Raw genomic sequence first — 144,179 nt, forward strand, 5'->3', positions numbered from 1 at the left:
TATTTATAAATATCCTTATCTATGAAATTTTTCTTAATAAAATATAACCCTTTTCTATTCAATCTATAAGTAACCCCTTTATATGGGACCCTTTTATAATTAAAAAATGTGTTAAAATGGTATTTTAAAAATCCCTTGCGTTGAATCCACGTGATACATACATATATTTATGATTGACCTCCCCAAGTACAGAAGAAGGAGGCTCCTTCTGAAATATCACCCTATGTACCTCAACGATATTATGCTCATGCTGCTTATGTATTTTGTCCTCATGGGAAACAACATCATGGCTGTGAATAATCTTCTAAGCTTGCATATCCCATAGGTGATAGTCCATCTCCACCTGCATCCCCATAACAAAAAAAGATGCATTTCCTAGACTTAGGATCCATCTTATTGCACTTGTCCTTGGATACATGTCAGCAAGCCTCACAACCAAAGATATGAAAATGAGTATATGAGGAAGATTTGCCAGATGATACCTCCTCTGCAATGTGATAGTCAAGAGTAGTACATGGGAACCAATTTATCAAGTATATGGCAATAGTAATTGCCTCAGCATAAAAATGTTGTGGTAAGCCTGCTTGACTAAACGTACTGTAAACTCACCCTTGAATTGTTCTATTCATGTGATCACCTACACCATTCTGCGATGGGGCATCTAGGGTGATTGATGCTTAATATCCCTCTAATCACATAATTTCTCAAGGCTTTAGAGACATACTCAATCCCATTATCTGACCACCTCAGACATTTTAGCCTATACCTAGACTGGTTCTCAATCAAAACAAGCCAACCCTAAAATGTAGCCAAGACTTCCAATTTTTGCTTAATAGGATATGCCCAGATCTTATGCGTATAGTCATCAATGAAAGTAATGAAATACTTTGCGCCACCTAATGGCTTATAGGGCATGGGACCACATACATCCGAATGACCAAGAGCCAAAGATTCACCCATGCATGTCATACCAGACTTTTTATGCATAATATATACTGCCTACCATATAAAAAATGATCACAAGTCTCAAAGCACTTGTAGTTAAGGGATGGACGATATTGCAAAAAAGTAAGCATTTTCATTCCTTTTAAGGACATATACCCAACGTGATGATGCCAAAGAGATACATGTGGAACTATATCCACTACCAAAATATGGTCAACTAACCTAGATACAAGTAAGGGATAGAGAGTGTTGGGCTTAGCACCACGTGCAATGATAAGATTCCCATGAGGAATCTTCCATATGAGAATAACCAAAAGAAACCACATAACCTACATCATCCAATGTGCCAATAAAGATAAGGCTCTTTGTGAGAGCCATTACATGATGTGCATCATGAAGAGTAAATATGTAACCTAAACCAAACTACATGACATCACCACCAATACCAACTATCTCGAGTGCCAGGTCATAATCCAAATGGATGGACTAGTTAAATTGCGATAAAAGTGAAACCATTCTCTATGAGAAGTCACACGAAAAGAAGCCCCTAAATCTATTAGGAAACTTTGAGTATACCTTGACAAAGCAAGTATCAAGAGAAGAAGCTGAAATGATGAAATCATCATCAAAATTAGACACAACATTAATCTCTTCAATCTTAACAATGGACTTGCTAGGGACAATGCTGTGATCATCATTTTTGTCCTAGGCTTAGGGAGGGATTATAGAACACTTGCTTAGAGAGGGATAATATGATGCTAGACTTACATAGCTAATCTAATTCAGCCCAATCCTTTATATCAATAAGTTTAGGCTTGCCCAATCCTTTGTATCAATAAGTTTAGGACTTGCATTTTTTGCACTAAAACTTGCCAGATTTGGGCCTTCCAATAGCTGTGGTTGGTACCATCCAACTTTTCAATACTAAAGATATTACTATCAATCGAGCCACCAATTAGAATGAAGGCAAACAGGTGTATGAACTATCAATGTAGGCTACTGTAATGATTGTAAATAGCACTAAATCACCTACCAAATCAAGCTAAAAATAAAAGGGTATTGACCAAGTAATGAACTATCCACAAAGTCAATGCAAAGAACTGTCAAATGAAGGTGACTTCTTGCATAAATAGTGTAGTAAGATACAATTATAGCATGGTAAAGATAAAGTACATCAATAAGAAATGAATGTAAAAGAGGGGAAATCACTGATATAAGACAAATTGCAATTTCCAGGGAATAAATCCAACTAGTAGTGAGTGAATATGCAACTAGCATTGAGAATTGTTAAAGAATCAATGTGTTAGAAGAGATACACCCCATAGGCATAACCATTATGCATAGAGTGGGTCTCACATGTAACATAAGAGACTAACTAAAGGAACAATGCAATGAGCAATGTAACATAAGCTTAATACATAATCAACCAAGATGCATATATCAGTGTATCATGACAGAGATAGGTGCCTGCCCAAAAGTAATGTCAGGTCAACCCACTAGGCATCAATTGTGTACATAAAGCATGACAAGAGCATGCACATGTCACCAAATCCCACAGTCTCACTATAAGACCCTCAAGCTCAACTACGTGACCAAATGCTCAATGTAACACCCAAGTATTAACTAGCAAGCTCCCAATAGAGCAAAAGTTGAATGCCAGATGAGAAAACAAAGCTAAAAAAATAATGTGGAAGGCATCCATTAATCAAAGATCCAAGTAGCATATATCCAAAAGCATCCAACCCAAGTAACTTGCAAAGCTCTGATTGGAGCATCAAATAACCATATATAATAATGAATGACAATCAACATCGAGATTCAAAGCTCCAATCTCATCTCAAAGGCAATTTGAAAGCATAACCAAGCATGTAACATGAATCATAAGCATTAGTATGTCAATCTAAATAGTTGCTATAAGCACTTAGAGCAATAGGCATATGCTTTCACTAATACAATAGCATTCAGCCCTACTTATTATAGTAGTAGACAAACCTCTATAAAATTGAGAAAAAGAGTGCTCAAATCAGCCCATAGAATTCTAATACATTGGCATAACATCTCTAGAAGATATTGCATCGAATAGACATCTCGAGAAGCATGAGTGACCTCCAAAAAATGAATGAACTATTATCTTGAACTATATGATAGTAAACTGTTACAAATTGTGAATGAATGGCTGATCCCAAGAGCTCCAACTAATATCAAATGCTAAATAAAAGTATCGAGAGATGTTTCCATAGGGATCCTAAGAGTGCCAAGAGCTTGGGGGATGGGGCAGACTGATCAGGGAGTGGACATTAACAAACATGCACAAATCACATTGATGTTGCTACTATTTCTTCTGCCTTTGTTGTCCACCTTGGGACTCAAAACAATGATGACTAGGGTGAGCAAAAGGTTGGAAGAAAGCCTCAATAAGTTTGCTATCACTAGAAAGAAGATGGGGCTCAATGCATACCTCGTGGGGAAGAATCCATGGCTTCCATTGAAACTATGAGTTAAAGCTTTTCTCCACAAGTTGAAGCAATGCTTGGTCAGGGACTCAAGCTCTCAAAGAAGATGGCTCTAATACTAGTTGAAGGGAGGTGAGCCCTTAAGTAGAAGCATAGAGCAGAAGCAAGAGCCATGGTTGAAGGAGAAAGAGCAAGAGAGAGAGACACACGAAGTGGGATCTTCAATAGTCACAATGTGTGACTGCCTGCTTTTTCTTTATTCAAATATCATTGAAAGAATAAAGAATAAAGTGATAGTGATGGGAATCTACTGTAACGTGCCCACCTATTGGCTGTCCAAGCACGTTTTAGTGGTCCATCGAGAAATGAATCTAAGCGTCGCCGCCGGGCACTACCATGGAATGTTTCGGGGTTTGTCGGCTAGGGTTTCCTAAGTCCGCCTCACAACAAAATGTTCGTGGCCGAACCCACTAAGATCGATCTGAAACTTGAGTCCCTAGGGGTCAAGGTCTCCTAACAATATTCTATTGTCGGATTCTGGACATCCTACTTTACATAGAGATACCCAATTCGAAGCAGACCCATGCCGGACTTGGTTCAAGGAGAATGGGAAATGAGAGGGATGCGCCGCTCAACCTCTCTGCCCATAGGACATAGTCCCATTCCCGTCCCCTAAAACAACATGAATTGGGTTCTAATTTAACCTTACTTGAAGGTAAAACCTTGTGAGAAGCCTCCCAGTTCTCTAGGACCACCCTGTCCTAGGACAGACCCGCTGGGGATTCCGCTCACCTGCTTCCCTTGATAGCTTTAGTTTTCTAATTAGGTCCTATCACATTTATGTGCGCCATTTAAAACCAACTTCCTTAATTAAGCCTTTTGGGAATAGGGTTCATTCACGTAATTTACTGCACAGACACAAATACAGAGTAAGCAATCATCTTACAAACAAGTTCAACCAGGTTCCTTAACTTATCTTCAAGTTAATCTTTGTCTCCTGTCCATACATTAGAATTATATATCCCTTCTATCCGATAGAATAGTACCCGGTCCAAATCACATGGCACCATGATTTCCATCCAATATCTAGAATAGGATCTTCCAACGCCCTAGACCTTGGGCTCACTATCCAATACAAACTTGAACGAGCTATGATAGATATTACCAACGAGAATGGAAGCCTACTTACCTGAGCACTATCGAATCCCGAAAAGTCACGCATGGCCCACATGAGAATGGCTCAAATATTGGCGGACCGTCGACCATCGCGCTTGCTCATATCTTGCACGGTGACCCCCTCCTCCCACAAAATCTTAAGCTCATCGACTAATGGACAAAGATACATTTCCATATTTTTGACTTTGTAGTGACCGGAAATGAGTAAGCTAAGGATGAGATGTCATTGAGGGATATTGTAGTTGACAAGGACTACAGGCCACACACTGTAAGAAGTTGAGCACAGACTGAATGGGTTCATGCCATCCATAGCAAGACCGAGCCAAAGATCCAATGGCTCTCGGGCAAAGCCTGGGAAGGTAGAGTCAATGTGGCTCCATGCGCGTGAATCCGCTAATATTCGTTGAACTCCATCTGTGGATCTATTATGTGTATGCCACGTTTTCAAGCTCGCCATGCCCCGGACGTACGAAACATGTGGTTTATGTGGGGGATAAGCGAAAACTGTCTAAGAACTTTTTGAGGGATGGTTTGCCCTTGCAAGTCCTCTCAATACCTGTGAGCACCACACCTTGGACATGTCTCCATAGTCTCGTATTCTCCTCGAAATAGTATGCACTCGTTGATACATGCATGGATGCTGTTGTAGTCTATACCAAGCTTTCGTAAAATATGTCGTGCATCATCACAAGACTCAGGCATGGTATTTGCAAGTGGTAATATATGATACTTCAATAACTTGAAAAAAATCATAAAACACCTTGAAAAGGTACAAATGTTTTTAATGATAGTGCCGAAAAGAAATCAATGACATGTACATATAAGGTACCTGAACAACTCAGTCACACTCACATCGCTCCACCTGTATTTTGCTTGCACACTTAGGAGTGCAAGCATTGTCTTCAGGAGAGATGCTTAGCACCCATCATATAATGGTATGGATGCTTCCTCTCTAAGCGGATCAGAAGTCTCGACATCCATGGGCATCAATGCAACCATCATTGCCTCCATCTCACGCTCCAAGATTGTAGGTATGTCTGGAAGGCTACATGTCTCCTCTGGTATTGACGATATAGATTGGGTAGTACCTTCCAAGTGGTGGATTGGCTCAAGCACCCCATCCATTGCATGCCCATGAACTCTTCTAATTGGCCGCAAAGGGTGCACTCCTCCTTGGGACAAGACTTCACCTCCCTGGATAGAAAATCTGCCAACCACACCCAATGTTTTTATATATGGTATTCAATTAGCTTGTGAATACAATGCATGATTGATATACACTTTTCTTACCCTTTGTTCAAAATCTGAGATTGTTTGATCAATGATATCAGATTGAAACTCGCCTAAGCGTCGTACTTGTTCTATAGACAATCGACGTTTTCATCTAATTGCCAGCTCACATTAAGAGCAAGGACATGGGACATGCTGATTAAGTGTAATATTCCTGCTTGTATATATTGACTCCTCGCATGCCGCATAAACCCTATGCAAGGTTATCTTCCGCATTGTAATTGTCGACAGTCTAATCCGTAACCCGCACGCATAAAAATGGGACCTCTGCATTGGCAATTCAAGTCGGGGGTCCAAATCCACATAACCGCGGGGAAACGCCCTCTTGGGAGGTGCGAAAAGGATAATATTAATGCAAAAAAAAATTATGTTTATCCCTTTCCCCTAGCCTATGTATGGCTGGAGGTGAGGGAGTCTGGGGAGGGATGGGTTTTGTGGAGTTGTGGGCTGCATTGGGGGGGGGGGGGGGGGGGGGGGGGGGGGGGGCGACCATGCAGGGGCCACATGGGGAGCTTCTCTTCCCACCCCCTTAAGGCCTATATAAACCCCCCCTTAGTGGGGAGGAGAAAAGGACTGAGAAGGACGATGCCATGCTGCAGTTCGAGGGGAGAGAAATCGCCACTGCCGCCTGCTAGAGTTGCTGCCGTGTCATGGAAGGCTGCCGCCTGTCGTGGAGGGCGCCAAGATCGCCGTTGCTGCCGTGGCCTATTGAATTTGCCGCCACCTCACGGGATGAAGCCGCCATCGCCTATCGTCATATTCTCCCCCCCTCTATCATTTTGACCCACGTGCTTCCTGGGGAAGCAGAAGCTTCCTAGAGCTTTGGAAGCTTCTAAAAAAAACAAGGCTTAAGGCCTTGTGCACACGGGTTCCATCCCGGGTGTTAAAAGCCTTCCCTTAAAGCCCATTTCCCATAATCTTATTTCCCGCAGCTCCATTCATAAGAGCCCCTTTCCGCAAACAAGCTTCAAATCCCACAAGTCTGCTCATGAAAACCCCAATTCGCGCAAGCCCTCGTAAAGCTCCATTCCCGCAAGTTCTCATCCGAAGTTCAGTGAGGGTATCTCCTGCATACAAGGGAGAAGGGTAAGATCTTGAGGCTGCTTATGTAGGCTGAGGAGTTTCACCAATCGTGTAAGGGTAACCGTAATTACGGCCACGATGGCCCCCAAGAAGTCGCAAGTTGCGCCTGTGGGTGGATCTTCTCCTAACCCTATTATCAAAGATTATGCTTTGATTGTAGCACCACTGGCTGATCTACTAAAGAAGCAAACATCCATTACATGGTCAATTGCCGAACAATCTAGCTTTGATAGATTAAAGCAAAGTTTGGTATCAGCACCTATCTTGGAACTTTCGGACCTCAGTATGGAGTTCAAAGTAGTAACTTATGCTAGCACGCTTGCCTTAGGATGTGTGCTTATACAAGAAGGTCATCCTGTAGCATACTCTTCAAGAAAACTGAGGAGCCATGAGAAGAATTATGCTACCCATAATCTAGAATTGTTAGCTGTCATCCATGCTCTAAAGCTTTGGAGACACTACCTATTGGGTAACAAGTTTACTCTAGTGACGAATCATAAAAGTCTCAAGTGGATCTTTACCCAGAATGAGCTCAACATGAGGCAACGTCAGTGGATTGAAGTGTTGGAGGAGTATGATTTTGAAATCAAATACCGACCTGGAAAGGAGAATGTAGTTGCTGATGCACTCGATCACAAGGCATTCCTTAATTCTCTAATCTTGCAAAATCCATCAACATCTAGATCTCTAGCCACAAAGGTATCCATGCCAAAAAACCCAATACTTGAGCTAGCTAGAGAAGAAGCATGCCATGATCCAACCTATCAAAAGATGCTAAGGGAGATCCCTATCAAGGATCAGGACCAAAAGCTACAGGCTAAGTATCATGAATTCTCTATCAGTAGTGGACTTGTCTACTATAGAACGAGATTATGTATACCGGCAAGCCAGTTGCTCAAGCAGAAGATACTTTGGGAAGCTCATGATTCCCCTTTCTCAGGACATCCTGGCTATGCCAAGTCCCTCAATGCAGTCAGGAAGAGCTACTATTGGGAGAGGCTTAAAGGTGACGTTTTCAAATATGTCAATGAGTGTTTATCTTATCAACATATTAAGGCCAAACATGTCAACGTATTAAGGCTGAACATGTCAAAATGCCAAGAAAGTTGCAACCACTTGACATTCCCCGAATGAAATGGGAATTCACTAGTATGGACTTTGTTGTTGGCCGAGGTGTCCAATTGCGCAAACCTCCCCCCCAAACATACATAGCTAAACCTTGGACTTCATGCCATGACTTGTCGGCCCCCAATAAAATAAAATGAAACCCCCGCAAATACATATATAAAAGAAACTTAAGGGGAAAAGCTCAGAAAGATGACGACACCACCTGGATTAGCCAACAGAAGCTCGCATGCAACAAAGGCTCCCTCCAAGAACTCCGTCGAACTTGTTTGGTACAATGCTAAAATAGAAACCGATTAAAAGCACCCACACCAAACAATCACAGGGACCTCTTGGCCTAACAAGATATAACATTTCACAATTGATAAACAATGAGGCGCTCCATCCCAATGAGAAATTTGGGCTCCAAGCCCTAAACTAAATGCATTAAATTGTGACCCATACCTCCTGCATACATAGCAAGAGGTGTACGCATAAAGTGTCATCTAATCAACCTATGGGTCCAAGATAATAACAACAAATGGGTCTCCGCTACTCTTTGTATCACCCATACTGACCGTAGCCAACTATATAGAGCATGTTCTAATAAAAGTCCCCATAATCGACCGAGTCCTATCTCGTCATTAATAAACCTATCCAAACTAGGACCACAATTGAAAAGAGGTATTCTTCATATGCATAGTTGGCTAATGAATTAGCAAATTGATTCCAATGTTGTGGAACCAGCTGAAGAGACACTCTCTCAAAGTCATCGATCAGGTTCATGGCAGCATGATAGTACATACGAAGAATAGGGTTCTGTAGTATGTACATTCCATTCAGTTGGTTCAAAACCAACCACGATTCCCCTTTTACTAACAACTGGCCAATACTGCTCTTCTTCGCAATGTTCAATCCCATAATCAAAGCTTTGTACTCCACCATATTATTGATAAAGCCTACCCCAAGGTAGACAACTAATTTCATCATGATTCTATGTCAGGGATCCCTAATAATCACGCCTATACTCCCTTTCTTGTTGGGACCCTTGGACACTCCATCAAAGTATAATGTTTACATCCACGATGGGTTCACACAGTCAGCCAGTGTCACCTCTACTTGTAATTATGATAATCAAAATTTAGCATGTTCAGAGGATGTACCAAAGGCTCCATCCCACCTTCTTCATTGAATATACCAAGGATACTCGTCAAAATTCGTAAGCAGTGATGATAGAGGACTTTAATTTTCCAAAAAAATGATCTATCATAATCTTTTTAATGTGCAGAATCAATGTCTTTGAGATGCATATAGATATCCAATGCAAGACCTTCATGTTTTGACATGTCTAATCCTTATATGCCTTCATCTATTCTTGTATGGGCTCATTAGGAAGCTTTGGGCATGCATCTTCACAAAAATTGAGGTTCCATAGACCTCTTCCCACAGAAAAGTTCTCCATACGATAGGACCATACATTATAGTTATCCTTAATAAATTTATCATGCACAATTGGTGTAATTTGTGCAATTTCCAATAAAATCACTTAAAATTGAGACAAAAAAGCATTCAAAAAACCTAAGAAAATGTATATAAATTGAGTCTCACTACTATGGTTATCATACACGTGTCCAATTGCTATGACATACACCATACATCATGTCCATATGTCAAACATCAGCTATCCAACAAGAACCAGTGAAAACGGGACTCAAATAGTACATGTACGATCTAAAAGCATCAAAATATGAGTCTAAAAGTGATCAAATTTCCTATTATTTTTCTATTACTTTTCATGCCAAGAATGAAGTCTCAAACAAGCTCAATCCATAATAATTTTCCTAGAAATTTTCTAGCACTTTTTTCCCTTCAAATTGGCAACTTAAAAAAAGGCATAAAGGCATGCCTTTAAACCACAAAACAACCAATTCCAATATCTACAATGTGAGTAGACAATTTGTGAATGAGATCAAAGACCTAGACACCTTTAAACCAAACCTAACATTCCAACAATTGCTAATGCTATCTCCCAGCTGCCGAAAGAAATTCAAAAGCATCTTGACAAGAAGACGTGGACTAAGGATTGCTCCTTCAACAGCGACAAACACCAATAAGGCCCCGGAGCTTGTAAAGGAAGTAGATGTGGCTAACGCCTTCCTAGATCTTGGAACCCCAGAGATTAGTGTATGGATAGAAGGATGCTTTATTTCAGATGCATTGATTGATGGAGGCTCATCAGTAAATATAATGACGGATGTGACAATGAAGGACTTAGGGTTGCAAGGAATTCAACCTACACAGTGGCTTATCAGATTGGCAGACCAAAGCAAAATAAAACCATTAGGCATTCTCCTGTACGTAAAAACAACCCTTGCAGAAAGAGACTATTGACTGACATATTTGGTGGTCAAACCAAATTCTTATGGGACCTCATACTCTACTGCTGGAAAAACCTTGGCTTTTTGAAGTGAGAGCCAAGACGGACTGGTTCAAAGGAACCCTAACCCTAGGCAGAGGACCCAACAAAGTGGTGTTGAAATTGTATGGATCGCAAAAAGATAATGGATCTACATCCATCGAAGTCCTAACTGACTCCTCCAACGAAGTAACAGATGGTACATCAGGAGATGAAGAGGCTGTTAAATAGATCTTTTCCAAGAAAACAGAGGCACAGTCCTTAACAGTGGACATTGTAAGCCAACTACCAAAGGAAGTAAAGTCTTTGCCCATGGGAGAATACCTCCTACCTCAACTAGAATTGACTTTTGAAATCACCTCTGATAGTGAAATAGAAGCATGGATGTATTGTTCTCCGTGTTACATGGCAGTCGTAGAGACAGTAATAGAGACAGAGCTAGAGACAGAGGCAGAAGCTGAAGCTGACACAAAGGCAGAAGATCTGTTCTTCTCCTACTGTAGAGCCTCTACAAAAGCAGAGACAGAGCCTCCAGAGGAAGAGGATGAAAATGATGAGGAAAAAAATGAAGCAAGATATAAAAGTGCAGATGAAGAATTTTCTCTGATAGCGGACGATCTTGTTGATGTGCCTACAGAGACCTCAAAGGCCGAAGATATCAGGGTGTTGGATGGAATGACCATGGTTTCATTTGGGTTGACCAATGGACCACAAAGTATGCAGAATTTGCATAAGAAATGGATCAAGGGCATAAAAATTTTAAGTTCACCAGTGGCTCATGTCGCCCTGACCGGTCAGTCCAAAGAAAAGATGATGATGATGCCCCCTGCCAACAGAAGCCAAAGCCCTCAAAGCCATGGCGTCTAAAAGGTCCATGCTATGTGACATTCCTGGACGCATCCTCTGAAGATGAATCCCAAAGTCTATAAGAAATCACCACTCACACAGAACCAAACAAAGCTCCGATACCCTTCTAGTAATCTCAACAGACAAATGAGTCATCTGTTCAGAAGGAGGACACTGGTTCTAGTGGAACATCAAACAATGACACTACTCCCTTGAAAGAGTCATACCTCTATCCAGAAGCAATCCATGGGACATTTATCCGCGAAGTGGAAGGTGAAAGACAAGTAACATTCTTGGATGACGGTACTGAACGTCACCTGAAAGTGGGTCTTAATCTTCCAGAAGAAGAACTAGTTGTCCTGCGAGATCTACTAAAGGAGAACTTAGACGTGTTTGCTTGGTTGTACAAAGACCTAAAGGGGATTGATCCCACAGTATGCTAATATCCTAATTATTATGCTTTGGTGAAGGTTGAACTATTGAAACTTCTTGAAGCCGATTTCATTTATCCAATGGCTAACAATGAATGGGTTTTGCCCATTGTGGTAGTACCCAAGAAGAATGGAAAACTTTGAATATGTGTGGACTTTCAAAAGCTCAATTCGAAGACGAAGAATGATCATTTCCCTATCCCTTTTACAGAACAACTGTTGGATACAATGGCAGGCCATGAGCTCTATTCCCTCTTGAATGGATTCAATGAATATAACCAAGTCCAAATTGCAGAAGAGGACCAATCCAAAATAACCTTCACCACGGAATGGGGGATCTATGCCTACAGAGTGATGCCATTTGGGCTCTATAATGCTCCTGCCACCTTCCAATGAGTAATGATGGTTGCCTTCCAGAATCATTTGCATGATTTCATTGAGGTCTATCTTGATGACTTTTGTGTCTATAGTTTGATCCGTGAGCACTGGGGACACCTAGAGCAATGTTTTGACAGATACCGAGAGTATGGAATTTCTCTCAACCCCAACAAATGTGTCTTTGGCGTCTCATCAGGAGTTCTTTTGGGCCATATTGTTTCTGCACAAGGGATTGCAACAGACCCGACGAAGATTGAGAAGATTGTTGCCTTGATAGCACCAACAAACCTCAAGCAATTGAGAGGATTTCCTAGCCATGTGGGCTACTACATAAGATTTATTGCACATTTTGCAACCAAGGCAACCCCTCTACACAAGCTCCTAAGGGAAGATGTGGATTTCCTTTAGACTGACTGTGAAGAAGCCTTTAATACCCTAAAACAATGCATTATCCAAGCACCTATCTTACAGCCTCCTGATTGGACGAAGGAGTTTCATGTGCACATAGATGCATCAATTGAAGGGCTAGGTGATGTCCTATGTCAAAAGGGCCCCTCTAAATTAGATCAACCGATATATTATGCAAGCCAGAAGGTCACTGATAGGGAAAGGAACTACACAGTGATAGAGCTTGAGTACTTGGCAATGGTGTTTGCACTAGAGAAGTTTAGACACTATCTATTGTCAACACATTTCAAGTTCTACGTGGATCGTGAAGCCCTGTCCTTCCTGATGAACAAAGCAGATGTTAAAGGGTGACTGATGAGATGGTTTCTCCTATTCTAGGAGTTCGATTTTGAAGTGGTCACTAAGCCTGGCCATTAGCTGATCATCTATCACGAATCCCTCAAACTGCAAAAGAGGAACAGGATGATCGAGACCTTCCTGATGCTTCCTTGTTTCTAGTTGAAACAGTTACTCCTTGGTATGCAGACATAGCCAACCTCTTGGCAACTCAATAATATCCTCCTGGCATCACAAGCCGTGAGAAGAAGAAGCTTCTGTTAGAATTAGCCCCCTACACCTTGCTAGGCAGTGTATTGTACAAGAGAGGCAAAGATGAAGTGCTGCAAAGATGTGTTGCAGGGGATGAAATCGGCATAGTATTGAAAGCATGCCATAACGAACCATGTGGTGGACACTTCGCAGGAGAAGCGATAGTTAGGAAGGCTCTATTAGCACGATATTGGTGACCGACTCTCCACAAGGATGCACGTGACTATTGTAAGAGATGTGATGCTTGTCAACGAATGGGGAAACCCACCAAAACAAGTGCCATGCCACTGCAACCTATTCTTTCCCTAAGGCCGTTCGAGAAGTGGGGGATTGATTTTGTGGGTCCCATTGATCCGCCCACTAGACAGAAGCAAAACAGATACATCTTAGTATGTACGGATTATGTCACAAAGTGGTGTGAAGCTAAAGCTCTGAAGTGGGACGATGGTAATAGCGTAGCCCTGTTCATGTACGAGAATATTATCACCCGTTTTGGTAGTCTCCTCGAGCTGGTAAGTGACAAAGGTACTCATTTCCTTAACAAAATCATGGAGGAGCTGACGGAGTTGTATAAAATCCGCAATCGCAAGTCCACTCCTTACTACCCGAGAGCCAATGGCCAAGTTGAAGTCACCAATCGCATCCTTTGCTCGATTCTAACAAGAACGATTGCCGCACATCGTCGCGACCAAGATGATCGACTTACAGAGGCCCTCTGGGCATACAAAACCTCCCATAAGGAAGCTACAGGGTAGACCCCTTTCCAGCTAGTGTATGGTACAGAAGCCGTCTTCCCTATTGAACTGGAATTGCCCTCTTTGCAAGTGGCAGTTAAAGAACGCTTGGGAGATGATGAGTCACTACAACGCTACCACCTACACTTGGAATGCTTGGATGAGATATGTTGGATGACCCTACAGTGTATGGAAACCACTCAAGCACGAGGCAAGGCCTATCATGACAGTTTCATCAAGCACAAGGAGTTCAAAGAAGGTGATCTTGTCCTAGCCTATGATTCGAGATTTGGCGAGTTTCCTGGCAAGCTTCAACAACGATGAATGGGCCCGTACAAGGTACTTGCTATCAATCCTAATGGCTCTGTTCAGGTGTAGACCGTTGATGCCTTTGATGATCCTTTTCTGATCAATGGCTATCGTCTGAAGAAGTACTTCCCCCCTTGGGGATCTTGACAACAGTCGACCTACCCTCTCCCTTTTGGGCGTTGCACTATCATTCTCTTCATGTTTCTGATAGCCCTTATGATCTTCCTCATGCGGCGGTCTCATTTTGCTAGCCCCTCACAGATACCTCTCAACCCGACCTTATTCTCTTCACGTTTGATCCAACAACGGTGGCGAGGTTGGTCTTGGTACATGGTATTTCTATCATTCTCTTTATTTTTTAAAAAAATAGAAAAAAATTAAAAAAAAAACAAAAAAACAAAACCAAACCAAATGAACAAAAGTGTTATGGAAAAAAGGAAGAAATTCCCTGTCATAATAGGCCTTGTTCTAAGAAAAGGTGGAAACACCATTGGACGCGGGAAGTTGACTGTGGAAAAGATGGTAACGCCCCGCAGTTCAGGATAGCTGACTCACCAGCAGCACCTTTTCAGTACGTAATTTGCAGCCACCTCCCTTGGTGCACTGTCTCTGCAATATCAATCCATCTACCCTTCTTAACAAATGACCTTTCTTACAAATCATTGAAGTACAAGACTTGTTGGCTGCCTCCCTGGGTACGCCTCGTCTTCAATATCCTGATGACAACAACAGCCGACACGATCTTCATCATCAAGCCCCTGAGTGATGCAAGCTTTCATTCTAACAGGATGGGGACATGAGTATGGGCTGCCCTCTATATCTATCAGTGAGAGTGAGACAGAAGGTGAGCTGAGTGCCCAGTCTTTCCCTTCAAATCAAATGAGAGGCGAGATATGTGAACGGAGTGTTGTACGCACAGGTTGGGCCTCTCAATGCACAACGCACGATCTATTCCTGTGCACTGCATCATAAGGCTCCCTGGCCTTCCTTATTGCACTATATGCCGGCACAAGGCGGGATGCACAGTTGCACCATCAAATGCACATAAGGCATACAACCTCTGCACAAGTGACAGCAAGGATTGCATCAACGGGTTTGAGGAATGGGTTGCCCTCTGTATCTTTCAACAGAGCGTGAGACAAAGGGTGGATTGAGTGTGACGGATGTTTCTTCAATCAAGTATTGAGAGGTGAGGATTGAGGGATGTTACGACAATTGGAGTCCGGTATGTTCCCATTTCCCTATATGCACACACGGGATGGGTCTCTGCCATTAGCACAGGATACGTCACTCTGTTCTATACACCTATGCCAGATGGGTTAGACGCACTAATGCACCATCAATTGTGCACCTGGCATACTCCCTTTGCACCACCCCCTTGTCGATTCCTAAATCGGGTGTGAGATCTGGGCTTCATCATTATTAACTCAACTGATATAAGTTATGGGGCGAGTGATTGTTCTCTCATTCCATCTAAGTGCCAATGAGCTGAGTAACTATCCTTCGTCAATGACACCTACCCTGACGGGCTTCATCAACCAACTACCTCCTTGGATATTGTTGCATGGTCCCTGCCATGCTGGTCGAACGCTGGAGCGAGCCATGGTACCTCCTACAACCAACTCCAACCCTTCTGTAGGCAGTGATGGTTCCTTCGACCATACGCAAAACGGGCCAAGTCTTTCTAACCTTATCCTTATGATTGCAAGTGTACATTATGTTTTAAGTGTGGGGATGCCAGAGTTCAGTCGCGGTTGATGAGTCCTAGATTATGTTGCTGTATCTAATCCTGCCCAGTAAGGTCTTAAGTGTGGGGACGCGTCCCTGCACATCTGTTCTGCATATCATCATGGAAATACATCTACCCTCCTCCAAATGCGGAAATTCATTTTTTATGCTCTGATGGGGTCCCTTCCCCACTCATCCATTCTATTTCACCCTATCCCCGAGGCTGTTCCTTGTCCGTTTGCCTTTATCCTTTGTTTTGTCATTTTTCCAGGTGAACGCACCCTACGTTCACCGGAACTCACATCCAACCTTATAGCCTTGTTCTTCCCTTCGAATTAGCCATTTTTCCTTTCTATACACCCTTGTTCCGACTTACGGTTCATCCGCTATCCTATTTTGAATCGTTTTATGTTTTTCATATGAACGCATCCTACGTTTGCTGGACCTGATATCTGAAGTCATAATCCAGTTTGTCCCTTTGACTGCCACACTTTTCCTTTTTACATCCCCATGTTTCGGCTTACTATTTTTGAGTTATTAATTTTTTAAAGCAATTTGTGCTAATTGGATATATTTCCATGTGAACGCATCCTTCTCGCTTCAAAATAGTAATCTAACGTACCAGCCCTATCCTATGCCTTTCCTTGGACACATTTCCTTTTTGCACCCTATCCTTTTGCTGTACGGGTTGTCCATTATTAATTTTTGCGAGTTTTCGTGTCTTTTTCGTGTGTTGTTTTGCCCTTTTTCCATGTGAACCTGCCCTATTCTCTTCAGAATTCCATTCTAACTAGATAGCCTTGTCCGGCCATCCTTCTTGCACAATTTTCCTTTTTTCTCTGCCATGTTTTGTCCTCTGGATTTTTTGTTATTAATTTTCATTGGTATTTTTTGGCATCATTTTCTTATTTTTTCCATGCGAACGCCTTCTAATCCCATCCGAACTACAATTTGATGTGGGAGCCTTGAAGATTATATGTGTTTGGACATTTTTCCTTTTTACTATCCTTCATTCCGATGCACGGATCATTCCATATTAATTTCCGAATCCCTTTTCGAGTTTGATTTTTGGGTTTTTTCCATGTGAATGGATCTTATCTTCGTCGGAACTGTGTTCTAACATGATAGGTCTGTCCGACATGCCTTTTTGCACATTTTTCCTTTTTCTCGCCTTTCGTTCTAGTGCACAGTTTGGGTTTTATAAATTTTCCGGCTCATTTGCGACTGACGTGCCTCTCGAGTCGTGCGTGTCCACCCGTTTTTTTTTTCGCTTTTTAATCCTGATGACGCGTCCATCGCGTCCTCCCGCCCCCGTGATGCCATCCCAGCCCCTACCGCTTCCCGCTACTGCAAATTTTTTATTTTTTCTCTTTATTTTTTTTTTCATTTTTTATTTTTTTCTTCAAAACAAATATTCATTTTCGAAAAAAAAGACCCACCCCCCCTCCCCCCACGGTTTACTTCCTCCTTTCTTCCCTCTCTTCTTCCTTCTCTCTCCTCCTCTTTCTCTCTCCCTGTCTTCTTCTCCCTCTTCCTGCTCTCCTGCTCTTCTCCCTCCTTTCCTCTTCCCCTCCTCCCTTCTTCCTTTCTTCCTTCTCCCCTCCTCCCTTCTTCCTTTCTTCCTTCTCGCCTCCTCCTTCTCCTCCCCTTCTCCTTCTTCTCTTCCTCTCCTCCCCTCCTCCTTCTCTTTTCTTCCTCCGCATTCTCTTCCCTTCCTCCTCTCCTTCCGCCCGCCGCCTGCCATTGCTGCCTCTGAGCCGCCGTAGCCACCCGTAGCCGCTGCCCCTGCCACCGCTCGTCGTCGCCGCTACGCCTGCAACCGCCGCCCGTGCGCCAGCCGCCTCCTCCTCCTCTCGCCGCCAACTGCCTCCTTCTTCCTTCTCCCACACTTCCTAACCCACTAACTAACCTAGTTCACTAATCTAACCTAGTTAACTAATCTAACCTAGTTAACTAACCTTACTTAGTTACCTAACCTAACCTAGTTAACTAATCTAACCTAGTTCACTAACCTAACCTAGTTCACTAACCTAACTTAGTTCATTCACCTCCCTTAGTGACCTAACCTAACCCTAGTTCATCTAACCTACCCTGGTTACACTAACCTAACCCCAATTTCCCCCCTTCTAGCCCCCTTTCCTACCCCTCTCCACTACCCCCCTTCTAGCCCCCTTTCCCATCACCCCCACCCACCGTCACCCCTGGTTCTTATGGGTCCCTACACCACTCTACCCCCACCCTCCACACGCTGGCCCCTTGCTGCCCGGTGGTTCCGTGTGTGCTTGTGTTCCCGCGGATGCCGCAGCTTATTCGCATGATCGGGAGCTGCCAGTGGGTGTTCACGCGCGAGGACACACGCTTGGTCTTATTCGTGCGATGGTGGGTGCCGTCCCCGAGCACACAGCTGTTCACACGCAGCCCAAGTATCTCCTTTGATTTTCCACAAACCCGCGAAAAATACTTATAGAATACCTAAAAACACTTAAAAACATTAAAAAATCATTAAAATTAATTTAAAAACAAAAAATTACTAAAAAATTCATTACTAAATTGGGTAATTTTTTGGTTGATCTTGTTGATTATAATACATAGAATTAATTGCAAAAAAATTAGCAATATTTAAAATCCTTTTTAAAATTCACTAAAAATTGAGAAATTTTCATTTAAAATCCCTAAAAAATCAGAATTAAATTCAAAAAAATCACAAAAAACTCCATCAATGCATTTGACTACTTTTGGAATATTTTATAAGCTAAAAAAGCCTTGGCACATGATCACCTTATTATTTTTGGACCCAAATGATAAACTTTTAACCTAAAGTCATAAAAGTTCATTTTAAGTTCCAAAAATAAGATAGCAAATTACAAATTAATTAAAAAACTTACAAATCCATTGTTGAAGCCTGATGGTTTTATTTTCAATTAGGTTTGATTAATACCCTAATAAATCAAATATTTTAAAAATAAAAAATATACCCAAAAAAACACACACACCTAAATTACAATTAATAATAATAATAATAACAATCTCACCCAAACACTAATCAACATTAACTAAATCAAATGTGATCTCACTAACATTGCCTTGATATTTGTTTTATTTTTTTAATAATAATGTGTTGTATTTTTTCGAGTCAGTGGTTTTTGCTTTTTTGATTGGATTCCTTGCATTTGGGACTACTCAGTGCGCCCTCAGTATCTTGCATACACACCCCTATCAGGTATCTATTTTTCGTGCTTTATTTATTTTGGTCATCCCTTAACCATAGTTAATTGTTAAAATGAACTTTATTCACCCACTTTTTCACGCACGCTCGCGCCAAACACATATTTTTTTAATAAATTAAACTCAACACGCCGTTCACTTTACATGCGCTATGTCCGCTTCAGAGGCACTTCAATTTTAAATAAAAATGAACCAGTCGTCACAAAAATGCACGCACTGAAAAAGAAGAGCACTTCAGACACATTAAATTTTTAATCAATGAATATGCATTTAGAGACCTGAGTTTGGGTATCGCAGTCTGGGTTTCGTTAAAAGCATCGTTTCACATTAATAAATTGTAACTAACAATTTAACAATGAACTGTCGTTTTCTTATTAAGGTTTACAACCTAATAAAATTTCAACCATTATTAATACTTTATTAAAATGAACCCTTCACTAAAATCATTCCCCTCACTGCATTTTTTTTCCCTTTTCAATAAATACGCTTCGTGGGATGGGTACGTATAGTCCTTTAAGCTGACATTGTTTATCAAAGTTCTGGTTATGTCCTGATTAGGTTTTTGAGGTATTATGGTTTGATTGTGTGATATGATTACATGTGCGGTTTGTAGTTTTCTTTTTTTACCTGATACGGGGTCTTAGGTGCCTGCTTGTTGCATAGCATGAAGCTTTCAATCGCATATGTGTAGGGATCGTGCCGAATTTTTTCTAAAATGTGGGTTGCTTGGGGTGGTCAATTGGTTAGTTACGTCTATGTGTGCTTATTTTGATCGATTTCTTTTTTATAGCTATTTTGTTGTTTTACAAGCATTCTCTGTGATTGTCTGTGTTTGTGGTGTGTGTATATTCTATCTGAATGGTGCCTCACGCTCTTCCTCCTGTTCAGTATGTCCCATTGATCAGTAAGGATTATTCTTCCCTACTGACTTTTGAGCCTATCGCGAAAGCTGGTCTTGCATCTTTTGTGGCTGCTTCACTCCCTTTGATTCCAGATGATCCAGCCCTATGTGATGAGTTTCTTGCGTCATACAGTAAGAAATCGAGCTTGGTTCGTGGTACTTCCATGGTTTTGACACCTAGAGGGTTAGGGAAGGCTTTGTCTCTTCCCTACAAAGGAGAACCCTTTGTTACAGCCAGACAGTTATTCTCAAATGATGAGATTCTCAAGCTGTTACAGAAGCAGAATAAAAAGGTCCTTAATGTCAAGAAGGTGATTAACACTTCAGGAGTGTTTTTCTCAATGATCACTGATCCTCTCTGGAAGCTAGTCTGCCAATTTCTCCAAGACAGGTTCATGCCTGTCAGGACACCATCTCACTATTTATCCAAGGAGCTCTTCATAGCTTCCAGGATGGTGTTAAAAGGGGTTGCCATTGACCGGAGTACTTACCTTTTTACGAAGATGGACCAATATTTTGTCAAAGTGACTAGAGGGAATGTTACCAACGTAACCTATGGTTCATATTTATATACTTTCTTGACATATTCAAGCCTGAAGAAGGGTGTGCTAACCCCCTCCTCCATCTAATCCAGTTCCTCCCCCTCCACCTTTAGAAGATTCAGAACCCATTGACATAGAGGATCTTGATTCCCCTCCTCCATTGGTCATTCAGCGGAAGCACTTGAAGTGTGTAGCAAAGAAAATTCCACGAGTCATTCCTTCAGTAACAATTCCTACTACCCCTGGAAGTGACCTCCCTGCCTACCTCATATGCAACAACTTATTCAGGGCACATCGAGAGGGCTCTTTGGAAATATCAGTTCCTTCACTGAACAGTTTAGTGTCGGGGGATGGCATTCCTTTCCTTTGTAATGACATCCAGAGTTCTATTGAACTCTCAGTGATAGCTTGTGTTTAACAGTTATATGCTTCTTTCTATGAAGAATTGATGCAATCCAAAGACTAGATGCATAAGGCAACCACAGAGTTAGCCTTTGCTAAAGACACTCTTGCTGATCTATTTAAGCAGATGGAGCAACAAACACAAATGATTGAGACCCAGATATTAAAAATGTATTCTTTGAAAATTCAGTTATCAGAGGCTCAGTTCAGAGGCCATTAGAGTTTCGAAAGAGAAAGAGAAAATGTTTAAAGAAGCTCAAGAGTTTAAGACGCTTTTAGATACGAAACTATCAACTTTGCAGACTGCTCACAATAATTGGAATCCCAAGCTTCCCAGATTAAGCAATTGAAGGACCAACTGGCGCAATCACGGTCCATTCCTCCAAGCCCCAATGTTCCTATGATTCCTTTTATATCTCAACAGACTTGGCAGTTCTCCAAAGACAGGCCACATTATGTCCGTTGTTTCAAGATAAAGTGGAAAGATTGCAGTCCAAGATGGATTTATTATGGTCTACATTTGAGCACTTTCAGGAGTATGTTCCTCCCGACCATCCCTTTTTTGTTCACAAGTTGGCCTTCTATATTAAGCTCTCAAGGATGGATATCCCTCTTCCCGAGGATGGTTGAAGTGGAGTCTGGTCTTTTGATTTGCTGATAGAAGTTGTCCATATGGTCTTTGAAGATTCCGTGACCACAGATACCATGTTGCTATCTTATATGTATCTATGAGATAATCTGTTAATTTCAAATGATGTAGATCTGGCTTGGTATGTGGGGGATGTGGTCTTACAAGCTGCCTTATATGTCAACCATTTGGAGTTGCAAATTGATGACATGTTCTAGTGCTATTCTTCTAAAGTGACTACTTGCCCTGACACTTTATGGCATTCAATGATTGATTCTGTAGTCCTGAACCAATGCCAAAATATAGCTTCTACTTATGTGCAGAGCACTAACCATGGATCTCCTAGCTTATCTTTCCAAGAACCATCCATTTGATTCATCCTTCTTTGATACCTACCATTGACGATCTGTTTTAGGTCCTTTGTTCCTAGCGCATTGTACTACCAACAAATGGCCCATCGCTATGATGCTTATTTTTTCCTTTATCAATCCAACTTAGCAACTATCTTACCTCTCCTTTTCCAATCGCAGGGTTTTCCTCAAATTCCAATCTTTAATTATTGTTCTTTCATTGAAGATTGCGTCTTTTTCCCTTCTCCGCCATGCCCTTCTCCATCTATCCATATACCTTCTACTTTTCCTGCTTATCAATTGACACCTTTCCTAACTAATTCGCTTAAATTTTTAGCCACTCCTTCTTTATCTTATTCCTCATTTTATGATTTTGCCTACCCATCTCTTCATCCTCTTTTACTTATTCCACTTCCATCTCCTGCCACTTCTATTTCTCAACCCCCTCAATTGGTTAGTGGGTACAAAGGATTTGATTAGCAGATTCCGAGAAGATGCGGATGGAGCTCAACTGATTCTCTCACGGGACCACAGATTAATTGGCCATTAATTCCAGGGGACTGGACAACTGCTAGTCAAGTATACCGAAATTACCTCTATTTTTCTTAACAATATTCACAATCTCTAGATCCTTCAATGAGATTGACAGTCCATTTTGCTTGGTACTTAGCATATATGCATAGGCATTCCCATAACGATCAAAAGGCCATTCCAAAGCTTTGTATGAATGTCAATGTGAACATTGATTCCCAACAATTGGATGTCCTATATTTTCATGCCCTTTGTCTACCTTAGCAGATACCTTGTTTTGCTAGAATGAATGTGCTGCCTTCAATTCTTTCGGAGTCTTCCAAAATCTTTTGTAGATGAGCCTTTATCCCTGGATCGCTTTTGGTAATCATCAAGCTTTTAAGAGGGATCATCTTCATTGATACCCCTGGATGTATCTTCTATCCTTCTTAATGAGACATCTTTTGGAGGTGCCATTCAGATGGTTGTGTTTGTATGTGTGTTGTATTAATTTGTATGTGATGAGTTTGTGTTGGTTGAATAGTTTGTTCGAGAGCTCTCTTTTCAACTATTGATACTGATGGTGGATGCAAGCATATGATGCAAAGTTGCAAAACCTCTTATATCCTTTGCAAATTTGTTATGACTTTTTATTGTTTATCCGATGTGTTAATGAATACCGAAGTTTTCCTTTAATAGTATTCTTTTCTAGAGATACAGGTGATAAGTTGGGGTCGTGGTGGAGTGATTATTGCAGATACTAACGAAGATCAAATTTAGCTCTTTACTGAACTTACATTCTTCTTTTCCTTAAGTCGCGAGGACGCTTCCTTTCTAATTGTGGGGAAGTATTGAGAGTGGAAAAACGCTGAATTTTTTATTGATTTTTGTTGTTTTTGAGGTCTGAATGGTTGATTTTTGATGGATTTAGAGTGATGTATGATTGTTAATGGAAGTGTTTGAGAGTTTTTTGGATGATATTAATTATGTTTTGGAAGTTCATTATGATTTTTAGTGGAAATATGAGGCTGTGTGATGTTTTGATAGGTTCCGTTGAGGATTGGTTCTAATACCTTCTGTATAGCTTCTGTTTTGTTCTGATTTTCTTCTATAGGAAGCATGGATTGATGATTGATGAAGGTGAAAATATTTTGAAAGCTTATTGAATAGTTTTTTATAGTTTGGAATGGTTTTAGTATGAGTTATGAGGATTTTATGTTCTTTGATGACCTTCTGTAACCCTCTGTAAACCTTCTGTACAGCCTCTGTCTCTGCTCTATTCCTGTTCTGTTCTGTTCTGTAGATCTTATGTAAGTGTTCTGTAGAATGTATGTGTGACTTTGGAAAAGTTTTCTAACTTTTGGAAAGGATGAATCTAAGTTCAAAAAAGCTAAAAAAAATGGAAGAAGCAGCTGCTGAACACTGAAGAGAAGACTGGAGTGACAGAGATCGGAGTGAGATATGAAGGGTCACTATAGTGGCTCTATGATGGGACCTAAAATGGGCCGGCACTGGCTATGGCACTAGCCGGACCTCATGCTCATGACACACAAACACCCTCACAGCCTCGCGGACCAGGAGCGTCAATCTAATGCTAAAGGACAAACTGCCCTAAAGCTTAATCTATGCGTTTATAATTTCATCGTTTTATAGTCCAACGTTTCCGTTTCCATAAACTTCTCAGAGGGAGAACCCATACACATTGGCAAAGCCACGATCACACACATGGAGGCAACCTCTTGGTAGAAACACCGCGGCTCCACTGCAGCTCTCCTACATCGCAGGGATTAGCCCCTTGATGCACTCCTCAACATATAAAACAAATGAACACACTCCACTCTTTTATATTTCTCGTATTTCCAGGAGATATACCATGTGTCTTTACTTAACAGTCCCTTAGGAAACCGCCCCTCTATCCTACGACGAGGGATAACCTTTCACTCTCAATCGTGGGTCAAATTCCTAAGAAAACAAGTGCTATACAGTCTAGGAGCTTTTCCTTTGATACCATAACCTATGCATGGTGCATAATGTGGACGGTTTAGTGCACAAACAGAAGAAAATCAGCATTGTGCATCGTGCGAAACAATTATTTTCATGATTTCCATGCTAGCATTTATGTAATGAGGAAAAGACACCGAGCCTTACGCTCATGTTGCCTTTACCTTTATTTTAAAACAACGTCCTATAAGCATGATACAATACATAAATCAAATTTTAGTTCATATTTTGACGCTCAACCTCCCCTCTCACCCTATCGTTTAATGTTTTGCATTCGTTGATAGGTAAAAGAGTCATTTTATGTGTATTTTCTTATAAAGAAAGCGATAAACATGAACAGAAACATAGAAAAGAGGGTAAACCGAGGCCAACCTCATGCTCTACCTTCATTATATGCTGCACAAACACACATGTAATTTTTTGGGATTTTCCTTTTACCGTTTCCTAATTTTCTCCCATTTAAAACCCATTTTTCACCATTTTTTGGTATTTTTCCTCTATTTTCTTCAATAAAAAATAACTAGAAATTAAGATTGATTGTGGGCTGTGGCCCTTATGTTCCTTGATAACAAAATTTCAGGTTTTGTTGGTATTATGTCTCATATTTCCCATTTATTTTGCAAAAAACCCCATTTTACCCCTTAAACGCATATTTTTCGAGTTTTATACTATTAATTTCATCCATATCACTTATGATTTTTTTATTTTCTGATTAAAAACTGATAAAACTAATAGGAAAAAACATCATGATGCATAATCAGCCCATGGGAACAATATTTCATCAACCAAATAGCATAAAAACTCATTTTTTCTTCATAAAATTTGAATTATCGCTTAGGCTACGTGCCTCGGGATCTTGGTTTTGGTGCGGGACTGCGGGTCAGCCCACATTCAATGTCCAGCATCTTCACAATCAGCAATCTTCATGTCTACATCGACCCAGAAGCAATCTGATTCCAACCGGACAAGCTTTCCTTCACCATTCTTCATTTTCCTCTTGCACACAAGAACAGCCCCTTAGGGGAGAGAAAGGGAGGAGACAGAAAGACTAGATTTCCATCTCTTCATTCATGCCACCATTGCTCGGGCGAAGACAAGCGATAAGACCGGCCCATAGAGAGAAGAACAGGGGTAACATCGGTTCCAAGGGTTCTTTACAGCCCCCATGCTTGATGAGAGAGGAGAGAGGCGAAAAATGTGCCCTGCGTGCTCATGCCATGTCTTCCTTCTCTCTCCAGGTTTTTTATGCCCCCCTTGATCAAAAATTGAAGGGGGATTAAAATTCCCCCAAAGAGTACCCCTTTTGAACCTCTCAAATGTCCACCTTTTCATATCTTGCTAATTTTGTGGCCATTTCCCCGTCCTAGCTCCGATTCAAGTAGTGTAAATTTCTGCACGTCCGACTTGACATCCCGCATTGACTAGCAACTCCTGACAACCTACACGGCAGTCTAAAAAATTATCAAAAATCTGCAAGTGTCGCTCAGGCGCCTTTTAAAAGTCGTCTTTCACTTGGTGCTTAAAATCGTCCTAGCTGGAGCTATCGCCTTCAATGTTAAATATTTTTTCCCTAAATTCCAATTTTTTTGGCAAATTTTAGGCACATCCTAGGCTCAAAACTCCGCTCTCATTGGCGACCACGGGATAGGGCGACTCAGCCCGTCGAATCCCACAACAGATCTGCACAAAACAACCAAAGGAAGCACATAGATACATACTAAAACACATCACAGTGCTCACCCTACCCCCTGACAAAACCAAGGACATCCACAAGGAGTAGGCCTAGCATAATCTAATAGAGGGTCCGAAGCTAGTCACTAACCGACTTCTCCAACACGGCCAAACTAAAAAGAACAATCAAAGAGGTCGCCCTAAGTGGTGGTCTGAACTCCCTACCTAACTAAGGACAACACAACCAAGAACTCCTACTAGGCGAGGACTCCTATAGCCTGATCAAGAAGTATTTTCTTTTAGCATATTTCCTCCTTTAGGTTTTTATTCTTCCATACTTGGGCATGTAAAAAGGAGGGAGCTGAGCATAGTGACCCAAGGAGAACAAGGCATCGGCCTCAGGTCCTGTCTTGGTACCCAAGAACCTACCAAGCCCTCGCAAGGCGACACTTAATCCTTTTCTGATGCTCACTTTTATTTTCGCTCCAACCTTCCTTACTTTCTTCTTTTCCAGCAAGATGTCACTCCTAGGAAGACAAGGCATCGGCCCCGGGTCTGACTCGTCCCCAGGAATCTACCACGCCTTCGCAAGGCAATGATCAACTGCTTATAGATTTTCGTTCTTTTCTTTTCTATTTTTATAGGGGTTAGAACCCCTTTTTACACACATTTGTATATATGTTTACTTTCTTTAAGATATTCAGGGTTTCTATCATCATTATCATTGTTCCTTCGACAGGCTTCTCTAATTGCCTCACAACTAACAAGAACTCCTAGAACGGCTGCCTAGTAGGCTAGCAGAATAAGGTCACTAGGACTGCCTTCTAAAATAGGTCTTTCGATGCCTGGCAATGTCTTTACAGGAGGCAACGACTACTCAGACCTCTCTCAGACATACTTAACCTAAACCTGGGACTTCATGCCTTGGACGCCGGTCCCCAACAAGAAAATAAAATCCCCTACAAGCACACAGACACATATAGCATAAAAACACGGTACTCGTAAAGGAGAGATATCACCTGGATAGGGCCACGAGAAGCTTCCACGCAACAAAGGCTCCAACCTTCCTTCCAAGCTCTTCTTTAAACCTGTCTAGCACAGAACTAAAACAAGAAACCATTAACCGCACCTGTACTAAACAGACGACTAGCCCTCTTGGCCTAATGAAATAAAGCATTTCACTAAAGAAACTGAGCGGCCCTCTTGGCCTAATGAAATCTGGACGTAATCTCCAAAGTAGCTAGCCCTCCTAGCTTAAAACTAGATAGGTCATTTTAGTCCACGTAATACTGATGTCCTTGGCATATACACCACACCGTATCAGACTACCCAAGGTTCCAAGGATAGCATATCATAGGTCGACTAACCCCATGCTACTCATGCAAGTTAGCTAAAAGCTTGATCTTGTATTTTTTTATCTTAGGTTTTTTGTAGAGCTACAAGTCCAAGCCTTTCCACAAATAACTCATCAATAAGGCCGATCCCTTCTTGGGCACTATGAGCTGAATGAACGGCCTCAGTGGGCTTACATGTTCCACATTTATTGTAATCCGAATAACCTGGTTGTTCAAGCGGCTGAATGGCTCCTTTGGGAGAAAGAATCATAGCTTTGTACTCATTCGAACCTCCCCTATTTGGGTGTTCACATAAATCAGTGCTACAACCCAAACCAAGTAGAGCTTCAAGCCTAGGCACATCACATGGGTGTATCCCAAGGCAGTGTATATTGTCAGATGTATATCCAGTCTTATCCTCTGGGATCCTTGACCTTGCATCCGACACTCCTGCCATACTTTTGGAGATTTTGGGTCTCCAAACCCATCTCACATTTCCCTTAATATTCTTGCATTCCCTCAATTTGCTGCACTGGTCTAACGAACTCAATGCAAACTTATCAAACTTATCCCTATGGCCAAATGGCCTCACATCCTTATGACCTTTGTGAAGCACAGGTCGACTTTTAGCATTTTGCATCCTCTTTACAAACGATGTCTTTACTTGTTTACGTCCACACTGCAAATTTTTTCTGTGGGAGCTTTCACTCAACCGCCAAGACCGATGGACTGCTTATTGTTTCAAGCATTCCAAGCCGAGTACTAATGGCCACCTCTCACATAGCCAACGCGCCATCCATATCTACGGGTGTAGTGAGCTTACCTCCATGATGTTTGAGTTACCTCCTCTCCCGCACACTCCGGTTGCTCCATGATCCAAGTGCAAGCTTCAAGCAAGCTCCGTCCTCAAGCTCCACGCTCCAAGCTCCATCACCGCGAGCAAGGGAAGAGAAGAGAAAAGAAGAGAAGAAGAAAGGAGTAGATGGAGAGCTTCTCCACCCCAAGGTCCCTCACCCTCACACACTCACTCCCTCACACTCTCACACTCCCTCTCTCAAGCACAAGCTCAAGCAAACAAGAACAAGAAGAAGAAAAAGAAGAGGAGAGCCACTTTTTGCCACACACAAGAATGAGATTCTCATTCACTTTTCAACTTTATATACAAAACCCTAAATCCCTTTTGGGCGGTCATCCCCTTTTCCCTTTTTTTACATGACTGGCCATAGCCTAGGCCCTTTTTCCCATTGTCCTATCTTCCTAGCTTCCTTCCCCCCGCCCTACTACATTTACAAATTGTATGGGTGAGAGCCCGGCGCTCCTTGAATTAAACCATGATGCGCTTGCGCTTTTTTACGAAAGTTTTGACCTGCACTTTTCCTTGTGCGCCTTTGTCTTCCGTTTTAGCTTTCTGGATTTTCCACTGCCTGGCACTCTTTTACAAGATTTCAGGGTGTGCCTTTGTATTTTAAAATGCACCTTTCCCCTTTTGCATTTGCCTTGGACTTTTTAAGGTTGCCCCTGTGCTTTTGGCCTTTTTTTTTCTTCTTTCTTCTATCGGGCTACCTTTTTTCCACCTTTGCCCTGCGTCTTTTCTATTTCCTTTTGCTTTCTTCATGTTGGGGTTAACATTACCCCCTCCTAGACAAGTGCCAATCCCATGGCACTCACCGTCATAGGTAGTAGGCTATAGCATGCTCTGAAGACGTGGGTGGTAGGGACATGGGTGGCTGCCATGGAGAAGTGTTGGTGGTGGTGTGGAGGAAGGTCATTGGGGGCACTTGGTGGCCTAGGTGGCTGGTGGTAGGGTTGTTGGAGTCGGTGGTAGGGTTGTTCTTTGTTGGGGATTCGACACATGGCGATTCTTGAGCACCTGGTGCACGAGCGTGCGTTGGGGGTCTATGCAACTGGCATTGCCACATGTTGCACATTTCTTTGAGTCTCAACTTTCTTTGCCTGGGGATTCTTCGGCCTTCGTCCGGGACGGTGTCGCTTAGGGCCTTACTTCTTCGCATACCTTTTGAGGGTGGGCACGTAGTGCACCGGTGGAGGGGCACGTGCCGCATGTTCCCGTCGCCCCCGCGGAGAGCGTCTCTGCAAGCTAGCTGCCCTAGGCTTTCCATATTTTTCTTATAGGGGGGCCTGCAATATGCAAACCAAGGGTTAGGCCTTGCTACGAAATAAGACCGTTCGCGTGGCGGAATTATAGTGTGGGTTATCAAACGCATATGACTTAGAAGAGGCGGAGTGGCACATGCTGTGCTCATTGTAGCGGGGTGGCCCCCGTGATGATGTTGACTCAGCCTCCCACCATTAGCAGGTCTTGGCTCACGCCGAGTTACATCGGCTGGTGGTCATGGATTTGGGCAGGGCTCATCCTCGGAAGGATGGACCAGAAAGGGAAAGGTGTATAGGAAGGGACTATACCCTGCTTACATCATCAGAGACGTTGGTCAGGGCTTCCATGGTGGCAATGCGGGGTGCATGCCCTTCGCCCGGAGGTGAAAATGGTCATGTGAAAGGGGGATCGGACGAGCCTAGCCTGTTGGCCCCAACTCTTCTATCTGCGCTTGACTATTATTGCTCGTGTGTGTTGATAATGTCTACATAGGGTGACACAAAAATCATTGTTTTTATATATATACTTATTCACGAATCCATGTCACTTCACGAGGATAGAAACCAATTGTAGAACTTAGGATTGTACTGAAGCATGGCATATGCATCTAGTACACGTGGTAACTTACTCAATATTGATAAATATTTCGCCACATCGAGTAGCATGGAACCTTGTCCGAGTCTACTAGCAACATGTAACTCCTCCTCAGCAAGAACCTTATCAAACAGAGGGTTTTCTTGGCTTGGTTCAGCCAAGTCCTTACCCCGGATGGCAGTCAGCACTCGAAGGGAAGTTGGTGCCACATAGGTTGGGTCTCTTTGAGAGCGCCATTTGGCCAATCGCTCCTCAGAGACTATCATGATCTAAGGCCCTAGTTCGGCCATTGCAACGCGGCTTTCGTACCAACGCTGCTCAAATCGACTCCGGCCTGCTGACAATCGCTTTAGTTGCTCTATGTCTATGAGATTTGGTTGGCAGAGCACCTCATTGAACGTGACAGTTAAGCACAGTTTGTCTGCTTCCTCGCCCGAGATGAGTCGCAAGCGTTCGTGTAGGAGCCTGCTATAGTGCTCGTCAAGGTGTTCCTACTCTTCCCAAGATAAAGGGAAGGGCAAGTAATCTCCAAGCTGCTCCTTGGGGAATGTGCCCATGTCCGCAAGGACGTAGACCCATGCGAACACCTTGAGCTTAGCATCCAACTCAGTTAAGCAATCTGTGACACTTCTATGTTCAACAAGGGCTTGCTCGGTTGCTATCTCATGCAAGGTTCTAGGAGTTTGCCTAGGCTTTAGCATAGCTAGGGGTTCAGGCCTAGATGAGCAAGCTTGGTCAATGCTCGGATTGCTCATGCTCTTGGGGTTTCCATGTTTCTCTTGAGGCTTCGTTATTGCGTCATGGTTCTCCTTGGATGTGACTGGTGTGAATTCGTCACCTCGTTGTGACAGTGTTGTATCCACTCTTGATTTATCAATGCGAGTTCTATTGTCCGTGGATAGAGTGTTGCAAGCAGCCATTGATGGTAGCGACTGCTTTGATTTGTTAGAGCACACAGATGTGTCTGAGGTTTCCCCGCTATTAGGAGAGGCATCAGTGGGCTCATTGGTGGATGGACCCAATGCTTTATTCATCAGCTCTCCAGCCCTCTTCGTCCCAATGCTCTTGGGGTCCACAACCACGTGCAACTGTTGTTGTTTTCGCTGATATCTCCTCTTTTTCTTGGTCAGTGCAGGTGCATCTAACATCTCAGGACCCTAGGCTAGGTTGACCGTTGATGTGCTTGGTTGGGCCTCAGCATTTCCCTTCTCTAGTGTGTCCTCGTGGGACCTAGTCGTGGCCTGCGGAGTAGCCTTGCCAGGTTGCGTGGGTACAACTGTCTCCCTTTTGGGAGAGTCTAGCTCTTCAGCCAATTCCCATGTGCTTAACTCCTCCAACCCAGGCTTTAGGCTCTTTGGAAGTGTTGGAGTTGTCAAGGGAGTTGGTTGCGACACCTCCTTCACAGGCAAACTCCTAAGGACATGTTCCGCAAGGGGCATTGTCACAGCCAAGGGCTGTGACGGCTGTGATCCCTGATTTGAAGTACTAGTAGCTAGTTCGGTGGACTTGCTACTATTGGTGGATCGCGGTATCCGGTCCTTAGGGCGATCGGAGGTGGTCGCGTCTTTTGTTGCCCTTTGAGCATTCATCTGTGTAGATCGAGCATGAGTTGATCTAGTCACATTGGGTTGCATAGGCATATCCTTGGGCCGAGAGATACGGCTAGTGTCATATCCCCCCTCGTGGATATTGGGAAGCTTTGATGGAGATAGAGATTGGGAGTGAGCAGCCGCCATTGACGACTGCTGTTGTGCTTCCTGTGTCCGTTTGGAAAAAGAGGATGTAGGAGATTTAGGACTCTTAGGTGGACTTGGCACTGGTGGCTGAATGGTTTGCTCATGATTGTTAGACAATTCTGTCATTAGCTTTGTTGAGCAATCAGCCTCATCATGGGCGATGCTATGCATGTGGTGCTCAGTATCCTCTTGGGGAGTCAAAGGCTCCTTGGGCCCTAGTGGACCTTGTACATGCTCGACAGTTACCTCCGATATCTGCCTGCTAAGCACAATAGGCTAAGGATCTAATTTTTGATAGGTCCTGTCCGGTTTCTTGATTTCAATTGTGAGGGGCTCAATCGCTCCAATATTTTTGGTTCGAGACTTAGATTCTCATTTAGGTTTCCTCCTATGCCTTTTTGCTTTTGACATAACTTGGGCTTCTGGCAGAGGTGGTTTAGTAGGGTGTTTTGGTACCCAAATCCATCGGTTACCTACGTAGTACCCTTGAGCACGTAGCAGCGCTTTGGGTATCCATTGCGGCATTGTGCTGGCCCTCCATTGATGCCTTCGCCTATAAGGCTTGGGCTTCCTTTGGGGTCTCCTACGATATTTGTAAGTCCCAGGCCTGTCCTTGGCATTGTCTCTTGACCTTGTTTCAAGCATGGCCTCACTCACTGGTTCTTGTTGCTTGACCTATGCTTGTATCAACTCTCCCGACAAGTCCTTGCTCTCGTTAGTAGGCTTGATTGTTACATCAGCACCTTCCTTGCCTTTCCCTTGAGGTTCGATGAGGTCACCCTTGCTAAAGGTTGTGACTATCCTCACACCTGGTAGTGTCAAGTGTATCCTCTGAGCTACATAGTCAGCCTCAGATTTGGTCGCCCTTTTGAAGGGTCTTCCCAAGAGGGTCTCCTTACCATATTTAGCACTATCTGGAGGGACATGAAATAGGATGGGCAAGCTCTCAGTTTCGATTGTTGCAAGGATATTGCACTTCCCTATGAGTGCTTGTGGAGATCCCCCGCAAGGGTTAAGAGTTGCATTAGTCGGTGTCAGCTCTGGTTGGCCTAGTAGGGTCCATGCCTCATAGGTCAAGACATTAAAATCTGCTCCTTCATCAATCAGAGCATCGATGGCATGTTCTCTTTTCGCGGTGAGTTTGACCCTAAGATAAGCAGGTGGTACTATGTCTTCATCTTCCGGGTCTTGGCTTGTAAATTTAAGCCTTCTGACAAATGCTCTTGAATCCCCAACTGCACGACTAGATGTGGATTCTCCGCTGATGTCTTGGTTTGTCAGTGCGGTGCTATTCAAGGAGCATCTATTGTCAGGATTGTTGTATCTAGTCATTCTCGCTATTGTAGCTTGTTGTTGTTGCTCTTCGCTTTGACTAGATGCAGTCCGAATGAAACACATATGTGTTTCTGTAGTGTGGCCTTTTTGCCCTTGGTGAGTAGATTGGCCCATTGAGATTCTAGGGTCTCTGTTTCTTTCGGTCCGGGCATGGGCTTTTGGGTGCTCTTTCGTCAGTGAGAATCCATGTTCATGTAGAGCCATTACTATGCAAGGGTCGAATTTGGAGGACCTGTCATGGCGCACATTTCCTCTCCAACCTACTCTGGGGAGATACGGAGGGGGCAGAACTCCCTCCGCGGGGGTCCGGGGGGCGGTCCCCTCCTCGACCCACAGGGTCATTATGGTAAGCACCATGCACAGCTTGGAGGACTATTCTGCCAAATCTTGAACCACTTGCTCGAGGTTTCGGCCTAGTGGTGGATCTGCGATGCGCCTTTCGCTCTATGTAGCTTGTGGGGTCAATTTCGGGATTCGGAGCTCTTTTTCTAATTTGTTGCCTCGTTCGTTTTTGGGTCTAATCAGGCTTTTCCACTGCGGATTGCGTCTAAGTCCCTGGTCTTGCAACTGCCTGCCTCTAGCTACTAAGCGGCTGCGCCCTATGATTTTGCCTATTCCGTGTGCCAAAATCGAGTTCCGAGTGTCCTAAGGGCTTCTAATAGTTCGTGCCGCTGAGTGTTGGCTGGGTCAAGTAAAGCTTTCTGAAAATTTGGTCAAACTACACACTCGACCCAATTGGTCCGAGTGCTCGATTCGGCACATCCGAGGACCGAGAGGGTTGAGGCCAAGTCAGAGGGCCGAGAGGGCTGAGTCGGAGAGCCGAGAGGGTCGAGGCCAAGTCAGAGGGTCGAGAGGGTCGAGCGGTCCGAGGGGGATAGGCGGTCCGAGGGGGTTGGGCGGTCCAAGGGCCGAGTCTGGGCCTCGGACCAGAGTCGACGTGACTCAGATGCACCGAACGCTGTGCATGTTTTCACCGACGCTCGCAAAATTTGTTGTGCAGGGCGCTAGAGGCCTTCCCCCTTGTCGAGCAGCTCCAGGTTGGTCCTACTACTGTAGGGGAAGGTGTAGAATTACTTGGCCTAGCCGAAGATCCCTCTGATGCCAAGATCGGAGCGGATTCCCTCGCCAAGCTTTCCTCTTCTCTCCTACTCTCTTGAAACCCTGCAATGCACAATGTGGCCTTCCTTGCCACTTTTGGCCCTTATACCCTTTTTCGAGTGTGGTATTGGCACCCCCAATAACTCACTTACCGGCCTTAGGCATCACAAGTGAGTTTTTTACCACTTTGCACGATTCTTGCCATGTTTCTACCCTGTTTTGCAACATTAACCCTAATGCTTATTTACTTTGTTTTTCTTTGTTTTCTCCTACTCTAATGCATCCAAATCACAAAGTAAATACCTACACTACTCCATCTCACAACATAACTCTCAAAAAGCAAAAAACCTACTTCCCAAGGAGATCGAATACCGTCTTCAACCCCCTCACTCCCTACCTATCTCAAGCACCAGTTCGGGGGAAAACCCTTACTTTGATGCTTGATTCGAAGCGCGCAAGCACTCAAGGCTTGAATCTGTTGGTCCCGGCAACGGAGCCAAAATGTGGGAGCTTTCGCTCAACCGCCAAGACCCACGGACCGTTTATTGTTTCAAGCGTTCCAAGCCGAGCACTAATGGCCACCTCTCACATAGTCGACGTGCCATCCATATCTATGGGTGTAATGAGCTTACCTCCATGCCGTTCGAGTTACCTCCTCTCCCGCACACTCCGGTTGCGCAAGCTTCAAGCAAGCTTCGTCCTCAAGCTCCGCGCTCCAAGCTCCATCACTGCGAGCAAGGGAAGAGAAGAGAAGAGAAGAGAAGAAGAGAGGAGTAGATGGAGAGCTTCTCCACCCCACGGTCCCTCACCCTCACACACTCACTCCCTCACACTCTCACACTCCCTCTCTCAAGCACAAGCTCAAGCAAGCAAGAATAAGAAAAAGAAGAAGAAGAGGAGAGCCACTTTTTGCCACACACAAGAATGAGATTCTCATTCACTTTTCAACTTTATATACAAAACCCTAAATCCCTTTTGGGCGGTCATCCCCTTTTCCCTTTTTTTACATGGCTGGCCGTAGCCTAGGCCCTTTTTCCCATTGTCCTTCTATCTTCCTAGCTTCCTTCCCCCCGCCCTACTACATTTACAAATTGCACGGGTGAGAGCCCGGCGCTCCTTGAATTAAACCATGATGCGCTTGCGCTTTTTTACGAAAGTTTTGACCTACACTTTTCCTTTGCGCATTTTCTTCCGTTTTAGCTTTCTGGATTTTCCACTGCCTGGCACTCTTTTACAAGATTTCAGGGTACGCCTTGGTATTTTAAAATGCACATTTTCCCTTTTGCATTTGCCTTGGACTTTTTAAGGTTGCCCTTGCGCTTTTGGCCTTTTCTTTTCTTCTTTCTTCTGTCGGGCTACCTTTTTTCCGCCTTTGCCCTGCGTCTTTTCTATTTCCTTTTGCTTTCTTCGTGTTGGGGTTAACATTTTCCCATAAGAACCATGCTTTCACTGAAGGGAACAACATCCACCCGAAAGCATGATTCCGACACCAAAGGTCTCTCAAGAGCCTTACTAGCAACAAAATTAGAACCACACACAGAATGCTTATCAACACTCATAGGCCCATTGGTTCTATCCAGGTTGCCATCACAACTACCTCTCGTGGAAGTGTTGCAAGCCCTAATGGGACTTACATGCCTTGGAACCTTTTCACTGAGGGGCATGTCATTACTACTCATAGGATGGCCATTTTCTACTTTGAGATTTTGGCCACCAAGGTTTCCCTCATAGGCTGCCTTGGTATCAACAAGTGAGCTGTCTCCTTGCAGAAATGGTTGGAAGCTAGGATGCACTTGTACTGAGCGGGGAAAACTCCAAAAGTTTTCCCAACATCTCTGAATATGCCCCTCATAATCAATGGCATGCATTTTTGCTTCCTTTAATGACTTAGGATTCTGCAGTTCCACTTGGATTTGCATATTAATCTCTAAGCCATTCAGAAAGAGCTCACATAGCACATCATCTAGTAGTGCACTGGCTCTTCTTGGCCAAAGCCTAAGAGTACTATCAAAGGCTTTGGCATACTCTTTAATAGAAAGATAAGACTCCTGTCTAAACTGCATAAGCTGCCCTAAGACCTGAATCATAGGGAGCTTCTTTTCATACTCATCTAGAAATCTATCACAAGACTTCTCAAATGATTTGATCGCCCCTCTTGGGAGACTCTAGTACCATTTCCTTGCCTCTCCCTTTAGGGTACTTGGGAATACGAGCATCCGATGTATATCGTCAAACCCGCTTTCAATGCAAGTTAGGCCATATTCTCTTAAATGAATCATCGGATCCTCATTTGGCAACCCATAAAACACTGGGAGATCCCTATAAAGAGGAGGACATTTAGTTCTCCCTTTTGGGATCAACACTGGGTCATTAAAATCTTCATATTCATCATGATCTGGGTCCAGCCTCTTAGGATCTTTAATCTCTTCTATCCCCACCCTTTCCGGTGTAGGGGGTTTAATATCCTCATTGACATCCCTTTCTGCTAACTCACTGAGTGGTCTAGGGAGTCCTATAAGTTTCAACATGTCATTTTGATCCCCTCTTAGAGGAGCTTCCATACCTTTCCCTTTAAAAGGGAAGTCCATAATGGGTTTATATAAGAGCTCTTGGTCCTTATCTAAAGTACATTTATCATTACCACTTCTTAAAACTTGGGAACCGTGCCTTTTAAGCAATGGTTTTCCCTTGACAGCTAGGGCTTCTAACATCCTTATGATGCCTACTATGTCATCATGGTGGCCCATTACACGGGATCTTTCAACCACAAGCATATTCCATCGTATATCAGCACTTTCCCATGGCATTATGGCTTTAGCATGATGACTTGTTGATGCCATGATTACCATAGTTTCCAACCTGCTTGTTTCATGCCCTCTAGGTTGATGGATAGTTAAACATGATTTCTCTTGGGTAGAGACCGCACCAAGGCGAACCTCGGCCCATGCCATCATATTAGAGGATGGGGTAACCACTAATTGGCTACACCTTTCATCACATAAAGTATCTTCTGTAGAGAACTCATGCTCTACATAACTAACTAAGTCCATTAGTAAGTTTTGTATGGGGAAAGCCAAGTTTTTCCATCCTTGAACAAACCCCATTTTATGGATAATTCAAGGTCCCTTAAAACCCTAGATTCGAAAACTGCCACTTATAGGCAACTCCCGGCAGATGCACCACTGATGGGACCTAAAATGGGCCGGCACTGGCTATGGCACTAGCCAGACCTCATGCTCATGACACACAAACACCCTCACGGCCTCGCGGACCAGGAGCGTCAATCTAATGCTAAAGGATAAACTACCCTAAAGCTTAATCTATGCGTTTATAATTTCATCGTTTTGTAGTCCAACATTTCCCTTTCCATAAACTCCTCAGAGAGAGAACCCATACACATTGGCAATGCCACGATCACACACATGGAGGCAACCTCTCAGTAGAAACACCGCGGCCCCACTACAGCTCTCCTACATTGCAAGGATTAGCCCCTTGATGCGCTCCTCAACATATAAAACAAACGAACACACTCCACTCTTTTATATTTCTCGTATTTCCAGGAGATATACCATGTGTCCTTACTTAATAGTCCCTTAGGAAACCGCCCCTCTATCCTACGGTAAGGGATAACCTTACACTCTCAATCGTGGGTCAAATTCCTAAGAAAACAAGTGCTATGCAGTCCAAGAGCTTTTCCTTTGATACCATAACCTATGCATAGTGCATAATTGGATGGTTTAGTGCACAAACAGAAGAAAATCAGCATTGCGCATCGTGCGAAACAATTCTTTTCATGATTTCCATGCTGGCATTTATGTAATGAGGAAAAGACACCGAGCCTTATGCTCATGTTGCCTTTACCTTTATTTTAAAACAACGTCCTATAAGCATGATGCAACACATAAATCGGATTTTAGTTCATATTTTGACGCTCAATCTCCCCTCTCACCCTACCGTACTAGAAATTAAGATTGATTGTGGGCTGTGGCCCTTAGGTTCCTTGACAACAAAATTTCGGGTTTTGTTGGTATTATGTCTCATATTTCCCATTTATTTTGCAAAAAATCCCATTTTACCCCTTGAACGCGTGTTTTTCGGGTTTTATACCATTAATTTCATCCATATCACTTATGATTTTTTTATTTTCAGATTAAAAACTGATAAAAATCATAGCAAACATCATCATGATGCATAATCAGCCCATGGGAACAATATTTCATCAACCAAATAGCATAAAAACTTATTTTTTCTTCATAAAATTTGAATTACCGCTTAGGCTCTGTGCCTCGGGATGCGGTTTTGGTGCGGGACTACGGGTCAGCCCACATTCAATGTCCAGCATCTTCACAATCAGCAATCTTCATGTCTACATCGACCCGAAAGCAATCCAATTCCAATCGGACAAGCTTTCCTTCACCATTCTTCATTTTCCTCTTGCACACAAGAACAGCCCCTTAGGGGAGAGAGAGGGAGGAGAGAGAAAGACTAGATTTCCATCTCTTCATTCAGGCCACCATTGCTCGGGCTAAGACAGGCGATAAGACCGGCCCATAGAGAGAAGAACAGGGGTAACATCGATTCCAGGGGTTCTTCACAACCCCCATGCTTGATGAGAGAGGAGAGAGGCGAAAAATGCGCCCTGCGTGCTCATGCCATTTCCTTCTCTCTCCACATTTTTTCATGCCCCCCTTGATCAAAAATTGAAGGGGGATTAAAATTCTCCCAAAGGGTACCCCTTTTGGTCCTCTCAAATGTCCATCTTTTCATATCTTGCCAATTTTGTGTGTCCCATGGTGTAATGGATATCATTGTTTAAGGAAACAAGGTTATATGGTGGCATAAGTTGGTGCGCAGATCGGTCGCAGTATGCTCACGTAGTGAATCCCGGAAGGTCCCCAAGAACAATGAACTCTACCTTTTTGCACAAAAAACAATGTAAAAGCATGAACAACAAGAGCAAGAGACCAATTGGGTTCAATCTCCCCCCATGCCTTGTGTGAGCGCTTCACAAAGCATGTATTTTGTGTATATTTCCACCTTCATGCTCAATAATAGCCCAATTTACAAAAATATGACAAGCTTTTAGCTTTTGAGTTTGCCTTTTACAAAAATAGGAAATAAAGCTAATGGACGGTGCCCATGGAGTCTGGCACGCCCAACACAATGTCCAAATAGAAATAACATATCCGTACGCATAGGCGCATACAAGATAATAATCAATAATCGATGCCTCAATAGACATAACAAAATATAGGCGTGGCGCCTATCAAAATATAATCCATAGGTCAAATACTTGCTAGACTCCAATGCTTTCCTCCGCCACTGCTGCTATCTCTACACATCAACTGAAGCATTCACAATCGTTAGTAAAATAATACAATTAAACCGACAAAAGTGAATACCTAGCAGTCTTCAGCTACATAAATAAATCAACTGGTTAGAAATAAATCCTAACCTTAATTTATTACGAGTGCGCACTCTAAACTCATAAACGTTTATTAATTTAATATGCATTTTGCGGAATCACCCGCTATGGAATCACCCATGTACACACTAAATTAATGAAACGCCCGAAAAGGACAGGCGTCCCCTTCAACTTCTCGCACAAAGAATCCACTTTGTGTATGAGCCCCGGTCATCTAAGTTTACGGAATCCATCGTAAAACCTCACGGAATCCACCGTGGAATATGCCTCCTGGCATCATAAGTGGATGTGAAAGTGTGAGTACATGAGTGAATATGGATGAGAGCTTGTGGACAAGAGAAGAGAGGACAAGAGACAAGGGATGAGAGATGAGTGAGTGTGGATGAGAGCTTGTGGACAAGAGCATGAGAGATGAGAGATGACAGAAGAGACATGAGAGGATGAGAGACAAGATACAAGATACGAGAGCTAGAGATGAGAGCTAGTGGATGAGTGGGTGAGAGACAAAAGATGAGATGTTGGGATGAGAGACAAGAGCTAGTACATGAGAGCTTGTGACAAGAGACTAGAGCTAGTGGATGTGAGCTATGAGAGATGCAAGCTAGTGGATGAGAGGGTGAGACAAGGGTTAGTGGATGAGAGGGTGAGACGAGAGCTAGTGAATGGGAGTAGTGAACGAGAGAGTGAGATGAGTAGACAAGTGAGCTAGATGATTGAACTGGATGAGTGGACAAGTGAGTTGGACGGGTGAACTCTATGTGCAAGAATGACATGCTACATGCATGAATGCAATAAGAGGAGTGTCAAGCTAGATCAAAGCAAACAATGAGAGCCAAAGGCAATTAACCAAGCCAATGTATGGTAACAAGCGACAACTAATTAAATAATGAAAACAATGGCCATGCATTTGATTCTTGCATGTCGAATTTTGTGTTTCTTAAAAGTTTTGATTACTTCTCATCCTTCAATGCACATACGACCAAACAACTATGACAAGAATAATGTATTTTCAAACTAAAATAATGCCACAATTCAAATAAGACAAGTGTGAGTTTTGAGTTTTGTATTTTTGCATTTTTGGAGGTTTTTCTCACTCTTCTTTCTTCAATGCATACATTATCAATCACTTGTAATAAGTAAGATGTATCTACAATATTGACACATAGATTATTCAAGTAAGAAGAGTTGAATTTTGAGTTTTGAGTTTTTTGTTTTATGTTTTTGCATTTTGTGTTTTTGTGTTATGTGTTGTTTTCACTTCAATGCATGCACAACCGAATAAGTATGACAATAATAATGTAGCTTCAATCCTCAATAATGTTATACAATGTTTACGGCCAGTTCTAATGGTCATAAAGTCAGTATCTAGAATAGTTTCAGGTTCAAGGATTTCAGTTTCTTCTGCTAGCAAAGGAGAGTTTTCATAAACAGGATGTACAGGTAATTGTCCTCTAAAAGGTCATAACAAACTAATATGAAAAGTGTTGTGGATTTTCCTGTGTTGTTGTAATTCTAGTTTAAATGCATTGTCATTGATTTTGTGAATTATCTTAAAAGGTCCATAAAATCTAGGAGCTAACTTTACAACTTTCATAAAACATAAATCCATCAGTGTAAGATAATGAATCAATGGGAATCCAATTATTTGCAACTAATTTATTCCAATCAGCTTGAAAACTAGGGTCTTGGTCATAGGTATCTTCCATAGGGAGAAGAGAGTCAAAAGATATCACAGAGATATTATGAATAGTCGGTCTTCTACTTAAAGCATCGGCAACAACATTCTCTTTTCCAGGTTGATATTGTATGAGTGGATGAAAACTTTGAATAAAAGCAGCCCATTTAATGTGTCGGTCAGATATTTGTGGTTGACTAAGGAGATGTTTAATGCTTTGTTGGTCAGTTTTGATCATGAATTCAGATCCCATTAGATAGTGTTTCCATTGACGTAAAGCTTGTAGTAATTCCTTATCATAAGTAGAATACTTAAGTTCAGAGGGTTTAAGTTTGCAGCTAGAGTAGGCTATGGGATGAGAATCTTGGATAAGGACTGCTCCTATTCCAGATCCACTAGCATCAGTGACTACTAGGAAAAATGGTCTATTGAAGTCAGGTAATTGCAATACAGGAGCATGAGTTAAATCATATTTCAGTAAATCAAAGGACTTTTGTTGATTGTCGAACCAATGATACACAACCCCTTTCTTTAATAATTTTGTCAAAGGTAATGCAAGCAATGAAAAATTTCTCACAAATTTTCTATAAAAGCTAGCAAGACCTAAGAAAGAACGTAATTCGTGCACATTTTTAGGTATCGGCCACTTCAAAATTGCTTCTATCTTTTTAGGGTCAACTTTAATACCTTTAGATGAAATAATATGTCCTAGGTATTCAATTTATGTTTGAAAAAAATCACACTTTTCAAGATTAGCATATAATTGATTCTCTTTCAATAATTTGAAAACCAAGGATAAATGTTCATCATGCTCGTTCTCATTCTTACTGAAAACCAATATGTCATCAAAGAAAACAATGACACAATGCTAATGCTTCAAAAATATGCGATTCATCATACGACTGAATGTGGCTAGTGCATTAGTTAAACCAAAAGGCATAACAAGGAATTCATAATGTCCAAATTGTGTTCTAAATGCAGTTTTGAATATATCAGATGTGTTCAATCGTACTTGATGGTATCCAGATTTAAGATCTATCTTGCTAAATATTGCAGATCCTTGTAGTTTGTCTATTAGATCATCTACCCTAGGAATCGAATATCTATTCTTAACAGTGATCTTATTGAGGGCACGATAGTCAATGCACATCCTATAGGTATTGTTTTTCTTCTTCACTAATAGGACAGGTGTACCAAATGGAGAACTACTAGGTCTAATGAGTCCTCAGGTTAACAATTCTTCAACTTGGGCTTGAATTTCTTTCTGTTCAATTTGGTTATGTCTATATGGTGCTTTACATGGTGGTTGTGATCCAAGAATTAGGTCTATTTTGTAATCTTCGGGACGTATAGGTGGTAAGCCAGGTGGTAAGTCAGCAGCAAAACAATCTTGAAATTGTGAAAGAAATTATGTGTGCCTAGGATGCATCTGATTTTCTTTAGCTTCAATTTCATTCACCCATATTAAGTAAGATGTGCTACCTTTTTATAATGCACGTTTAGCATGTGTATGACTAAGCAATGGAAAATTATCGAAAGTGTGCATACCAAACAATGTGATTTGTTTCCCATTAGAATGAATCTTCATTGAATGCGTGGAATAATCTATATCGGGATTATAGTGATGACGCCAAGGCATCCCTAAGATAATGCCACTAGATTGCAAAGGCACAACTAAGAAATTTCTACGTTCAACATAATCACCAATTTTAATTTCTAAGTCATGCACTTCTTGTGTTCCATTGTATCTAGTGTTTAAGAATGCAGCCTTGATGCGATAATGTGTAGAAACAGTATGTAAATTCAATTCTTTGACCAATTTTACATAAATAAAGTCATGTGTGCTCCCATTATCATGTAAAATAGTATTTTCTTTACCATACACAAGACATTTCATCGTTAATAAAGAATGGGGATTTGGCATACCTAGTAAAGTATCTGAAGAAGTAGTACCGATATAATCATCGTCTTTTGTGAAATCTGGCATTTTTTCATATTCTTCATCTTCTATCACTCCCAAATAATTGATATGAATAGTTGGCTTTTTGGTTTGATAATTCACCACTAGATGTCTAGGTTGATGACATTTGTAACAAACTATGGGTTTAGCTTTAGACACATTATTGGTAATAGCGGGAAGTTTAGGAATGTTGGGATTTGGCTGGAGAGATGGCTTCGGGTTTGGATTTGTGTTTGATGGTAAAGCATGGGGGTCATGTCCGAGATTAACGGAATGAAGATGGAAGAAAACGGTTTTGATTGAATCTTTGACTCCCAAGTAGTAGGACAATCAATGCTCTTGCGGACAACAGTCCACCACAGGGATGCTCTGTCCACTAGATGATTAGTGACACACTTAATTTTGTCTTTCTCAGCATACTGTTCTTCATGGAAATAATCATAAAGCAAGTACAATCTTTCCATCACGTGACCCATTGAAAGTACGAAATTTGAAATTTATTTTACTTATCTTTGTTTCTTTCCGAATAGATTGTGCTTCAAGTGTTGCATTGATCGTATACGTTGTATAAGATCTTCAGATTGTGGTCCATCTTGGTCGGCGGTAGATCGTTGCAGATTGGCCAATTGAGTTTGCAAAGTTTGATGTACTCTTCGTTCCTCTTGAAGCTGCATCATAATCAATTCCAGTTTTTGCTCCATCGTTGGTTAGGGTAGGTCACCTTCAGCCATAAAATCTTCCATGGTTTGATCGGACATCCTGCAAAATTCCAAAAGAACTCACACACTCAAAATCTTGTTAGCGGGATGAGCATAGCTCAAAGTCGGGTTTACAAGGCTTAATTTTTTTTAAATGGCTTTTTGTAGTATTTCTTCTTTGCGGATGCGGAATTTGATATCACGGTCGTCTTACAAGAATATAATTCGTGCATGCAGTCTGCGGGTAGCAATCTGTTTGTTGGAATTTGGCTCTGTCAGTCCATAGGTGTGAACAGGGGCTTGTAGGAGGTTGAAGACGAGTTCAGGATTGATCCACTGTGAACGCCAGCTAAGGAGGAATTTTAAGGTTGACTTTGAAGCTTTAGGAACATTAGAGTATTAAGCTTTATTTAAAAAGCTTGAATTTTTTTATGAATCAAATCGGGACAAGAAGATGTTGACGGCAGATTCGGTGCCCACAAGTACATACTGTCGTCGTCGTCGCTGAGATTTGGGAGGATTAAGCTTTATTAAAAAGCTTATTAAGATTTTAAGCTTAAATTCACTTATCTGTCTTCTTTGGTCTTGAAAAAAAAAACGTGTTGATGAAGAAGTTTCCTGCGTGGTCCTTCGTCTGTAGAGGCTGGTCCTTAGCGATCCAAGTGTGTAGTAGGGGGTTCTTCACTGCCAGGAACACATTGGTATTGACGGATTGCCACGAGACTGACTGTAGAGCTCGATCGTTCCAGGAGCTTCGTCTTTGCGCGAGATGGTAAGCGATTGAAAGCCCTCGATCTCAGCTTTGCTCTGATACCACTGGTGCACAGATCGGATGTTGTATGTGCGCGTAGTGAGCGCTAGAAGGTCCCCAAGAACAAAAGAACTCTACTTTTGCACAAAAAACAATAGAGAAGACTTGCACGACATGAAGCAAAAAACTAATTGGGTACAATCTCCCACCATGCCTTATGTAAGCGCTCCACAAAGCATGTATTTGATATATTATTCATCTCCAAGCTCAAAAAATAGCCCAATTTACAATTAGCATGCTTTAGCTTTTGTGTTTGCTTTTGTCCCACTAAAGAATTAAAGCTATTGGGCGTCCAAAGAGTCGAGCTGTGCCCAAATACAATGTCCAATAACGAATATTTAAATCGTGCGTCCATGTGCATACAAAATAATAAATAAATGTCAGGCGCTTCAATAAATAAGCGCGTCAAAATAAATATTGGCGCCACGCCTAAGATGCGCGCCCATCAAAATGATAATTTCTTCTAAATAACTTGAATACACACTATCACCGAGTGCTTCCCAACGCCACCGCTGCCCCTGCTCTACACATCAACTGAAGCATTCACAATTATTAGAAAATAATAAAATTAAACTGACAAAAGTGAATACCTAGCAGTCTTCAGCTACAAAATAAATAAATAGGTTGGAACTCAATCCTAACCTTAATTTATTACGAGTGCGCACTCTAAACTCATAAACGTCCATTAATTTAAATATGCATTGCGAAATCGCCCGCTATGGAATCACCCACTTGCACATTAAATTAACAAGATGCCCGAAAAAGACAGGCCTCCCCATCGACTTTTCGCACAAGGAATCCACCTTGTGTATGAGCCCCGTCAATAAATATAATTTTATAGAATCCACTGCAAAACCTCACGGAATCCACTGTGGAATATGCCTCCTGGCATCAATGCGAGCAGTCACCTCCATTTGATAGTCTTTTGCATTGAGTTTGTAGACAACTCATTACTTGGCCAATACTCCTTGTTTTCAAGTTGATTTGGCAGTGATTTTAGGGTTGATTTGTAGGTTATTATAGTAGCCTGCTTTGCCCTTCTGTACACTTACTTAGTCTCATTATGATTGACAGTTCTCATGATAGTGCTATCTTTAATATTGATAAGTTGGATGGCACTAACTATAACTATCGGAAGGTCAAAATCAGGCAAGTTTTAGTGCAAAAATGCAGGTTAAGCCTTTGAAACATGAGGCTATCAAGCCCAAATGTATTGATACAGATAATTGGGCTGAACTAGATGAGCTATATAAGTCCACGATCGTTTTATCCCTCTCTAAGCAAGTTTTCTATGATGTTATCTCTTATTGGCAATCCGCATGGGACTTATGGGATAAGATTCACAATGTCTATGATAAGTAGAGTTCTGTTTCTCAAATATGTTGGCTGAAGCAACTCATGGACCTTCGCATGAAGAAGGGCACTTCTTGTGAGCCCACTTAAATGAGTTTCTCAGCCATTTACGCTCGCAGGGGATTGAATTCAAGGGTAATCTTTTCCCTTTGCTCCTCTTGGTTACATTGCTTGAATCATAGGATATATTTCATATTGCTATATTTATAAGCATGTCTATAGATGGGCTAAAGTTGTAGGATGTAGAGGGTGCACTCTTGAATGAAGAGGTTAATAGAAAGAATATCAAAGTTTCCCACACCTCTCATACTTTGACAACTAGAGGTATTAATGGTAGGAGTGGTAATGACCACCATGGGAGAGACTCTCAATAGTCTTCCTCTCAGTCACGTGGACAATATCCAAGTAAGTCCCATGGTTGTAAGTCCTCATTGACTTTTCATTATTGTGGAAAAGTATGACATATTTGGCCACATTGCCATAAAATGCGCAAGAAAAAGTGCAAGGAAAATTGATGATCATAGTATTGTCCCTAGCAAGTCCTGCATTGAGATTAAAGAGATTAATATTGTGCACACTGATTTTGATGATGATTTCATACTTGCAACTTCTTCACTTGATACTTCACATTTGATTGATACTTTATCAGGATATACTCAGTGTTGGTTGATCGATTTAGGGGCTTCCTTTCATGTGACTCCTCATAGAGAGTGGTTTTACTCCTATCACAATATGAATGGATCTTCCCATTTGTCAATGACCTGGCATTAGAAATAGTTGTTATTGTTGATGTCCAGTTGTAGGCAGTATGCTCACTCTTCATAATGTATGTCATGTATCGGCCCTCACGAAGAGCCTTATCCCTGTTGACACTTTGGATAATACAGGTTTTGTGGTCTCTTTTAGTGATTCCTCATGGAAGATTATCAATGGAAATCTTGTCATTACATGTGGTGCTAAGTCCAATACTCTCTACTCCTTACTTGTATCTGGGTCAATTGACCATATCTTGGCAACGGATGCAGTTCCATATGTATCTCTTTGGCATCGTCGCCTTGGGCACATGTCCTCGAAAGCAATGAAAATGCTTATTCATTTGCAATATATTTTGCCCCTTAACTATAAGTGTTTTGAGTCTTATAATCATTGTTTATATAGTGGACAGATGTGTAATATGCATAAAAAGTCAAGTATGACATGCATGGGTAAGCCTTTGGTTATTGTTCATTCGGATGCATGTGCTCCCATGCCCTCCTGAAATGCCTAAGGTCAAATAATGGAGGCGAGTATGTCTCTAAAGCTTTTGAGTAGTTTTGTGATGAGAGGGATATTAAGTGTCAGTTGACTGCCCCATACATCCCACCCCAGAACGGTATAGCTGACCATATGAATAAGACAATTCAAGAGCGAGTCTATAGTATGCTTAGCTAGGCAGGCTTACCACAACATTTTTGGATTGAGGTAGTTACTACTACTGTACACTTGGTTAAGTGGTCCCCATGTACTACTATTAACTATCAAGTTGCAGAGGAGGTATGGTGTGGAAAACTTCCTCATATGCTCATTTGTGTGTCTTTGTTTGTGAAGCTTTTTGCCATGTTTCCAAGGATAAGCACAATAAGCAAGATCCTAAGTCTAGGAAATGCATAATTCTTGGTTATTGGGATGCAGGTGAGATGGGCTATCACCTTTGGGATCCACAAGCTCGGAAGGTTATCCATAGCCATGATGTTGTTTTCCATGAGGAGAAAATGCATAAGTAGTTTGAGCATGTCGTTGAGGTACGTAGGCTAATATTTAGGAGGAGCCTCTTACTATTATATAATTAGCTAGATAGCATACAACAATGGCTTATGCTCTAGTAGCCCGAGTCCTTGATGCTCCACAGGATGTATAGGCCCCATAGCCCTATCTACTAGAGATAGACGACAACCTGAGCAATTTGTGCCCTCTATGGATTATGTTAGGTGATAGATACTGGTGAGTCTCTTACCTATGATAAGGCCACGTGCGGAGATGATAGTCACTCTTGGGAGAGGGCCATGTAGTTAGAGTATGACTTAAGTAAGTTAGTGAGTTCACTACACCCCAAAGCTACTCTTGTGTTCTTTCTTTTGTAGATTGGAGAGAGAGATGCATGGTTAGTTAGAGTGGAGTGTCAAGAAAACAACTGACCTTTCAAGGCATCTAGCTCATCATGAATACTCCCAGTAATCAGCATATCATCCACGTAGAGTATCAAAATCATAAGGCTGCCATCATGAGCCTTCTTCGTGTACAAACATTGATCCATATTACTACCGGAATATCCCTATGAATGGATAAAAACATTAAACTTATGGTACCATTCCCTAGGTGCTTGCTTAAGGCCTTAAAGGCTCTTTCTCAATCTGCACACTAGGTGGTCTGCTAGGTTCTGCAAAGCCCTTAGGTTGCTCCATGTAAATCTCATCATGCAAGTCCCTATGAAGAAAAGCCATCTTAATATCCATTTGATAAAGATCCATGCCAAGCTGAGCAGCTAAAACCAGTACCAAGCGTAGGATAGTTATATTCATAACAAGAGAAATGACTTCATCAAAGTCCACACCATGCTCTTACTTGAAACCCTTAGCAACCAATCTGGCCTTGTATATTAGCTTGGGGCATCTAGGGGCACTTTTCAACTTATACACCTACTTGCATGGCAAAACACACTTTCCACTAGGCAAAGGAATCAAATCCCATGTATTATTTTTTTCTACCACCAAGTATACTATCTTTGAGAGAGGAAGATAGAGAAAAAGAAGGAGAAGAGTTGCATCTCAATAGATCCCTCACTTGCATAATCTCCAAACTCAATCCTCTTTCTATGGATGTGAAGAGGAAGAAGAAAAAAAACAAGAAGAAGATGTAGAGTTTCACTTTCCCTTAGTTCCTCACTCTATACACCTCTCTCACACACTCATTCTCAATAATGGAGATAGGAAGACAAAATAAAATAGTGGATGGAAGGCTTCAATAGCTGCACTCACAGAGCTTCCACAATATGGGTGTATTAGATGAGTGAATTCGATTGAGACCTCCCACCCTTTATAGACCAATATTAGGGTTAGGTTTAGGCCCCTTCTCTAGGGTGGCACTTTGTTTGCATTTTAGGATTTGCATCTCATTTGTGTTTTAGGGTTTGCGCCCCATTTACGTGTTAGGATTTGCATCCACTTTATATTTTAGGATTTCTACAACTGTGAATTAGGGTTTGTACTCTCTCTTGGATATCTTATCTACTTTGTGGGATCTAGGCCTATCCTTCCATGAAGTATGGTTCTACCTTAGCCTAATCAGACCTATCCTCTGCTATTGCAATTACATATTCATGTGTGCAATGCACACAATAATTACGAGCGTGACAAATACAATAGCGAGAGGTAATATAATGTGCATAGGTGTAGTGAGTCCAACTCTCACAAAATAATACAATCCTAATAATAATGTATCCATGAAATACCACAAGTATCCAAAATAATATATCCAGGCTCTGAAAAATAATATCCTTCAAAGAATAAATCCGACACTTATGCTTTGACTTTGCTTCGACGACCTTAACTTTGCCTTCTGCATTTCTTGCTAGCAGGATAGAGCCCAGTTGACTACCAAAGGTCTTTGCCCTTGGACACGTTGAGGGCCGGGTACCTTGAGCTACCATACTCGTAGCCTCAATGATGATTCATACGTACATTTATCTTTTATAAGAAAAATCTAAACAATACAACACCTTTTTTTTTTTCCAATTTGGGGTTCGAGGGTGACGAATAACTTTCTTTCTCTAGGCACTAGATGCGTTGAGAGTAGTCTCGATAGCTCAAGATGCAAATCAATCAATCTGTGCGTGTGAAAAGACTCTAGACCTTATTAATCCCTGAAGACACTAGATATCCTTAATGCAAAAGCAACACTCGGTGGGGTCCTTAAGGGAGTCTTAGGCAACGGAAGTGTGTCTGCCCGAGGCTTGGATCCTCGGCCCGAGAGAGAGACAGGCATCAAGGTCGCTTATCAAGGAGCTTCTTCTGCTCGTCTCCGCAGAAACAAGCACAAAACAAGGCCCTATGTCGGAATCCACGCTCGATATGAGGCGAATCTGATCTGCCTCTCGAGCACATCCGAGCTTTGTTGATGATGTCTCTATAACTGTGATGTTTCTCGTGGCTTGACAATCCTGGCATGGATTGAGGCTTGACAAGGTGCAAGAGATTAATCAATTTATAGCAAGGAGGCTCAGAAGAGCTTATTTGTTTTACAGAGCCAAAGAGCTGTTGTGTGCGAAGAGATTTTCCCGAGAATCAACATTTGGGACTCCGCATCATGTACCAATGGAGGAGATTCAATTTCTTTGAAGAGAAGACCGCAGGGGCTTCTGCGGCTCAGGAGCTCAAGGAGAACATCGTTTGTAGTACCAGTGGAAGAGGCCAGTTACTCGTTGGCACGCAGGATGGCACTGTGCATGTTGTTGATCGCAATCTTAAGCTCACTTACAGTTTCCAAGCTCACACTACATGTGTGCACCATATGCAGCAGCTAAAGGTGAGATTCAATAGTGCTTGATTGATATTAAATAAGAACTCCGAAGGAAAGGGGATTCTGAAGAGCATTCTGTTCATAATAAGAGAACACCGTAAGGTCTTTGTCTGTTTACAATAGAACAAAGCAGTGACGCTAGGGACTTGGGAATCACTGCAAATGGGAGCAGCAGGAGTTACAACAAAATTCGTGTCAATCTGCCATTTTGATAACATGACAACTAATAATCTTAATGCAGCCATAAGCATAAGCCGTGTGAAATTCAGGTTTTCAAGAAAAGTAGAGGATGGGAAGAAAAAGGTTTGTGTCTGGAAAAAAGGGAAAGAAAAAAAAGGGTGTAGGGAAAGGGAGAAGACCATAACACAATTTTTTTTTGGGGGGGAGGGCGTTGAAGGAAAGTATATTAAGGCAGATGAACAAGAAGGTACTTGAAACAATGGGGGCTCTGTGCAGAATATTGGGAGTTTTTGTGGTCGTTCATGCAGTTAGAAAAACTCACATTTACTCATGTGGTGGATTGCGCAATGGTCTCTATCAGTTGCATGTTGTTCTTTTTGAAAACATGAAAGCATATTCCTGACTCTTATTGAAGAGGGACTACCAATACTTGGCAGCCAAGTCAATGTTTTGATACCAAAGATCTTCCGGCTTAGACAGTCTGGAGTTGAGAAACTGTTTGTGCAGCCTATGTCAGACTGCCCACTTTAACAAGATGCATGAAGGAGAAGCATTATGGGAAGGCATAAAACAAGCTAAATATGTGTATGTTTGAGTACAACAAATCCTCCATGAGAATGTGAAATGCATTGCCAGTGAGGGTGCCAGTAGACTGCTTGATGCATTCATTGCTAGATGATAGGAACATTGGAGCTCCATCTATTCTTCTATCCTTTTTATGCAGTTTGTGCCTGGTGGTCATTTTAGGGCCACAAGATTGGATGCCCAGATTTTGAGTCTGCCCCTATCTATAGGTACCATGACAGCATGGCAATGATGCTCGGTTATTAGCCTTCATTTCACCTACACCTCTCTTCTTTTGCTTCCACCTATTGTCATTTTCGCTGAATCGATAGCTGTGTTTTGCTGTCCTGAACATAGAAACAGGAGAAACCTATCCTGGCCTTTAGGACATGGGAACATTGTCTTGGCCACAACTATCTATCAAGACACATCCCTGATGCCAAGAAGACGGCTGTCCCCACTGTCAGAAGTGGAGCAGCAATGGAGGTGTAAACATATGCTATAATAAACTGCTGAAACACAAGACAAAAGAGAAAAGGTAAGAAAGAACACAATACAGATATAAGAATTCAGATGTATGCTTGGGAAATGGAATCCACATATCAAACACGAGACTGTCGCATACAACATTGAGTCACTGGCTGTGTGGGCACTGGCACCGGTTCCTCTCTCCACGGGATCTCCAGGTAATGAACTGAATTGAGGAGGAGGAGCCCATATATATAGGCATGAATAATGCCATAAAATATGTTAGGTTGGCCAACATTTAATGCTGGTCGATTGGCAGTAATAAATGCCACAATAGCATAAAATGCTACACACTAAAAATGCCTAAAATAACTACATAAAGTGCCTAGCCATAATACATGCTCAGACTCACACACGAGCTGACAAAGTGTGCTAACACCCTCTCTCAGATCATGGGTGGTCTGATACAATACAATGGTACAATGAGAATGAATCAGAAACCATACAACATAGAACCACCAAGTAGAACCATGGATACGCAAGTAGTGGGTGATCAAGCCACCACCAAGGTGTCAGAAGTGGAGCAGCGGTGAAAGCATAAACATGTGTTGAAATAAACTGCTGAAACACAAGACAAAAAGAGAAAAGAAAGAACACGATACAGATGAGAACTCAGATGTATGCACGGGAAATGGAATCCATATATCTGAACATGAGACAGTCGCATACAACAGTGAGTCATTGGCTGCGTGGGCACTGGCACTGGCTCCTCTCTCCACAGAGTCTGCAAATGGTGAAGATGAAGTGACTGACTGAGGAGGAGCCATTGAGTATAAATAGGCTGAAAAAGTGGGGAGCAATAATGCTGGTCGGATAGCATTAAAAGCTGGCCGACTGGTGCATAAAATGCTCCACTGGCATAAAATACCACACCAGAAAAATACCTAAAATACCTAATAAAAATGCCCAGCCAAGATCAAGCTCAGACTCACACATGAGCTGACAAATACTCTGCTAACACTCTCTCTCAGATCATGAGTGATCTGATACAATACAATAGTACAAGGAAAAGGGATCATAAACTATACAACATAGAACCACCAAGTAGAACCATGGATACCCAAGCAGTGGGTGATCAAGCCACCACCAAGGTGCCTCGGAGAGAACTTGATGTCGATCGTACCAAACACCTGAAAATAGAGAAGATCATAGCATGTCTCTGTGTCTATCACCAATATCTTGCAGTAGCATACAAGACCATCCTGTCAAAAATGCCCCTGAACATAGGTGACCATGAATTCCCTGCCTTTGGCCAGACCACCAAAGTGTCCCCTCATGTGAGCTCCAGACGAAAGCCTCCCGCTCTCTGTCAGATAACTAGCTCATCATGAACCTGGATATCAATCCCAGCTCCAGGATTTGATTCCGCCAGACTGAAGTCGATGCGTCAGGGACGTCCCTCTCTGGAACCTGTGCACCTGTATAAAAATATAGATGAGGCGCGGCTGCCCCATCTGAACACCCGCTCACACTCCCTTTCTGGCACAAGAGAGTCGTGAGGGATGACCTCATCACCATCACTAGAAAGCAGCCGAGGAAGGGGCCACCAAGCCCTTCCCGCGATCCGAAGAAGAGGAGCCCTTCCGCACCTTGGACTTCACCTTGGTCGGAGGAGCGGAGTCGGGCATTTATGGCTATTTATAGCCAGCCCCCCACTTGGCAGACACACACACTCTTTTTAGCCTTCAGTCCTCCCTTTGTAGGTGCACACTTTGACACTCCGACTCTCGATGCTTGGTGCTGCCGTCGTCATCAGCTTGATCTAGTGCCCTCATCACTCGTGCTTTGGATTGCATGCAGGGATCGATTAGTCCATCATCATTGTATCAACATTCTTCTTCAATCAGTGCAATGTTGGGTGTAAAGACCCTTTACGCTCTCCCGTGTATATATTACTTCACACACGTGAACTCACTCTAGCACCACATGGCACAACGGGCAATTGACGGGTGTAGTAGGCAACAAGGGCCACGGCACAACGCGTAGCTGACAGGTGCGGCAGTCATGCGGCTGAATTAGGCGCCGTCAGACCTGACGGGTCAACGGACTCGTCATTCCGTGGGTCTTCTTTTTTTTATCCTTTGCAAAAACCATTATTTTTCTCAAAATCCTTTTTTTTTTGAAACTCCTTCCTCTAAATAGAGGTCACGTGCTGGAGGCACCCAACTCAGATTTGTGCAAAGTTGAGCCTAGAAATTTGGGGCTTTTCACAGATTTGGTGCCAGACATGTGTTAGTGACTCTTGATCCATAAATTGTAGACATTGAGTGCATGGGTCTAAAAATTTTTGGGGATTTTCAAATGCAAGTGAAATTTCTGCTTGTTTGAGCCAATTTTTTTGAAAATTGTGCACTCTTGGACCCGGAAATTTGAGGCTTTTGCAGAATTCGTTAAATTGCTGTAACATTAGCCTGTACTCGATGCTCGAGAAGATGTATTGATGCAATTGGAGGAGATTCACTGTAGAAATTTTAGGTCTTTTCACATTGGTGATGGATTTTGAGTCGATTTGAGACTGGACAATGAAATTTGCAGCAGATTCACTGCTGAGTGGGAGTCTTTTGAGTTTTGGATGCTTCAAATGTTGAAAAAGGGTAGCTTCTCTTGGTACATGTATTACTGAATACACACTATGCAGTGAAACAGTGGTAAATACAGCATTTGGATCATTGCATTTGGGAATTTTGGTGATGTATTACTGAAGTGGGAGTTGTCTTTAATGCAAATGTATCAGTTTTGATTCATGTATATACTGTAATCAGTACTTGAGACTGAAATTGTAGCTAAACATTTGCTTCTTGGATACCTTGGAAGTACAAGAGTGTGTACTTGCTGTTACAATTCTGCCACCTTGCTATTGGCTGAAAGCATTCAAACCTTTATTGCAGTTGTGTATTGTTGAAGATGGTTGGCAGTGCATCTATATCTAACACAAAGAATCTCTTTGAGATTCGTAAAATTGATGGCAATGGTTTTGATCTTTGGAAAGACCGTATGCAGGGTATACTCTTTCTAAAGGATTGTGATGATGCTTTAGCATAACATAAGTCTGTTGCTTTGTCAGATGAGGATTGGGCTAAAATGAATAAAAAGGCCATTACTTATATTAAAATGGCCGTTACAAATGATATCCTGGTTGATATAAAGGGGCTTGATACTGCCTATGTAGTTTGGGAGAAACTCAAGGCTACTTATGAGAATACAATTCCTGTCAATCAGGTACATCTCATGCGAAAGTTGGTCAACTTGAAGCTTGATGAGTCCAAGCCTACCTCAGAGCATTTGAATGCTTTCATTGGTATTTTGAGTCAGTTATAGGATGTAGGTTTTGATCCTAAATTGAGGGCTATCTTCTTGCTCATAACCTTGCTCGATTCATGGGAAGCATTGGTTGTGTCATTGAGCAATAACACCAACTTGACATTTGATGGTGTGGGTGGTTCTATTCTCAATGAAGAGATTAGACGCAAAGCAAGTGGAGAAAACAGTGGATCAGCCTACAATGTAAGAGGAAGAATTGAAAAAAGATATATTACTGCAAATAAAAACAAAAATTGTAGCAAAAGTAGCAAGATGTAACTTGTTATCAATGTGGTTGCAAAGGGTATAAAAAGTCCGATTGCAAGTACTTAAAAAAGGAACAAGAACACAAGAAGCATGCTAATACAAAAGGCAAAAAGAATGACAAGGATGGTAGCTCTATCCCTAAAGAGAGAGAAAAAGCAAATGTGGTATCTAGTGTTGTTATTGAGGAAATAAAAGATGATAAAGATGCTGATTTGCTGGTTGCATTTTCAGATCCGCTTGCTATGACAGTGGAGGACATGTATATACCTAAAACAGATGCGATAGATGCTTTGTTGTAAGCTCATGATGGTTTGTCACAATCGTGGATTGTTGATAGCGGTGCTTCTTTTCATGTAACTCCATCTTTGGAGTGTTTTTCTACTGATACAAAAGGTAATCTTAGAAAAGTCTACCTTGGCAACAATCATGCATGTGATATTGAAGGAATGGGCACTATACACATGGCTCTAGAAAATGGTCAGGAATTGATTCTTCATGATGTTAGGTATGTACCTGGCATCAAGAAGAGCTTGCTTTCTGTTGGGTAGCTAGACATCAAAGGTTACTTCACTACTTTTGGTGGAAAATATAGAAAGGATCTATGCTAGTGACTAGAGGTGGTAAAAGGGGGACATTGTCACGGGGACATGAAATTTTGAGATGCTTTAATCTTGCTAGTAACATTTGATTAAGTTATTAATCAAATGTGCAAGGTTGTTTAGCACATGTGATGCACATGGTAGTTATTTCATGGAAACGGGCCAAGGACCTTGAGCATGCAGTGGGTGTTAAAGGCAAAAGTTGTGTTAAGTTATGCCAACTGGGTTTTGGTGGTCAGTTGGTGCCATGTTGGACCCTAGGACAATTGTTTGGCCATTAAGTGTCAGTGGTGACACTAGGGACTAGCATTAATTAATTAATTAATGCTAGTCTAAGGGTCAACAGAGGTTAGGACCCACTCCAAGTTACAAATGGCCTAGCCAATTTCATTACAGATGGGTATGTTTAGTTTTGGGCAGGGTCAAAAGGGCTGAAATTAATTTTCAGAATTAATTAATTATGAGAAATTAATTTAATGGCTGAAAATGCATTAGGAAGGCTGCCACTTGGCAAAACTTTCCCATGCAACTAGGGAGAAGGCTGTTGGAGGGTGGTGGAAGTTGAATTGCAGTGGTTCGAAGCTTGGTAGAGGGAGAGGAGGTGATCAAATTTGGCTCTGAGAGGCGACGATGATTGATCGCGCGCCGCGACATGACAAGGGGCAACAGGATTTCTCTTTCGCCTCAAGAAAGGCGGCAGCAGAAGAGGAGGGCTCGTCAACTGAGCTGGTGTTTTATCCCCCTTTTGAAGTTGTTGGTGCCATCAGATTTGTCATCAAAGCTACGAATCAAAAGATACATTTCAGCTGATTTTCCCTCTTTCTACAACATTCTCTCATCTCCTCCAGTCTATGCTCAAGTATTCTCAGCCATTGGTAGCAGAGTACAGCCAAATTTGGTGGACAACAAAGAGTTTACTGCTGTAAACTCTAAATTACAGTAGTAATTAGGGTTTAACAGCCACCTTGGGACCCGTGCCATTAGTCAAAGGCATTGCACTGAAATCAGCACCGGAAATTTGTGGAATTGTGAGGATTTTAGATGCCAGCCCATCTATTGTGAATTTGGGGCAGCATTTGACCAGTTGGGGTTCCATTAGAGCACGTCTTGGGTGAAAATCAAGGGGCAATTTGCCCGAATGCCTTGTTGATTATTGGAACAGCAAGGGGCTTTTGAATCAGCCAAGGAGACCGTGAAATCTCGGCTTGTAATTTATCCATCAGCAATTGAAATTAAAGAAATACCGAAAGGGGCTTCAGTTTTGGGGCCAACAGGATGTCCATTGTCCAAGTTTATGAAGGTAAAGTGAGCATTTCAATTTATGTTCATTTGCTGATTGCTGTAATTAAGTGCTTAATCAGGTTAAACCACCCTATCTGAGAAGGAAGGCTGGTTTTAGACATTGTATTATCTCTATTGCAAGGCACTTCCTGGAAAGTCTGTTGTATTTGCTGAAATACAGTCACACATGGAGTTATGGCACAAGCGTCTTGGACACATGAGCCAAAAGGGTTTGCAGGCACTTTCTTCGCTACTTGGAAGAGTTGATGTGAAAAACTCAAAGCTTGACTTTTGTGATGATTGTGTTCTTGGTAAACATGTAAAGAGGCCATACTCTCATGGAGCCTCTAGGAAGGCATGTATCTTGGATTTAGTCCATTTTGATGTTTGCACCATGCCAATTAAAACTCATAGTGGTTTCCATTATTTTGTGTCTTTTATTGATAACCATTCTAGGGAGCTATGGGTCTACTTGCTTAAGCAAAAAAGTGAGGCATTGGATGCTTTTAAAAGGTTTTATGCATTGGTTAATACTCAAAAGGGCTTAAAGTTAAAATGCATAAGAACAGATAATGGGGGAGAGTATGTATCTAAAGAATTCAATAAGTTTTGTGATGTCAATGGGATTAAACGAGAGCTTATAGCTCCTTACAATCCATCATCTAATGGTGTGGTTGAGCGAATGAATCGCACGTTATGTGAGAAGATTCGGTGCTTGCTGTCCATAGCTAATCTCTCGCAATTGTTTTAGGGAGAGGCACTTAAAGCCGCAATGTATATTTGCAACTGATCTCCACACCGTGCACTTGAAAGTGACATCCCTAAAGAGGTTTGGTCTGGCAAATCTGCTTCATACGACCACTTAAGGGTCTTTGGCTGCGAATGCTATGCACATGTACCTGTTGATAGCAGATCCAAAATTGATATGAAATCTCATAGAGGCATCTTCATGGGTTATGGAGATGAAGGTGAAATGGGCTATAGAGTTTGGGTTCCAAGCATGAAAAAGGTGCTACGCAACTGGGATGTTGTATTTAGTGAGTCAAAGCTGTTGAAAAATGTCACATCTAATGACTCAGACAAAAAGAAAGTTAAAGTTCAGCACGATCAGTTACTTGAGCAGCCATTAGCTGCCAGCCACTGAAAATTCAGCTCTTTTTGATGCTCATTATGACAATTAGCATATAAAAAATGAATTACAGCAGCCTGAAATTGTATTACAGCAACCTAAACATGCAGTTCAGCAGCCAAACAATGAGGTCATTGACATTCCCTTGGATGTGAATCAATTACCTAATAACATAGATCATTGGGTAAGAAGGTCCACACGTATCAGAAGACCTATACAAAGATTTGATCCTTCTTTGGATTGCATTTTACTCATAGATGAAGGTGAGTCTCTTATGTATAAAGAGGCCTTATCATATGAATTAAAGAAAAAGTGGGAGCTAGCTATGCAGGAAGAAATGAAGTCACTGTATCAGAATGATACTTGGGATTTGGTTACATTGTCCAAGGATAGGAAAGCCATTTCTAATAAATGGGTCGATAAAATCAAATGTGTGGATGGCAAACCCAAATACAACGCGAGACTTGTGGCTAAGGGCTATACACAAAAGGAGGGCATTGATTTTCAGGAGGTGTTTTCTCTTGTTGTCAAAATGACCACTCTTCGAGTGTTATTTGCCATTGTAGCCTCTATGGATCTTGAACTTGATTAGATGGATGTTAGAATTGCATTTCTGCATGGCGATCTAGAAGAAGAGCTGTACATGAAACAGCCCGAAGGCTTTGTTATACAAGAGAAGCTTGTATGGTTTGAAACAGGCTCCTTGACAATGGTATAAAAAGTTTGATGCCTTCATACTTTCACATGGATTGAAAAGGAGCAGTGCAGATCACTGCTTATATATTAAGAAGGCTGATGATGGAAACCTTATTATACTTGTGCTTTATGTGGATGATATGCTTATTGTTGGTAAGAATAGAAGCCAGATTAATGCATTGAAAAGACAGCTGAATTCAGCATTTTCTTGAAGGATTTGGGTGCAGTTGAACATATTTTAGGCATGCGTGTAACATGAGATAGAGAGCAATAGCTTTTATTTCTCTCACAAGAAAAGTACATCAGCAAAGTACTTGATCGTTTTTCTATGTCTGATGCTAAGCTTCTTGGTGTATCTTTTCCACCTTATCTTAAGCTTAGCAAAGCAGATTGCCTAAAAGATGATAAGGCAGCCAGTACTATGAAGGGTGTTCCTCATGCTTCAGCTTGTGGTTTACTCATGTATGCTATGGTTGCCACTCGACTTGACATTGCTTATGCAGTGGGAGTTGTAAGCAGGTTCATGTCAAATTGTGGCAAAGCACGTTGGGAAGCAGTGAAATGTATCTTAGGGCACCTTAAGGGCACACAAAGAAAATGTATTTGCTATGGCAAGGGTACGTTAGATCTGCAGGGGTCTTGTGATGCAGACATGATAGGTGACTTGGATACTCGCAAGTCTACTAGCGGGTACATCTTTACCTTGATTGGTGGGGTGATTTCTTGGTGCTCTCTAGAATGCAAAAAATAGTAGAATATATTTCAGCCACTGAAGCTTCAAAAGAAGCAGTTTGGCTTGGTCGTTTGGTCAAGGATTTTGGGCTGCCCACCAAAACACTTGTACTTAGATGTGATAGCCAGAGCGTTGTATGTGTGGCTAAGAATGCCATGTTTCATGCATGTACCGAACATATTGATGTTCGGTATCATTTTATTAGATAGGTTCTGAATGATGGTCTAGTCACCCTGAGGAAGATCAAATTACAGGATAACCGTGCAGATGTTCTCACTAAAAGTCTTGCAAAGGCTTAACATGAGCATTGCATTAGACTTGTGGGAGTTGGGGCTAAAGATTCGCGATTCGGACCTTTAAGTGGGAGGTTGTTGAGTGTAAAGGCCCTTTACGCTCTCCCGTGTATATATTACTTCACACACGTGAACTCACCCTAGTGGGTGTAAGTGTACCTTACCCTAAGTATAAATACATTCTTTTATTCTTTGTGTGTACCACACTGGTACGCACCTATCCGTCGACTTACTCTCACTCTATCTCACTGTTGAACATTATTCAATTCTTGATCATTGAGCACCTCGATTAATGCGCCTGCTTTCTGCTCTCTCTCTCTCTCTCTCTCTCTCTCTCTCTATCTGCTTCTGCTTCAACTCTACATGTAGTATTCTTCCTTCATCTTCTTCTTCCTCTCTTTCTCTCTTTGCTTCTCTTTGTATTTGTATTTATATTCTATTGTGCAATCTCTCATGGTATCATTGCCTAAGTGAGGACATAGTTTAGAGACTTCTTGCAAAAGAGTAGGTTTTCATTGTGGAGGAGAAGCCCAAATCTTCAAAATGCAGATTTTCAGCTTGTGTTTGTTGTGTTTACAGACCGTACAAGTGGTCCATTGCCCGTTTGATCTTCCTGACAGCTAGGCAATAGTCTCTAGGATCCAAACGCCAGCATTCAGGCATCAAGCAACATCTATTTTTGTGTTTTGTATAAATGTAAATTTACGTTTTGTAGGTGATCACATCTGGGTGTAGGCAACAACGTCCTAGTATAGGTGACAATATCTTGGTTTAGGTAACAACTTCCTGGTTGCAGGCGACAACTTTTCCTTGACAGATGATGTATCTACAGTCTCTGCTGATTGCCTTTTGTCTCCATCAAAACACAGATTTTTGGGTGATTGCAGGATCGAAGATGTCTTACCAGTTTACGAGCTTTGATGACTCAGAGAAGGAGCTTCTTTCCGGACACTTTTTGAGCGGAGATGCAATTATTGCGATTATAGTCAGCAAGAGGAGTTCCTTGTTCGCACCCGACCACCTTCTATTCATCCACCATAGAAGGCTCCATTCGAAGTGAAGATGCCGTTCTTGATACCTTCAGTATAGGTGCCTGCCTTACCTTCATTACCCAAAGAAGACACTCAATGGTTTGAACTGTTCGTTGTCATATAAGGTGGAGTGCATACTTGATACCTTCGATCTTTGGGCTCTTGTTTCGAATTCCATTTTCCATCCTAATGAGGATCTAGTAGATGGGACTTCTATGGACCGAGTAGTCAGTCTTGTGGGATTGGCTCAACTCTTGAGCTTAATCCTTTCTCTTTATGAGTTTGTAGGATTTTGTCCTTGTGCATGTTCGTAGGTTGAAGATTGCGGTGGAAGTGTGGATAAAGCTTGTGTCTTGTACCAGCATAAGACGTTTGCCAATAAGATTTCCCTTGAGAAGTTGTGGATACTCAATCTTGACGATTTCTCCTCTATGAAGGAGCATATCACGAAGATGGAGGACATGAGAGGTGAGCTTGCCTCTCTTGGTTGGATGACATCCTTTAAAGACATGGCTATGAATCAATTGCCATCTCCTTGGTTCGATGTCTTTTACACTAGTCTTATCACATTGAGGACCTGTGAGACACTCTTATGTGAGGAGCTTTCACTACTTGTCTTGGAGCATGACAAGTGACCCAGTGAAATTGGGGCTAGTGGTTTTGGCTCCACCAAGGCATTTATTGCAGGTATAGGTGGAGGGAAGAAGAAGAAGGTGCAGGCCAAGGACAAGAAGCAGGGCGACAAGAGGGATGAGAAGAAGGAGAAGAAGCTTCTTGCCCTTTCCTTTCTCTTTCTTCCATTTCTAGCAGTCACGTTTAAAGTGACCCTTCTTACCACAATGATGGCATTCAACATCTTTGCCACGTGATTTACTGTATCCCTTGCTATCATATTTGCATTTCTGCTATGATCTGCCCCTAGTATGCGAAGCAGTGGAAGACTTACTGGATGCATTGTTTTGCCGATTCATTTCTTCCCTGAGTAGAGCACTCTCTACAACAACATACAAAAGGATCACATTAGAATTGCTCATAGCAGTCCTGAATGTATCCCAACTCTCTGGTAGAGTGCAAAGCAAGAACGTAGCTTTAAATTCTTCATCAATCAAGAACTTCAAGGCAACAATTGGCTGAAAATAGAGTTAAACTCACTCAAGTGAGTAGACATTGCTGTACCCTCTTTCATACGCAAATCCATAAGGTTTTTCAGCCAATACACTTTGCTTGCAGCACTCTTCTGTGCATACTGTTCTTCCAGTCTAGTCCAAATAGCATATGCAGAATCCAAACCTTCAATGTTGAACAAGGCATCATAAATCGATAGCTCAATGGTTGAGCGTGCAAGCTCATTTAACTCATCCCAAACGTCTTGTTCCATATCTGCGGGCTTTGCCCCTTGTGTCTTAATCGGCTTTGCTTGCTTCTTTTGCAACATGATATTGTAGCACTGTTTTTGCCAAACTGCAAAGTTATGTGCTCCTTCAAGCTTCTTTATGTGCATGAGATTACTGTTGTCACTGCTGCTAGCCATGATTTTCAGCCCAAATGTGACAAAAAAATCAGCAAATGCAGGCCCAAACTGTCACCCAAGTGACCAAGGTACAAATAAGTACCAACCAGCAATAAATGACCACGTAGAAGCACAGATTTCAGATCTGTAATTAAATTTTCAGAAGCACCGAACCATGTGCTACAGCATTCCGCAACTGATTACAGTTGTTCCAAGGGCATATGTATCACAGTACATGAGAAATCCCAAATTTTAGCTACAATTTTTGTTGTACATGTATCCACGAGCATAAAATTTGACACGCACGGTCAAAAGCCCCAAAATTTTTGTGCTCAAAGCATCAAACACACATCTGCATTTTCTCTGTCATGCATAGAGTAGGCCAATTTTGCCAAAATAGAGCAATTTCAGCAAAACCCCCAAATTTTCCAAGTGTTGGATGTCCAAATTACATGGAATTGAACCTGCATGTACACAAAATGACCAAATGGTGCACAAATTTTGCCCAAACTACAAAAGCCCCAAATTGCACGGGGTCCAATGTGTATCAATGTCAAGAAATTGGGTTAATTTCAGCCCAATTTGTGCATGTACATGAAAAGCCCCAAATGTTGGAGGCAAAATGTCACAAATTCTTGCAATTTCTGAGACAGATATCACTGTTGCATCTTGCTTGTATCAAATCTGGACAAATCCCCAAAATTTCCAAGTCTTGCATGCACTAATTTCAATGAAATTGAAATAATTTCACTAAAATGTGAAAAAACCCCAAAATTCCGAGCAAATGTGTACTGACTTTGCAATTTTTGAGTCAGATTGTCCAGTTCTGCATTAAGATCCCCAAATTCGGGAAAAGCCCCAAATTTCTAAGCTTGAATTGCACAAGTATTTGTGTTGTGTCTCCGCGTGTGAACCCTAGGTAGGGGAACTTTAAGAAAAAGGGGATTTTGAAGGAAAAAACAATGTTGAATGACAGGTCAACGGACCCGTCGTGCCGGTCGCCACCTGGTACTTGCCATCGCATCGCGTGTCGATAGTCTCGCCAGTTGGTCCGTTGCGTGTGGAGGCCGTGACCAGTCCCGTCGCTTGTGCAGCTCGCTAGCACATATGCAGATTGGCACCCTGTCATGTTGTGCAACTCGTTCGTGGGCTGCTTTACAGGTGCCGTCTGGTCCCGTTGAAGAGAAAGTGCTATCTGATGCCACCGCTGCAGCTCCCGCCAGTTGCTTGTCCGATTGGCAACACGTCAGATGCCTGACGATTGACTGCCTCACACCTGCTTGTCAGGTCAGAAAACGACCTCACGACATGCATGCTTGCTTGTTAGCTTCTGCTCGAACTCCGAGAAGTACGAATGTCCTAATTGCAGCTCTGATACTAGTTTGTAATGATGACAGGTCGGCACGAAGATCGAGACAATAGGTGCTACTTAGGCACGGAGAGACAGAGAGAGTGTGAGAGAGCAAAGCAGAGTGTACACGATTTGGGGGTACAATGATGAGTGTACCTCTTTAGGTTTTTAGATAGATATATATGTGTAAGTACAAGTGCTAAGGGTGTGTTCACACCCGAGCACATTAAAAGGCACGAGGGCCTTTATTCCCAACATACGGTACACTTACACCCGTTAGGGTGGGTTCACATGTGGGGTATGATACACTTCACCCGTTAGGGTGGTTTCACATGTGTGAAGTAATATATACACGGGAGAGCGCATAAAAGGGCCTTTACACCCAACAACCTCCCACTTAAAGGTTCTAAGCGAACCTTTAACCAACTCTGACAAGTCTAATGAATGCTCATGTTGAGACTCTGCAAGACTTTCAGTGAGAACATCTGTAGGGTTATCTTGTGATTTGATCTTAGTTAGGGTGACTAGATCATCATCCAGAACCTGTATGATAAAATGATACCGAACATCAATATGTTTGGTACATGTATGAAACATGTATTCTTAGCCAAACATACAACGCTCTAGCTATCACATCTATGTATAGGTGTTTTGGTAGGAAACCCAAAATCCTTGACCAAATGACCAAGCCAAACTGCTTCTTTTGAAGCTTCAGTGGCTGAAATATATTCAGCCTCGGTGGTAGAGAGTGCTACTATTTTTTGCAATCTAGAGCACCAAGAAACTGCCCCACCCGTCAAGGTAAAGATATACCCGCTAGTAGACTTGCGAGTATCCAAGTCACCTACCATGTCTGCATCACAATACCCCTGCAGATCGTACGTACCCTTGCCATAGCAAATACATTTTCTTTGTGTGCCTTAAAGGTACCGTAAGATACATTTCACTGCTTTCCAATGTGCTTTGCCAGGATTTGACATGAACCTACTTACAACTCCCACTGCATAAGCAGTGTCAGGTCTAGTAGCAACCATAGCATACATGAGTGAACCACAAGCTGAAGCATAAGGAACACCCTTCATAGTACTAGCTGCCTTATCATCTTTTGGGCAATCTACTTTGCTAAGTTTAAGATAGGGTAGAAAAGGTACACCAAGAGGCCATAGAAAAACAATCAAGTACTTTGCTGATGTACCTTTCTTGTGAGAGAAGTAAGAGTTGTTGCTCTCTATCTCGTGTTACATGCATGCCCAAAATATGATCAGTTGCACCCAAATCCTTCATAGAAAAGGCTGAATTTAGTTGTCTTTTCAATGCATTAATCTGGCTTTTATGCTTACCAGCAATAAGCATATCATCTACATAAAGCACAAGTATAATAAGGCTTCCATCATCAGCCTTCTTAATATATAAGCAGTGATTTGCACTACTTTTAAAACCATGTGAGAGCATGAAGGCATCAAACTTTTTATACCATTGTCTAGGAGGCTGTTTCAAACCATACAAGCTTCTCTTAAGCTTACATACCAAATGCTCCGTTCCATGTATAACAAAGCCTTTGTGCTGTTTCATATACAACTCTTCTTCCAGATCACCATGCAGAAATGTAGTTCTAACATCCATCTGATTTCAAGATTCATAGATGCTACAATGGCAAATAACACTTAAAGAGTGGTCATTTTGACAACATGAGAAAACACTTCCTGAAAATCAATGCCCTCCTTTTGTGTATAGCCCTTAGCCACAAGTCTAGCTTTGTATTTGGGTTTGCCATCCACACATTTGATTTTATAGACCCATTTGTTAGGGATGGCTTTTCTATCCTTGGGCAATGCAACCAAATCCCAAGTATCATTCTAATACAATGACTTCATTCCTTCCTGCATAGCTAGCTCTCACGTTTTCTTTAACTCACATGATAAGGCCTCTTTATACATAAAGAGACTCACCTTCATCTGTGAGCAAAATGTAGTTGAAAGAAGGATCAAATCTTTCTATAGATCTTCTGACATGTGTAGAACTTCTTACCCAATGATTTGTGTTATTAGGTAATGGATCCACATCCAAGGGAATGTCAATGACCTCATTGTTTGGCTGTTGAACTGCATATTTAGGTTGCTGTAATACAATTTCAGGCTGCTGTAATTCATTTTCAGCATGCTGATTTTGGTGCTCAAGCTGATGTTCAGCCTCCCCTTGCTGCCCATTTTCATCTGGCTCAATAATGATATGCTGATTGTCATAATCAACATCAAAAGGAGCCTAATTTTCAGTGGTTGATGGCTGCTTAGTAACTGATCATGCTGAAATTCTGCGTAACACCTTTTTTATGCTTGGAACCCAAACTTGACAGCCCATTTCACCTTCATCTCCATAACCCACGAATATGCCTCTATGAGATTTCATATGAAGTTTGATTTTGCCATCAACAGGTACATGTACATTGCATTCACAGCGAAAGACTCTTAAGTGGTCATATGAAGCAGGTTTGCTAGACCAAACCTCTTCAGGGATACCACTTTCAAGTGCACGATGTGGAGATCGGTTGCAAATATGCACTGCGGTTTTAAGTGCCTCTCCCCAAAATGATTGCGAGAGATTACCTGTGGACAGCATGCACCGAATCTTCTCACATAACGTGCGATTCATTCGCTCAGCCACACCATTAGATGATGGATTGTAAGGAGCTGTAAGCTCTCGTTTAATCCCATTTTCATCACAAAACTTATTGAATTCTTTAGACTCATACCCTCCCCTATTATCTGTTCTTATGCATTTTAACTTTAAGCCCTTTTGAGTATTAACCAATGTATAAAACCTTTTAAAAGCATCCAATGCCTCAGTTTTTTGCTTAAGCAAGTGGACCCATAGCTTCCTAGAATGGTCATCAATAAAATACACAAAATAACGGAAACCACTATGAGTTTTTATTTGTATGGTGCAAACATCAGAATGGACTAAATCCAAGATACATGCCTTCCTAGAGGGTCCATGAGAGTATGGACTCTTTACATGTTTACCAAGAACACAATCATCACAAAAGTCAAGCTTTGAGTTTTTCACATCAACTCTTTCAAGTAGTGAAGAAAGTGCATGTAAACCCTTGTGGCTCATGTGTCCACCAAGACGCTTGTGCCATAACTCCATGTGTGATTGTACTTCAGTAACTGCAACAAAGTTTCAAGGAAGTGCCTTGCAGTAGAGATAATACAGTGTCCCCTTTTTACCACCTCTAGTGACAAGCATAGATTCTTTCTATATTTCCACATACCACCACCAAAAGTAGTGAAGCAACCTTTGCTGTCTAGCTGCCCAACAGAAAGCAAGCTCTTCTTGATGCTAGGTACATATCTAACATCATGAAGAATCAATTCTTGACCATTTTCTAGAGCCAGGTGTATGGTGCCCATTCCTTCAATATCACATGCATGATTGTTGCCAAGGTAGACTTTTCCAAGATTACCTTTTGCATAGGTAGAAAAACACTCCAGATACATGAAAAGAAGCACCATTGCCAACAATCTACGATTGTGACAAACCATCATGAGCTTACAACAAAGCATCTATCACATCTATTTTAGTGATATATATGTACTCCACTGTGATACCAAGTGGATCTGAAAATGCAACCAGCAAATCAGCATCTTTATCATATTCTATTTCCTCAATAACAACACTAGATACCACATTTACTTTTTCTCTTTCTTTAGGGGTAGAGCTGCCATCCCTGTCATTCTTTTTGCCTTTTGCATTAGCTTGCTTCTTACGTGCTTGTTCCTTTTTAAAGTACAAGCAATCGGGTTTTTTATGCCCTTTGCGACCACATTGATAACAAGTTACATCTTGCTATTTTTCCTTGCTTTTGCTGCGATTTTTGTTTTCATTTGCAGCATTATACATTTTTTCAAGTCTTCCTCTTACATTGTATGCTGATCCATTGTTTTTCCCACTTGCCTTGCGTCTAATCTCTTCATTCATAATAGAACCATGCACACCATCAAATGTTAAGTTGGGATTATTGCTCAATGACACAACCAATGCTTTCCATGAATCAGGCAAGGTTATGAGAAAGAAGATAGCCCTCAATTTAGGATCAAAAATTGCATCCTATAACTAATTCAAAATACCAATGAAAGCATTCAAATGCTCTAAGGTAGGCTTGAACTCATCAAGCTTCAAGTTGACCAACTTCCGCATAAGATGTACTTGATTGACAGGAGTTGTATTCTCATAAGTAGCCTTGAGTTTCTCCCAAACTACATAGGCAGTATCAAGTCCCTTTATATCAACCAAGATATCATCTGTGATGGGCATTTTAATGTAAGTAATGGCCTTCTTATTCATTTTAGCCCAATCCTCATTTGACAAAGCAACAGGCTTATGTTCTTCTAAAGCATCATCACAATCCTTTAGAAAGAGTATACCTTGCATACGATCTTTCCAAAGATCAAAACCATTTCCGTCAAACTTACAAATCTCAAAGAGGTTCTTTGTGTCAGATGTAGATGCACTGCCAGTCATCTTCAACGATTCACAATTGCAATAAAGGGCTGAATGCTTTCAGCAAATAGCAAGGTTTCTAAATTGTAACAGCAAGTATACACTCTTGTACTTCCAAGGTGTCCAAGAAGCAAATGTTTAATTGCAAATTTCAATCTCAACTGATTACAACATATGCACGAATCAAATCTAATATATTTGCATTAAGGATAGCTCCCACCTCAGTAGTACATCACCAAAATTCCCAAATGCAATGACCCAAATGCTGTATTTACCACTGTTTCACTGCATAATGAGTATTCAACAATTCATGTACCAAGAGAAGCTGCCATTTTTCAACATTTGAAGCATCCAAAACTCAAAAGACTTACACTCACCAGTGAATCTGCTGCAAATTTCACTGTCCAATCTCAAAACGACTCAAAAATACATCAATGTGAAAAGCCCCAAAATTTTTGCAGTGAATCTGCTCCAATTGCATAAATACATATTCCCGAGCATCAAGTACGGGCTAATGTTGCAGAAATTTCACGATTTCTGCAAAAGCCCCAAATTTCAGGGTCCAAGAGTGCACAAATTTCAAGAAATTGGCTCAACCAAGGAAAAATTTCACTTGCATTTGAGAATCCCCAAAATTTTTGAGGCCTGTGCACTCAATGTTTGCAATTTATGGTCCAGAGATCAGTGTAATATGTGTCAAGCACCAAAATTTGGAAAAGCCTCAAATTTTAAGAGATAGATTTGCACAGATTTGCACTTTGTGCTTGTATGTGTAAACACCCACTAGAGAGGGAAAAATAAGGTGAAGTAAATTAAGGAAAAATGGTCCATTGATCTTCTACTTGTCATTTGTGCAGCCGAACACCCTGTTGCCCGTCATGTGGCAGCCTTCTGTCTCATTGCATGTCTCCAGCCCTGTTGCGCAGTGTCACCTCCAGCCCTGTTGCGCAGCAGTCACCTCCAGCCCTGTTGCGCAGCAGTCACCTCGAGTCCGGTCACGCAGCAGCGTTGCGTAGTAGTCGCCTGTGGTCGTTAGTCCGTCTGACGCCCGTTATGCCTGTACTGGACTAGTCGCCACTATTGTTCGACTATTGATGCCTGCACCCAACCAGTCGCTTGACCAGTCAGTCGCCTACTTGGCCTGCTCGTCTACTCCTCAACGGCTTGATAGACCGATTGCCTGCTTGTGTGAGCCATTGGCTTTGAGGAAGTAGATAGAGAAAGAGAGCTGAGAGTTGAGAGTAGACACAATGATCGAGGAGTTCAATGCCTCAGAGCTGAACAATGTTTGACAGTGATAGAGTAAGAGTGAGTTATCGGATAGATGTGTATCGGTGTGGTGCACACAAAGAATAAAAGAATGTATTTATAGTTAGGGTACGGTATACTTATACCCGTTAGAGTGGGTTCACATCTGGGGTACGGTACACTTAACACCGGTTAGGGTGGGTTCACATGTGTGAAGTAATATATACACGGGAGAGCGCGTAAAGGGCCTTTAGACCCAACACCTACTTTTACTCCTTTCGATTCAGAGAGGGACCCTATGTGCCATGAAGTTCTTTACACCACCACCTTTCACTTTCGAGGAGTGGCTCTCCTTTGAGCAGTCATTTCCTCTACTCGTACCGAGGATCTAGAGAATCTACCTAGATCGGGGCCCTTGGGTCCCCAACAGTGACTTGGTGGCTAGGCCTTCATATTCTCTCCGGCATGGAGTCATGGAGCTAGTGGCTTCTCTCGCGAGGTTGAGTTTCGGGTTCTACAACTCATCCAGTTTCCTGACTATCTTCAAAGGTCTCCTTTGGTATTCTCAGATTATAGGGTGAATCTTCTTCGTCCCTTGGTTAGCATGGAGGCAACTCCTGAGATCGAGTACGGGCATATCCTTATGGTTCTCAGCACCACACAAAGTTCGACATTCCTCCTATGCATTGCATGTTTTCATCATCTTTGTACTAGGGCGCTTGGGCAAGTGAACAATTTCCCCACGAGGGACACTATCCAAGTGGTATTTGCTGCACGAGCATTCTTTAGCATGTATCTTCATCATTCCATTCATCAGAGTCTCTTCTCTCTTCTCTTCTCTTCTCAATGTTTATCGAGTTTACTCCATATTCCTCTTCGCAAACCCTACTGTCTCGCTGGTACGTCATCTTTTGACAATTAGTTGGCATAGAGTTTGAAATAATAGGGTTCGTATCTGGCATTGGAGATAAGAAGTACTGTGGAAGTGATGTGTAATCTGAGCCAGGTTCCATGTGTAGATGGCTGGTCCGTAGTGGAGATTCTGATGGTCCTGCAAGATCATTAGTTCTGTGCACTGAATCTAAAGGAGAAAACTTAGGTCTACCTTTAACCTCTTGCTAAGCCCTATGCTTAAGGATGAGATCATACTCAATGGCAGAAATGTGATATGGTTTGTGGACTCCATGGTAGTTCAATGGTTCTCCGCCCATGTTAGATCAGGCAATAGCAAGCTGGGAGGCCCACTCCTGACCATTTTTGTCCATGTTTGATTGTGGAGATTGGAGCGGTGTTATGAATGTGTTTAAAGTCATCTGACCATTCTGTTGTTCTTGCTTTTGCGAATGAGCTTTTTGATCAAGGCCAAGAGATACCATGTGAAGAAATACTCTAATACAAAAAGCATGAAACCAATTGTACGACAAAGTACAGGCTCATAAACTCATAACATAATTAGGGTTAGGATTAGGGTAACTAAGAGATAATGAACACAATGAATAATAAAGTCTCCTATCTTTGGAATCAAGACAGAGGTTACGAGCTGTAGAGTGTGTTGTACTCCGAACGGATCTTGAATCGTAGCAAAGGCAACCTTCGAGTATTGAACACTAGCAAATACAGCCAAGGAATAATAAAGTCTCCTATCTTTGGAATCAAGATAGAGGTTACGAGCTGTAGAGTGTGTTGTACTCCGAACGGATCTTGAATCGTAGCAAAGGCAACCTTCGAGTATTGAACACTAGCAAATACAGCCAAGGAAGGTTGGATTTGATGTAGATGGTAGTGCAAGAGAGAGAATGCAGGTACTTGAGGAGAGAGAAAATCTGCACAACAACTGTTAGGTGCAAATGCAACATACAGTGGTGAGAGAATGTCAAGGTGGCAGCCAAAAAACCAAAACACAGCATTCAGAGAAGAGAGAAGATGAGGGCGATAGTTGCCAATAGGTGGTGAGAACATCCAACCATAGGCGATAGGACTTAATTGTAGGCGTAGCTCTTGGTGCCTAGTGACAGGTACAAACATGCGAGGAAGGCTAGAATCATGTGCCAGATGGTAGTAGGTGGAAGCTGTCATGAGGAGATGTATTTTTGAAACCTCACTTAACATGTGGATTAATTTTTAATCACATGATTAAGTAAATGTTGCACATGTGAGGTGCAATTGGGTTTAGAGTAAATTTACGAGCCCGAGACCCGAGAAAATCACGGGATGTCGAAGGTAAAACTTTGCTATAAGTTATGCTGCACAGGTACTTGGTGGTACCTGGTGCTAATTGTTGGCCTAGGTCATTCATTTGGCCAAGTTTGGTGACACTAGAGAAGTGACATTTAATGGTACCTAACACCAATCTGATGGTCAAAGATGGCGTAGAGACACTCGGGAATGGAAGTTGCCTAGCCAATTTAATTATTGACTAGTCAGATTATTTTTTTGAAAATCGAAATAATTATTAGATTAATTTTCAGTATTTAAAGACTGAAAATTAATATTTAATTATGGATAATACTGGAAAAATCGAAAAAACCATTTTGGAAGGTTGTCACTTGTCAAAAATGCCCATGCAAGACTGAAAAACGTCTTTAGAGGCTAGAGAGATGCATTTTTAGTGTATTCAGCCTGCAAGAGAGAGGGAGGAGATGTTGGTGGTCTGATTTGCAGCCATTGGAGGACCTTCTGAGGTAGCTAGGGGCAAGAGAAGACCAATTAACAGCAGGTGACAGCATCTACAGGGTGTTGAGATAGGGCAACAATAGTAAATGATTGATTTTCTTCAGTTCTTTACATCTACAAGCTGTTGTGGTAGGGGAACAGCTGCATTTGACCGATTTTCAGTCATTCTTTGCGACAAAACTTTGAATTTTCTCTCTCCATCTTTCTCTCGCATCTTCCAGCCATTTCATAGGTTTGCTTTGAAGATCTTAGCATTTGGACCCTTGGAGGCTGAAAAATTGCAGATTTCTCTGCTGTAAACCCTAATTTATAGGAGAAATTAGGGCCGCTCCTAATTTACAGGAGAAATTAGGCAGCAGCCTTGGGAAGTGTGCCAGAAATTGGAAGCTCAAGTCTTGGATTTTTTAGGGCTGAAGGTGAATTTCAGCTAAATTTAGGTGGAATTTGGGGTATTTCCATCAGCTATGAAGTGGATGAAGGCCAATTAAGTGCCCAAATCAAGGGGCAAATCAGATTGTTGGTCACTTTGGACAGCAAAGGGAGTTTGGATTGGAAAGGGGATAGGGAGAATCTCATTGTAAATCAAATTTTTCTTCAATAAAGCTAAAGAAATACCAAAAGGAGCACTAATTTTGGGGCCAATCGGATGTGCATTGTCCAAGATCACTAGGTAAATTTGTATTTTCAGATTTGCATTTATTGTTTGTTGCTGTACTTAAGTTGTAATTAGGGATTTACCACCCATCCATGGAAGGAAGGCCGGTTTCAGAAGCTTTGACTGCGATGTCTCTGCGAATGGGGTGTGGGCAGCAGAGATATAGCTCTTGAAACTTGCAAAGATGAGATTGTTGGGAATGGTGGGCTACATGTCTATTTGTAGAATGTTTCGGGCACGCAAATTAGGGTTATGCATGTGGGACACAATAACTCTTTAGGATCATGTTTCTTTTTAAAATATGAGGTTTTCTTCATTAATTAAGCATGTTTTGGGGCTGTTTAAGTCGGGCTAATGCATTTAGTCAATTGAATGTAATGTTGCTTATTAGTTTAGTTGGAATTGCAACAATGTGAAAGTATAAAGCATTGTAATGCTTAAGGGAAAGAAAGACCTACAACCTAGTGGATGTTTCAAGGAAAATAAAGTTAGAGGTAAAGTTTCCAAATGCTTCTTGGTGAAGGTTCAACATTGTTTCAACAATAGATGCAAAGTGGATGGAAGAGGATGACTTGGCTTCATCCTCAATTGTTGCAACTTTATCGAGATGCCTTTTAGTTAGAGCCGACTTTAGTTCGGGCTCAATCAAGTTTAGCAAAGAAGGGGCCCACAGTATTGTGTGATGCTCAAGGAGGAGGTAGTACTTCTACTCCTCCAATTGTGGATAACTCTTGTATGTAGTGGATCTCGGATGTATTCAGCATGCATCCAAGATACTGTGTTGACTGTATGTTTTCCATGGGGTCATTACTCAACATACTAATCACTGTGAGATGTATGCAGATGAGTATGGTGGTTACCACGGCTGTGAGACTCTACTTTTGTATCAGTTTGGGATCAATTCATGATCAGTTGGGCATGAGCTTTTACTCATTTTTGAGATCAGCTTCTAATTAGTTTTAGCTCAATCTTTGATTAGTGTGAGGACTGTTTATGGTCACTTTTGGGATCAATTTTGCACGAGTCTTTGCATTAGTTACTGATTGGTTTTTGCAATCAGTTTACGATCAGTTCTTAGATCAGCAAGCGATCAGTTGATGATCAGTTTATGCTCAATTTTCGATGGTTTACAGCTGGTTCCATGGACAGAAGCATGTTAGTAAATGCCATTGATAGTTGTAGCCATGGTTTATGCTAAGAATATGCTTTACTATGGTTGTGAAGTTAGAACACCTGAGAAACATGAGTTATGGATGCATCCAATGGGTTTCTAATAGCAAGTCTGGAGTGTATTTCAGATTTATATCATGTTTATGCTGGTTGGAAAATTTCAGTAGATTTGGGGCATATGGCATGGGTGGACAACGACCAATGTTGTGACTTTGATGCCTCACGAAAATTCTAGTGTAGTATGCTTTTACTTTGGCATAGTGTAGTGCAATGGAGGACGGTTGTAGGGATTTCAAGGGGGAGTTCTATCACGGGGACGTGAAATTTTGAGATGCTTTAATCTTGCTAATAACATTTGATTAAGTTATTAATCAAATGTGCAAGGTGGTTGAGCACATGTTATATACATGGCATTTATTTCATGTTAACAAGGAAGGATCTTGAGGATGCAGTTTTTTGTGCCAAAGACAAAAGTTGTAATAAAGTATGCATGACAGGTACTAGGTGGTATTCGGTGTCAAATTTTGGCGTATACTAATTTATTGGCCACTAATGCCAGTTGTGGCATGAGAGGCTCGGCATTAGTTAATTATTTATTGTCAATCTAAGGGTCAATAATTACTCAAGGATACTTGGAAAGACAAATTAGCCTAGCCGATTTAATTATTGGCTTGTGGAATTAAATTTTTGAGCACTAGAATAATTATGAAATTAATTATCAAAAGTAAAATTTTGACAATTGATTTATTAAGCTAGATAATGCTGAAAAATGGTATTAGAAGGGTACCACTTGGTAAAACTTGCCCATCCAAGTGAAAAGAACGTTTTTAGGGGCATTGTGGAGTCTATTCTAGTGATTGTGAGAGAGGAGGAGGCTATTAGAGAGCAAGGAGGGACTCCGGATGTGATTTGTAACCACCAAGGAAGTGAGAACAAATTGGAGCCCTCAAGGAGCAGGTGACTGCAGCCCAAGGTCCTTGTGGTATAGATGATAGCATATAGGATGAGGCAACAGTCTGTTTGGTGGTCCTAAGTTGTAGGTGACAGCTTCCATGGTTGTTTGAGCAGGGCAGTAGTAGTTTTTCAGTGTTTCTCGTGATGAAACTATAGAATTTCTCTCTCTATAACATTCTTTCTCAATCCCTAGCCATCTCTCAAGTTATTTCAGCATATTCTAGCAGTGTGAGCTATCAAAGGAAGAGATTTCAGTCAATCTCTGTCGTAATCCCTAATTTACAATAGAAATTAGGGTTTTGACAACTGCCTTGAGATGCGTGCTAAAAAAAATGAGGGCCTAGGACTTGAATTCAGGTAGCTGAAATTGAGAAATTTTAAGGAGATTCAAGAGACTAGCTAGCCAATATGAGATTTGGGGCTAAATTTGTCTTTCAAGGAGCAGGGTGAAGGCCAATCCCTGAGCAAACCAAGGGGTAAATTGGTTTGGAGGGTTACTGATCATTTTTTACAGCAAGAGGCAGTTGGATTAGTGGAGGAGATCAGAGAATCTCAAGCGCACTCCTTCCATTTGCAGTTTAAGATAAATATTGCAAGGGGCACCATTTTTGGGTCCAACCGTATGTCCAATGTCCAAGATTAAAGTGGTAAAGTGTGCATTTTCAGTTTATGTGAATTTTATGCTTTCAGCTTGGGTCATTGAGTGCATGGTCAATCGCTGATTACTTTGGTTCTTGCACCTATATTCTTGTATCTCAGTTTATCTTTCTCGGGAATATTCCCATGTTGCCACCTAATGGTAGCAGGGGCTTTAGCATGGGCTTTTATAATACCTTTGTTGTGGTAACACAGATCCGTATTTTGCTATATAGTATCTATCTAAATTGCATTTTGATTAATGAGTCTAACAAAGGAATTCAGTCAGGTTAGCTCCAGTGAAAAGTACAGAGTTAGGTCTATGTCTTTTTGTTTCATGAGTGTATTTACTTCTTGGTTTCGGATATATCTAATACTCATTTTGTATTTCTGCAGCAACGGAATGTGCTTGTGACGATTGGGGAAGATGAAACCCTGCCCAACTTTTCCACAGTTTATCTAAAGATATTTGATTTGGAAAAGATTCAGCCTGAAGGTCCAAGCACATCTGGTCCATCGTGTGTTAGGAATCTACAGGTTTTTTCAGACAAATTCCCAGAAGCAAAGGTTAGTGGTGTAAACAAGGTCTTCTCTTTTTGTCTTATGTTCTAACGGGGAGATAAGATAGATAATTATATTTTCTAGTTCCACTGTGTATTAAGCTCCATGAATTTATCTCCCTTGAGAGCGGCCAGCCTTGGAGATTGACCTGTTTCCCAGATTTATTTTTTGTAATGTATATGGGTTCTGCTTGGTTACAAAAAGCAATGCAAATAAAAGGACCGTTGTATGCTTATTCCAGCTTCTTATGTTTTTCCATTGCTTGGGTGTCGTTTTTTGATGCACATCAACAATAAGTTGTGAAAGGGCACCCTCTACAATGTGGTCTCTTTGGGGTGCCCTTTTCACTTTTTCAGTCTGCGAAGGGGTAGTTCCTTTCCAAGTACTTTGCATTTTTGGTCTTTCATTTTACTTTTACCATATTCTGTGATAATCTTTTTTGCAAAATGTTTGCAGATTACTTCCTTTCTGGTCTTTGAGGATGCACCTCCTTTGCTACTGATCTGCATAGGGCTAGAAACTGGGCATATATACTATATAAAAGGGGAGGTTGTACGTGGAGGGGTGGGGCGCTTGAAACTCTTTGTGGATTCTTCTGAAGGTGGCAGTCTTCCATCTGCTGCAGTTACTGGGCTTGGATTTCGTGTTGATGGTCAAGCACGACAGCTTTTTGCTGTGACTAGGCATTCAATCTCCCGCTTCAACATGCATGAGCAGAATCCTCAGCAGCACATGCTGGACCAATTTGGCTGTGAGGGGCGTTGTGTTACAATGAGTGACAATCAGGTTTGTAACACTCTGTCATGTCAAATGTTACTATTTTGTCTAATTGCTATTTCCATAAATTTCTATTGTGTCTAATGGTTGTTTAATTCTTCGTATCCAACATGTTGGCCAGGATCTTGTAGTTGGACGTCCTGAGGCAGTGTATTTCTACAATGCTGATGGGCGTGGCCCATGCTGGGCTTTTGAAGGGGAAAAAAGTTTTGTTGGTTGGTTTAGGGGATATCTTTTACTTGTAATAGCAGACCCAAAAAACTCAAACAGAAATGTGTTCAACGTATATGACTTAAAAAACAGGTTTATTGCATACAGCTCTCCTCCCATTAGTAATGTGGCACATGTTCTCTGTGAGTGGGGTAACATCATCATGTTTACAGACGACCATAAAATTCTATGTTTAGGGGAAAAAGACATGGAGAGCAAACTTGATGTGCTCTTTCGTAAAAGTCTTTACACGGTTGCCATCAATTTGGTACAGAGTCAGCAGGATGCAGCTGCAACAGCTGAAGTTCTTCGCAAATATGGTGATCATTTATATGGGAAGCAGGATTATGATGAAGCAATGGCTCAATACATTCGCACAATTGGGCAACTTGAACCTTCGTATGTAATTCAGAAATTTTTGGATGCACAAAGAATTCACAACTTGACAAACTACTTGGAAAAGCTTCATGAGAAGGGTTTAGCAACTCCTGATCATACAACTCTGTTGATAAATTGTTTCACAAAACTGAAAGCTGTAACAAAATTAGATGATTTTCTGAAAGGCGAAGATGGAGTGGGAGGGGAGCATCGGTTCGACGTGGAGACAGCAGTGAAGGTTTGTCGTGCTGCAGGGTACCATCATCATGCTCTCAATGTTGCGAAAAAGGCAGGGGAACATGAGTGGTATCTAAAGATTTTGCTTGAAGATTTAGGTGGATATGATGAAGCTTTGTTGTATATTTCTAGCCTCTCTTTGTATGAGGCTGCTGTAAGGTTGAAACAGTATGGAAAAATCCTTGTCTCTCACAAGCCATCTGAAACAATCGATATACTGATGAAGTTGTGTGTTGGTGAAAATGGAGTGCATAGCAATGGTGTACCAGGCATTTTGCCTTCACCCGTGGATTTTGTGCACATATTTGTTGATCGACCCAAATGGCTGATGGTATTTCTAGAGCAGTATGTCGATAAGGTCAAGGATTCTTTAGCTCATGTAGAAATACACAATACTCTCATAGAGTTATATCTTTCCGAGGATCTTTCTGCTCCAATTCTATCTCGATTTTCAGAAAGAAAGGACGAATCAAATCACTCAAGTCTAAATAGAGCAAAGAGTATGAGTGCTACTTTGCCTTCACGAAGCAATTATTCTTCAGAACAGTCTAGTTTTAGAAAAGGTGGTAAAGGGAAGACAGAAATCGATGCAGGAGAATCATGGGTCAAAACAAAGGAAGACCACAAAGATCGGCTTATGAAAGGGCTTGCTTTACTCAAAAGTGGATGGGGTCCACATGAGCAACATCCTCGTTATGATGTTGATTTGGCAGTTGTCTTATGTGAAATGCATAAATTCAGGGATGGTCTTCTTTTTCTGTATGAAAAGATGAAGCTTTACAAAGAAGTTATGGCTTGTTATATGCAAGAGCAAGATTATCAGGGTTTGATTTCCTGTTGTAAGAGGCTTGGTGATTCCAGCAGGGGTGGGGATTCATCCCTGTGGGCTGATGTGTTGCAGTACTTTGGTGAGAGGGGTGAGGATTGTTCTAATGAAGTGAAAGAAGTTCTTGTGTACATTGAAAAGGATAATCTCCTTCCTCCTCTTGTTGTCTTGCAAACACTAGCCAAAAATTCGACACTCACACTTGCAGTAGTAAAAGACTACATATCTCGTCAATTTCAAGAGATGTCACAACTCATCGATGAAGACCAGAAAACAATTGACAAATATCAGGTAAAAGCTCTCTCTTCATCTCTCCCACATTAGTTTATTTGGGCATGCATATTATACATGCGTGTTTTGGATTGTGTATTTTCTTGGACACACAAGTGTACCATATTTTCTGTCATTTTGTTTAGTGTATTTGAATATGTTTCCATGCTTCATAGTCTAAAACAAGCTTGTTGATTGAGGAACTGAGTGGCGTTGGGGAGTCTCCTTGATGTTGAATTGCTTGTGCGCATTTCTTGAGAGCATTATAACCCTGGCGTTGCTTGTTCTTGTCCACCCTCATGAGATTGTTATTGCCTATTCATTGGCTTGGAAAACACCAATGTGTAGGGTAGATCTTTTCCTCCAAAGAGGCCATCAAAACATTTGCTACCATATTCTTTTGAAGCTCCAGTTTCCAAACTGCCTTGATAGGTCACATAATTGTGACTGTGGAGTAGCAAAACTTCCTTTATTCCAGATTTTTTTAGTAATGAGCATGAACTAATCTTAACCACTGGAAAACCCACATGATAGCATGCACAGTTTAGCACATAGCCCTATTGAATTAATTAGGCACACAGTTTTTGAAGCCTAGCCTCATTTTTCCGACATTTTTTGTGTAGTCCTTTGAGGAATATCTACTTTGTACACTAATGATTTATTTATATTAAACAATGATCTCACAAAATTGTGTGCGTGTGCATGCTTGTGTACCACACTGTCATGTAGTCTAATAATTGGAAGTGCTGTTTGAGACTGGGTTCAGACTCCATAAAGTGCATTGGTGAGTGAAATTTGAGAGCCATTGTTTCTATTGAATAAGGTAATATTGTCACGTTATGGCCTCTCCGCTGTGTAAATAATGAGCCTACAAATTGTTGCTAAGTGGTGTGCTATTAATTGGGGATCAGTTCCTAGATAGTGAAGGTTGCGGTTAGTCGATTACTAGAGGCATAGCCCTTTGTGTGGGCAACTTTCTGTGCCTTGATTTTGAAGAGGTTTCCTCTAGAGTAGTTGATTAATTGGTGGAGCTAAGACTGCTTTCCATAGGAGGGAAAGAAGACAGCTGCTGTTATATTGCCGCAAATCTTCTTGGATAGGTGGCTTGAGGATCTCTTCCCTGCAAAGTATGACTTTGTGTGCCCAAGAGCTTGGTCGTGTTAGAATTCGCCAATTCTATGGCAATGTCCAATGTTTTAGTTAGTTGGTTTGTAGTTTGAACGCAACTACATCAATTAGTTGTGCCACCACTTCTAGAGTTAATTCTAAAGTTAAATTAGCTCCAGTCGAGCTAGGGATAGGTCTAACTTAAGACCTATTGTACTTTCATTTTATCATTCTAGCACTTGCATCTTTTGAGTGTGGAACTATTGTCCACTCTTGCTTATTGTGTCATGTGGACTCACTCATACACACTCTCTTCTTCCATTTCCAACATAGCAGCTAAGAAACACGTTTCTTTGAGTTTGAAACTTTCGAAATGTTTCTTAAAGTACGAAACATGTTTGAGAGTAAAAAATGTGGGCGTTTTTTTTTTTTTTTTGGTGAGTTGAAACCCAAAAGATGGTTTTTTTGACAAAAACTATTGGGCAATGTTAAACATGATGATAATGATGTATAATGACTCGTGAGGGCTCAAGATTTTTGATGAGAGATTGATTTTTTTGTGATTTTGTTTAGTTATTGGACTTTGTCAATCTAGTATCTATTCTTGTCTTAAGGTTTGAATATTATACGACTTTAGTCTCATTTATGAGTTATTTATGATATATTACGATTCATTCTTCATTTTGACATTTTGTCAGTTCGTTTTGAAATGAGAATCATGATGTTGCAACTTGACTCAGTCTATATTATAGATAGGCTATTTATATGTTAATTTCAATTTTTTTTGTATGATATGTATGAATCATAATGTTTGAGTTCTAAGTCATAGTATAGCTTGTCCAAAGACTAACTTTGACATAAGTGACAAGTCAATAATGGATCATGGATACGTAATGTATAATGTATTATTTTCAATTGACTCTATTATCACTCAAGCTCAATTAGCTATTCTTTGTTTAAGAGAGAGTTCCATAGAGATTTAGAATCTCTTTCCCCAGTCAAAATGATTAAAAATCCCTATGTAAAAAAATCCGGGTTTCTTATTTTACCCCATTTTCAAAGAAACTTACAAAACACGTTTCTGACATTTCGTCTCTAAATGTTTCTGACGTTTTTGGTTGCTATGATTTCCAACATTTAGTATTAGAGTTAGATACGTGGGTTTAGTCTCTCCACTACTTTGTTGGTGCCACCCATGTGAATTCCACTTAGTCAACAAAGGAAGAGGAGTTGCTGTTTTGAAGGGAGGAGTTGCTGTTTTGGAAGAGAAGTTACTATTTTGAAGGAGGTGGTGTTGCTGTTTTTAGCCTACTTACAGTCTTGTACGGCAGCCTTGCACACAGTCTCTCTCTGCCTTGCTCGTGATACTCTCAACCGTACTTGCCATTTTCTCAACCTTGCTTGTAGCTGTGCTCGCCATTTTCTGTAGATTTAGGAAAAAATGTAAAAACCCTAATTCTCTAACTTTAGGGGTTTTTGAAAAATTTTGTAATTTCTCATCCATCTTGCTCATCTCATATCCAATTTTAAAGAAAAGTTCAATTTCTCACTTTCCATGCCGAGAGATTCGGGGATTTTTGGCTAACTTTTTCAATTTCTAAAATTTCTCAAAATTTGTTTGAGAAAATTTAGGAGTTTTGTCCGATTCGACTTTCTGTGCGTGAATCTTCACTGAAATTTTCAACATCGCGCAACTTCTTCAAAATCAGTGTGAGAAATTTAGGGCTTTTTAGTTTTTTGGCTATGGTATGCATCACAAGGGGGATTCTAGTTGTTGTACACTATTGGTATGCATCCCAAGGCAACATTTTTGCAGAAATTTGGACTCTTAAGATATAACATTTTTCAATTTCATTGGAGTTTGGACCTTTTACCCGACACACATTCCTAGGCAGATAACATGTGGTACAACAACATTAATTTGCTATGATAGTCAGATTTGGTTGTTGCAGAAGTTGGAAAAATTCAGTAAAGTTTAGTGAGATTTGGCATTAAGTTATTGTATATTATATTTTTGGGTTTGCAACCAAACGGCCTATCCAGAGAGCCTTCTTGCAAGTCTCAGTGGTTGCAATAAACTTTACCTCTGTAATATAGGGCCATGCATTTTTACACCCTATACATCTAAGAAATAGCGCCTTTAGCAAAGGTAAAGGTATAACCAGAGGTGGACTTTCTACTATTTGCATGTTCTGTATAATTAGAGTCGGTGTATCCCACGAATCCCGTGTCTTGGCCAACATAACATATACACATATCTGTAGTGCCCTTAAGGTACCTCATGATACCCTTTATGGCATTCCAATGCAGCCTACTAGGTATAGCCATATAGTGTGTCATAACTCTCTTGCAAATGCTATGTCAGGACGAGTGGCTATCATGGCATACATTAAACTGCCCACTGCAGATGTATAAGGGATCTTGGTCATGTCAGCCTTTTGCTCATCAGATTGTGGACAATTGGCCTAACTAACCTTCACATGAGAAGGTAAATTATAGCTAATAGGCTTAACATTTTGCATATTAGACCACTCAAGAATCTTTTGGATGTACTCCTTTTGTGACAACTAAAGAAGACCCTTAGAGCGATTGTGCGTTATGGGCATCCCAAGAATATGTGAGACGTATCCCATGCCCTTCATCTCAAAGCTCTTCTTGAGTTGAATTTTCAAGGCATCCAACTCATCATGAGCTTTCTTAGCAATGAACATATCATCTACATAGAGTACCCAAATCATAAGGCTGCCATCATGGGCCTTCTTCATGTATGAATATGGATCCATATCACTATGGGTATATCCCTGTGAATACATGAAAGCATCGAATTTGTGGTACCATTTTCTAGGTGCGTGCTTAAGGCCATAAAAGCTCTTTCTCAACTTGCACACTAGATGTCCCTTGTATTTTTCCTCGTAGCCCTGAGGTTGCTGCATATAAATCTCATTATGAAGGTCCCTATGTAAGAAAGCTGTCTTGACATGTATTTGATAGACGTTCAGATCGAGTTGTGCAACCAAAGCCAAAACTAAGAATAGGGTAGTCATCTTGACCATAGGAGAGAAGACTTTATTAAAGTCAACACCATACTCTTGCTTAAAACCCTTAGCAACCAATTTGACCTTAGAGGTTGGCTTGGGGCATCTAGAGGTATTATTTAACTTGTACATCTACTTGAATAGCAAAGCATGTTTTCCACTAGGCAAAGAAACCAAATTCCACGTATGATTTCTTTGTAGTGAGGCATACTTTGATGGATGGCCCTCTTTCAAAAGTGACTATCAGCTTTGCGTATGACCTCATCATAGGTAAGAGACACACCGGTATCTGTCACCATAGCATAATCCATAGAGAGTGCAAACTGATCAAGTTGATATCTATCTCTAGTAGACCGCTGGAAAATAGGTTATGAGGCATGTACCTCTTGTCTAACATCATGGTCCTGGGCCACTAGAGCATCAGTTGCTACAGGTTGTCTAGTTGATTGTATAGTAACATGAGGCCCCTCCTCAAATTTCACTTTGCGTACCTCAATGACTTGCTCAGGCTGGTTATGTATTTTCTTCTCATGGAAAATATCATGGTTGCGGATGACCTTCTGAGCCTATGGATTCCATAGGCAATAGGCCGTCTTACCTACATCCCTGTAACCAAAAAAGATGCATTTCATGGACTTTGGATCTAGCTTATTGTGCTTATCCTTGGGAACATGGTAGAAAGTCTCACAACCAAAGACACGTAAATGAGCATATGATGGAGGTTTTTCAGACCATAGCTACTTTGTAACTTGATAGTCAAGAACAGTGCACGAGGATTAATTAATCAAATGTACGACAGTAGTAACTGCATTAGTCCAAAAGCGTTACGGTAAGCTTGCTTGGCTAAGCATACTATGAACTCGCTCCTGAATCGTCCTATTCATGTGCTTAGCCATACTATTTTGGGGTCGGGTGTATAGGGCGGTCAACTTACGCTTAATGCCTCTCTCATCACAAAATTTCTCAAAGGCTTTAGATTCATGCTCGCTCCATTGTAAGATCATAGACGTTTCAATCTATGTCTAGAGTGGTTCTCAACAGGAGTAAGCTAACAATGAAAGGGAGCCAAGACTTTTGATTTTTGCTTTATGGGGTATGCTCAAACCTTATGCAAGTAATCATCAATGAAAGTAACAAAATACTTTGTACCATCTAACAACTTGTAGGGCATAGGGCCACAAACATCAGAATGAACAAGAGCCAGAGGCTCATCCATGTACATAATGTCAGACTTTTTATGTAAGTTATGAGTCTATATGCCATAAAGACAATGATCACAATAATCAAAACACTTGATAGTCAAGGGGTAGAAAAATACTGTAAACGGGTAAGCATTTTCTTTCCCTCTAATGACATGTGTCCAAGGTGATGATGCCATAACGATAAATGTGGTACAGCAGCCACAACCAAAACATAGTCAATAGACCTAGATACAAGTAAGGGATAAAGAGTGCTAAACTTGGCGACTCGTGCCAGGATAAGATTCCAATGGGTAAGCTTCCATGAGGAATCACCAAAAGATACAACATAACTTGCATCATCCAACTCTCCCATCGAAAGCAGACTTTTGGTCAAACTTGGAACATGGCATATATCATGCAAAGTAAATATATTACCTAAAGAAAATTGCAGTTGGACATCTCCAATACCAACAATATCGAATGCTAGGTCATTATCTAAATTGACAGATCTTGTCATGCTATGATAGGAGTGAAACCACTCTCGATGAAGGGTGACATGAAATGAAGCCCTCGAATCAAGCAGCCAACACTGAACATAGGTAGATGAGATATCAGTCAATTGCGAAACATTAAGAGAAGAAGCTGCAAGTATGTAGTCATCATCAGAATCGGTTTGCGTAACATTAATCTCTTCAATCTTGACACTGGACTTGTGAGGGACAATGTTGCGGTCATCATTTTTTTTTTGCACTTTATCCTTTTCCTTTTCTTTACGCTTGTCATCACACATTTTATGGCTCTATGACCGAATTTGACCTTGCTTGCCACAATAGTGATAAGTTAATGCAGACTTACAACCATGGGACTTACTACGAGATTGCCCATGTGATTGAAAACAAGACTTCTAAGAGTCTCTATTACTTCACACATGTGAACTCACCCTAGCGGGTGTAAGTGTACCGTATCCTAAGCATAAATACATTATTTTATTCTTTGTGTGTATCACACTGGTACACACCTATCGGTCGACTCTCACTCACACTCTCTCACTGTTCAGCACCTGGATTGATGTGCATGCTCTCTCTGCTTCAGCTCGTGCTCATCAAACTGGTATCAGAGCTCAATAATCCAAGTTGGTAGACATGACAGGCAACACTTGTAGTTGATAGGCACAGGCAACACTCAACAATCGACAGGTGTAGGCAATAGCTAGCACTCGATAGCTGCAGCTATAGGTGAGAGGAAGCAGTTGCAGGTGAGGGGGAGAAGTCGCAGGTGACAGGCGATAGATTCGCGATAGGCGCAGGTAATAGGCACAGTCGACAGGTGGGAAAGGCACGACAGGTGAGTGGATAGTCAGGCGATCGGACAATCGACACTGGATAGACCCAGTCGACAGACGGGCAACAGGCGCCGGCGGGGTTCCTGGCCACGCGACTGACGGGCTGCACGAGTCGACAAGTTGACAGGTCACGTGGTCGCATGGACGATGGGCAGGTCAACGGCCACAATATTCTTTTTTCTTAAAATCAGAAATCTTCAGTCTGGTTTATTTCCCCTCATGCGGGTGTTCATGTGAGTAAGCACAAAGCACGAATTTGTGCCAATTTGCTCCATAAAATTTGGGGCTTTTCCCAAATTTGGTGCTTGACACATATTTCAGTGACTTCTAAACCATAAATTGCAGACATTGAGTGCACATGCCTCAGAGATTTTGTGGATTCTTAAATGCAAGTGAAATTTTTTGCTTGGTTGAGCCAATTTCTTGGAAATTGTGCACTCTTGGACCTTGAGATTTGGGGCTTTTGTAGAATTTGTGAAATTTCTGCAACATTAACATGTTCTTGATGCTCAGGAAGATGTATTGATGCAATTGGAGCAGATTCACTGCAGAAATTTTGGGGCTTTTCACATTGATGATGTATTTTGAGTCGTTTTGAGATAGAACAATGAAATTTGCAGCAGATTCACTGTTGAGTGGGAGTCTTTTGAGTTTGGATGCTTCAAATGTTGGAAAAGGTCAGCTTTTCTTGGTACACGTATTGCTGAATACTCATTATACAGTGAAACAATGGTAAATACAGCATTTGGGTCATTGCATTTGGGAATTTCGGTGATGTATTACTGAAGTGGGTACTATCTTTAGTGCAAATGTATCAGTTTTGATTCATGTATATGCTATAATCAGTACTTGAGACTGAAATTGCAGGTAAACATATGCTTTTTGGACACCTTGGAAGTACAAGAGTGTGTACTTGCTGTTACATTCAGCAACCTTGCTATTGGCTAAAAGCATTCAGCCCTGTATTGCAGTTGTTTATTGCTGAAGATGGCTGGCAGTGCATCTATGTCTGACACAATGAATCTCTTTGAGATTCGTAAATTCGATGGCAATGGTTTTGATCTTTGGAAAGATCGTTTGCAGGGTATACTATTTCTAGAAAATACAAAAAGGATCTATGCTAGTCACTAGAGGTGGTAAAAAGAGGGCTCTGTATTATCTCTACTGCAAGACACTTCCTGGAAAGTTTGTTGCAGTTGTTGAAGTACACTTACACATGGAGTTTATTGGGTGTAAAGTCGCTTCATCTCCGTGTAAATAGTCTTACGGGTGTGAACACACCCTTGTTGTATCCTAACATATAAGTACATTCTTTTATTCTTTGTATACCATTACGATTTGGTACACCTATCTTTGTGTTCACTCTCTCTAACTCTTAGCTCTGTAGCTCGCGCCTCAATCTTGCACTCCATTGCGCACTCTCTCCCCTTCAAACTGGTATCGGTCAGGGTGACTGGCAGCTTTTGAGAGTGTGATTGTCAAGCGACAGCTCACAGGTGACAGTCGAGGGACCAGTCGGCAGATCTAGTGTGGACCAGCAAGCCACAACAGGTGTGATGGCAGTGGCCTTCGTGTCTAGCAGACGATTGGACTTCATGTTCAATGCAACGACTTGGTGACAGCGACCAGGCGCTAGAAGGCGCACGCAGTTGGATGGACACGCGCGCAGGCGGCCACCTGCGCATGCAACGACGACCAAGCGGTTGCGTCAAACGAGCAGGTCAACAGACCCCGTCACTCCAAATTTTTTAAAGAAAAAAAAAAACAAACCATTTTTTCTTCTTTGAATTTCCCCTTGGCTTGACAGGGCTTCGTGTGTGCAAGCACAATGCGCATATTTGTGCAAATTTAGGCCCGAAAATTTGGGGCTTTTCAGATTGAGTGCTGTTTGTGCATAATTGAGGCATCTATGTCAGAAATTGCAGACATTGTGCGTGTTTGAATTAGGGATTTCGCCAAATTTAGTGAAATTTCTCAACATTGGACCCATAAAATTTGGGGCTTTTGCTATATTGGTGAAATTCTGTTTAGCTAAGTTAGATTGGCTGATATTCGTGCACACTTGGACCCGGAAATTTTGGGGCTTCTACAAAATTTTGTGAAATTTTGCTAAACTTGCCCGTTTTATGCTCTCGGAAACATGTATTAATGCAATTGGGGCAGATTTGATAGTGAAATTTTGGGGCTTTTGTTGAAATCTGTGGATTTTGGCAAAGTTGATGCGTGAAATGCACTTTGGGAATATTGCTGAAGTAATCTTGTTGCCATAAGCAGAGTGATTTGAGCATTTTTTATCTTCCACTTGTGCGATTTTGGAGAAATTGCAGGGATTTCTTGGTGTTTTGTGTATTAGAAGTTGATACGGGCACATATGTGTGCAGTACACATGCTGGACAGCTTCCATTGAGTTGATGTATTGCTGATTATTCATGTTGCAGCAGTCTTAGTGATCATTTGCAGATCTGGGATTGTTGCAGATGTATTTTTGGTGATATTGCTGAAGTGGGAGTCACTTGGTAGTGATGAATGCATTTAATGTATGCTGAAATTGCAGTCATACTGCTGAAAGTCATTCGTTCTACTGCTGTACATGTACTTGGACTAAATCTTGCTATTATTTGCTGAAAAATTGGGCTGAAATCGGTTGAATATTCAGCTCATTTTTGTTGTCATAAATTGCAGCATTGAATTTCTGGTGTATTGCTGAAAAATGGCTGCAAATGCTTCTATCAACAGTGACACTAAATCCCTCTTTGAAATCAAGAGGTTTGATGGCACTGGCTTTGACTTGTGGAAGGATAGGATGCAAGGCATTTTGTTTCTTAAGGACTGTGAAGATGCTCTCTTGGAGACTAAGCCTGTAGCTATGACAGATGTGGATTGGGCTAGACTTAACAAGAAGGCCATTGCATACATTAAGATGGCAGTGTTTGATGATGTACTTACAGACATCAAGCATCTTGATACAGGTTATGCTATATGGAAAAAGCTTAAGGATACTTATGAAAATAAAACTCCTGTGAATCAAGTGCATCTTATGCGTAAACTTATGAACATGGAGTTGGATGAGTCTAAGCCAACATCTGAGCATTTGAGTGCTTTCACAGGGGTTTTGAGTCAGCTGCAGGACTCTGGTTTGGCGGTTTTCGATGATAAATTAAAAGCTATTTTCTTATTGATGACTTTGCTTGACAATTGGAAATCTTTGGTTGTGTCACTTAGCAATAACCCCGCTTTGACTTTTGATGGTGGTAGAGGTTCAATCCTTAATGAAGAAATCAGAAGAAAGTCTAATGGTGAAAGCAGTGACTCAGTCTACCATGTAAGAGGCAGGTTTGAAAAGAGGGGTAATGCAGCTAGTAAAGGCAAAAGCAGAAGCAAACAGCAGGATGTCACATGCTATCAGTGTGGGCGTAAAGGGCATAAAAAAGCCCGATTGCCAGTACTTCAAGAAAGAGCAAGAAACAAAAAAACAATAGGGTAAGAAAAGAAGGATGATAAGAAAGATGATGACAGCTCTTCCTCAAAAGAAGTTGCAAAGGCAAATGTTGCATCTAGTGTGGTCATTGAAGAGCTTCTTGACACTGAAGAGATACTTGTTGTAGCCTCATGTAATGATGCATTATGGCAACAACAAGTGATATGCACATCACCAAAAAGGAGGTAATTGATGCCTTACTTTCAGCTCATGATGGGCTGTCACAATCATGGATAGTGAACAACGGTGCTTCTTTTCATGTTACCCCCTCTTTGGAGTCATTTTTTGAATACAGTGCAGGTTGCCTAGGCAAAGTTTACTTGGGTAATAACTATGCATGTGAGATAGAGGGTGTTGGCACCATTCACTTGGCCCTTGAAAATGGCCAAGAGCTGATTTTGCAAGATGTTAGATTTGTACCTAGCAGAAAGAAAAGTCTACTATCAGTTGGACAGCTTGATGCTTAAGGGTATTTTACTACCTTTGGTGGTGGATCTTGGAAGGTCCATAAGGTCTCTATGCTGATTATTAAAGGGAGCAAGAGGGGGACTTTATATTACTTGCATTGTAAAGCATTACCTGGCAAGTTCTTGGCTATGGTTGAAGTCCATCAGATGGAGCTTTGGCACAAAAGACTTGGTCATATAAGCCAGAAATGCATTCAGGTTTTCTCCTCTTTGGGGAGATCTGATGTAAAAGGCTCTGGTCTCGAATTTTGTAATGATTGCTTAAATGGAAAACAAGTGAAGTCTCCTTATTACTCTAGTGTCGTTAAGAAGTCTAATGCTCTTGACTTAGTATACTCTGATGTGTGCACTATGCTTGTTAGTTCATATGGGGGTGTACGGTACTTTGTTACTTTCATTGATAATTTCAGTAGAAAGTCATGGGTGTATGTACTAGCAAAAAGAAAGTATTGGATGTTTTTAAAAAGTTTCATGCTTTTGTTACCGCACAGAAAGGGCTTAAGTTGAAAGGCATAAGAACAGATAATGGGGGTGAGTATGTTTCAAATGAATTTAACAAGTTTTGTGAGATGCATGGCATTAAAAGGGAGTTGATAGCCCCTTATAATCCTGTATCAAATGGAGTGGCTAAAAGATTTAATCGCACACTTTGTGAGAGCGTCAGATGCATGCTGTCCACAACTAATCTCCCGTAATAGTTTTGGGGAGAGGCTCTTAAAACTTCAGTTCATGTATGCAATCGCTCTCCCGATCGTGCATTGGAAAATGACATTCTTGAAGAGGTTTGGTCTAGCAAACCTGCTTTATATGACCATTTGCGTGTCTTCGATTGTGATGCCTTTGTGCATGTACCTGTAGAATAGAGGACCAAACTAGACATGAAATCCATCAAGGGCATCTTCATGGGATATGGAGATGAGGGAGAGATGGGTTATAGAGTTTGGCTTCCTCAGGGCAGGAAGATAGTATGCAGTCGAGACGTAGTATTTAATAAGAAAAAGGTGCTGAAACTTGCTACACATGGTGATCTTGACAAAAAGAAGGTTGAATTTCAGCATGAACAGCCAGCCATTAGCTGAAAGTTCTATCCCTTTTGATGCTGAAAATGAGCAGCAACCTATTGTGCTACAGCCAGAAGATCATGGGCAGCAAGTAGATGCACAGGATGAAATAGGACAGCAAGAAGAACATGCTGAAAACAGATTACAGCAGCAAGAAAATGCTGAAAATCAGCCACCTGGTGATGGTGTGCACATTACTCAGGATGTAGGCCCACACCTTGATAATACATATCATTGGATAAGAAGGTCTACACATGTCAGAAGGCAGCCATAGCGGTTTCAGCCATCTTTGGATTGCATTTTGTTGACTGATGAGGGTGATCCTCAGACATTTAAAGAGGCACAGTCATGTGAAAACAAGAGAAAGTGGGAGCTTGCTATGCAGGAAGAGATGAAGTCTCTATATGCAAATAACACATGGGAGCTTGCACCTTTACCCAAGGAGAGGAAAGCTATTCCTAATAAATGGGTTTAAAAAGTGAAATGTATTGATGGGAAGCCCAAGTACAAGGCACAGCTAGTTGCTAAGGGCTATATACAGAAGGAAGGCATAGACTTCCAGGAGGTCTTTTCACCAGTGGTGAAGATGACTATGCTTCGTATTTTGTTTGCTCTCATTGCATTCTTGGATTTAGAGTTAGACCAGATGGATGTGAAGACTGCTTTTTTTCATGGTGACTTGGATGAAGAGTTGTACATGAAGTAGTCAGAAGGATTTGTTATTCCAGGAAAAGAGCATTTGGTTTGTAAGCTGAAACATAGCTTATATGGGCTGAAACAAGCTCGTAGACAATGGTACAAAAAATTTGATACCTTTATGCTCAGCCATGGATTTAAACGCAATCATGCACATCACTGCTTATACACTAAAAGGGCTGATGATCACTTGATGTGAAAAACTCAAAGCTTGACTTTTGTGATGATTATGTTCTTGGTAAATATGTAAAGAGCCCATTGTCTCATGGACCCTCTAGGAAGGCATGTATCTTGGATTTAGTCCATTTTGATGTTTGCACCATGCCAATAAAAACTCGTAGTGGTTTCCGTTATTTTGTGTCTTTTATTGATGACCATTCTAGGAAGCTATGGGTCTACTTGCTTAAGCAGAAAAGTGAGGCATTGGATGCTTTTGAAAGGTTTTATGCATTGGTTAATACTCAAAAGGGCTTAAAGTTAAAATGCATAAGAACTGATAATGGGGGAGAGTATGTATCTAAAAAATTCAATAAGTTTTGTGATGAAAATGGGATTAAACGAGAGCTTACAGCTCCTTACAATCCATCATCTAATGGTGTGGCTAAGTGAATGAATCACACATTATGTGAGAAGATTCGGTGCATGCTGTCCACAGCTAATATTTCGCAATCGTTTTAGGGAGAGACACTTAAAACCACGGTGCATTTTTCCACCGATCTCCATATCGTGTACTTGACAGTGGCATCCCGAAAGAGGTTTGGTCTAGCAAACCTGCTTCATATGACCACTTAAGAGTCTTTGGTTGCGAATGCTATGTACATGTACCTGTTGATAGTAGAGCCAAACTTGACATGGAATCTCATAGAGGCATCTTTATGGGTTATGGAGATGAAGGTGAAATGGGCTATCAAGTTTGGGTTCCAAGCATGAAAAAGGTGCTACATAGCCAAGATGTGGTATTTAATGAGTCAAAGCTGCTGAAAAATGCCACATCTAATAACTCAGACACAAAGAAAGTTAAATTTCAGCATGATCAGTTACTTAAGCAGCCATCAGCCACTGAAAATTCAGCTCCTTTTGATGCTGATTATGACAATTAGCGTATCATTATTGAGCCAGATGAAAATGGGCAGCAAGGGGATGTTGAACATAAGCTTGAGCACCAAAATTAGCATGCTGAAAATGAATTATAGCAGCCTGAAATTGTATTACAGCAACTTGAACATGCAGTTCAGCAACCAAACAATGAGGTCATTGACATTCCCTTGGATATGGATCCATTACCTGATAACACAGATCATTGGGTAAGGTCTATAGGTGTTAGAACACCTATAAAAAGATTTGATCCTTCTTTGGCCTTATCATGCGAATTAAAGAAGAAGTGGGAGCTAGCTATGCAGGAGGAAATGAAGTCATTGTATCAGAATGATACTTGGGATTTGGTTACATTGCCCAAGGATAGGAAAGCCATTTCTAACAAATGGATCTATAAAATCAAATGTGTGGATGGCAAGCCCAAATACAAAGCCAGACTTGTGGCAAAGGGCTATACACAAAAGGAGAGCATTGATTTTCAGGAAGTGTTTTCTCATGTTGTCAAAATGACCACTCTTTGAGTGTTATTTGCCATTGTAGCATCTATGGATCTTGAACTTGATCAGATGGATATTAGAATTGCATTTTTGCATGGTGATCTGGAAGAAGAGCTGTACATGAAACAGCCCGAAGGCTTTGCTATACTAGAAAACAAGCATTTGGTATGTAAGCTTAAGAGAAGCTTGTATGGTTTGAAACAGGCTCCTAGACAATGGTATAAAAAGTTTGATGCCTTCATGCTCTCACATGGATTTAAAAGGAGTAGTGCAAATGATTGCTTATATATTAAGAAGGTTGATGATGGAAGCCTTATTATACTTGTACTTGATGTGGATGATATGGTTATTGCTGGAAGCATAAAAGCTAGATTAATGTATTGAAAAGACAACTGAATTCAGCCTTTTCCATGAAGGATTTGGGTGCAGTTGAACATATTTTGGGCATGTGTGTAACACGAGATAGAAAGCAACAGCTCTTATTTCTCTCACAAGAAAGATATATCAACAAAGTACTTGATCATTTTTCTATGGCTGATGCTAAGCCTCTTGGTGTACCTTTTCCACCCTATCTTAAGCTTAGCAAAGTGGATTGCCCAAAAGATGATAAGGCAACTAGTACTATGAAGGGTGTTCCTTATGCTTCAGCTTGTGGTTCACTCATGTATGCTATGGTTGCCACTAGACCTAACATTGCTTATGCAATGGGAGTTGTAAGCAGGTTCATGTCAAATTGTGGCAAAGCACATTGGGAAGCAGTGAAATGTATCTTAGGGCACACAAAGAAAATGTATTTGCTATGGCAAGGGTACGTTAGATTCTGTAGGGGTATTGTGATGCAGACATGGCAGGTGACTTGGATACTCGCAAGTCTACTAGCGGGTACATCTTTACCTTGATTGGTGGGGTGATTTCTTAGTGCTCTCTAGATTGCAAAAAATAGTAGCACTCTCTACCATTGAGGCTGAATATATTTCAGCCACTGAAGCTTCAAAAGAAGCAGTTTGGATTGGTAGTTTGGTGAAGGATTCTGGGCTGCCCACCAAAACACCTGTACTTAGATGTGATATGCAGAGCACTGTGTGTTTGGCTAAGAATGCCATGTTTCATTCACATACCAAACATATTGATGTTGGGTATCATTTTATCAGACAAGGTCTGAATGATGGTCTAGTCACCCTGACTAAGATCAAATCACAGGATAACTGTACAGATGTTCTAACTAAAATTCTTGCAAAGGCTCCACATGAGCATTGCATCAAACTTGAGGGAGTTGGTTGAAGGTTCGCTTCGTTCCTTTAAGTGGGAGGTTGGTGGGTGTAAAGGCCCTTTACGCGCTCTGACGTATATATATTACTTTACACATGTGAACTCACCCTAGCGGATGCAAGTGTACCGTATCCTAAGTATAAATACATTCTTTTATTCTTTGTGTGTACGACACTGGTACACACCTATCGGTCGACTCTCACTCTCTCACTCTCTTATTGTTCGACACCTCGATTGATGTGCATGCTCTCTCTACTTCTATCGTGCTCATCACTTAGGCAATGTAACTAACAAGAACAATGAAGGTGGATTGTCTTTAAATTCAATTCCCTATGAAGTCAAGTGGTTGAAAATAGAATGAAACTTATTTAAGTGGGCAAATATGGAAGTCCCATCCTTTATATAAAGATCCATGAGTTGCTTCAACCAATACATTTGAGAGGTAGGGCTCTACTTATGGTAGACATTGTGAATCTTATCCTATAACTCCCATGTAGTTTGCTCATCGGAGATAACATTATGGTAGACCTACTTAGAGAGAGACAAATTGATTGTAGATTTACATAACTCATCTAGTTCAGCCCAATTCTCTACATCAAAGAGTTTGGGCTTTACATCCTCATGTCTCAATGGCTTAATTTGCAATTTCTGTATTAGAATTTGCACAGATTTGTACCTTCCAATAGCTGTAATTTGTGCAATCTAACTTCTTAATGTTAAAGGTAGCGCCGTCATTCGACCACCAGTCATAATGCAAGAGATAAAAGCATAATCCAAGACAAATAGGTTGTTGTAAATGATAGCAAAACAGATGCAAAATCACAGCTAAATTAAGGGTTGAGCAAGAGAAACTGCCAAAAGAATGAGCTGTGTACTGCTTGTAATCAACTGTCGAATCCAAGTGATTGTCCTTAGATAGGATACATAAAAAGAAAGATTAGGAACAACTGGCAATGAAGGCAGTTACAATTGCAGTGTGCTAGTAACCATACATGCAGTAGGTATAAACATCATGCACATAGGAGATCTCAAGGTAAAGAGAGAAGAGTTGCCAAATTCATAACCCATTAAGCAAAGCTCAATACATAACCTAGAAGCATATAAATATCATTGGCAATACACTAAGGGCCAGGTCCGAAGTAAGTGCTTAAATCAACTCGCTGTAGGATAACTATATCCAATACATATCAAGAGAGCATGTACATGAAGTAAGTGTCCCATGGTCTCGGTGAAAGTAAGCTCAAGCTCAAATGCATAAATCCAAAGCTCTATGTTATAGCCAAAGTAGCACAAGTAACTTCCATTGGAACAAAATCAAATGTCAAATAAGCAATGCAAGCTCAAAACATCAAGTACTTGACATCGGAGTATCCAAGATATATGAAGCATAAGCTAGGAGTATAAAACCCAATAGATTCTTCAAGCTCGTAACTATGTAAGCCACTGAAGTAACCAAGGTATGCTACCATAGCCAAGATTAATGTAACAAAGCCCAGATCTCAGCTTAAAAGTATACCATAGCATATTGAGGAGTATACATAACAACCAAAGTAGCTATACATCCATAAAGTATCTCGTAAAACATCAATGAGCATTAGGTATAAGCTTTTCACTGATAAATGCTTGCTGCCTTGTTATTACAGCATTGAAATAATAGTGAAATTTGAGCTATTTCAAGCCCAAATCAGTTCCAAAAGCATAACCATACTATCCTGACACCAACATCTCCAAAGCATCAAACATGCATTATAGAATTTAGTATTTGTTGTCCAAACCAGAACTGTTCTGTTTTGTGTGAAACAGAGAATAGAAAACTGCACAAAATTAGCTTTTTGTGTATCCAAATTTGTAGCTCTTGTCACACCATCTATTATGCTTCCTTCTAGTTGGCGGATTGATGGGGCCAAGGAAGTCAATGCCCCACTTCTCGAATAGCGTTAGAGGAAGGATGGGCTGTAGGGCCATAGCGCTAGATTTGGTAGGCTTTCCCATCTGCTGATAAGCATCATAATGTTTGGAGTAGTTGTAGGCATCTTTCTGTTAATGTAGGTTACCAATAGCCTGCAAGCAAAGCCTTTCTAGTTATTGCTTCTCCGACATAGTATCCTCCACAGGGCTTATCATGACATGCTTTTAGAACTATCTTGATCTCATCTCTTACAATACATCTGTGCAACACTTCATCCTTGCCTCTCTTGTACAGAGTGCTGCCTAATAGGGTGTAGGGGTTGATTCCAACAACTATTCGTTTCTAGCTATATAACGCCTAAATCCGATACCCTACGCAAAAGTTATGGCCAAAATACGACAGTGCTGTCAAGTTGCCATAATTGTCAATGACTTCTACACCATGCTCTATATCCACTCAAAATGGATAAAATGACTGCTTCTTAGCTCAATTAGCACTCAAGAAGGCTTAGCTAAGCCTTGAAAAGCTCCTCAACAAGCACGAAGGAAGTTGGAACAAGCCGAAAGAAGAAAAGACTCAATGCATACCTTCAAAGAAAGAAACAATGTCTGCCATGAAACCTTGAGTTGAAGCTTTGAATTTGGACTGAAGCAAAGGATGAAGAACTCCTTGAATGGTTGGCTCTGATACCAGTTGAAAGATAGAGTCCGAGTGAAAGCACACAAACGGAAGGAAGAGCAAAGCAAGAGCTATGGTAGATGGAGCAAGAGAGCAAGAGAGAGAGATATCATATGTGAAAACTTCAATAGTCACAGTGTGTGACCGGCCTTTCCTTATTAAAATGTCACTGAAAGAATAAAGAATGAAGTGATAGTGATGGATGTCGGCCACCTGTAGTGTACAGGTGTGTGGGTATTGTCAATGTAATGAATACACGGGTGGTATAGTAGAGTTGCCTTTATCCTCAACACGTTTGTGACAGTTTGATATTTACATTCTAATCGTGTGTAGGGATTTTTGGTACTCAACAGAGTATATTTTATATTTTAACATTGAAGTATTTGGTTTCTGAGCTTTGTGCATCACTGGCAGTACGGCACGAGAGGGACATAATGATCAGAGGAGTATCCTTGGTGTCCTCACTTAGGAGGACAATCTTGATGGCACCAACTACCCATTGTGGAGTTTCATAGTGTTTAACCATCTTGTGGCGAAGGATTTGTGGGACTATGCCATTGGTGATTTGCAACGACTAGAACGCCTTGCACCTCAGGCACTCCAATGTAACACTAGAGGACATGTTGCTGGTGGTGGTGGTGCTGCCCCTTCTACCGAGGGGATGCACGATACTATCTTTGATTGCCTTGTCAGTAAAAAGGGCTATTATTCTGTACATTTGGGCTTGTAGAACTTCAAAAGCTACTTGGGATGTACTTGAGTGCATATTTGCAGCATATAATGAGGCCAGGATATCTTATCTTCGTAGAAAGCTGGCTAATGTGGACATGGATGAGGGTGATATGGTAATGATAGATCACCTTATACGCATACAAGATTTGCGTGAGCAGCTGCTTAATATTGATGAGGTAATTCAAGATGCAGAATTGGTAAACATCACACTGAACTCTCTTCCTAAGTCATATCTTGGTTTCCACACCTCTTTGATGTTGTCTTTGGGGGAGGGGGGGGGAAGGTAGTAGCCCCTTACATTTGTGGAGTTCGAAAGTCTCTTGCTATAAGAGGAACAAACTTGGAAGCATGTTGCATTGTGTTTGGGTGATGTGGCTATACTCTCAAAGTATAATGGTAAAGGAGATGTCATGCAAAATGTGAAAAATTAGCAAAAGGCTGGTGTTGGACAGCCATCAAATAAGGTTACCCAAGACATAGAAATGTCCAAGAAAAAGGGAAAATGTCATCATTGCAAGAAGCCTGGTCATTATCTTAATGAATGTAGGAAGCAATTGGCCAAAGAGGACTATCCCCCAAACGAGTTGATCTTAGCATTCGTGGGCTACAATTGGGATTGACCAATGTGAGTCCAATGCTCATAGGTAAGGATGTTGAAGTCAACTCCCTCATCAATAAGTGCATTGAAAGTGTGTATTTTTTGAGCTCATTTGTGTCCTTGATCTTTGTGATAGTGGCCACTCTTACATTTACAGGGGCTTGCAACATTGGCAGCTCATGCAACGGATGGGTTGGAGGGTAGTACTTCTTGAAGTGACTACCATTGAAGAAGCCTATGCCCTCATCCTCTAAGGTCTCGAGCTCAACATTACTGGTTTGACTAATATTGAGGACTTTGAAGGGCCTTAATCCTCTGAATTTCATTTTTTGCTTATGGATCTTCATAGAGTACAACAACACAAGGTCACCTTGCTCAAAATCACTCTTTTTGACATGCTTGTCAAACCAACTCTTGCATCATGTTTTTTCATAGATTAGCACATGGGTAGCTAAGAGCTCGGGTCTCAAAAAAACATTCTACCTCTACTAGGCATTCCGTCCATGCCTTCTTTCCATCCCATCTCTCTTGTACTACTACTCTCAAGCTTGGAACAAAAAACTCTAATGGTAGGATCTCTTTGGTCTCATAGGTCAGCTTGAAAGGTGTTTGCCCATGCTGTCTTATAGGCTATCCTATAGGCCCATAGCGCTGCCATGAGCTTGTTATCCCAATCATTGCACAAGGCAAAGACCACTTTAGTGAAGACATTCACTAGGATTTTGTTCATGGATTCTGCCTGACCATTGGCTTGAGGGTAGTAAGGTGATGATTTCCTATAGATGATCAAGAATGTGGATAGAAAATGAGCAATCACTTCATTAATGAAGAGTGTATCTTGGTCGCTAACTAGCTTGATGGGGCAGCCGAATTGCATCAGCCAACAAATCTACTCGTGGTGATGCTTCAGCCAACTTCGTGGAGGACTGTGCATTTCTTATATGCAGTTTTGATTCTTCAATGGCTGATTTAACATTTAACATTGCTGAAGTGTAGCACACATGGTATCTCGCCAATGGTGCATCAAAGCACATTACATCCAAAAAGTGTCTCTTTACCTCTTTGCATTTAGCCCCTGCTAGGAATCATGTTACATGTGTGAACAACAATAGTTATGATATATGTAGCATTGGTTTAATTACGATTACTGTTACAGATGGTTTGGATTTCATGCTTGTGGATGTTTTGTTTGTGCCTGGCATTACAAAGAATCTGTTACCTATATTTACTTTTAATAAGCATGGCTTTCAAGTCATCTTCGAAGATGACAAATGCATTGTTAGAGATTGAGAGATAGATTATACACTCCAGGTATCTGACACCAATGCGGAGCTATGGCATGCCTATTATGGACACATGAGTTTTGGTAGTTTGATGACCCTTTAGTGGTGTTAGATGGTAGATGCATTTGCCTCCAAGGGAGCACCCCACCTCCTCATGCATGTGAGGGATGTAATTTGGGCAAAATGCATAGGTTTGTTTTCAAGAAGGATGGTGCTATGCGTGATGTCTAGAATTTGCAGCTTATTCACTCCTATCTTTGTGGTTTCATGAGGACATGTGCACTTGGGGGACTATCTTTATTTCTCAACTTTATTGATGACTACGCTTGATATACATGGATGTATGGTCTCATTTCAAACATCTTGTTGCAAAGCTTGAGGTTGAAATTTGTTTGAAAGTACAGTCACTTCATACGGATAGAGGGGGTAGTGTTGAGAAACCACTTCTTTAGTTTACACATTTCATTTAGGGTTTCGCATTGATAGCCCCAAAAAGGGTTGGTGTCCACATTTTGGTCACTTTTTCAGTGGGTGCCCCACAGTGGTATGCCACCCTAGACAGCTTATGCCTATAAATAGACATTCACTTCATTCAGTCTTCACTTCTATCACTCTCTTTTCAGTCATTCTTCACCATCTTCTTTGATCACTACCACCACCACTTCCCTTCTCTCACTAGCCCCTTCCACTGTTCTCACACCCCTTTAGGAGGACATTGTGGTTCATGGCTTGTGGCTGCCTTCACCCTTCCTCTTCTACTTCAGGCGCTTTGTTCCATTACGAGGCATTGCGTTTTGGAGCATCTTTCACTTGGTGTCACCATCATCTACTGGACGTCAACACCCTTCTCCTTCAAGTTGCATCTTTACTTGCATTTTTCAGTCTGGAGGTCTTCTCCTTGCATGATGTCATTATCTATAACTTGGCATCAATATCCTAGCCTCTCGTGACAGTCTCCATCACCGAGCTGCGAGCATTGGTGATTTCCTCACTCGTCTATTATAGGGGCTGCTAGGACCTACGTTTTTTGTAGCCTAGCTTCTTTTCCATTGCCTAGCGTCACTTGTTTGTCACAGAGATTGCTGCAACCTGCATTGCAGCCCGACTCATCCTCCATCATCTAGTGTCACTCGTCTATTATAGGGGCTATTGGGACTTGCGTTTTTGTAGCCTGGCTCTGCTATCACGTGGTGTCACTCGTTTGTCATAGAGGCCACTGGGAGCTGCATTTTTGCAGCCCGACTCATCCTCCATTATTTGACGTTATCATTATTTGATGTTTGTCATAGTGTAGGCAATCTAGGTTACTCTCCCTGTGTTTGACAGGTCCGACACTTTGGGATTTGCGTTTTGCTACCTGGGTCACTCCTCAGGTTCAGAGGACTGCGGTTCGCTCCCTCGACATGTGTCTTTTGCCTTTTAGTGATTACTCCGATAGCCCATTTCTTGGAGGATTGCATTTCACTTCCTTGTCTGTGTAGATTCCTACAAGTGCTGCCCCCTGATTCAGAGAGGACATTGCAGTTATCTTTTGAGCTTTGACTCCGCCATATTAACTTTTTTTCTAATAGTATGATTCAATGCATCATCACTGTGTTCTTCTTGTGTTTCCGAGTTTCTCTTTTCTCTTAGTGTTTGCTATACACACTTTGTGTTACTCCTTGCAAATCCTATTGTCTCTTTGCATTATTGCTTATTTTGACATGCTATCAAAGCATATTTGTTATTTTTGACATGGTATCAGAGCGCTGGAGCTCATCGCGAAGACCTTGTATATCAGAGAAGGCATAGACACATTGTGGATTCGGCATCATTTACTGATTTTCCCCTTCATTTCCACTGCATCACTAGGAGACATAGATACCTTTCTCTCTCTCTCCAAGGAGCACCTAGTGGTTTGTCCATTTGCTTGTGGAGAAGTCATAGCATCGGAGTGTCAACCTGTAAAAAGGTTTGGTGCTCGATTCCAGCCTTTGCCCCTTGTTTGCAGTTGTCTCTTGGTACCCTAGAGTTGTCGGCTACAGCTTTTCTGTTGCATTTGACACTGGTGACAACACCAAATTGATGTTAGCATTTGGTGCTATTGCCAACAGTCCAGAGTTGTCACCTTGATCTTCTCTCTCCTCCACAATCTGTGTTTGCACCTAAGAGTTGTTGCCCAGTTTATCTCTCCTCAAGTACTCACGTTTTTAGTCTTTCTCTCTCTTGCACTAGCATCTGCTTTAGATCTAGCCTTCCTTGGTTGTGTTTGTTGGTGTTCGACATTGAAAGATTGCCTTTGTTGCAATTTGGGGTCCGTTCGGAGTACGACACACTCTACAACTTAGAACCTGTCTTGATCCCAGAGATACGAAAGTGCGTGGTCGAGTATTCATTGTATGGTGTGTTTGTTGCATGAGCATTGTATATTCGTTATTCATTCTCTTTATTATTCATTGTGTTCACTATCTCTGAGTTTCCCTAACCGTAACCCTAACTGTTTAGTTTGTGCTTTGTACGCATGATTGGTTTTGTGCTTTCTTCATTTAGAGTATTTCTTCACATGTGTCTCATACTTTTGAGACATTTTTGCTTAACCATGGCATTACGCATCAAGCCACTATTAGATTGACACCTTAGCAAAATGTTGTTGTCGAAAGAAAAATCGGACATTTATGGAGATGACTTGTATGCTAAAAAGCAAGGGGCTGTCTCACAAATTTTGGCTAGAAGGCTTTCAGTGTGCGAATCATGTATTAAATCATGCACCCACTAAGCACTAAAGACGATCATACCGTTTGAAGCTTGGCAAAGCAAGAAATCTAGAGTTGATTAGTTGTTGGACCTTGGTCTTTGGATGCATAGCCTATGCACATATCCCCAAAGAGCTTTGTGGAAAGCTCCATGACAAGACTATAAAATGCATATTTATTGGCTACAATTCGGAGAGCAAAAGCTATCGCTTGTATGACCATGTATAAATAAAGTTTTTGTCAGTAGGGATGTCATACTTGTTGAAAATGTTGTATTTTCGCACGATTAGTTTCAGATGCCAACTACACATGAAATTGGTGATGTCTTTGAGGGTCTTTTGCCACTTTCTTTGGAGTTCGTGCTTGTTGTAAATGGTCGGATAGACATAATTCAGCAAGCTGTTGTTGCACCGTATGCTCCTGAACAACATGGTTATGATGATGGTTTGTCTCATGCAGTGGAAGATGCAGTACAGCATGAAAGGGCTGCAGTAAATGCAGCCAAAACAGTCCCAAGTTGGCTGTTATGCACTCTCGAGGAGAGTAGAATGGATGCTTCCCTACCCTAGCACACTAGAAGGGCTGCTAGGAATACATCACATGATGTAGGGAGGCCCATTTGATTGATTTTATGGAAGTACATGATTGTGATGATGAATATGTATTTATGAGCCCATTGTTAGATGATGATGAGCCTACTTCCTTGGATGAAGCTTAGCAAGATGTACATTGGATGCAAGCCATGCAATATGAGTTAGCCTCTATTGTCACCAACTCTACATGGAATCTTGTGGATTTACCACTTGGTAAGAAGGCCATTGGTACAAAATGGGTTTTTAAACTCAAATGCAAGGTTGTTAATGGCACTATTGGTAGGTATAAAGCACGGTTGGTAGCAAAAAGCTATGCATGCAAGAAGGGTATAGATTGTGAGAAAACCTTTATTTCTACATCCCCTATAAGCAGGTGAGATGTGTGATTGCTATGGCTGCAAATTATGGCTGGAAAGTACATTAGTTGGACATTGAGACAACACTTTTCAATGGGGATTTACACGAGGATGTTAATGTGTCACAACCTCTCGGGTTTGTAAGGGAAAAGAGGATATGGTTTGTGAGTTACACAAGGTCTTTCATGGTCTCAAACAAGCTCCTCATGCACGGTACTCTAAGATTGATGCTTATTTGGCTAGCAAAGGGTTAAAAAATATTCCAATCGCTCACACTATATACATTAAGAAGGGGGGGGGACTTGTTGATTATCATTCTTTATGTGGATGACATGTTGCTCATTGGACCTAAAGAGGACAAAATTGCAAATTTCAAGATTGAATTGAAATATGCATTTGCTATGTTAGATATGGGCTGCCTACTCTACTATTTGGGGTTTCAGTTTACCCAAAAACAGCATGACATTATCATGTCACAGTCATAGTATATGGATGAGTTGTTACATAGGTTTAACATGCAAGATTGCAAACCTATGTGCACTCCTATGGAGTGAGGCTTGAAGTTGTATACGCATGATGGTGAAGAGATGTCTGATGTTGCAATTTACAACCAGTGGTATTATGCCCTCCATGCCTATGCTTACCCTAGTTGAAGCACAAGAGAAGAAATTCCTTCTCAAGCAAATCAATCCGTCCAAGTTTGATGGCAAAGGAAAGGATGTCAAGTTTGAAGTAGAAATTTGGATTGAATCTATGGAGGATTACTTCACTGCTACATGTGTTGCTCCTCCTAATCATGCAATGATAGCTAAATAAAAGTTGACACAATAGGCGAAGCCCGACTTTGATGAAAGCAATTATGCAAGGACCAAGGGGTTTTGGAAGCAACCATAACTTGGGAAAAGTTGAAGGAAGCTGTGCCCAGGTGATACCTTCCACAAGCATACTGCATCTTAAAGATGAATGAATTCTTTAGTTTGAAGAAATTTGGATTGAGCTTGGACTATTCTAGATTTGTATCCCTTTTGAAGCATACCAGCCTTGCCCCCCAGGGACATCACCCAATAGATGTCAAAGTTTTACCATAGACTAAACCCTCCATTGAATACCTGTCTTGAAGCAATATGCCTATCCGACTTACAAGATGCATTAATTCAAGAAAGGCCCATTATGCAGGAGCTCCAAGCAATCGGGTGAGTAGGTATATGCACATCCCACGGACCATACATTGGCAAGCTGTTCAGCAGATCTTAAGATATTTGCAAGATACTTAGTCACATGCATTATTATTTTCTAAGGGGAGAGACTTGCATTTATAGCCTTACAGTAATTCAGGTTGGACTAGTGATGCAGACACTAGACAATCTACTAGTGGGCACAATTTCTTTCTAGGCCGCTCATGCATTTCAAGGCTAAGTAAGAAACAATCTATAGTGGCTACCTTGTCGTCTTGTGAGTTTGAGCATAGGGCAGCCTTCATCGCAACAGTGGAATGTGTATGGTTCTATAGTTGGATGATCTACAAATTTCTTTGTAGGGTCCTACACTCATTCTTTCTAATAGTCAGAGTGCTATTGTAGTGACATGGAATCTTGTGTTACACATTGAGGTACATTACCATTATGTGAGAGAGAGATGGTATGTAGGAGAGATAAGTTTGATGTATATCCCTACACGAGAATGTTGCAAACATTTTCACCAAAGCACTTCCTCATGAGAAGTTTGAGGGTTTTTGAAAGTCCTTGAACTTGGCACCCTTTGGTGATGGATCTTCTTGTACTTCTAACACATTGGCACTGCAGGGGGTGTTCGAATTTTCCAATTCTATAGGCAATGTCTAATGTTTAGTTAGTTGGTTTGTAGTGTGAACACAACTATATTAATAAGTTGTGTCACGACTTCTAGAGTTAAATTAACTCTAGTTGAGTTAGGGATAGGTCTAACTTACTTAGGACCTATTGTGCTTTCATTCTATTGTTCTAGCACTTGCATCCTTGAGTGTGGAATTGCTGCCCACTTGCTTATTGTCTTGTGTTCACTCTCTCTATCTCTTCCTCCATTTCCAACAGGTTGATTGCCACTTCGTTGGATGTACCTAATGCATGGACAAGGAAGTTTATCTTTTTCCTCATAAGTTTGCATTATGAAGTTGTGTGTGTATCACACAAGATTTCCATGTTGAGAAATTTTGTATCGTGTGATACAAAATGTTTGATATTGGGGTATACAAAGGAGTTATCCTTAAGATCAAACTCCAAAGGTGCATTCTTGTAAATGGAGAATATAATGAGTCACTATGCTTGAGGAAGATGGTTGGATTAGGGACATTGACTAAAAGGTCATCATAATACCAAAAGCTATGCGTGAAGAGTTTGAGCATATCATATCGATTGTTGGAAGCTAAATTCTTGGAAAAAGATAATTCATTTTGAGAATTATGAATGCTGGTCATGATGTCTTGGTTTTCATATTCTAGTGACAGAACACTGGGTTGCTTTAAGCCTGTTGTAGAAGTCCATCTGAGATATCTTGATTAGGAAATATTTCACTGTTGAATGTCTTGATGAGCTCTCCAACTCTGGAAGGTCAAGCTTTTAAATTGTGGCACCTGGTGAATGGTCTTAAGTGGGTCTAGACCTGCGGTCCAAGCGACATAAGTTGCATTTATCTGAGGAGAGAGTTCACTAAAGCATGCAGATATATTTTTTGTTGTACCAAAATACAAAACTTCTTCCAGACATGATTGAAGAGAAGAAATGAAACTTGAGATAATGGATACATCTTACTGGTTGAAGTGATTCAAAACATTAAAACTGTGGCTGACAATCTTCTGGGCATCTATATCAATATAAAGTTTTAAGATTTCTGAGGTGTCTCTAGACACCTGCACTGTACCAACGGCCATGGTACTGATGGGGTGTACTTGTGTGTGGTGGGGGTGACTCAGGACTGGGAGGTGATGGTGTGGTGTGGGAGGGGAGTGAGGAAGAAGGGGGTGCAGGTCTAGTCCCTGTTTTTCTGATGTGCTTTGATTATGTGTACTGATTTGGTTTAAGTTGCTCATACAAGCTATGAAATTATATATGCAGAAGGAAACTGTTGCCATGCGCAAGGAGGTTGAAGATCTGCAGACAAATGCTCGTATTTTTCAGCTGAGCAAATGTTCTGCTTGCACATCATCATTGGACCTTCCTGCAGTTCACTTTCTGTGTATGCATTCTTTTCATCAACGTTGCTTGGGGGATAATGAGAAAGAATGCCCAGTTTGTGCACCTAATAATCACACCCTACTAGACATGAAACACAATTTGGAGCAGAATGCAAATGACCATGATAGATTTTTCCAGCTGCTACGAAATTCAGATGATGGGTTTTCTGTGATAGCGGAGTACTTTGGCCGTGGGATACTAAATAAAGGCCATGTTGTAGCTTAGAATGTGTGAATTTGTGAATAGTTCAAGGGACCTGTTTCTTTTCTGTCAGGAAGTTTTGCTGTCAACATTGAGTTCCATATTTTGCAGATAGCTTTTCCAAGTCATTGTGATCTGCATGTTTTTTGTAGCCTTTTTGGGTGTGTTAATCTTTTCTACGTTTACTTTGTGATTGGTTTGCATAAAATTGATGGGTTATGTTAAGCATATGCAGCATTCATTCTGTTTCAATGCAGGTGTGGCAGTCTATGCATTATTAGTTTCTCCACGTAGCGTTGCACATCTGCTTGATTGTTAAATATGTTTTCAAGGGAGAAATCTTAAGCACAGCTAGAGGACCATTCTATGGGTGGCATAGACAAAGAAGTGTGATATTAAATAGCATATGAGACCTGGGAAAATTTTTGATGCAAAATGGCAATTTGGTTTCATTTGCTGCTCATGGCCTGCACCACTGATTGGAGCCACCTATGCTCCAGCAGAAAAATGAACTTGCTGAAGCCCTTCAACACAGTGTCCTTGATAGTGACAGAATAATGATCAAATCATCGAAGTAACCTCTAACAATGGAGCACCCATAGAATGGATGAGAACCCCATAGATACTATACAATTCACCCTCCGCAATATTAAATCTCGAACATGACAATATGATCATGAAATCCAATAGCTGCATCATATGTAAGAGCATTTCTAGTACACTAGATTTGCTAAAGCTCAATCCAACAAAAGAAATGAGACAAATGAGAATGTTGTGGTGGCAGTGTGTTAATTTAAGTAAATTTTCCAAGATTCATACTCAATTAGAGTCTCTTGCTTGCATAGAAAGAAATTAGATGCACACTTGGCCTTTTATCTATTAAAAGACTCAAAGAGGTTCTTGGTGAAGGTCACAAAATGCTTCAAAAAAACGAAAATGTGGATCGTAGATGAACTTAAAGACTAGCACAACAAGCATGACTTGGTGAAATCACTAAGATGAAAGCTGTTGGCAAACAGGGCCAATGGGCAATCTATTGAGCTAGTAAAATGATCATAGAGAAGTTTAGAAAGACTAAGCACTAAGTTGTTTTAAGGTTAGTGTGTATTTAGTAACTCTTATAGCTTTGTAATAGGATTTTCTTTTCTTTTATTTGTGCCAATGGCACCTTGAAGTGGATTGTGGATTGTAACTAAAATCTTGATGTTTGTTGTATTGTCTTACGCACCTTTAAAGGATATTAATGTCTCTCTTTTTCTTTTCTTAATTCTTTCCTTTTGTCTCTATTTCTCATAATTATTCATAGCTCTTTGAATAGTTGTCACTATTACTCTTGAATAGTCTTGTCAATCAGTATCATAGCTCCTCAAATAGTAAGCATCACTTCTTTCCTCTCAAATAGTTAGCACCTCACGAGTTCTCTCTTTCATCAAGCACTTAAGTCTCTTGTCTCCATCGTGTTGAGAAATAAAGCATAGGATAAGTCATATCCTATGTATGCACAAATAGAGTAGAGTGTATTAAGAGTCTTAAAAAAGATCAAAATATATCTATTACTTTAGAGGATACTTGGTGTGTAATCAGTTGAGCATGGAAGATGATGAAGAAGAAAATCTCTTGAACCTTCATATCTCTTGCCATTGCCCTTTCCCCTACGCATTTTTTTTCATTCTTGTCATTTGGTATTAGAGCGGGAGTGTAGGAGCGAAAGCTTGAATTGAGGAGCATGCCGAATCAAGGTCTACATCGAGTTGAAAGCTTTTTGTTTGCTATTAAATCATGTACTAATCATTGACTAATCCACCCAAAGCTGATATATCGGATTGTAGAGCCATTGGGGCTTGTATTTTGACCATTGTCGCTCACTTTTGAATGTATTGGAAAGCCAAAGGAGGCTATACATGATATATGACATCAAGGTTTGGTTAGTCTTTGAGTTCAAATTGACCTATGCTTTGATTGCCGAAAGCAAGGGGGTAGCTTGAGCTCGAAAGCATAGGACTAGCTTGCTGAAAGCACAAGGTTTGCTTAACTTAGAAGCAAGGGGTTTATGTCTGTTGTAGAGAAGATAATAGGAATTCCTTCTAGTTGAGTGATTAGAGCTTTAAGCTTGGAATGTCATGTTGGAGGAGATGAGGATGTTGTGGATCCATTTGACTACCATAAGTGCATGCCATGGGGCTAGAAATGTCAACAATGGGAGCAAGTACTACCGCCATAGTGTGAAGCTTATCTGGATAGCCTTTAGTTAATAAGGCTAAGCACTAGTCTTAATCAAGTCAACCCCCTCAAATAAAATCTGCTTTCACACTTGGACTCCTATGACTTGGTTATTTTGAATCTGAGTTTACATTGCAAGGGATTGAACTGGTTTTTTTTGGAATTGGTTCATTGGTTTCTGTTCACACTACAGAGAGTAAGGTAGTTTGGTTCAAATATTAAAGGCTAGTTTTGTGCCATTTTTGAGTGTCGATTCGGAGGAGAAAAATGTCAAAAAAGTTTTAGGAAAATTAATCTGGGTTTAGCTCCTTTGGGACTTCATTCTTGGCATGCAAAATTGCAAAAAAAGAAAGGGAGGTTGGTCAAATTTAAGATCCATGTTTTGATGTGTTTTGGATCACATGGGCACCGTTTGAGCCATGTTTTCATTGTTTCTTGTTGAAAAGCCAATGTTTGACATTGGGCATGATGTATGGGTACATGTGACAACAATTGGACACATGTAGCACGCTTATTACAGTGGATCTCAATTTATATGCATTTTTTTGAAAATTTGAATGCTTTATGGTTTTAGCTTTGATTGATTGATACTTTATTTTGTTCATATACTTGAATACTAACGTGATACATTACTTACGACTAGTTTTGTTGAGTTTGCAGCTGTCATAATATCACAAAATGCATAGATTATGCAGATTGTGGGTTACAAATTGACCAAGGACAACTATAGCATATGGTCCTATTGTATGGAAAATTTCTTGATGGGAAGAGGTCAAATCTTATTACATGTGAAGATGCATGTCTAAAACTACCTAATGAGCCTAATAAAGGTCAAAAAATACCTTACAAGGATTGGATTGGAAAAAACAAGAAAGTCTTGCATTGGATATCTATATGTATATCAAAGGCAATGATTCTATACATTAAAAAGGCAAATATTTGCAAGGATGTTTGGGAAATCAGTAAAAATATGTATGGCACATGCAGGGAGGCTAGGAAATACAACTAAAGCAGAGGTTACATGGTGCATGGAGAAGAAATAGAAGCATCAATGATTATGTGGAAGAAATTAAACATATTGTAGAAGATCTTGCTTCTATAAAGGCACCATTTGACGATGATGATTTGGTATTAGTCACTCTAAATTACAAGTCCCTTGATACCTCCATTTCTATGAGGGGAAGCTCTATGCCTGATTTTGAAAAGTTGATTTCTTTACTTTTTACGGAAGAGATTAAGTTGGGCCTCAATGCGTCAAACAGTGAAAAGAATGCAAATACGGATAGTGTGTTTTATCATTAGCGAGGCCGTGGTAGCTCATTTATGCCTGACACCTTAGCACAATGCAGTAGCACATTTGGACATTGTGATTTTGTGCCTAGAGGCAAGGGGAGATCCTACTCTAGAGGTAGAGCTTCTCTTACTATTTGAGGGACCATGGGATCAAAAGACAAGTTATTTGCAGGTATACACCACAACATGAAGGTGTAGTAGAAAGAAAGGAAGAATAGGATTATTGTGAAAGTAGCAAGGGCAATGATGAATCATATGCACATGCCCTTGACTTATTGGGCTGATGCTATTTATACTACAGTCCATATCATGAATAGGACACCTACAATCTTGACTCATCATGTGTCTTTGTATGAGAAGATTAGTTGCATACCTTAGGGTGTTTGGTTGTGTATGCTATGTATGTATCCCTGATGATTTCAGAAGGAAGATGGAACCAAAAGCTGTTAAATCATTTTTCTTGGGTATCTAGATGAGAAGAAGGGCTACAAATGTTATGATCTTGTCACTAAAGAGGTTCATATAAGTAGCGATGTGAGATTTAGTGAGTATGAGTCTTGGTATTGATCGAAAGTTACAATTGACATGGATGTCTATGAGAACAACAATGATGATGGGTATGCAAAAAAAATTGTAGCAAATAATGGTCAAATAAATTAGCATGTTGAGGATATGTCTGGACTCAAGACCATGAAGAAAGTAGTGGCAACTATAGTCCATGAAGTGATAGGGAGAGCAGAGATTGCACAAGGGAAAAGGCCTATGGGTGAAAGTTGTGAGGATGAGTCTATGGATGACGAGTTTGATATACCACATGAATGAACTCCAGGGATGAAGACTGCAAGAAAGTATGTTCCACCATTTGCAAGAACAATTGAGACATCGCTAGTGCACCGCAGTTGAGGAGATGAGATAGAGTGAGGCATTGAGTGTATAGATTGATATATAATGGCTTCATGAAGATGCATTACGTATACATGGCATCGTATGTTTAGCATGTTGAGCCCACTTGCTTTGAAGAGATAGTTGGAAACAAAGATTGGAAGAATGCTATGGATGAAGAGATGGATATATTGACAAAGAACATGCCATTGGACTTAGTGGGTTTAAAATAATGCATTTTTAAAATGCCATTTTTATAGATTTTTTACATACAAAAGGGTGTAATACAAAGGGGTTATTTACAGATTGAATAGAAAAGGGTTCTATTTTTTTCAAGAAAAATTCACAGATAAGGATATTTATAAATAGGCCTTGAATGCACATGACGTAAAGGATATACATACAGTAACTTCCTCGAGGACCTCCATATCTCTTGCCATTATCTCTTCTGTTGCACATCTTTTTTCATTCTTGTCACACCGCCTATTGAAGAACCACTACATTTGCATCTTGGTAAATGCCTTTGCACACTCTAATGGAGTGGGCATGGCCAACCTCCAATCTTCTCATTTAATGTACTTGCATTGACCAAGATGCAGACTCCAACCTATCCATTCCAAATGATTTGTTGTGTGTTAACCTTCTCTTGACAACTTGGGGAGTCTTTGCTAAGGAGGATACGCATATAGTTGTCATTGTTGTGGTGAAGAGACCCCTCTACACTTCAAATGACATTCTTGGATGCCCTCTTAAAGAAAAAACATGTAAGTCTATCCATCTAGAGTAAGGCTCTCAACCACCAACTTGCCCAGTAAGGCCCTTTGTGTGCAGAGAGAAGGAAGCACCAGAGTTATGGCTACATGTCATCACAATGCTCATGTTGGTCTTCACCCTAGCTATAACCCTTTTGGCATTTTATGTAAGCTTTCAATCTTCTCCACTAGATCCACTGCCACAAGCACCATACTCCCTCTTTTCCACACTATATTCTCCTTTGGTCAATACCACTCTTTCTACAACCCCTATTACAACATATATGTTTTTCAACCTCCACTACCAACTAGCATAGGGATTCTTTCATGAATCTATCTGTTGAGTGTTGAAATGACCTATTTTTTGGCTGATTTTTGTTGTTTTTAAGAGATGAATGGTTGATTTTATGAGATAATTGATTGGTTTGAGAGTGTTTTGGATAGGTTGGAATGGTTTTACTAAGCTCATGATGTTTATTAGTAGAGATATGAAGTTCTGTTGACGTTCTGATATGTTATGTTTGGTCCTGATAGCTTCTGTTGAGCTTCTTTTTTGTTCTGTTTTCTCTTTGTATGGAAGGACGGAGTATTGATTGATAGGGTTTGAGATTGTTTGAAAGATTATTGAGTGATTTTTGATGGTTTGGAATGGTTTTGGTATGAGTTATGTGGTTCTGATGCTTTCTGTTGACCTTTTGTAACTCTCTATTGAGCTTCTGTGAGCCATTGTAGACCTTCTGTATGCTTCTGTATGCCTCTGTATGTGTTCTGTTGGATGAGATGAAGTTTGGGAAAGTTTTCTAGCCTTGGAAAGAGGTGAATACAAGTGCAAAAGAGCTAAAAGAAGTCAAAGAAGTAGCTGCTGAAGAGTCGAGTAAAGACTGGAGTGAAGTGACAGTGGTGAGCTACGAAAAGTCACTGTAGTGGCTCTGGTGACTCTTCACATCCGACATACCTTTTGGGAGGTGCATCCATGACCTAAGAAGGATTATTGAGGGTTATTATGAGATTGTTGTAGTGAGGATATGATGTATTATTGATGAAGAGAGAGAGAAAGAGAGAGAGTCAGAGATAGTCAAATCTATGAAAACCATGTGATTGTATATGAGAGATTGAGAAAGAGAACTATGAAGACATTGAAGATGAATAATATGTGATTGATTTCCATTCAAAGATGGTGTATTCCATTGTGTTCTTTGTTCTATTGATGGATTTTATGAAGATGTTGAAGAATATGATTGATTCTATCAAATCCGTGGGAGATATCTACTATGATGCTGCGTGAAGAATTGCTGTTTTCTTTGTTTTGATGATCAAAAGAATGAAATAAAAGCTTGTTGATGTTACAAGATAGATTTTCTTGCAAGAGAATTCCCTTTTCCTTGGTGTTCCTCTTGGGCCAACCACTTTCCTCTCTCACCTATCACCATTGCTCTTCCAATGCCCCATACTAACCATTGATCACTGCCCACCACCACTAAGGAGAGAAATATTGCTACTAACAAGAGGGAGGAGCCATCAGTATAAGAGGAGGAAGGAAGTTGTAATGAGTGGAGAAGCCACCTTGAGCCATGTAGAGAGAAGGAAGGAGGTGCAGAATTTCCCCATATTGACCATTGATCATCTCCCACCACTAAGGAGAGAAAGATTGCTACTAATAAGAGAGAGGAGTCATCAGTATAAGAGGAGGAAAGAAGTTGTCACTAAGGGAGAATCCATCCTGAGACATGCAAAGAGAAGGAGGTGTAGAATTGCACCTCAGGTAGGTATGCCACATTTAATTTTGTTAAGTTGATTTCTTGAAAGAAAGTAGGTTCGTGAATTGGAAGGTCATTGGACACGCTGGTTAGTATGATTGTCATCATTATCATTCGTTGAAGTTGGGAGAGGGAGTACTGCATTGAAATGAGAGAATGAGGGGGAGGGGTGCCTTGAATGTGGAATCACTCACATGCATTAAGATTTATCAAGATGAAAAGTCAATAGTAGTAAAGGCAATCGTATCTTTGATACCCTCGAATCTCTTCACAATTGAAATGATTAAAGATGAATATGCCATCTCTATTCCAAATCAATGCCATCACAAGAGCATAGAGTAAGAAAGTTGGAGTTACCATTGAGGGAGTGACCGCACTAAATGAGTCAATGATAGGCAAGAAGAACGCTAAGAAAAGAAAAAAGTGTCTTAAATGGAAAATGGAAAGCTTAACTTCTCTACATAGGATAGCTTTTGTATCTTGAGTAGAAAGTGTAATAACAATGCCCCAACCTAAGAAGAAAAAGTAGGAGGATACCCTGATCCTAAGTGGCAATTGGCCACAATAGATAAGGTCAAGAAATGGGTGAAAGTAATTATTGACTAATACAACTTTGGAGACCATTAGTCTCCCTAGCCTCTCTCATACTTTGCACATATTGCTGCTTGTTCAATCTCCAAACCTTGAAAACTCTGCCACAAAACCTCTCTACATTGGTTAGAATATGTATGAGTGAGAGCTTACAACCCCAAGTGATGCAGGAGGGCATCACAAACTCCAATATCAGGAGATAGAACCTAGCATAATCTCAACTCACGTATCCACAAATGTTTCAATTCCATGTGGAATCCTGATGAAAGGAAGCCTTGCCATATGGCAAGCATTCAAGGATTGGATGGATGGAGTTGATCCTGCACTATCAATATGTAATTCATAAACCCAGTCTCATTTGGGAAGGGGCAGAGTGTCACAACCCTCCTCTCGATGGAAGCCCTCAAGGATTCTATTTGATGATGAGGAATAATTGATACGTGAGCTAGTGTTAGCATAGTTAACAAAAATGTGCTTTGTGCCTAAGGAAATCCACCTACTGAATTGGTCCATTTTAATTTGATTGTCAACTATGGATTCAAAGTCTATCCACAAGGTGTGCTAAAAGAATATCCAATCAAAGTTTATGGGGTACAATTTTTAGTTAACTTCATTGCGATGAAAGGGGTGGACTATGATATATTGTTTGGACATTCTTGGATACAAAACACATGACTTATTGAGGACTAGAAAAATAGTCTAGTATTATTGGGAATAGGAAGGATGCATCACAAGTTGGAATGGAGACTTGGAGCCATAAACCTCTACCAAGGGCTATCCTATCTCTATGAACATGCTTAAGCTATACAAGTTATTGAGCTAATGGAGGCCATGTTTTTGTGGAAAAACCAAAGCTAACCTAGTAATATTTGAGAAGTCACTCAATATCCCTGATTGGCAATGGACAAACCTCCTTCAAGTCTTGTTTGATGATCACAACAACCTCTTTGTCTCTCGAATGTGAGAGTAGGGTGTAGACATTGAGGAAGAAAGAGAACTTGAGGAGGAAAAACCTACGAACAATGAAAGTGAAAATGAAACTAAGATCCATTTGGTTGACTACAATACTAATGGTAGAATGATAAGAGTAAATCTTAGTGAATCCTAACCCTTGAGAAAGCAGAAGATTTCCTTATTGATGCAGGCATAATTAGCAAAGTTGGAATGGTTGGAGCACTTAAAGGTGCTAGGTTATGAATGAATGGGATATTAACATGCATAATTGATTCCCACCTTTAGATGCGAGCGGATGCCCAAGATGGGTATGGCACTTCCTTTGTGGAAACCCATCGGGAGGATATTTTTAGTGGGTGAAACTCCCACAGTACTTGATTTCACATCAGGGTGACTTGGGCCCTGGTGCACCCCTCTGTCTGGGACATGGGTCTTCCAAGGATCTATACAAGGGAGGTGATTCTCCCTCTTCCCTAAGGAAGTTGCAAAAGGTGCAATGGGGTGGCCTATAGTGCATGTGATAAGCAAGCACCAAAAGGTTTTGATCCCTTCAAGCTTTGCTTAAGCAAGTTATAGTGATTGAATGATGAGCCACACACATAGGTTAGTTCCTCCACTGTAACATGCTCCTCCTGACTCAAAAAAAAAACCTACCTTTAGAGTACTCTTGGTCAATAACAAAAAGGATATGGCCTTTGATGCTCTATGATGGAAAATACTGCCTTAGAGATGGATAGAAGTGATGAATTGGATCCTAAAATTCCATTGTATGCCAAGTCTCAGAAGGCTAAGGTAAGACTCATGACCTATCTTAGGCGCAAGCACCTTAAAAATTGTCACACCAAATAATGAGTGAAGAACCAAGAGTAAGAAAAAGCCACAAGATCTCCCCAAAAAATGTACAAATTAAAAGAAAGGAGATTGAATCATTTTTCTTCTTGGTGCAAAGAGGAAAGGGTAGTCAAACTTGCCAATTGAGGGCTTGACAAAGGTGAAGGAGATAAACCTTATTGAGCCATAGGGAAATCCCTAAACCAATTTAAGTTGTCAAGGATCTTAGTGCAAAAGATAACAAATACATTATTAATCTACTTAAGGAGTATCATGACATTGGTGAGAGAATTTTAGTGACCATGAATTTGTAATTAAGTGTCTCCTTGTAGTTGAATACATATGTGGGTTGTATGATACATGTTGAAACCAATACACAAAATAAAGGTTATATTAATGAATGGTTTTAAATCATAAGCTTGCATGTTGCGTGGTTTGTCACTTGGCTTCGTAGGAAAAAGGAAGAATGAAGCAATCATGAAGGAGAGAGAGAAGACATGGGAGAGACATGAATTGGAAGATGCAAGAGTAGACTGGTAGGCTATTGTGGAACCTCAGAGAAGAAAGGAGAGAAGGGATTTTTTCTAACGACTGCTATGTTTTGAAGGTCGATTTTTGATTGATGAAGTTTAGCGTGTGGGGTACAATAAAATAGAAGAAAAGAGAGGCTTTTGAATGTGCTATCTCATGGAGATAATCTGCAGATCATTTTGATCAATTGGAGGCCATTTCTGAGAGTGGCTATAGTCATGACAAGCAAAAAAATGTGAGGAATTGTAGCTCTTTGTGTGCAAGTGAGAGAGGAGGAAAATTCTACAAAGAAATAGAGAGTTTGATAAAATATGTTGTTTCAAGAGAGTTGCTGATCCGTGGAGTTTTGAGATTGCAAGTGCAGTCATTACATGGTTGGTACATACTATACCACTTTTAAAGGCATTGCGGTCATGGTTTGCAATAGGGAGTTCAAGGAATGTGAGAGAGAATGAGGAATGCATTCAAATATAGTTTTTCTATTTTTGTTACAAGTTGTAATTCAAATGTGGATTGTGTGTTATAAGAGTCTATAGGGCAACAACATGAAGAAGAAAGAGATGACACATGCTGAATAATAACTTTAACACCATGACCAAGAGGTCACATGCATGTTTGTTTAGAGGTTGTTATTCAAATGTGGATTGTGTGTTATATGCCTCCATGGCAACAAGAATAATAATAAAGAGATTATATGTGTTGTATAATAGCTTTAACACGATGACCACAATGACGAAGAGGTTACATGTATGTTTCTTGTAGGGATTTTATTTCTTGAATGGTATGTCAACAACGGATATCTCAGAACATGGTGGAATCATGGACTTAGCTATCATGCCATAATCAACTATTTATGTTGAAAATGACAAGTTTACAAGCCTCTTGTCTATTGTTTTTTGGTGGTTTTATGGAGGATTAGCTTTGGAATGTGTTCTTTGTATTGTAGGAATATATGTTTGAATATTTAGGAGCTTATTTTTGACAGTTTTCTAAGTTAACCTAAAATCTTGAAATTCTAAAAATTTGTAGTCTTGTGATCCTATCGTTCTAATAGTCCTATAATTCTATAACGTTGTAATACTGTAAATCCTAAAATCCTACATACTTGAAAATCTGTAAGCCTAAATTTTTGAAAGTATGAATAGAAACTTAAGGGAAAATAGATAATGCATGAATGATTCTAGTGCATTTGTTGTTTCATCGATTCAGGTGTTTCATGTAGTAGAGATCCTTGGTGTTTTCTCATGTGGCATATGGTTGGGACTATTAGAGGTCAATCATGGATTTCACTTGCCATAGGTTGGTGCCCCCCATTGAGGAACTCAGTTTGCTTTCGGTAGCTGGGAAATTGCATTTGTTTTGGACCCCATCCAAATACAAACTCAAGCCATGGTTTTATTCAAATATTATCCATTTGTAGGTACAAATACTAAAGGTGTTGAGTTTTTGAATAGGCTAGATTAGATTACTTTTCATATAAAGAAAGACAAATATGCATACAAGTTATAGATCTTAGACATGTTGTTGGAAGTTTTGGCCATGTTATGGGAATGATAATTGCGACAAGCTAGAGCTAATTATTGTAAAGTTTCCAATGCAAGCTTGATTGATAGGTACAATAAAAGGAAGACAACTAAGGAGATGCATATTAATGAAGGTATCATTGAGATAGAGACACAAGTGTAGAAGTGTGTAGTAGATGAGTTGCAAGGAGGTCCAGGTTTATAGGATGAGTGTGCTGCCAACACTGAAAATCATGTGAATGTTAGACTTGCCAATGTTGTTGATGGATAGGAGAATGGTCATTCTTGTGAACCTTGTGAGCAAAGAGATCTAGGTGTGTTCCCCAATGTCATGGATGGTGCAATTAGTGTTAAGAGTGATGTTATAGTGCTTAAGGTTGCTTATGCATGGGAGAAATGATTGATGGTGAAGTGGATCAGAATAGGCTTCACTTTGCATAGTGAGGAGAACCTTGAGGAGACTCTAGTTTTGATGATTGTGAGTTTTAGATGATGTATGAAGACAACCATGATGGTCCTACCTTGCAGGATGCTTATGTTGGTGATGGTGATAGTGTTGCCAGTGGTGAATTATGTGATAATGAGAAGGAAGAAAACCTAATAGAACTTTGTAGTACTTATGTAACTTCTATCATGTTTGGATCTTAGCTTGCTATTATGAATAGTGGAGATGAGAAGAAATCGAGTGATGATATTGGTTAGATACATGTGGTACATGCTATTCTTTGTCATCAAAAGGATGGTCCAAGAGATGATAAGATGATTTTTATGGATGGTATACAAGTTCTTGTCACATTGGAAAAAGATATTGATTCATGTTGTTTTATGCCTAAAAAGAATGGCTTGCATCATCTTTGTTTCTAACTTTGGTGGGACAAAAGAACATTGTTTGGCACATGATGCACATAAATGATTTCCATTTGATGTAGTTGGAAATAATAGTTTTTAGTAATTTTTGAATTTTTTCTACATGCCATTTGAACTAGGGGGTTGCTATGGAAAGGAGTTGTAAGTAGTGTATATGCATGCCATATAGTAGATTGCTATGGTTAGTAGTTTTGGTAGATTTGGAATTCTAAAATCAATTATGTATCTATTGATAGTGTACAACATGTTTGAAGTATGCTTTGATACCTAACAAGTAGCCCTACCAAGTTTGGTATTGAATCAATCAAGTATGTGGGAAATATGCACGTAGGAAGTTTGATGTTTGCAATATACTGCATGTGAAAAATGTAGGACTATACTACACAAAGATTTTTTGGCAGGTTGAAGCTTTGGAAATTTGAGTCTAATGTCTAATAAGAAGTATTATTTTGGAACATGCTATAAATTTTCTTCAAAAAGCTTGGCAATCCAAGTTACAATTGGAAAGTTATGAGGAGTTTTAAGCAAAAGTATCCTAATTGATAGGACTTTTGGAGCAAAAACACATCTTTGTCAAGTGTGGTTTGAGTTTTCTAATAAAGTGTCTATTCACACATTGTGTGGGAGAATTTTAATGAGCATGAGTTTGTAGTTTAGTGTTTCTTGGCATATTTAACATATGTGCATTGAATGATAAATGTTGACACGAATATGCACAACAAAGGTTGTCATTAATGAATGGTTTTGAATGATAAGCTTCTAGGCTTTCCATGTGCTTTGTCACTTTTCTTCTTAAGAAAAATGGAATAATGAAGCAATCATGAATAAGAGAGAGAAGGCATGGAAGAGACATGAACTAGAAGATGCAAGAGCAGATTGATAGGTTATTTTGGAATAGTAGAGAAGAAAGGAGAGAATGGATTTTTTCTAATGGTGGCTACTATGATTTGAAGGTCAATTGTTGCTTGATGAAGTTTAGCCTAGGGCCTATAGGAAAATAGAAGAAAAGAAGGGCTTTTGGATGTGCTATCTCATGGAGATGATCTACAGGTCATTTTGAAGGCCTACTAGTGAGATCTATTGAAAAGGTGTGACTCATGTGTCTCCCCCCTAACCCTATCAAATGAGTGCCAATAAACTATATTGACTAGAGCATGACAATCTTCTTTGAAGATATGCATGTGAGTAGGAAATTGAGGGTGTGTTGCATGAAGTACATAAAGGGATTGTAGGAGGATACTTTGACAAAAACCCCATAGCAAGAAAGATTTTACACCCAATTGTGGTGAGCTACTCTTTTAAAAGATGTAGCCATTTCATCAAAACATTGTGATGAGTGTCAATGAACAAAACTTCCAATCACAAAGGATAAAATGGAACTCTCCCCTATTCCCTATGCAACTAGGATCATAAGCTCATGGGTGCACTCTAGTCTTATCATACAACTTATAAGATAGCCATTAGCCTAGGTTGACTTATGGGATCAACACAATTATGCTAGTTGAGTTCCTTATCCCTAGTCTCTGTATCATAGTGCTAGAATATTAGGAAGACATTGTAACTTAGATTGAACACCTTAGGGAACTCAAACAACTTACTAAAATATGATTACTCATAACTCATGCTTTGCTTGTTGCAAAAGCTTTACAAAAGGCTTGGTTTGATAAACATGTTAAGTAGAAATTCTTTGAGAAAGGTGACTTAGCGCTGTTAAACTCAATCAAAGGCCATAAACAGAAAATTCAACTTTGAGGCTCAAATCCTACCACATTTGTGTCATCAAAGGAAATGAAAAGTAGAATTAGAAACCTTGGAGGGGCAAATATTGGTCACTTTAATGGTAGTTGTATCAAATACTACTACCTTCTAAGGAAATACTTACATGAGCCACCCATGAAGGACTTTGATGTTCCCGTCTGATCCACCACGCTGAGTGAACATAACTTGTTTGAATAGATGGAGCAATGCATGTAATGTGACAATCAACATTCAGCTAGCTTTCTCCTAAAAAAGTTAACATTAGGGTAATAAATTCTAGTGGCCTGAACTAATTGTAACAGCAAATTTGCTCGCTAATGCACTCATTTGACAAAGGTGATGGCTTGGAAAGAATTGAATGAACCATTACTATGGCTCAATGATGCCAAATTACATCACTACATAGGCCAACCACACTCCTTTTGTTGGGAAAACATAGACTAAAATTGATAGTGTTTTAAAACATTTTGATATTTTTATATATTCTAAATAGAGAAGGGGTTGGAACCAAAAGCTTGCTGGGCTACCCATTCAAATTCCTTAGAGACTACAACATTAACTACATTCACAAACACATCCACTTGAAATCCACTGGTGCATGGGTTATGTTGGTATTTAGTCTCGATGTCTAACTCTACAATCCGCGTCAATCAGTATTTCCATATTGCCACCTCTACAAACCGTTTCCACAAAAAAATGGGATGACCCTTCTCTCATAGCTTCTGATACCTTAGGCTTAGAATCAACAATCTATGAGCACTAGTACTCCACCGCCTCAATTCCAATGGAGACTAAAGTCCCAATCTCAAATAGGATCCAAATCCATTTGGTAGATAGACCATAAATGCTGCCTTAATGATTGGAGGACTCGTATGACACCTTGTTGGGTGCCTAAGCTCTCCTATGCAACCAAGGGTCCTATCAAGGTTGCAAATACCTCTAGCTACCTAAGCAAACCACACCCTTGTGATTGTATCATTAGGAGCCATTGAATCCAAGGGTACTATCAAGGATATAAATACCTCTAGCTCCTTAAGCCAACCACATTCTTGCAGTCATATAATCATGAGCCATTGTGCTCAAAACTAGGAAACACAATAGTAGTAGCCTTGTGCCACTACATTGTCTAAAGGAAAATCTAAAGAAGACTGAGCTAAGCCAATCTTGACTCTCAAGCTATAGAGCACATTGCACCAAACACCACATAAGGCACTTGCCCATGTTGTCTGCCATAAGGATCCTAGGCCTATCATGGTTTATCGATCTAAGTACCCCACTTTGAGCCCCTTGATTTCTCCTAAGGTGCATATCCCGTAGAATTTGTGCACCTAGACAACCACCTGATGCTTCATGTAAACCCTCATGCTACACCTCTGATCTCAAGTGCTCTATCTTGATGAGTAAGACCTTAGCATGCCTTCCTTTATGCTCACTGAACACAAGCCACTGCCTCTTGACCATTTAAAAATGAATCAATATTGCAATTCAATCTATGAAAGGATGAAAGAATTGGCTCAGCAAATCATGCGATCTTTCATAGAATGCTTCTTACAACTAGATAAACTTTTGGCATCTTTATGGAATTTCTTGCCATGATATATTTAGGTCTAGCTCTGACAACGACACGACTACACTCACATCCCAATGGCACCCACGTTGGAAGAACAAGATCATTTACATTGTAAAATCATTCCTATCTAGGGAAAACTCTTATGTGAAAATTTAGAGAAACAACTACAAAAGTACCAAATTCTTCCTATCTATGCACTTGTTATGAGGCTTGAAGACACATCCATAGTTGAAACACTCAAACAACAATGTATCTCCTCCAATTGCTTCGCATAGAGTTAGTGTCAAGTGCGCCATGACATGGCTACTAAAGGTATCCACCTTCTCACCTTGACTAAATAATGTTATATAGTTAGTTTCTTAGGAAGCAACCCTACATATAGTGAATCTACATACTTAAGATCTATCATCAAGTCCCACAAACTAGATATTTGATAAAAGTTATTACATCATCTATTGTTGGACAAGGCCCTGTTGATGAGAATGAAGAAGAGGTTCACGTTCTTAGTCACTTTAACAAATCCTCATTTCTCATCGACATTACATCTTACCTGTTTGCACTCATGGTTCAATCTACATACCTAGATACATTCACCACACTCAAGTATAATCCAGATTTCTATGACTACTTATGGGTCCCTAAAACACCTAATGTATCTAAATAAAACCATCTGATTGTAAATATCAATAAAAATTATTCTTAATTAATCCCAAAACTCAAAATCTCGTAAGCTAATTCATATGACGCGTGGAAAATATATCCATAGCTAATTCAATATGACAATATTTTTAAAGCAAATTTAAAATGGAAGTGAGAGAAACTAAAGGCATAAATATAATTTCTCAATAGTTTTGTTAACCTAGTTAAGTTACAATACACCATGGATCATTTCTACAAAGTGTAATGCATAGAAGGCATAGACTTGTTGTATTATAACCTTGAAGATTTAATAAGTTACACTCATTTCTAGTAAGTTTGTGCCAATTGTACTTTTTATGTGCTATTACAATCATGGAGTTTGTTATCCAGCTTAATGAATGCTAAATTGTGAAGGGGTATGAGCTACAGAGAGTCTATTGATGAACTATACAATGGCCTATGCGAAAGGTAACATGCTTATTCCTCCATTTAGTATCCAATAAGAAAAGTAAAATTAGTTGCTAGCAGTAGCTCAAGTGCCCAAGGAGACCCAAAATATTTTGTCTTGGATCTTCCAATGAACTCCATATCTAGATATAATGTCTTGGCAAGCAAGTGAGAAACTCTATGTGGAAGGATTCGATTTATTCAATGTTAATAGTTGGCACTTAGGAGGAAATATTAAGATGCTCAAGTGTATACTTAGTTATGATACTAATGCATTAGCATTATTGGCTTGTCCATTTTGTATGAAAGCAAATAATTGTTCTAAGATCTTGGATCATGTCAGATGGAATGGAGGAGCAATGGACTATTGAGTATGGTTAGAAACATGACCAATATTGCAAAAATTTCACAAAATTGTATACAATTAGTACATTATTACCAAATTTTTGTATTAATTCTATGCAAATGCAGTCATAGTTATTGTCTTTAGAGGACGGTCCCATAGTTCAACAAGAGGGAAAAGAAGGATGTTATATTGAGCGTAGTGCTCTAGGATTTGTAGTGGAGAACAAGGAGTTATTGCTAATTTATATAGATATTAGAAGTTGTAAGGAAAGTTTGAGGTGGGGAGAGAGATTAGAGCTCTTCTAGGGATGGTCGCTAGTGCATTTAGGGAGTTGATTGAGGTGTCTAAAAAATGATCTCAAGAGGACATAAGAAGTCTTGCCAAAATAACTCTTATTAAGGAGATATATTCCATACATGGATAGGTGACATGTCTCTATTTTGGATACTCAAAAAACTCATCTATACTTGTATAAAAGACCTATAGCCTTCTCTTACCTAGACATTGAGTCTTTTTGGTTGCTTGGAAGGCTATAGTGGGTTCATCTTATCTCAATGAAAAATATCTCTTGTATACTACAATTTTGTGACCTTGAATGGTCTAGGAAAGGACTATGCACAGTTTCGGACATCCATTTCAGTTCGTGAAAGATTTCCTGATTTTGAGGAGCTAATTGCTCTTCTAATTTCTGAGGAGCAGAGAAATGGTGGTACATCCTCTTCAGGAGGAACTTCAAAAGAAGCTGTCTTCTACTCAAATGCTGGAAGAGGTAGAGGCAGAGGTAGAGGAGGCCGATTTGGAGGCCGTGGTAGAAATCAGAATATACAGCAAACTCAAGAAAACCAGTCCTATGGAGGAGGACGTGGTAACTCAAGAGGCAGGGGGAACCAAAGAGGTCGTGGTGGATGGCAAAGAGGCCAAAATGCAAACAATAATGTTGAATGCTACTACTGTGGTAAAATGGGTCATATGGCTAAAGACTGCTATAAAAAGCAGAATGACATCATGAATGGGAAATTGCAACAAGGGAATTATGCATCTTCTAGTAGACAGGGTGATGACAGAAATGAGCACTTGTTTATGGTGCAGCACATGAACAATTCTGTGACAAGTGTAGAAGAAAGCAATGATGTATGGTATGTTGACTCAGGTGCATCAAACCACATGACAGGTCATGCAGAATGGATGGAGGATGCAAGGAAAATGGAAAAACCAGGATTTGTGGAGACTGGTGATGATACTGCACATCCTATTGTGCAGATTGGAAAAATTCCTTTGTCTATGCAGGATGGGAAAACGAAATACCTGTCCGATGTATTTCATGTCCCGAATATCACCAAGAATCTAGTTTCTGTTGGTCAAATGGTTGAGCAGGGCTTGCAGGTCAGATTTAATCCTCATGGATGCTTTGTTGAGGATATGAAAAATAAAGGTCGCTTGATAGCAAAAGGAAAGAAGAAGGGCAGAATGTTTACATTGGATGCAAACATGCCTGAATTAAGTGCAGCAATGTTTGCACATGGGACCGATGTAGTTGCAAATATTGATATCTGGCATAAACGCATTGGTCATGTTAATATACAACGACTTAAATCAATGCAGGCCCAAAATATTGTTGCAGGATTGCCCAAATTCAAGGTTGCAGAAATGCATAAGGTATGTGAAGCCTGTCAGTTTGGAAAACAGGCAAGGAAACCATTTCCTAGACATGTTCAAGAGAGTAAGAAGCCATTGGAATTAATCCACTCTGATGTGTGAACTACTAAAGCTGCATCTCTTGGAGGTTGTCATTATTTTGTCAGTTTTATTGATGACTATAGCAGAAAAGTTTGGGTGTATTTTATGAAAAAGAAAAGTGAAGTGTTTGGGCATTTCAAAACCCTTAAAGCTATGGTTGAAAAAGAAACAGGCCTGCAAATAAAATGCCTAAGGTTAGATGGAGGGGGAGAGTACCTCTCAAATGAGTTTGCAAGGTTCCTGCAGGAGCATGGCATAAAGCAGCAATATTCATGCAGTCATACCCCACAACAAAATGGAATTGCAGAAAGGAAAAACAGGCATATTGGAGAGGTATCTCGTGCCATGCTCAATGAAAAAGACTTTGCCAGATTTTTATTGGGCTGAAGCAGTTGCTACAGTAGTCTACATAATGAACAGGACTCCCACTGCAGCAATACATGGAATGAATCCAGAGGAGAGGTATACTGGTAGGAAACCAGATATTTCTCATTTGAAAATTTTTGGTTGCATTGCCTATGTACATGTGCCAGATGAGTTGAGATCCAAGTTGGATCCAAAAGCTGAGAAGTGCATCTTTATTGGTTACTCTCTGCAGCAAAAAGGGTATAGATGCTATAACCCTTCTACTCGTAAGTTTACAGTGAGCACAGATGTTGTTTTTGATGAGATGAGTAGCTGGTATAAACCAGTAAATGTGATTGATGATGTAGATGCACAAAATGGTAATGCTGCACAGAGTTCACAACAGCAGTCACAAAATATTAGTGGACCTGGAGCGTCCTCTAGCAGTGGTTCACATTCTTCGCCATGGACAGGCAGATTGAGATCAGGAGAATCTTCTCAAAGCAATGTAGACAGTGGTTTTCAGGTATCACGAAAAGGAAAAGAGAAGGTTGATCGGCCCATGTTTGATGTGAATGCAGGTCACTCTTATGTGGATGGTGAATCCAGTGGCTCAGAATAGAGTATTGATGATGATTGGGTATTCCTTCTATTGTTACACCTGGAGTAAGGAAGACCAGGGATGTTTTGAGAGCACCTAGGAGTGAATCTACTTTGCGCAGGTCTACGAGAGCTAGGTATCCTATGGATAGGCTGAAATATGATGGATTTACAGCCATTCACTATGCATATATGGTCAAAGTGATACAGGAACCAGAACCCACTTCTTTTGAGCAAGCCATGGGAAAAGAAAAATGGGAGAAAGCCATGGATGAAGAAATGGATGCCTTGGAAGCAAATGCTACATGGGAATTGGTACCTTTGCCTAAAGGTAAAAATGCAATTGGCTGTAAGTGGGTTTATAAAGTGAAGCACAATGCAGATGGTTCGGTGAATAGATACAAGGCAAGATTAGTAGTCAAGGGGTATGCACAAACATATGGCATTGACTATGAAGAAACATTCAGTCCAGTTGCAAGGATGGAAACCGTTAGAGCAGTCATTGCTATGGCTGCATCGAAGGGATGGTCTTTACATTAGATGGATGTAAAGAATGCCTTCTTGCATGGTGATTTGCAAGAAGAGGTCTATATGGAGCAGCCACCAGGTTATGTGCATGCTGTTCATCCTGAGTTTGTTTGCAGGTTGAAGAAAGCCTTGTATGGCTTGAAGCAAGCACCTAGAGCATGGTCTGACAAGATAGGACAATATCTTGTCACTATTGGCTTTCAGATTTCCAAGACAGATTTCTCACTTTATGTGAGAAAAACAGAGAAAGATATTATGCTACTTGTCATTTATGTTGATGATTTGATTATGATAGGTGACAGTGATGAAGATATCCTTCATGTGAAAATGCTATTGAAGCAGAAGTTTGAGATGAAGGATTTGGGAGAGCTGCGTTATTTCTTGGGCATTGAGGTGATTAGATCAGCAAGTGGGATACAGCTCTTGCAGAGGCAGTATGGATTGGACATGCTGTCCAAATATGGGATGACAGGCTGTAAGCCTATTTCAGTTCCTTTGGAGCAGAATGTGAAGCTGAGCACAGATGCAGGTGAGCTTCTAGAAGACCCTACTATGTACAGACGCATAGTAGGAAGTTTGATTTATATGACTATTACCAGGTCAGAATTGAGCTATGCTGTTGGATTGGTAAGTCAGTTTATGCAGGCTCCAAGGAAACCACATTTGGATGCGGCTAGGCACATACTCAGGTATGTGAAGTTCACATTGCAGTATGGACTATTTTATGAGACTGGGGTTCAGATACAGTTGCTTGGATACACTGATGTTGATTGGGCTGGTAGTATTTCTGATAGACGATCTACCAATGGATATGTGTTCTCTTTTGGGAGTGTTGCAGTCACTTGGAGCAGCAAGAAACAGCCTACAATTGCCTTGTCGAGCACAGAGGCTGAGTACAGGGGTGTAGCAATGGCTGCATGTGAGGTAGCTTGGTTGCATAAGCTACTTTATGATATGCATCAGTCTACAAATGGGCCAGTTGTCATTTATTGTGACAACATGAGTAGTATACACTTGGCAAATAACCCAGTCTATCATGCTAGAACAAAGCACATTGAGGTGCATTATCACTATGTGCGAGAGAGGGTTTTACTAGGTCTTATTGATCTAGTTTATGTCAGCACAGAGGATCATGTAGTTGACATATTCACGAAGGCATTGGGCGCAGAGAAGCTGCGCAAGTTCAGAGACCTGCTTGGTGTGCAGGAATTGGGATTGAGCTCGAGGGGGAGTGTTGAGATATCGAGCTCCACTCGTGATATGCCAGGGTGACCGTTGTGTATTTATGTCACCGACTTGTCAGTTGCAGACGCGGTTGGTACACCGCCCATGAATAATAGCTATATGATAGCTATCCTTATCTACTCTAGTTCGTGGCTCAGTTAGTATGCCACCTTAGTTAGTTGAGTTTGGTTTGAGACCCATATATAGGGTTCTTCTATTTCTTTGTATGTGACTTCTTTTGGCTTACACAACTAAGAAGAGAAAAACTGTTTTCAGCCTCCACCCTTGTGTGTATTCCCCCATTGTGCAAGCAAGAAAGCTACAAGTGAGACTCCTTCCTTCTCTCCCACAATCTTGACAGTACTTACATAAAAATCCTATGCCTAAGGTTGCAATTTGTGTATACATCGAGCACAGCATTGTGTTCTGTGTCTGAACAACATAGTTCTAGTCAGGCGGGCAATTCGTACTATAGCGAGGGCTATGGGGGGCACAATGATGGAGGCCACCATAGGGGTTTCATAGCCCTCCTAGTGGGCCATCTCCCCATAAGAGGGCTTTGGGAAATTTTATCCCTATTGACTGCTAGAAGCCAAACCCTAACTGCTAGTTTCCTGGCAGCCATAGCCAAGAAGCTTCAAGCTTCTTCAACTTTCAGATTTCTCAATGTTTGGTCATTAACATTTATTTTAATCACTGAGTTAACTCCTTTTGAGTCAGTTACTAATCTGGGAACCTAATCTCAGAGGTTAATGCACTTGAAAAGTTGTCATCAAGCTTATCAAGACCGACATTTACCATCTCTAGCAACATGAGCTATAGAATTTGGTAGAGAGAGAGAAAGAAATGGTTTTTATTGGGTGCCATCCTATATGATTACGGCCCTATGAGTTTGAGAGAGAGGCGGCACAGAGGCGAGTGCAAATCGTAGCCATGGGGGGAGTAGACAAAGCAAACAATCAAGCCGGCCTCAATCTCATCAGATTAGAGAGAGAGAGAGAGAGAGAGAGAGAGAGAGAGAGAGAGAGAGAGAGAGAGAGAGAGAGAGAGAGAGAGAGAGAGAGAGAGAGAGAGAGAGAGAGAGAGAGAGAGCCTCTATGCAAAAAAAAGGAGTACGATTATAAGAAGGATTTGATGAATATGTTTGATAAAAAATTACGAGAACTAAAGCAAGGCATGAACAGAACCATGCTCAAAGTTCTTGAAATTGAACAGAAGGTTTTTGATGCGACATGTAATGAGTCATGGGGACCTCATAGACTAGAGAGAAAAAGATGAAAGGTGCCATCTTCTCAAGGTGTAGAGACAAAGATGGAGGGCGCCAATCTTTTGACCATTCGATTGGTGTAATTAGGTAGAAATGAAGTCCACGGAAGCATAAAGAATACAATTCCAGTCCATTGATCTTCAAAATCATGTCAATTACTATTTGTCTATTCCATTGCCATGATCTTCCTCCTTATGATCAAAATGGAGCCTCAATGTAATGAGGCAAACTAAGATTGCACGCTTCAAGAAGAATTTCTTGGCTTCGAATCGCTCTACTTCGCGTGCACAGTTTGGTGGATAGATAATCCAGTTATCAAATAAGTCTCCTCCCCCTTCATTCATCGCCACATTTGATAGGAATAAGCCATGGATTCAATTAAGCTCCTAATTAAAGCTTAAGCTTTAACTTCATAAAGACCATTCCTATTGCAATAAAACAATTGGCAAGTTGGAAGTCTCGGGAAAGAGGAAGTAGAAAGCTTGTGTTTGAGACAACTAGGTGGACTACATTCCTTAGCTGGACTATGGGACGTGCACCTCCAAAGATGCGATTATGACTTGCGTGTTTCCAAGTAAGTAAATGCTTCGAAGTAAGTGCTTGCGTGTTTCCAAGTAAGTGCTTGTTCTGTTTAATAAAAATAAGTAGTGTGATGTTATAATTTTCTTGGTTTAGAATTTTTACCTAATCTCTTAAAGCATGTTTTTCCACTCTAAATGGTTGTTAATATTTATTAATAATTTATTTTATTTTTAAAAATTTATTAAAAATGACTCTAAAATTGCATATATAAAATTTTATAAAATTTATGGTGATTACTCATCTAAGAAAATATTTTTAAAATAAATGTTATACTATAAAAGTTTAGTAAAATAAATTTTTAGAGAAGATTTAATATGCTTTAAACTTCAAAAATGATTATTTTGAGTGAAAACTATAGTCTTTAATAATAAAAAATGTGTTTTATATCAACAAAAATTATGATATCTCATGGGAAATTTGAGAGTATAATTTATAATGCTTTAGTGAACATTTTTAAAGTTTAGAGAAAGGAAAAAAAATTAATGTTATTTTTAAAGAAATAGTCATATAAAATATGGAGTTTCTAATTTTATGCAAATGAAGAGTGTACGCATTACGCAAATTTATGTGATATGAGTATGAGGAGGGGGCATAAGAGTATTCTTGATTTTTTTAAAGGTTGGTAAATTCATTATGATTTATTACACAGTATTTAATAAGGAATAACTACAATCATAAAAAATTCATCAACACCGAAGTTTACAGTTTGTTAACACAATGGAATGAGGGAAAGTTTCAATATTTATGTTGAAACCCTACATTTTATTTATATAAATATTTCCTAGGTGTTTGAGAAAATAAAAAGTGGAGGGCCATTAGTTTTAGTATAGATATCCTAGTTTTAGTATTCTAGTGGCTAACGGAAACTAAATAAAAAGTGGCTGACGGAAACTATAGATATCCTAGTTTTAGTATTCTAGTGCCCAAGCTAAAGATTTACCTGTGAAGTGATTTAATGAAAAGAGAAACAAGAGAATTGAGTAGATTTGCTTAGTTTGTAGGCATTGAATAGTATTAGTTGGACTACTATGATAAAATAGTATCATAAATACTTTGAAATTTAGATGGAGCTATTGAAATTAGCGACACTTATCACCTATCTAGTGCAACAACTCTTAGGAGTTGGCTTGGTAATCCAGTTAAAAGTGGCTTGGTATTTGGCTAGTCAACTACAATAGAAAGATGCCACCAAATAGGTCATGTCTTGATAAGAGTTGGAAAGCCATATTTCCAATTGATGTTAAGAATGTTGATTTTTGCACTTTATATTACCTCATATGTATATTTGATATTGAAAAGCTATTGAAGTCAGATGTCAATTATGTATACAAATGAATCCTTCCTCCAAATGCAAAGTGACTATTGAGAAAATCAAGGAGCTAATAAATTCATTATGTATTTATGGTGGAAAGGTCAAGATTCAAAAGGAACAAAAAATGTCATGAAGGAACCTGAGAGAGAGATACAAAGAGAGAGAGAGAGAGAGAGAGAGAGAGAGAGAGAGAGAGAGAGAGAGAGAGAGAGAGAGAGAGAGAGAGAGAGAGAGAGAGAGAGAGAGAGAGAGAGAGAGAGAGAGAGAGAGAGAGAGAGAGAGAGAGAGAGAGAGAGAGAGAGAGAGAGAGAGAGAGAGAGAGAGAGTTTAGGCAAAGAGAGAGAAGGGTCACCCCCAAGACCCACACAATGCAAAGGGGAATGACTCGTACAATGCGAGGGCATTGGGCTCGAAGGGTGACCCACATAAGAAACTCCAATGGGAATCAGATTCAAAGGTGGATCCACATAATACAAGATGGGGGTGGGGGGACCTACACAATGCCAGGGGGAGTTTCCAAAATCTTGAGGTCCTCCTCGCATTGTGTGGGTCACCCATGGGAAACACAGAACACGGGGGGATGCAAATATTTTGAGGCTCCCCCTCACATTGCGTGGGTCACCCCTTGGGACCATCACAATGGGAAGATGGGGCAAATATTTTGAGGCTCCCCCTCACATTGCATGGGTCACCCCTTGGGACCATCATGATGGGAAGACGGGGCAAAAAAATCCTAAGCACCCCCCTATGTGTGGGCCAGTCAAGTCCTGTGCAACACAAGGGGGTGCCCTCTAAAATCTAGAGAGAGTCAACTCTCATGTTGTGAGGCTCCTTGCCAGATGACCTGCACAACACGAGGGGAGGGCCTCCAATTGTTGGAGGGCAACCCCTCACATTGTGCTACAACAAAAAATGATGAAAAAATGACTTGGAACAAGGACCCTACAGAGAAGGAGGAACTTCTATATATATATATATATATATATATATATATATATATATATATATATATATAGAGAGAGAGAGAGAGAGAGAGAGAGAGAGAGAGAGAGAGAGAGAGTGTGTGTGTGTGTGTGTGTGTGTGTGAGAGTGTGTGTGTGTGTGGACATGCACGGGGGAGGGGAGAGAGAGACAAGGACAGAGATAGAGAAGGGAGAGAGAGATTGTGAAAATGGAAGAGAGAGAGAGAGAGAGAGAGAGAGAGAGAGAGAGAGAGAGAGAGAGAGAGAGAGAGAGAGTGTGGACATGCACGGGGGAGGGGAGAGAGAGAGAGAGAGAGAGAGAGTGTGGACATGCACGGGGGAGGGGAGAGAGAGACAAGGACAGAGATAGAGAAGGGAGAGAGAGATTGTGAAAATGGAAGAGAGAGAGAGAGAGAGAGAGAGAGAGAGAGAGAGAGAGAGAGAGAGAGAGAGAGAGAGAGAGAGAGAGAGAGAGAGAGAGAGAGAGAGATAAAAATAGGAAGCAAACATGCTATTGTCTTGGGCATTTATAGCCTTGGATATTGCATATGTGGTGAGTATATGCGTAATCATATATATGCACCCTGATTAATTTTTACATGTGTGGGTCCATATTTGTGATGACATTTCACCAAGTGACATCAATACATGCAATCATACTATATAATTCAAATATAAAATTACAATTTTCATTTCATTCGTTACATGCCTATTGGAACTCCATAGCTTTCTCATCTTGGAGATTCTTAACACTTTTCCATAGTAAGTCTTTTCCATCCACGAGGTTCTCACAATGTGATAACACCCATAGGAACTCAAAGAGCACCATGTCCTTATATTGTGCCATTGGTCATAACATAAGGGGGGAGGTGTCCTAAATCTTGATGACCTTCCCTCACATTGTTTGGTAGCCCCCCTTGTTATGATGTCAAGATTTCTTCATGGGGGGTAACCCCTATAGTACGAGGGGAGGGGGATCCAAAATCTTGATGACGATCTCTTGCATTGTTTAGATCCTCATGGGGGGGGGATATATGGCACACACACACACACACACACACACACACACACACACACACACACACACACACACACACACACACACACACACACACACACACACACACACACACACACACACACACACACACACACACACACACACACACACACACACACACACACACACACACACACACACACACACACACACACACACACACACACACACACACACACACGTACGTTACCCCCTATAGTACGAGGGGAGGGGGATCCAAAATCTTGATGACGATCTCTTGCATTGTTTAGATCCTCATGGGGGGGGGGATATATGGCACACACACACACACACACACACACACACACACACACACACACACACACACACACACCCCTCATGGGGGGGGATATATGGCACACACACACACACACACACACACACACACACACACACACACACACACACACACACACACACACACACACACACACACACACACACACACACACACACACACACACACACACACACACACACACCCCTCATGGGGGGGGATATATGGCACACACACACACACACACACACACACACACACACACACACACACACACACACACACACACACACACACACACACACACACACACACACACACACACACACACACACACACACACACACACACACACACACACACACCGAGGGGATTTGAGAAGATGGATGCCACACAACATGAGGAGAGGGGGTTCAAACTCTTGATGACCCCCCCTCATGCTGTTCAAGTTGTCTAGGGTAGGGGTAGGTGAGGGTATCACTTAATATGAGGTGAGGGGGTCCAAAATCTTTAGGACCCCCCCTACATTGTTTAGGTCTAGGGGGAAAGATACAACATAATGTGATGGAAGCACAGTCCAAAATCTCAATGAAACCCCCTTTCCTGCCCGCATGTTTTTTGAGTCTAAGGGAAGGGGGAAAGGTAATCACATTATGCAAAGGGAGGGAAATCCAAAATCTTGATGGCCTCACCTCACGTTGTTTAGGTTTGGAGGGGAGGGACAAGGGGAAGTAATTGCACAACGCGAGGGAAGGGGGGTCTAAAATCTCAATGATCCCCCTCAAATTGTTTAGATGCATGGGGGGACTGTACAATACGAGGAAAGGGGGTTCCAAAATATCGATGAAACCCCCTCACATTATTTGGTCTGAGGGGAGGGGTGGGATATCGCACAATGCAAGGGGATCGGGATACAAAATCTCAATGATCCCTACTCATGTTGTTAGAGTCTTCCTCCCATCCCTCCCCTCCATTGCATTGTACGGGTTTGGCCTATTTCATCCAAATTTTCCAGTTTTCTTTCCTTTTCACCTTCTTATTACTTTTTTGTATAGATGGCTCGGACATAGTAGGCTGCCAGAATGGTATCATCAAGAGATCCTCACATTTCACATCATGAATCGACCTCTAGGGAGAGCATGTAGTAGTGATTGGTCTCCAATTCTTGGAAGAGCATGTTTGCATTTCAAGCTAGAGCTCGACAAAATCAAATACCAGTAACATAGGTCCATCCTCAAGGAATTAAAGAAGATCATGGAATGCCATGAGCTTGCCATCCCTAAGCTCCCATTCACAAGGATTGTTAAAGATATTTGTGAAAGAAGGAATCTCAATTTTGTTAGTGTACCTTAGCACTAGATTGCCTACATGAAGCTTCAAAAGACTTTATGATCAAGTTCTTCCACCCCAATGCATATATTCTTGTAATTCATGCACACAAAGTCACAACTATGCCAAGAGATGTCACATCCCTTAGGCTTTTCAAATTCACATATGGAAACTTGCTTAGCCCATATGTAATTTTAAATAGAAAAATAAAGGTAATTTCGGAAATCCCTCACCATATAAGGAGTAGAAAGGTAAACGTGATTGTTATAACAAGAGAACCCTCAAATTCCCACAAAACAAGGCTAAATGCTCATAGGGTAACCACCCAAGAAGAAAGGGAGATTTGTGAGACAAAGGTTGGTGAGACTAATGATATGAATGATATCAATAAGATCAATGAGTTTCATGTGAGGCACATTAGAATGCATGAGGACAACCGTCGGGGTGCTAGATATTCTTGGTCCATCATCCTTTGATGTTGTATTGCCTTTATGAAGGCCACAATAGCAAGAATTGATTGTCATTTGGTTTGATGAGGAGGAAATGCTTGTGGTTGTAGACCTCCACAATGAGGTCAAGGATCGTGTGATGAACACTATCCTAAGGTATATTTGTTAAGCCATAATGCTTAGAAAAAGCATTTGCTCGAGATCCAAAACATGGATGTAAGTTTAATTTTTCCTAAATTAACTTAGCATAGTGTTAATGACTTTATAGTTAGTCTTCTTTTATACAATTGTATGCAAGGTGATCATTTGGTAAACTACAAAAATGACGACCTTTTTTTGTTTAGAGTAGAAATGGTTGAAAATTTGATCAACTACATAATACATGGAAATATCTCAATACCACCTACCTATGCACGACCTCCAGAAGTTAGAAGGACAAAATCCCATTTGAATATGATAGGTTTGGATGATGTAAAGTTGAGTGATGAGGCAAAGGATAACACTGATGGTTTTGAACAACGAGAATGTAAGGATTGTATATATATCACAATTATATATACAAATCTAAAATTTCCCTCTTGTATATAAAACATAGCCTTGTAATAGATTGTAATAATTAGTAATAAAACTCAAATTTGATTTTTATTACATTTTTTCCTTGTTATAAATATTATATATGTATTCCTATAAGATAGGTTGTGGTAAGAGAAAAACTTATTTTGTCATAATGTCCTCACATAAATTGTTAGATATGCTCAATGACCCACCCTTGTAAGGTGCCACTAATGATCCCATTGTGCTCTAAGTTGTAAGGCCTCCATTATGAGAAGAAGCCATGTGTGAGTATGAATATTGGTTGGGTCCTAACTTGTATGTTAGATGATGTCTACGTGATCAAATGGCAAATAGGTGACCTTTGTGGATCTCGCCTTTGGTTAGATAGAGTACTTATGCTAGTAGCAATTTGAGGCATAATGCATTGAGTTGCGAGGCTCGGTAGTAAAGGATTCGACTAGGGAAGGTTCATAATATAGTTGAACTAGACTACCTTCCTATGCTACAAAGGAGAGACCCCTCCAAAGCCATCATCAATCTATCTTTCACCTAGTCAAAGTTCTTCTAGCTACTCGTATGAGTTCATTTGAAATTAAACTAGTTTATGTCCTCACATTTTATCATGTGTTCTTGGTCAGATTCTGTCTGTTGCACCATGTAATTTTGACATAAAGTATTTCTCTATTTTCTTTGGGAAACCTGCATATAAGTTTCACCTTGATTAGTATTATTAGGAAATGTAAAACACGTATCTTAGATAATGTAATACAATTTTCAATTACATATTCTATTTACCATGTAACCATTGCACTTGAATCAATTAAGCAGCATGGATGATTATGTCCTCATTTGCTAGGTCCATTTACACTTGACGTAAAGAGACATTTATCCTTACATTGAGCATCATAGAACTCACCCTCTAACCAAACCTTTAACATTGTCATAACATTATCAATGCCATTCTATAAGTCCTGATTAATTGCAATAATCTTTCCATCCACATAATGCCATCTCATGTAATAGAAAGTCAAAATAAAATTTTGTGATGCAATCATACATTTAGAAACAATCGATTTCTATTGCACTTTAGACATAATCCCACACACTTATTTTTTATTTCAACTTTGACCTTAGAAGTCCATGCATTTCTTTGATTTTCATATGAACATTGATTGCAAACTTCCTTATCATAAAAGAAATCCACAAAAATATATAATGATATGAAAAATTTGATCTTCACCTATCGATTAGCTATATCTTTAAATATCTATATAAATCTTTAATCTAAAAGATTCATATGTTTTTGGGTCCGTAATTAAACACTGTATGCTATCTAGATCTGGGAGTGGAAGAGGCCTAGGAGATCCATATCCTATCATACTTAAGGGTGCATGTAAAAGTTATCATGAAAAGAAACACCTTCCTTAGCCATCAAGGAATGTCTATGTTTGGTTTGTATAATTGCTCACCAATGGAGCCATGAAATGCATCAAAGATTTTGATTATACTTTCAATAGGTTACTAATCTTTGAGGTTTGATGGATAAATATTTACAAACAAAGACAAAATCTAGCAAATTTTTGAAACATGAAAGTATGTTTGAACCCTATTGAAATATTTCAATAAACTTACAATTTAGTCTATAGTATGGTATGTCGATGAGCCAATTTTGTAAGTGTAGTTCTAAGTGCATATAGGAAAGTTGTATAAGTACCTTCTTGATTTTCTTTTTCTCATCGTTTGGGATTGAAATCCTTCACTTTCCCCTTGTAAGTGTCAATGAACTCATTTTCACATCTTCTCCTCTTCTTTGTTTGCAACATAAACCAAGAACCAATAGAGATGGTCATACAGATTCACCTATTGCTATCAATATCAAAATTATCGTATATTGTGATTTCTCTAATAGAAGATAAAGGATGCTAAGGATACAAAGCTAACATTAAAGTAGAAGATGAAGCAAAAAAAGTTGCCAAGTGAAAAAAAAAGAGAATCGTATGCAAAAAATGTGAGGAGGACATGCACTTTGTTGAACTAATTGAGATTTTTAAGAAGAATGAAGGAATACTACAATGGAGGGAATATGTTTGGATGTATTATTCATATTCAAGAATTTTGAGAAAATGAATGGGAGACTATAAGATTATATGGGACTAGCAAGAAATGTCTCTATCTGCTACTACCTTTAATTGTACCAATATCCCTTGCATTTTGTGTCTCCACAAATTTGTTTGAAACCTTCAACCCTTCTCATATCTCTACCATCTCTAGAGTCTAAGATCTTGAAACCCCATACATTCTTCTCTTGCCAAACCCCTGTGCTGACCTTCAACCCTACGCGCTACGACAACATCATCTCATCCCATGCCCATCAATCTTCTAAGGAAGGAAAAGCACTCCATAGAGAGACTATTGGTGAGAAAATCTACATGATTTTGGTCAGTCAAGATCTTGAAAGGGTCAACAAACTTGTCCTCAATGACCCCATGTACGAAGTAATACCTCACCTCAATGTGTTTCGTCTTCGCATATGGAAGACCAGATTCTTGGGTAACTGAATAGCACTCATAGAATACGAATGCAGTGAAGGGATAGCATCAATACCAATGTCATGAACCAAACAATGTAACCATATGGCTTCCTTGCAAGTCTCAGTGACTGCAACAAAGCCAAGTTCTTGAAGATAAGTGACAACAGGGTGAAGGTAGATTCAAGGAGAGGAGTAGACAGAAGAGAAGGGGTTCAAAGAGATTGAAAATGTAGAAGAATACTTCCAAAAAGAATAAGAAAATATAGAAGAACACTAATAGAGATGAAGCCTGTCAATTTCTTTCAACATTATGAGAAAATATAACTCTAATAGACAAAAACGTGTACAAAATAATACCTTCCTCTATGCTGCTCAGATCGCCAATCTGATGCTTCTAATGGCTTCGAAAGGGGGGTTAAATGCTAGCACATCTGGCCAGAATCATGCCAGATCACTCCTTCTTCATCTCCCACTTTCGGAGTGCTGTTCAGTGCTTGAAAACAATGATCGCGCGTCGCGTGATTTCACTAATCTCTTTTTTTATATAAAATCCTCTCAAATTGGCTGAAAGCTACATGCTTTCTTTTACATGTCCTCCTAATCTAGAAGTTATCTATAGTTTTATGGATTTTTACAAGAGATAATATCTAGAAGATAAAAAATTGACTAAAAACTTGTCCAAAAAAATCTAATATTTTGAACCATGGACACTAATACTAATGCCTAAAGTGGCATTGACTCTCTAACTCTAAAAGGAAGCCACACTCTAGATTTTTTTACACGGTGTGCGCGTAGCGGCACGACATCCATCCCCTCCTAACCTGCACATCCTCTGGCATGTGCCAAAGTCTTACGGATTTGCAGTGTCAGAAGAAGTGTCTTTTGCCATGTCAATGTCTTCATCTTCTGCCTCTTCTTCTTCCTCTATGTCCTCATGCTCTTGAATTATATTCAAGTCTTCTACCTCATATGTTGAACTTTCTCTTCGTTTGAAGAGCCTGATTCTTTTTTTAGCTATGGGTATCTTCATGCTTGTTCCATCCAATTCAACCAGTGAATATGTGGCATTGTCATGAACGACCTTTACCACATATGGGCCAAACCAACGCTTTACCATCTTCCTAGAAGCACTGTATTGATTATCTAGACTGCTGTCATAGACAAGCACCCAGTCATTTTCTTGAATTACTCTTGGCCGAAGTCAATGTTGCTTATCAAATCTTCTTTTCTTCTTTAGACTTGCTGTCTTTAGCTTCTCAATAGCTGCTTGAACATCTTCAGGCATTATTTCTAGCTACCATATGCGAAAAGTCAGCAACTCTTCTCTACTGATGCCATTCTCCCAAGGTAGAAGACTCCATGTGAGAATAGATTCTCCAATTGGCATAATTGGTTGTTGTCTATGCATAAGTTCAACTGGCATATAGCCAGTCACTGAACTGTGAGTAGTCCAATCAGCCCATAATGCAAAAGGTAGCATTTTAGGCCATTCTTTGATCTTTCCTCTACAAGACTTTGCTAGAGCTTTGAGAATAGGTTGATGACCTCTCTCACTCTTTCCATTGCCTTTAGGGTTGTAGGATGATGTTAAAGCCAAGTTAATACCCAATTGAGCAAAGAAGTTGCGTGCCTCATTAGCATCTAGCTCTCCTCTATCTGCAGTTACTTTACCCACACAACCATATCTAAAAAATGCTTCTTCAAGCAAAAAACGACAAACAGCTTGAGTGGATTTGGTTGTTAAGGATTTGACTTCAACTTGATTGGTTAGATCCTCTCTTGCAAGCACTAAATACCGCATATTCCATATTCTTGTAGGCATGGTTACAAGATCAATAACCCATCTATAATGTATACATGTTTTTCCACCAATATTTTTCTTTGACTTTACTAAAGGTTCCCCATATGCCTCTATGGCCAGCCCATAGACTTTCATGAAATTCCTTCATTACCTGTTGTTGCAATCTTTTGCTACCTAAAACTTGGACATGTGCTCCTTTCTTCTTCTTTGCATGCTTCCATAGATGTCCTTCTTTAAGAAAAAAGCCATAAGCTTTCCTTTTGATATGCTTGAACTCCTCATCAGTCCAAGTCTTTTTCTTCTTCATTGTGCTCAAATCTTGGCTGAATCTTCTTCATAACCTTCTTCAAGAAAATGAACTAGAACTTGAGCAATGCAATGAGCATCCTGGCTTCTAGTTGACCATCCTATTGTTTTCAGCTTTGGACCAGTATATGCAGTAACTGAAAAGGTATTTTCAGTAGCCATGGAATGAAATTCAACAAGTATAGAATCTTCACCTTCATCTTCTTCCATCAGCTCTTCTTCATTGTCATATCTTGCACGTGATAGCATGTCAGCAACAACTGGATTCACCTTTCCTGCAATATGCTTTAATTCGAGGTTGAGAGACTTAATATATGCAATCCATCTTAGCATAGCAATGTCAGGTGTAGAGCAGTTGGCAATCATGACCAAGATTGGAAGACAATCAGTTTCTACCACTACAGAAGCACCTATAAAGTATTCACAATCACACTTCAATGTTGTCACAACTCCCCACAATTCCCTTTTTACTTGTGCATACCTTCTTTGACATTCGTTGAGAACTTTTGCTTCAAAACGAATTGCATACCTGTTACCTTCAAGATCCTCTTGGCCAACAGCCCATCCTATCCCAATGGGACTTGTATTCATAGTAAGGATGGTGGGTTGACCATTTGAATAGTCAGCCCTTTTGAGAGTGGGGGCTGAAATTAATAGCTTCTTTAATTTATGCATAGTGAGAGTATGCTCTTTATTCCTAGAGAATCTTTGGCCTTTTCTTAATAATTGATAAAGATTTTTGGCTACATGAGCAAAATGTGGTATCCATATGAGATAGAATACACATGCGCCAAGAAATATTCTCACCTCTGAAACATTTGTGCTTTTTTCTTGCATTCTACTAATGGCATCTATCTTGATTGGAGAAGGTTTGCGTCCATAGGGGCCACATAGATGACCGACCATTAGGACTTCTTCTACTCAAAAAATCGACTTAGCTCCAGAAAGGGTAAGATGTACCTCTTCTAGCCTTGTCAAAATCCTGTCATAATCATGAATATGGTTAACTACAAATGTCTTATAGCCATCTTTGTTAAACTCCTCATTCTTTTCATTGACTTCACATCCCTTGTTTGATAGGTACATCATCAAGAAATGGAAGAGTAAGTTGTGGAATAAAGTCCCTTAAGACTTTGTGCATGGCATTCATTATATGGGCTACGGAGTTTGTTGCACCTTGTGGTAGATGGCACATGCAGACCAATCCAAGAGGTGTCTTCATTGTGGTAATGTCTCGGCTTTCTAATGAAAGCTGAAATTGGTCATATCCTGAATATAGGTTGCCCATAGAATAAATTGCTCTACCTGCAAAAGCTTTAGCAATCTCGTCAACAATTGGATCCGAACCAACATTTCAGATTGTGACACGATTGACAGGCTGTAGATCTTGAATGAATCATAAAGATCCATTTTTCTTAGGCACAGTAAACCATCGGTTTGAGTAAGGTGCTGAAGAAGGTTCTAAAATATTCATTATGATCTTCTCATTTAGAAGTTCCAATAATTTGACAGATGCTTGGAACAGGAATGGGCTTGAGGTTCCAAGGCACATGTGGGACTGTAAAAATGACCATAGGAGCCACAATATTTGGATCCACATAGCTTATTTCACTTGGTTGAAATGTAAAAGCTTTTCCATGTTTCATTAGCATTTGCATAAAAGAGTGTTTTTCAGTCGACGAAAGGAAATAATTTTCACCTATTTTGAGCTCTTTTATACTTTCAGATGTGAACTTGTGACCAATGTTGGAAGGATCACGAAGACTTGACTGAGTTGCTACCCTATCAGTGAGCCCTTCACTTTCAGGAGGTAGTGGGACTGCTAAAGGTTTGACTTTCTTATCCATTGTCTTGTATTTTGTCTCCACTTGTGCTTCAGCCTTGTTGAGTAAACCATTGTCTTCCTGTTCAACAAATTCTTGAATTGTTTGATAAAATCCAATGTACATACTTCTATGGATTGATTTTCAGCCTGATTTTCTGCATGAGTAACTGCATATATTTCAGCCAATATGTCAGTAGTAATCACTCAAAAAAAAATGCCCGAAATATCTTCATTTTCAGCCATCATGTCATAAGTTTTCAGCTCCCTTTTTACATGACATAAATATTTTCTTTCAGCCTTAGTCATGGCCGGAAGAGACTTATAACAACCCATACTATTGGCTGTACATACATACAAATTTGCTAGAGATAGTTTCTGTAGCATAAGGATGTTCAATCTTTTTACCTGATGCACTACCATAGCCTCCTTTCATAGTAGTGCAGCCCGAAAACCCTTGAATTCTCAGGCATTAGGAGGCACAGGATAATCACACAGTTAATCTCTATTTCAATGATGGTTAACACACACAGTAAGAAATTGGATAGCTCGTTCATTATCCTTGCTTCGAATTTGAGCATAGGAAGAACCATCATTAAGAGCTTTTGTTTCCAAGCGGGCTTCAGAAATGTAAGGTTGCCCAAGAATGATAGGGTAACTACAAGAGTCTTGAAGAAAAAAGTGAAAATTATCTTTTATGTCTCGAATAGTTACCTGCACATTAGGACATACTGCATATAACTCTCTAGAAGAGTTGTTTGTAGCTCTCATTCACCATCCTAGATCAACATCTATGGGCCATCTGCCACTTTCATAGAGACTCCTTGCCATGAAATTTATCTCCGAGACATGGTCTAAGAGTGCAATACATGGTGTTTCTTTTTCTCCAATTTTGACGACTGTCTCCGTTGTTGCTCTTGCCCAATGCGTACGGGAGTAGTGACTACTTGGAATGAATCGAGCCTCTTCCTCCTCATGCATGTGCTGTAGACGGCATTCTTTTTGAGAGGTGGGATGCCCAACTGGTTTGGACCAGCTGACCATTACATTTTCAGCTTTCACTCCTTTAATTTTTGCATTCATGTTTTCTTTATCTTCAGCTTCAATTGCTGCAATTAATTCTTTAACTACTTCAAGATGAATTCCTTGTGAAGTCAGCTTCTCTTCATCTTGCACAAAAACTCGTTGCAAGCTTCAATTCTTCTCACCTTTCACTATTGATATTGGAATGATCACGTTTAGAGTTCCTAGACAAGGTTTCATAGATCCTTTCATAATCATAGATGCTGTTGATGAAGGATTTTGTGACTACCTTGGCAATGGCTCTTTGTGGTAGGGATCCACTTATACAAACTATAGATCTTAGAGATATAATCTCTTATGCTTTTGTCATCAGATTGCTTGATATTCATGAGCTAAACAATGGGGTTATTCCCATAGTCACCTTTGGCAAAGGATTTGATGAATACGTACTAAAGCAATATGAAAGAGGCCTTCTCAATAGCATCTAGATTGGTAGAACTAGGTTCTCCCTTTTTCTCTTAAGCAAAGTTTGAAAGCTTGCCCTTATTTGGTATCATCAAGAATGTTATTAGCCTTGTGCAAACTTTCTCAAATTGTTCAATAAAGTTGCAAGGGTCAGCATTGG

The 144,179-nt window shown here is 40.5% G+C and overlaps 1 protein-coding gene across 1 annotated transcript; it reads left to right on the forward strand.

Annotated features, from left to right (window-relative positions):
• Positions 1-50,191: 50,191 nt before the first annotated feature.
• On the forward strand, positions 50,192-106,951 carry VPS11 (vacuolar protein sorting 11). Its single transcript, XM_087698943.1, has 6 exons — positions 50,192-50,411; positions 50,534-50,814; positions 76,503-76,673; positions 77,124-77,453; positions 77,566-79,386; positions 106,564-106,951. Exons 2-6 carry the CDS (start codon positions 50,596-50,598, stop codon positions 106,906-106,908), a joined length of 2,886 nt encoding a protein of 961 aa, XP_087555069.1. The 5' UTR covers positions 50,192-50,411; positions 50,534-50,595; the 3' UTR covers positions 106,909-106,951.
• The last annotated feature ends 37,228 nt before the right edge of the window (positions 106,952-144,179 follow it).

The sequence above is a fragment of the Lygodium microphyllum genome, chromosome 18, assembly GCF_053477565.2.
Source record: "Lygodium microphyllum isolate KBCC chromosome 18, Lygodium_microphyllum_v1.1.10, whole genome shotgun sequence".
NCBI lineage: Eukaryota > Viridiplantae > Streptophyta > Polypodiopsida > Schizaeales > Lygodiaceae > Lygodium > Lygodium microphyllum.

Coding starts and splice junctions, on each gene's coding strand:
- VPS11 (XM_087698943.1), top strand. CDS start 50,596: ATGTACCAATGGAGGAGATTCAATTTCTTTGAAGAGAAGACCGCAGGG. Junction 50,815..76,502: donor ACCATATGCAGCAGCTAAAG/GTGAGATTCAAT, acceptor GTATTTCTGCAG/CAACGGAATGTGCTTGTGAC. Junction 79,387..106,563: donor AAACAATTGACAAATATCAG/GTAAAAGCTCTC, acceptor TTATATATGCAG/AAGGAAACTGTTGCCATGCG.